Below are 144,179 nucleotides of genomic sequence, written 5' to 3'. Positions count from 1 at the left end.
GTGAAAGTAGCTAAAAATCGCGAAGGCCACAGTTTATACTTTCTACCCAGACATTTTCATATCTGCGGCCTTTTAACCGCTTATGCGGTACCACATCTGCGGCCCTCACTTAAATCCCTAATTCTGCATCTGCGATCCAATATTCGTACCTGCGCTATCGCAGGTGTGGTCTTCCAACTGTTTCTGAGGTTCCTGCTAACATCTCCAGATTCCACTTCTGCGGCCACTCCTCTGCTTATGTGGCGCCACACCTGCGGTCCCTAATCCGCAGGTGCGGAAATACCAGAAGCAACAATTTCAGCAGCTGCAACAAAGTCTCAAACTCCCCGTCAACCATCCGAAATCACCCCGAGGCCCACGGGACCTCAACCAAAAGCACAAACATATCCTAATACCTTATTCAAACTTGTACCAATCTTCAAAACACCTCAAACAACATCAAATCAACCAAAACACGTTGGATTCAAGCCAAACTTTCTAAAATCTTCTGAATTCCACTTTTGTTCAAAAACCCAACCAAACCACGTCAGAATGACCTGACATTTTGCACACACATCCCAAATAACCCAACGGAACTACTGCAACTCTCGAAATTCCATTCCGACCTCTATATCAAAATCTCACCTACCAACTGGAAATCGCAAAAATAACAACTTTGCCAATTCAAGCCTAAATCTACTTCGAAACTCTAAAACTCATTCCTATCACACTCCTAAGTCCCAAATCACCTCCCGATGCTATCCGAACCGTCAAAACTCACATCCGAGCCCTCTAACCTATAAGTCAACATCTAGTTGACCTTTCCAACCTAAACTCACTCAAAAGAGACTAAGTGTCTCAAACCTTGCAAAAATCATTTCGGATTCGATCCGACCAACCCGATACCACATAACACGGATAACCAAAGCATAAAGAAGTAGAAATGGGGGAAAACAGAGTGACAATTCATGAGACGATTGGTCGGGTCGTCACAAAATGTGATGCAACTCAGTTATAAAACCATATGCATACTCTCAGAGTATCAATTCACTAATTCCTCCCAGTCACTCAGTCCTTACAGTCTATCAATCCCCCCAATCGCTCAGCACTCGCAGTCAATAGGTACATGCGCTCACTGGGGTGTGTACAAACTCTGGAGGGGCTCCTTCAGCCCAGGCGCTATAATAAGCCAATCATGGCATGAATCAATAACATCTGCTACGACGTGCAGTCTGCTTCCATCATAAATCAATATCCTCACAATCAAGCCCTCGGCCTCACTCAGTCATCAATCTCTCCAGTCTCTCGGGCACACAATGTCATGAAAATCAACCCAAAAATGATGATGTGATGTATTAATAAATAGTTTCAGAGATTGAGATATGATATGCAAATAAATGTTCATGACTGAGTATGTAATTGCAATGTAAGCAAATAACTCAACAGCAGAAATGACCTCAGTGGGTCCCAAGAGAATAAGCATGTAGCCTAGACATGGGTTCTAATAGGAATCACAGCACAATAGCTCTGGTACGTAGAGATTTCACGGTTACAAATAAGATCAGGTAACTACATAGTACCATAGAAATAGTGAAGTCACAACTCACATGGTGCACGCCCACACACCCGTCACCTATAATATGCGTCACCTCAACACCAAACACATAACATGTAATTCGAGGTTTTATACCCTGGTCACTAAGTTTAGAAGTGTTACTTACCTCGAACAATCCAAATCCAATACCAAGCAAGTCAAGCGATGCTTCAAAAATACCATCTCGTGTGTACTAACCTCCGAACGATTCAAAACTAGCCAAAAGCAACTAAAGAACATCAAATAATGCCAAAGGAAACAAACCCAATAAATAAAGGTGGAATCTTTAATCAAAAGATCATAGTCAACCAAAAAGTCAAACTCGGGCTCGTACCTTGGAACCCAACAAACTCACAAAATCGCACAACCCATGCAATTACGAGTCTAACCATACTAGTTTCACTCAAATCCAACTTCGAATCGATGTTCAAAACTCAAAAAATCACTCTATACAATTTTAGACAAAACCCCCCAAATTTCACTTTGAAATCATCAATCAAATGCCAAAAACGAAGATGGATTCATGAAATATAACCAAAATCGAGTAGAAAATACTTACCTAATCCATGTGGTGGATATCGCCTCCAAAATCTCCCAAATCTGAGCTCCCCAATATATGTTCCTTTAAATATTTGAAAATAGTGCAGATTTCTAAATACGAATTCAGTGGCAATTTCGTAATGAATTTTTATATGTCGAAACATGATGATTCCAGTTGCTATGATTCCAAAATTACGGCACGAATCTAATGTTTCAATCAAAACAGAAATCTGAGCTCATTTGCTTAATGTGGTAACATTTACACTTCAAGAAACAACATCGAAACATAAAAACGCGCACAACACAACCCAAACCTATCCGAAACTCACCTGAGACCTTCGAGACCCCGTCCGAACATACCAATAAGTCCCATAATATAACACGTATTATTCAAGACTTCAAATCACACATAACAACATAAAAACCTCGAATCACACCTCAAATCGAACTTAATGAACTTTAACTCTTTCAACTTTCAAAACTCGCGTCGAACATTATCAAATCAACCCGGAATGAACTCAAATTTTGCATACAAGTCCCAAATGACATACCAAAGCGATTCCCATCACCGAAACCACAACTCGAACCCCATATCACCAAAGTCAACTCCAGGTCAAACTTATGAACATTTCAAACCTTCAAATTTTTAACTTTTCCCAAATAGTGCCGATACCTTCTAGAAATATCCAAATGCAAATTTGGGCATACTCCTAAGTCAAAAATTACCATACGGACCTAACGGAATCATCAAAACTCCGATATGAGGTCAAGTACTAAAAGTCAAACTTGGTCAACTCGTCCAACTTAAAACTTCCTAGTTGAGAATCATTCTTCCAAATCAATTCTGATTAACCTGAAAATCAAAACCGACAATTCACATAAGTCATAATGCATTATACAATGCTACTCAAGACTTCAAATAGCTGAATGGAATGCAAATTCTCAAAATAACTGGCTGGGTCGTTACATTCTCCTCCACTTAAACATACGTTTGTCCTCGAACGTGTCAAGAGTCAATCTAAAGCTATCAAATCACCATTTAACCTTACCATGCATATGCCCAGGGGTGATCCCACGTCACCCTAATCCATATAAACCTGATGACACAACATAACTGAAGATTCTTAATTCAACACATTGTATAAGTCTGAACAAGCTGCACCAAGTCATAACTATGACCCAAGTCACAATCACATGATATACCACATATCTCAAATACACATAGCAATAACTTCCGATCACCGTAGCTGCTTAAAACAACCCAATACTAGTAAATAAACCTCATATCGAACAAAATTCCACTCTAAACTCTTCATACACGCCGATGATGAAAGAAACACGTAGAAACTCGTCACCACTTACCAGATCAACAAGTCATAGAGCTCCCTCTCCTTCGACAAGAACTATATCCAAATTTCTAATTCGATTAGCAATATTATCCTTCCAAATATACCGCAATCAAATCTAATAGCACCCACTCCAGGTTCGATGACCTCATCTTATCAAATATAGCCACCCTACTGACATGCCACACAAATTCAACCTAGAGCCACAAACCGTGTAATCCATGCACCAATACGCAACAATTCAAATGTACTTAAACATGGAAAAGAAATTATTCAAATGAGAGAACCGTCCTGCAAACTCAATAAGTACCACCAAAACCGCAATGCTATGAACACATCATACACTGTAGAATCAAAACGCACGAATCTAACACAAAGGACCATATCCCATCATAACTCAGCTGCAATACGTGGCCCATCCAAACACCGATCTATATGAAATACCTCGAGTCACAAATCTCAAAATCAACAACACGCGCAATTTGACGTCTAGTACCAAAAGTGCATGAACATAACCACTAAGAAGCAAACAACACCATATATCACAACCAGAAAGGGCCATAACCAAGGCGCAATCAACTATTCCACACCTCAATAACCATTCCACTCGAATTTCGCTAGACCGAAGCAGAACCGTACCCTGTGTGCATATAACCAACAAATCACAACCCCTCATAGAATAGAAGAGTAACTCATAGAATATGTCAGAACACGAACAAGCTCAACTTTAACCGACTGACTCGCCCCTCAACACTAACCGGGTTGAGTCAACAAATCCTCCCCGGTGTAGGATACACATCCTCATTAGGCCTACCAATGGGCTCTCAAATCAACTCCGGTCATCCACAAATAAAGAATTAACCCTCCGAAAGTTTGCAATGACCTAACCATAACACATATTATCATCTAACTAGGTTTGACCACATCTTCATAGTCCACAACCACGAAACAACCTGCTTCTGAGAACTCCCAGTCTCCAAATCCATAGAACACGCGAATCACCATATCTAATCCCAACTCCACTGCTCGAATGTCTAACACATCTCTCATACATGACCATCCCAAGAGTAACACTTCTATAATTCTTCTGTTCCACATAGCAAAATCTGAATATCAGCAGGCGAGCACCACAATACCAATGAAGCGTCCATATGTCAAAACACAATGTGCCTTCTGAAATGCATACCCTTTTATGGCGATACCAAGTGGAATTCATCTAGACATATGAAACCGTCCATAGTGTCTAAGAATTCATGACCTTCCTTTCAAAACTAAACCATGACATTGCACATACAAATCGAAATCCTACACAACACACCGCATCTATCATGCCATCATATGAAAAGCACGAGAATCTCATGATCAACTCTGAGTTGCCAGCAGAGTACATACCCGACTAGTCAAAAAAGTTCCATTTTATCTCATCCAGGAGAAAATCCCAATACACAACATGTTCCTCATGCCAATAGGAAATATCCATCTCGAACCGTGATAGAATCATCAAGAACTCTTTGAAATCCATTTGAACATAACCAAGCTATCAAAACTGAACCCCCTAATTCAACCAAGCCACGAAGATCGCCAAGACCCAATAGCATTGACACACAACACCTGTAGAGACTCAGCACATCATAAGTACCCAAATAACCGACCATACCCATTACCGTGTAGATCCAACCTACTATCAAACTGTTCTATTTCACCAAGTTCCTTCCGAATTACCCTCAAAGTGACACTTATCATTGCCAGAACACCATGATCCTTAACCAAAACTAACCCCACGAGATCCTAGAATAAAATTACGCCGGCCTAAGGCCCATAAGCCGTTTTATTCCTTCTTAAGCACCCTAAAAGTACCACAACCGGGACACCCAATCTAAAGAGACCTTCTGTGACTCTAAAGTTGTTTCCTTCACCTTCCTAATACTGAAATGTAAAATCCACAATGATATGGAAATACCGCGAGTCTCGACATCATCAAATGTAAATCTCAGATTCTAGCCATATACAAATCCTGAAAATTCCCAATTGCTACATATGAATCTTAAACCCTTTAGAACCTCCTCGAGAGTCATCCACTCTGCTCAAATGTCAATTGCACCGCCCAAACGAGCAAAATTACTTGTGCCCCACCAGCACGAAGACACCCAAAGAAGTAATACCATCTTAACGCAACCAAGCAAATTCTTCTCCATGCACACTACATCCTTCACGAATAACCACTAGATCATTCCATGATTTCCATATACCCATAGAGTGCACTACACCATGCACCCAGAAATTCCTTACTCAAGTCATCCTCAAGACTAACTTTTGCAAGCCATAACTGATTCACAAGTATGCCTCAGACCAAAACCAATACACACACGTAACCATGCAATCAAATCGTCGATAGCAGACTCCCCCACTTGGCGCATAGCCACAAATCAAAACACTCGATAACTTACAAAGCCCATACTTTATTACAACCATAATACCACAACGAGATTCAACTAAATATTTCACAAACTCACATAACACAAACCACATAATACCTCAAATTATCTGCTAAGCTTGCTTTCGTTCTCGTGACAGCTAGGTCAACTATTACAATCGATCCAAACTCAAATCACACAGATATAATCCCAATGGTAGAAAAGAAAGCCTCCACACAACATCATAAGGTTCATACATCTGTAGATTACCCCTAGGGGAAAACCCACCTATTTTGCCTCAAACTGACATCTCTCTATACCCTTTCACAGTCACAACTAATATGCAATAACTTAACCTTCCTAATTCTGTACTCATCAACAAGACCTAAGAATCTAATTCATTCCACAATTAAACAATATGAAAGATCCTCTAATACTCTCATAACTCGAGACTATACGTCACATCAAGATAGAAATCAAACACCCAATAGACCTTTTCACATCTCGAGCAAGCTCTTCTTGTCACATTCAATCCATCTGAACACATCCTACAGTCCCATTATACTCATAGTATAGCCATCCAGCCACTTATCGAGCAACAAATTCCACTCAAAGAGACAATTACGGACATATAAGTCCAAAAGCATGTGCTCACATAGCCGAAATCCCCGTGATCAAGCTACAGTCAAAACCCGGCCTTAAGTCCTCCAAACTAGCCCACCATCAGCACACAGAAATCACATCTCTCATCATCCATGTAATTATAAAGTCGTCGACGTACAGCTATGTCACGACCCAAAACTAATCGGCGTGATAGTTCCTATCGTGGAACTACGCAAGCCACTACAGAACCATCTCAACACAGTAAAATCTTTGAAAATTATATAGAAGTAGTTAATATTTAAGAAGCCCTTTTAAAAATATAAATAAATCTGCAACGCAATACAATCAATCCCAAAATCGGGGTGTCATCGAGTACATGAGCATTTATACCTAGATACGGCCTACTACAATGTCTAGAGAATAATAATTGAAATACAAATAAATAAAATGAAGGAGAGTCAAGGCCTGCGAATATCATGCAGCTACCTCGATAGTCTTCGAGATCTCAACAGCTGCCATGACCAGAAGCACCTGAATCTGCACACAAGGTGCAAGGTGTAGCGTGAGTACAACCAACTCAGTAAGTAACAAATCTAAACTTTATACTGAAAGGTAGTGACGAACTCAACCGACACAGTTCAATAAAGAAACAACAATGCAGTATTGTAGGCATGCTTTCAAGTTTAATAGATAACTCGCACATGCAGCCTCTGCCCAAATCCTCCTTGCCCGCTTATATGAATTCCTTCCCGCTTCTGCGGGCTCGCATCTGCGGTGCCCAGTCAGCAGGTGCGATTACACCACCAGTAACAAAACTTCAGCTGCTTCTCTAACTCAATTCCACGTTTGTTAACCACCCGAAATCAACCCGAGGCTTCGGGACCTCAACCAAATATACCAACAAGTCCTAAAATACGATTCGAACCCTCAAATCATCTAAAACAAAATCAAAAACATGAATTGCACATAGATTTAAGCCTAATGAACTTTGAAATCTCCAAATTCTACAAACAACATATAAACCTATCAAATCACGTCTGATTGACTTCAAATTTTTCACACAAGTCACAAATGACACCTCGAACCTACTCCAACTTCCAAAAATCCAATCCAACCCAGATATAAAAAGTCCACCCCGGTCAAACTTTTCAAAATTCCCACTTTTGCCATTTCAAGCCTAATTCTACTACGGGCCTCCAAATCACAATTCAGACATGCATCTAAGTCCAAAGCCACCCAATAGAGCTAACAAAACTATAAAAAATCAAATCCGATATCGTTTATACATAATTCAACATCTGGTCAACTTTTCTAACTTAAGCTTTCAATTATGAGACTAAGTGTCTCAATTCACTTTGAAATCTCGCTAGATCCAGACCAACTAACCACAGAAGTGATAAAGCTACAGTAAAGCACAAAATGAGCAGTAAATAGGGGAACAAGGCTACAACGATCAAAACAACTGGTCGGGTCATTACAAGCTGATACCGACTGCTCAAATGCGCATACGAGTGCGTGAAAGGAATTCAAAGAGTTATGCTTCAACCTGAATCAATGTAGAATGATAAGGAAGAAAAGATTGGAAGTTTATCCTAAATGCCTTGTAGCCTATCGAAGATAGGTATGGACGTCATCATACAGATCCGCAAGACTCTACTAGACACTTGCTCATGACTTGTAGAACCTATGAACCTAGAGCTCTGATACCAACTTGTCACGACCCAAAATCTAACTAGTCATGATGGCACCTAACCCAACCCGCTAGGTAAGCAAATTAACAACAATCCAAATTAATAAGATTTGTTTTCAAGAATGAAATGATATTAAAACTACTTTTATACAAAAATTTCTGAGGATTGTTAGTATAAATCATAAGCTTCTAAGATTTAGAGTTTACAAAGTTAGTATAAAATAAATACATCATCTGTCCGAATATACATAAATAGACTTTCATAAGTCTAGGGCTATCATGAACAAGAGGCAGTTATAATTGGAACACAGGTATGTCTTCAATGCTAGCTCCTATCATACATAGCAATGTCGGTGTCCAGATATGCACGCAAGGTGCAGTAGTGTAGTATGAGTACAATTGACCCCATGTACTCAATAAGTAACAAACCTAACCTTATGTTGAAAGTAGTGACGAGCTGGAACAGAGGTCAGAGTCCAACACCAATAGCCAACAACAACTCATAACAAAATAATAATAATAATGGTATAGGAAACATACTCAGATATAAGATGCTTAACTCGTTCACAATTTTGGAAAAATAGGCATGCGTTTCAAGTATATCAGTGAAAACCCAAATTTATTTACCGAAATCACCAAACTATGAGTAGGTTTGTATAATTGTGATTTTCTCCAAACTTTTCAATAACAAAGAAGATGTTCCATTATCAAATGGTGCAATGAAAATACATTTCTATGCCTACATGTCAATGTATATAGGAAGTCATGAATGACGTGATACCGTACATCATGAGGAAAAGACATCTTTATACCTGTATGTCAAGTGTGCAAGTCAAATGTGATGCAACTCAGCGATAAAACCATATGCATACTCTTAGAGTATCAATTCACTTAGTCCTCCCAGTCACTTAATGTCAAGACCCATTTCCATAATAGGTCATGATGGCGCCCAACACCATTGACGGGCAAGCCAACGCGAAAATATAAATAAGTTCTCATTTTACTTTTACCAAAATAATTGCAGAAATTTCTTAAGTTAAAGTTTAAAACAAGTAATAATCAGTAATGTACCAAAATAATTATACAAATTCCCCAAAGAATAGTCTACTAATGTGTGTGCCAAGACCTGGTGTCACAAGTTGTGGGCAACTAGTGGAATATACATAAGAATAATTCTACCCTACTGTCCGAAATAGAATAGACAACAAAAATAAATAAAGAGAGACTCCATCAAGCTGTTGAACGACACAGGAAGGGAGCAGCTCACCGTGGAGGTCTCGGAATGTGCTCAAGAATGCGCACCAGACTGATAGCTAGATGTACCTGCCTCAGATCCTGTACAATTAAGTACAGAAGTGTAGTATGAGTACATAAACAATATGTACCGAGTAAGTATCCTGTCTAATCTCGAAGAAGTAAAGATGAGAAGTCGACTTGACACTTACTAGGGTCAAATAATATGAAAGATGAATTATACTGAGCATGGATAAAACAAATAATTAGCAGTGTATAGCAAGAACTAACAGGCCCTCTCCTAGATAATGTCACAACATGCAACTTACATTCCAGGACAAATAATAAGCTGAAGTCATAGAAAGATACTGAGTAAAACATGCGCAAGTAGTGCCGAGGTCGTACGTCACGATCCAACATAAAAGTAAATTGTGCACTGCCGAGGGTCGAACAACACGAACCATAGATGCATCTATTACCCTGCTCGCGAATCAACCATGTGACGCGGTCAAAATTAAACACAGCAACAAGCAGACAAGAACATATAACTATGGAGCAATTACTCACTGAATTATCAACTTCTCTTTTAAAGAGGCCAAGAAAGATCATGTTCCTCTTAACTAGTCTCATTTATCATAATCACCATGATTTAAACAATCCAAATAAAACATAGAGTTGCAAGAATACCACATAAAGTAGGCTTTTGGGGCCTAAACTACCCGAACTTAGCATAATAGTAACTACGCACGGACTCTCGTCACCTAGTGCGTACATAGCCCCCACATTTAATGGTAAATTATTAGATTACATTACCTATGGGGACAATTCCCTCTTACAATGTTAGATAGGAGACTCACCTCACAATATCGTATTCTAAATATTTAAGCCATTCCCCACCCTTAAACACAAGTTTCCTAAAATCCAACCCTGGGCCCACGTGCCCAGATTCCGAAATTTTTCAAAGAAAGTTGTTCTTCATAACCCAAGGATCAATAATATATGATTTCTAATTCATTTCATAAAAAAATTCGTGGTTAAATCTAACTTTTGTCAAAACCCTAGGTTTTGCTCTAACCCCATGATTTTTAGCTTAATCTTAGTATTTAATCTACCTAAGAAACAAGTATTAAACTAGGAATAGGTGGGATAAACTTACCTCAGGATGCTAGGTGGAAGTCTTCTCTCAAAAGCTCCAAAATCGCCCAATGGAGTAGTGAAAATTGGCAAAAATAACTTAGAACCCTATTAAATGAAGCTCACTTCTTCAGTGATTTCCGCATCTACGGTCAGGGGACCGCACCTGCGGTCCCGCTTCTGCGAGGAAGAGACCGCATCTGTGGAATTGGCCAAGCGGGCTGGGACCGCTTCTACGGTCTTGAAGCCGCTTCTGCGGCTTGGGAGCCGCTTCTGCGGTTTTGGGCCTGGCCTGCCTTGGCCGTATCTGCGAGAGGACGACCACTTCTATGGTCTCGCACCTGCGGCTGATCAACTGCTGGTGCGGTTATGACAGAAACTAGATGCTTCAGCTCTTCTCAACTTTTCCAACTTCACTTGAGCCTCGTCCAATTGGTGCTCGTTGCTCCCAGGCCCCGCCCGAACATACCGACAAGTCTGAAATCATGAAACGGACATGCTCGAACCTTCAGAACACCTGAAACAATGCTAAATCTACGAATCACCCCTAAAACCAATTGAATCAAACTTATGAAATTCAAGTTCTTAAATTCACTTCTAACGTGCCGAAACGTAGTTATACTACTCAGATTGACACCAAATTATACGGGCAAGTCTTAAATGTTATACTGAACCTGTACTGGGCTTTGGAACCAATAAACAGCCTGATACCAACGTGATCAATCATTATTTAGTTTCTTTAAATCTTTAGAATTTCAGTTTAACAATTTCTAATAAAAAATTCATTACTCGGGCTAGGGACCTCAGAATTCGATTTCGGGCATACTCCCGGGTCCTTTATTTTCCTACGGACCCTCCGGGACCGTCAAAACACGAATCCGGGTATGTTTGCTAAAATGTTGACCGAAGTCAAACTTAGCCTTTTAAGAAAATCTTAAGGAATCAAATGAGCATATTTCAACCCAAAATTCATCAAAATCCCAAACCAACCATCCCTACAGGTCGTAAATTAGTAAAAGTAAGCGCGGGAAGTTTTATCTAGGGGAACGGGGTTCTAAAAAGCAAGACGACCAGTCGGGTCATTACATTCTCCATCTCTTAAACAAACGTTCGTCCTCGAACGAACATAGAAAAGTACCTAAGGTGCTGAAAAAATGTGGGTATCTGCTCCGCATGTCCTCCTCGGACTCCCAGGTCGCCTCCTCTACTAGTTGGCCCCTCCACTAGACCTTCACTACTGAATTCCTCTTGGATCTTAACTGGCAATCCTGCTTATCAATAATGGCAACTGGCTCCTCTTCATAGCTCAGACTCTTATCCAACTGAATAGTACTGAGGTCTAACACATAGGACAAGTCAGCATGATACCTCCAAAGCATAGACATGTGAAAAATTGGGTGAACTCCCATTAACTTGGAGGGTAAAGCAAGCTTATAAGCAACGTCCCCAACTCGCCTCAACACCTCAAAAGGGCCAATAAACCTTAGGCTCAGCTTGCCTTTCTTCCCGAACCTCATAACACTCTTCATTGGCGAGACTTTCAAGAGGACCTTTTCGCCAACCATGAATGATACATCACGCGCCTTTTGATCCGTGTAACTCTTCTGTCTGGACTGAGCTGTGCGAAGCCTCTCCTGAATCAACTTTACTTTGTCCAAGGCATATTGCACCAAATCTGTACCGTATAACTTAGCCTCACTAGGCTCAAACCACCCGATAGGAGAACGACATCGCCGACCGTACAAATCCTCAAATGGAGCCATCTCAATGCTGGACTGATAGCTGTTATTGTAAGCAAACTCTGCCAAAGGCAAGAACTGATCCCACTATCCTCTAAAGTCAATCATACATGCTTTGAGCATGTCCTCCAAAATCTGAACTGTCCACTCCGACTGCCCGTCGGTTTGAGGATGAAATGATGTGCTAAGATCTACATGGGTCCCTAACTCGTTCTGAATGGCTCTCCCGAAATGGGAAGTGAACTGATGGCCTCTATATGATACGATGGAAACGGGCACACCGTTCAACCTGACTATCTCCCGAATGTAAATCTGGGCCAATCTCTCTGAAGTGTAAGTAGTCACAACCGGAATAAAGTGCACCGACTTGGTCAATCTGTCCACAATGACCCATACTGCATCAAACTTCCGCAAGGTCCGGGGCAATCCAACTACGAAGTCCATTGTAATGCGCTCCCACTTCAACTCTAGTATAGGCATATGCTGAAATAGGCCACCCGGACTTTGGTGCTCATACTTAACCTACTGACTATTCAAACACTTAGCCATATACTCTACTAGGTCCTTCTTCATTCTCCACCACCAATAATGCTGCCTCAAATCACGATACATCTTCGTCGCACCCAGATGAATGGAATACAGCAAACTGTGCGCCTTCTCTAGTATCCTCTTCCTCAGACCATCAATATTAGGAACACACAGGCGACCCTGGAGTCGCAAAACACCATCCTCGCCAATAGAAACCTCCTTGGCACTGCCCTGAAGCATTGTCTCTCTAAGAACCGCCAAATGTGGGTCATCGAACCGTCGGGCCTTGATCTGCCCCAATAATGAAGACTGAGCAACAACGCACATAAGAACTCGGCTGGGCTCTGAAATATCCAACCTCACAAGTCTGTTGGCCAAGGACTAAATGTCCGAAGCTACTGGTCTCTCCTCTGATGGAATAAATGCCAAGCTACCCATACTCTCTGCTTTCCTACTTAAGGCATATGCGACCACATTTGCCTTGCCCGGATGATAAAGAATGGTGATGTAACAATCCTTCAGCAACTCAAGCCAACTACGCTGGCTCAAATTGAGATCCCCCTACTTGAATAAGTGTTGTAAGCTGCGATGATCGGTATAAACCTCAAATGATACCACATACAGATAATGATTCCATATCTTAAGAGCATGAACAATCGCGACCAACTCCAAATCGTGCACCAGATAATTCTTCCCATGGATCTTCAGCTGATGCGATGCATATGCCATAACTCGCCCCTCTTGCATCAATACACATCCCAATCCAATGCGCGAAGCATCGCAATATACCGTATACATCCCTGAACCAGAAGGCAACACAAGAACTGGTGTTGTAGTTAAAGTTGTCTTGTGCTTTTGAAAGCTCGCCTCACAATCATTGGACCAACGGAATGGAGCACCATTTTGGGTCAATTTAGTCAGAGGTGATGCAATAGATGAAAAGCCCTGCACGAATCGTCTGTAATAACCTACTAACCCCAGGAAACTCCTGATCTCGGTCACTGAAGTATGATGTGGCCAACTCTGAATTGCCTTAATCTTCTTGGGATCCACCTTAATACCCTCTCCTGACACAACATGTTCCAAGAATGCCACTGACTCTATCCAAAACACACACTTAGAGAACTTAGCATATAGCTTCTGCTCTCGCAAGGTCTGAAACACTACTCTCAAATGTTGTTCGTGCTCCCCTAGGCTATATGAGTATATCAAGATGTCGTCAATGAAGACGATGACAAAGGAATCAATATAGGGTTTGAACACCCTGTTCATCAAGTCCATAAATGTTGATGGGGCATTAGTCAAGCCAAAGGACATCACTAGAAACTCATAATGGTTGTATCTAGTCTGTAATGCAGTCTTCGGAACATCTGAGTCCCGAAAATTCAATTGATGGTACCCCGACCTCAAGTCAATCTTAGAGAACACCCTAGAACCCTGCAACTGGTCAAACAAATCATCAATGCGAGGCAATGGATACTTGTTCTTGATGGTGACTTTGTTCAACTGGTGGTAATCAATGCATATCCACATAGTCCCATTCTTCTTCTTCACAAATAACACTGGTGCACCCCAAGGCGATTCACTGGGTCTAACAAACCCCTTTGCTAACAACTCCTCAAGTTGTTCCTTCAACTCCTTCGGAGCCATAAGGTATGGTGGGATAGATATAGGCTGGGGTGCCTAGAGCCAAATCAATATAGAAATCAATATCACGATCTGGTGGCATGCCAGGATGATCAGAAGGAAACACATCGGCAAACTCTCGAACTACTATAACTGAATTAATTGTCGGAGACTCTACGGTGGTATCCCGAACAAAAGCCAAATAAGTCAAACACCCCTTCTCGACTATATGCCGAGCCTTCAGGAAAGAGATAACCCGGCTAGACGTATCAACTATGGAACCCTTCCATTCAAACCTTGGAATTCTAATGTAATAGTCTTGGCATGGCAATCTAGGACGGCGTGATATGAAGATAACCAATCCATGCCCAGGATGATCTCAAAGTCGATCATATCAAGCATCAAGAGATCCGCTCTAGTCTCGAAACCACAGAATATGACCACACAGGATTGGTAGATCCGATCCACAACCACAAAATATCTCACAAGAGTGGACACATGAACAGGAGTGTACAAAGGCGCAAAAGGAATAACCAAGAAATGAGCAAACAGAGATGATACATATGAATAGGTGGACCCTAGATCAAACAATACCGAAGCATCTCTACCGCAGATGGAAGTAACACCTGTGATGATAGCATCTGAGGCCAATGCATCCGGCCTAGCCAGAAGGGTATAGAATCTGGCTGGCCTCCATCTGAATGAGTAGTAGCTAACTGACCTCTCCCTGCCTGGCCTCTACCTCTAGGACGACCTCTACCCGCATGTCCCCCGCCTCTAGAAGGCTGAGCAACCGGTGGTGAAATCATAGGCTGCTGGCCCTGCTGTACAGCATTGACTCGAAGTCTGGGGCAGGTCCTCTTCATGTGACCCAGATCTCCACACTCGTAGCAACCCCTCGGCACCATAGCCTGCTGACCCGAATATCCACCAGAAGAACCCTGAATGGCTGGTGGTGATATGAACTCTCTGGAATGGCACTAAAGTAAGCACTGGAAGAACCCTAATTAACAGAATACCCGTCAGAGGAACCCTGAATAGCTGGTGGGCGGTAAAAACTCTCCGGCAACACACTGAAATAAGGTCTCACTTGAGCACCTCGGGGAGGTAGTGATGGTTCTGAATACGGGGGCCTACTGGGCTGAACCCTCCACGTGTGCCCCCTACCATGGCTGGGGCACCTCTAAACTCTCCAGAAAATCGGGCCCTCTTGTCCTGCTGAAACTGCTCTCTACCCCTCTGGCGATAACCCTCAATCCTGCGAGCAATCTCCACCACTAGCTAATACTCAGTACCTATCTCTACCTCTCGGTCCATGCTAGCTCAAATACCGGGGTGCAATCCCGCAACAAATCTTCGCACTCTCTCTGCATCCGTGGGAAGTATCATGAGTGCATGGCGAGAAAACTCAGAGAACCTCGCCTCATAATCGGTCACGGACAGCTGACCCTGCTCAAGATGTTCAAACTGATACCGCAGCTCTTCCCTCTCAGAGGGTGGAATATACCTATCCAAGAATAACTGTGTGAACTGACCCCAAGTGAAGGGAGGAGAACCTGCTGGCCTGCCAAGAACATAGGACTGCCACCATCTGTGAGCCCTGCCCTCCAACAGAAAAGTAGTGAAGTCAACTCCATGTGACTCCAATATCCTCATGTTGTGTAGTCTATCCCTGCACCTATCAATGAAATCCTAGGCATCCTCATAGCGCTCACCCCCAAAGATAAGAGGGTGAAGTTTAGTCCATCTATCCAATAACTTCTGCGAGTCATCATATGCAGCATGTCTGGGCTAGAGCACCACTGCAGCGACTGGTTGAGCCCCATATGTGGGTAGTGCACCCGGAGTGTGATACACCGCAGCTGTGTGACCAGGAGCCTGAGCAATAGGGGTTTGTACTCCCCTTCCTGCCTGTGATGTAGCTGGATCTACTGGAAATAAACCAGCCTGAGACATGGTGTCCATAAACTGCAACATACGGCCCTTGACCTCCTAGAAACCCAATGTTGTCATAAAGTCCGTCGGGGTAGGCTTGGCTGCGGGCACCTCGCCCTGCTCCTCAATGATAGGATCTCCCGTAGGATCTACTAGTGGTGCTACTGGGATATCTCTGGGATAGCCTCGTCCCCTACCCCAGGCCGGTGCCCTCCCCCGGCCTCTACCTTGGCCTCTAGCAATGGGGGGAGCAGCTCCTCCCGGGTCTGGAACAACAGTCGTACGTGTCCTCACCATCTGTGAGAGAATAGAAGAGGGAAATTTAGTATACCAACCACAACACGATAGGAAATGAATAAAGAGTAGTTTCCTAACACCCTATAGCCTCTCGAAGATAAATACAGACGTCCCCGTACCGATCCGCAAGACTCTATTAGGTTTGCCCATGACTTGTGAGACCTACATGAACTTAGTGCTCTGATACCATGTTTCACGACCCATTTCCATAATAGGTTATTATGGCGCCCAACACCATTGTCGGGGAAGCCAACGCGGAAATATAAATAAGTTTTCATTTTACTTTTACCAAAATAATTGCAGCAATTTCTTAAGTTAAAGTTTAAAACAAGTAATAACCAGTAATGTACCAAAATAATTATACAAGTTCCCAAAAGAATAGTCTACTAATGTGTGTGCCAGGACCTGGAGTCACAAGTTGTAGGTAACTAGTAGAATATACAAAAGAATAATTCGACCATACTGTCCGAAATAGAATAGACAGCAAAAATAAATAACGAGAGACTTCATCAAGCTGCTGAACAACACAGGAAGGAAGCAGCTCACCATGAAGGTCTCGGAATGTGCTCAGGGATGCGCACCAGACTGATAGCCAGATGTACCTGCCTCAGATCCTGTACAATTAAGTATAGAAGTGTAGTGTGAGTACATAAACAATATGTACCGAGTAAGTATCCTGTCTAATCTCGAAGAAGTAGAGACGAGAAGTCGACTTGACACTTACTAGGGTCAAATAATAGGAAAGATGAATTATACTAAGCATGGATAAAACAAATAATTAGCAGTGTATAGCAAGACCTAACAGGTCCTCTCCTAGATAATCTCACAGCAGGTAACTTCCATTCCAGGAAAAATAATAAGCTCACGTCATAGAAAGATACTGAGTAAAACATGCGCAAGTAGTGTCGAGGTCGTACGACCCGATCCAACATAAAAGTAAATTATGCACTGCCGAGGGTTGAACAGCACGAACCATAGATGCATCTATTACCCCATTCGCGAATCAATCATGCGATGCGTTCAAATGTAATTAAACACAGCAACAAGCAGACAAGAACATATAATTGGGGAGCAATTACTCACTGAATTATCAACTTATCTTTTAAAAAGGCAAATAAAGATCATGTTCCTCTTAACTAGTCTCATTTATCATAATCACCATGATTTAAACAATCCAAATTAAACATAGAGTTGCAAGAATACCACATAAAGCATGTTTTTGTGTCCTAAACTACCCGGACTTAGCATAATAGTAGCTACGCACGGACTCTCGTCACCTAGTGCATACGTAGCCCCCATATTTAATGGAAAATTAGTAGATTACATTACCTATGGGGACAATTCCCTTTTATAAGGTTAGATAGGAGACTCACCTTGCTCCAAAGTGCACTTCCAATACCAAGAACGAGCCCGAACTCTCAATTTGGAGCCGAACAATCCAAAACTAGATAAACGAGGTAGGAACTAGCCAGTACAAGCTCACAAGATCGCATTCTAACTATTTAAGCAACTCTCCACCCTTAAACACAAGTTTCCTAAAATCTGACCCCGGGCCCACGTGCCCAAATTCCGAAATTTTTCAAAGAAAGTTGTTCTTCATAACCCAAGGATCAATAATATATGATTTCTAATTCATTTCATAACAAATTTCGTGGTCAAATCTAACTTTTGTCAAAACCCTAGGTTTTGCTCTAACCCCATAATTTTTACCTTAATCCTAGTGTTTATTCTTCCTAAGAAACACGTATTAAACTAGGAATAGGTGGGATAAACTTACCTCGAGATGCTAGGTGGAAGTCTTCTCTCAAAAGCTCCAAAATCGCCCAATGGAGGAGTGAAAAGTGGCAAAAATAACTTAGAACCCGTATTAAATGAAGCTCACTGCTTCAGTGATTTACGCATTTGCAGTACCGCTTCTGCGAGGAAGTGACCGCATCTGCGGAATTGGCCAAGTGGGCTGGGACCGCTTCTGCAGCTTGGGAGCCGCTTTTGCGGTTTTGGGCTGCCTTGGCTGGATCTATAAGAGGACAACCGCTTCTGCGGTCTCGCACCTGCGGCTGACCAACCGCAGGTGCAGTTATGACAAAAACCAGATGCTTAAACTTTTCTCAACTTTTCCAACTTCACTCGAGCCTCGCTCGATTGACGCTCGTGGCTCCCGGGCCATGCTCGAACATACTGACAAGTCTGAAATCATGAAACGGACCTGCTCGAACCTTCAGAACACCTGAAACAATGCGAAATCTACTAATCACCCCCTAAAACCAATTGAATCAATCATATGAATTTCAAGTTCTTTAATTAACTTCTAACGTGCCGAAACGTACTTATACTACTCGGATTGACACCAAATTTGTGGGCAGGTCTTAAATGTTATATTGGACCTGTACTGGACTCCAGAACCAACATACGAGCATGACACCAATATGATCAATCGTTATTTAATTTCTTTAAATCCTTAGAATTTCAGTTTAACAATTTCTAATAAAAAATTCATTACTCCTGTTAGGGACCTCGGAATTCGATTTCGGGTATACTCCCAGGTCCCTTATTTTCCTACGGACCCTCCGGAACTATCAAAACATGAATCCGGGTCCATTTGCTAAAAATATTAATCAAAGTCAAACTAAGCCTTTTAAGAAAATCTTAAGGAATCAAATGATCATATTTCAACACAAATTGTTCAAAATCCCGTACCAACCATCCCCGCAGGTCGTAAATTAGTTAAAGTAAGTGAGGGAAGTTTTATCTAGAGGAACGGGGTTCTAAAAAGCAAAATGACCAGTTCGGTCGTTACACTTAATCCTCCCAATCGCTTGGCACTCGCACTAAGTAGGTACCTGCGCTCCTTTGGGGTGTGTACAGACTGTGGAGGGGCTCCTTCAGCCCAAGCACTATAATAAGCCGATCATGGCAATGAATCAATAACATCTACTGTGGTGTGTAGCCCACACCCATCATAAATCAATATCCTCGCAATCAAGCTCTCGGTCTCGCTCAGTCATCAATCTCTCCAGTCTCTCTGGCACACAATGTCATGAAAATCAACCCATAAATGATGATGTGATGTTTTAATAAATGGTGACAGAGACTAAGATATGATATGCAAATGAATGCACATGACTAAGTATGTAATTGCAATGTAAGCAAATAACTCAACAACAAATATGACCTCAGTGGGTCCCAACAGAATATGCATGTAGTCTAGACATGGTTTCTAATATGAATCACAACTCAATAGCTCTGGTACGTAGAGATTTCATGGTTACAGATAAGGTCAGGTAACTGCACAGTACCAAAGAAATAGTGGAATCACAATTCCCACGGTGCACGCCCACACGCCCGTCACCTAGCATGTGCGTCACTTCAACACCAAACACATAACATGTAATTTGGGGTTTCATACCCTCAGGACCAACTTTAGAAGTGTTACTTACATCGAACAAGCCAAATCCAATACCAAGCAAGCCAAGTGATGCTCTAAAAATTCCATCCCGAGCGTACCGACCTTCGGACGATTCAAACCTAGCCAAAAGTAACACAAGAACATCAAATAATACCAAAAGAAACAAACTTAATCGATAAAGGTGAAATCTTTAATCAAAAGCTCATATAGTCAAACCCAGGACCGCAACTCGAAACCCAACAAAACTCACAAAATCCGACAATCCATTTAATTACGAATCCAACCATACTAGTTTCACTCAAATCTGACTCTGAATCGATGTTCAAAACTCAAAAATTCACTTTATAAAATTTTATACAAAACCCCCAAATTTTACTTTGAAATCATCAATCAAATACCAAAAATGAAGATGGATTCATGAAATATAACAAATATCGAGTAGAGATCACTTACCCCAATCCATGCGCTGAAAATTGCCCAAATCCGAGCTTCCCAACTCGATAAATGACCAAATGAAGAAACCCCTGATATTATAAAAAATATTGCCATCTTTTCTGCCACATTTCGTGGGACAAACTATCCAGAAACTCACTTTTGATGCCTCCAATGGATTTCTTGTGAAATTTCAGTCAAGGTAGGCTCTTAAATCACTCCATTTGACCTTATAATTAAGGAGATATGTTGGTTTCAATATTTGAAAATAGTGCAGATTTTTAAATACGAATTCAGTGGTAATTCTGTAATTAATCAAAAAAAATCTAGCAACCCAATTCTTAGTAAAATGACCATGAATTCCTCATACAATGTCAAAACTTGATGATTCCAGTTGCTATGATTCCAAAGTTACAATACGAATCTAATGCTTTAGTCAAAACAGAAATTGCAGCTCATTTGCTTAACGTGGTAACATTTATGCTTCAAGAAACGACGTCGAAACATAAAAAATGAGCGTAACACAATCCAAACCTATTTGAAACTCACCCGAGCCCCTCGGGACCATGTCTGAACATACCGACAAGTACTATAACATGACACAAGCTTATTTGAGGCATTAATCCACACATAACAACATCAAAACCACGAATCGCACCTCAAATCGAACTTAATAAACTTTGACTCTTTCAACTTTCAAAACTCGCGCTGAACCTTATCAAATCAACCTGGAATAAACTTAAATTTTGCATACAAGTCTCAAATGACATAACAAAACTATTCCAATCACCGGAACCAAAATTCAAACCTGATATCCGCAAAGTCAACTCCCGGTCAAACTTATGAACATTCCAAACCTTCAAATTATCAACTTTTTTCAAATAGTGTCGATACCTTCTAGAAATATCCAAATAAAAATTCGGGCATATGCCCAAGTCAAAATTACCTTTCGAACCTAACGGAACTATCAAAACTCCGATCTGAGGTCAAGTACTAAAAGTCAAACTTTGTGAACTCTTCCAACTTAAAACTTGCTAGTTGAGACTTCCCAATCAATTCTGAATAACCTGAAAATCAAAACTGACGATTCAAACAAGTCATAATACATCATACAATACTACTCAAGACTACAGATAGCTGAATGGAATGCAAATGCTCAAAACTATCAGCTGGGCGTTAGAGTTAATGTCCCAGATCAAAAGTGTTGATAAGAAAACTTACAATTACATAATGGAAGAGGCGTGAGAGAGATGGGCTAGATCGTGGTTCCCACGACAACATAATGATATGCTGACAACAAACATGGTAGAATCAATGAATTCCATGTTACTAAAAGCGAGAGAGACCCTGTTTTAAGAATGTTAGATTTCATCCAAGAAAAGTTGGGACAGTAATTTTATGAATGGAGGAAACCAACACATGAAACTTTTCAGCATCACTATGGGCAGAAGAAGAGATGAATAAGAAGATAGACTTGGCTTGCAAAATATTTGTAAGTATCTTTATTAACTTCAGAATTTACTTTAGCATGTTTTGTCTAAAATAATTAACTAATGCAAAATCACTTCAGCTTTTTATGTCTGTAGTGATTTACTGCTTATAGATAAAAAACTTCATACTTTTTCTTTTTAAAGCAATAATACACTAATAAAGTTTTTTTTACCTTTTTATTCCTTCTTAAGTGTTCAACCTTGATTCAATGTTGTTAAGAATAAATAATGAAGGAATGAAATTCATTATGGACTTAAAGAAGAGAACTTGTGACTACTTGGAATTCCAACATGATGAATTACCCTATCCACACGCAATTGCTGCTATCAATAAGAGATATCTGCAGAAATCTAAAAACTGCTCAAAATGGTATTCTAGGGAAACATGGTTCAAAATATATGAAGGGCATGTCAAAATTGTGGGACATCAAAATTCATAGGATATACCAAAAAATGTAGAATTTCAAATCTTAAAACCTCGCGATGTAAAAATTCTACAAGGAAGAAGACAAAAGAAGAGGTATATCGCTGCGACTAAATCAGTACGATTGAAGTCTACCAAATGCAGTCGCTGTAAACAAATTAGGCATAACAGAACAACTTACTTATCTTCTCCAACACCTCATCCATATTCCAAGAAATACGCTAAAAAATACTCGTGCGTTAAATAAACCTTGGAAGAAAAAAAACATTCTAAAGAAGATAGATATTCTGAATTTAGACTTTCATTATTGATTGATATATGAGAAATGTGATTGTTTTTATAGAAATAAAAAAAATCTCTTGGATTAAAAAATAATAGTTTATATATTGCTTGAAGTACAAACCACTCATTTTTGTTGGTGGCTTACAGATTTGGTTGCATTCTAAAAAAGTATACAATCTCTTCAGCGAGAAAAAACTGTAAGTGAAATATATATCTTTAACACACAAAAAAAATACACACATTTATAATAAAAAATTACATCTTTCTGCATGACGTATTCATATATATAAAGTAATACTTCAAGTCTAAAAGGATAAGTCCGAAGTTTCACAAAAATGCATTAGAAAAATACATAATGCAGGACAAAACTTCAGCGTTTTTAGGCTAAAGTTTTGGCAAATGAACTAAAACAATTTCAGCATGATTGCTCTGAAGTTTCGAAAAAACTCATTAAAAAAATTACAGTCTATTGGACAAAACTTCAGTATGTTTAGTGTGAAGTTTTAGAAAATGAACAAAAAAACTTCAGCATGAATATATATATATAAACAGTTGGTACAAAAACAAAGTGTGCAGAGAAAATAATGATGATGATGCTAGCAAGATTCAATTTTAGGTGGAGATAAAAAATTTGCAAGTCTTGATAGTTCATTTGGGAGGCTTGAACAAAGGTGACAGATATTAGAGGGACCAAACAAAGACTCAAAAAGTGAGACAAAAGAAGACACCATATTAAAATGAGAATGTAGCCTTCAAAATTCAAAAAAAATTATAAACAAAAACGAAACATGATTTTCATTTATATAACATATTACAAGATAAAAAAATCACACAAAACAAAAGAAAGCCATAAAAACATTAACAAAAATATAGAAGAAAATATTGAAAAGGGATTAAAAAAACTAAGCATCGTCATCAGAACAGTACTCCTCAATTTCTCGATATATCTCATCATCATCTAAATTAGAGATAATTATAGGATACTCGGGCAAAAAACCACAAAGTCTCATGAGACCGCATTTTAACTTGTTGAATTGATTATGCAACTGATTTTATTTAATTATTACTTTGTTCATAAGAGAAGAAAGACTCTTCAAGCTATTTTCCATCTTGGCATAATCGTCCTGATGGGAAACTTAAAAGAATCAAACTGCTGGACAACCTTGTCGAATGATGTTGAATAACCTTCACAATTGCGTTTGAAGTTAAGCCTGTTCTGGAATGATTCATCGGCAATACACTGTGGTCTGATTCTTTCCCAATCAGCCTTTATTTGCTCTCACTTCTGCATAAGATTAGCGATTGGTAAGTTATTATTCCAATCAGACTTTAAACTCTCTCACTTCTGCATAAGTTCATCCATTGTAAGCTTCCTATTTTTGCTAACATCAAACATTATTTCTTTAAAAAGCTAAAAGGCTATGGATGAATATAAATTTAAATAAATATAATAGAAGTCTATGGATGACTATGAAATTTTCAAGTGAAGAGATTGTTAATATAGCCAAAGTGTACACCTAATCAATTTAATATCCATAAATTCAAAGGTAACTTTTTAGTTCTATTTGTTATTTTACATTCAGAGAAATTGAATGTAACAAGATAAGTAGGTGACAAAAGACAACAAGTAGATGGTAAATGCAAAAAGAAATATAACTTTGGCCGAATAAGTCCACAATTTTTCTACAGTAAAAAAATAACTTTAGCCTGAAAGCCAAAGTTCTCACATAATCAAATTGAAAAACTTCATTTACTACTTGTAAATGCAAAAGTAACTTTTCAGGTCATTTACTATATGGTCAGACAAATTAAATGTAAGATGAAATGGGTGGTAAAATACAAAAAGTTGCTGGTAAATACAAAAAAGATAATGTCATGACCCAAAATGTCGTGATGGCGCCTAACAAAATGCGGAAAGAAAAACCCGACATCGGGGTGTCACTAGTCATGAGCATCTACCAAAGACTGTCCGATAATACTAAGACATATACAGTCAGGAAAACAACTAATAACAATCTCGCTAGCAGGTCCAGCAAGCCCTGGATCTGCACACAAGGTGCAGGGAGTAATGTGAGTACGCCAACTCAGTAAGTAATAAAAGTAAATAAAGACTGAGCAATAGTAACGAGCAATAAAGCATATACAGTTCATATCATGAAATCTCAGTAAAATATAGCAGGCTTTTAAAATCAGGGTTTTGAATCAACTCAGCTCATTTGAATCTAGTTTCCGTAAAACTGTTTTAAAACATCTTTCAACAATTTTCAAACAAAGTGATGAAATAGTGAGTAAAAATAATGAAAACATGAACAGTCCCTCGGGCGAAACATCACTTGTGAACAGCCCCTCGGGCAAATATAAATCATAAATAGCCTCTCGGGAAAACCTCACAGTCACTCATATACAGCCCTTCGGGCATACCTCACAATCGCTCGTAGACAGCTCCTCGGGCACAACATGAATCAAGAACAGCCCCTCGGGCAAAATGTCATATCACTCACTCATGGTACCCGCGCTTACTGGGTTGTGCAGACGCCGGAGGGGCTCCTATAGTCCAAACTCTATAACAAGCTACCTCGTTGCATCAATCAATAAGGCCCTCGACCTCATAAAATCATGAATCAGTACAATATACTGCGGCGTGCAGCCCGATCCTACAATATCCTCACAAAAATAGGTCATCAGCCTCACTTAATCATAAACCTATCAAGCCACTTGGGCTATCAGTAAAAACAAGGTGTTCAACCTAAAATAACATTTTATTTGCATCAAAACGGGGTAATAAAGACTGAGTTATAAAATCAGTAAAATATAGCATAACTGAGTATAGGTTTTCAATCAAAACAGTGAGAGGATAATCAGAAAAAGGCCCTAAGGGTCCAAACAGCTTTGGCACAAGGCCCAAAAATGGCATTCAGCCCAATTTATAGAAATTCTTTCTAAACCACATAAGTATCATATAAATTCAGTCAAATACGCAATTTTATAGTTGCTACAGGACGAACCAAGTCACAATTCCCAACAGTGCATGCTCACTCGCCCGTCACCTAGCATGTGTGTCACCTCAAAGCAGTAAAACAATGTCAAATCTGGGGTTTCATACCCTCAGGATTAGATTTATAATCATTACTTAGCTCGAACCGGTCAAATCGCTACTCCGCGACGCCCTTGCCTCTGGAATCGGAAATGTCCCGAATCTAACCAAAAGCAATACAATACAATTAATATAGGCCAAGGAACCAATTCCTTACAAAAAATTATCAATTTATACTAAAATCCTGAAATTCACCCAAACCCGGCTCTCAGGCCCACGTCTCGGAATTCGACAAAAATTAAAAACTAGAAACTCCTTTCACTCACGAGTCTATACATACCAAATTCATCAAAATACGACATCAAATGGTCCCTCAAATCCTCAAATCAAACTCTCCTATTTCCAAGCCCTAACCCCTCAATTTCATCCCTAATTTCTACTAATTACATGCTTAAAACAACTAAAAATTGCCATAATCACGAGCATTGATGTAACGACCCGACCGATCGTTTTGAGCTCTACAGCGTCGTTTAGCAATTTGAGGCCCTGAGTAGCTTCACTTCAGGTATTATTACTTGTATGCATGGACGAAATTGAATTTCGGGAAGTTTGGAATTTATTTGGAAAGAAAATCCTCATTTCGGAAGCTTTAAGTTGAAAGAATTGGCTAAGATCGGATTTTTAAGTAAACAACCGCCGAATCAGGATTTGAAGGTTCCAGTAGGTTCGTATGACGATTTTAGACTTGGGGCCATGCCCGGATCGGGTTTTGGGTGACCCAAGAGTGTTTTGGCGCCTATTGTGGAAGTTAGCATTTTTGGAAGAATTCCATAAATTTGGGTTGAAGTTCATTTCAATGCTATCGATGCATGTTTGGGATTTTGAGTTAGGGAATAGCTCCGTATGGTGATTCTGGTATTGGGAGCGCGATCAGAAGTGAATTCGGAGGTCCGTATGTCATTTTGGAATCATTTGGCTAAAGATAGAAATTTGGAGGTTTTGAGAAGTTTGACCGGAAATGGACTTTTTGATATAGGGGTCGGATTCCAATTTCGGAAATTGGAGTAGGTCCGTAATGTCAAATATGACTTTTTTGCAAAATTTGAGGTCAATCGGACGTGATTTGATAGGTTTAGACATCGAAAGTAGAAGTTTGAAATTCTAAAGTTCATTAAGCTCGAATTGGAGCGCGATTCATGATTTCGACGTTGTTTGATGTGATTTGAGGCCCCGAGTAGGTCCGCATTTTATTTTGGGACTGGTTAGTATGATTGGTTGGGGTCCCGGAGGACTTGGGTAGATTCCGGATGGTTAACGGATCAAATTTGAAATTTGAAGAAGAATTGAAGTAGCTTGTATCTGGTGTAACCGCACCTGCGAGGTTTTGGCCGCAGGTGCGGAGCCGCAGAAGCGGCCTTGGTGTCGCAGAAGTGGGAATTGCTAGGCTTGGCTGAGGGAGCAAGTGTGACTATCACGATCCAAAAATCGACCCGGTTGTGGTGGCGTCTATCGTGATACTAGGTCAGCTGACACAACTCCCGAATCAACCATTTTCCAATAAAAATTATTTTTATACTATTTATAACTAATAATCTCATAATGAAATTTGAAAGAAAAGTGCGGAATAATTACACAAGACCGACATCATGGTGTCACTAGTCATGAGCATCTACCAAGGTCTGAATACAATAAGGGTCTAAAAATGTACTAAATACAGTAATAAAAATGAGAGGAAGGAAAACAGTGCTGCGAACGTCGTGCAGCCACCTTTCTAACTCTGATGACTCTGCCTCTGAGAAATCAACACCCGCTACCGTGTTTCGAAATGCCTGAATTTGCACATGAGGTGCAGGGAGTAATATGAGTACTCCAACCCAGTAAGTAATAAGAGTAAATAAAGACTGAGCAGTAAGAAATCACGTAAACCATGTCATAACACCTAATGCTGTATGGTGGGTCGGGCTGGGACCGGGCCCGCGGTCCTAACGAGCTAAACGGACCTGGCGGGCCGGTCCTGGTGTGCCGATCCTTAATTGTGCAAAAACCCCGAGGCGGGCCGGGTCACATAAAATAGCCCACGAGCCCGGGACCGACTGGCGGGCCTGAGCCGGTCTTACCGGGCCTAACGGGCCTCTAACGGCTACTTTTAAAAAAAAAAATTAAATAGCAACGGTCAAAAATTTAAAATGTAGTCGTTGGGTTGCAATTTTGACCGTTTGAAACTTCCAAAAATAGTCATTTGGCCCCCAAACTTTATATAATTACACTTTTTCCCAATTCTCAATTATAAATACCCCCTCATTCTTTCATTTTTACTCACCAATTCATCAATTTCTCTACTATAATTGCTTATTTTATTGTTGAAATTTTGTGAAGTTGGTGAATTGAAGTATTCAAATCTTTAACGATTTTCAATTTTCAAGAAGTTGTTCGGCAATTCGGTAAACTCGTTTCAACTCTTAAGTTCTAAGAATATATTTTTGTGTGTTTTAGTTTGCATAATTGTAATTAATATGACATCTTTGATAAAAATGTTTGGTGGTAGGGAAAAGCTAAAACTGGTGAAAGTAGTGGTCAACCTACTACCCTTCCCCCGGCTCCCCGACCCAGACCTGGTAGACGTCCTGCTGCTCCTATTATTCTTGATAGTGCTCGGGTAGGTGGTGAGGATGATGATGAAATGCTTAATACTCAAGATTGGACGAATGTTAAAAGTCTTATAGATTTTTAGTACATTTTCAAATTGCTACAAATGCATTTTCTGGGCAATATTATCCTACTATTTCAAACTGTTTAGTTTATATTGCAGCACTATGTGATTTGTTTGTTAAATTTTTGGAGGGTGGGAAAATTTATCAACTTGCTATAAATGAAATGAAAGAAAAGTTTAAAAAATATTTTTTCCCCTATCCCTCCTATTTATGGTGTTGCTGCAATGTTAAATCCTATAATGAAATTAGGAGGTCCTCATTTTTGGTACTCAAATATTTATAAGGCTTTAGATCTTTCAAATGAGGAATTTGCTACACTTGCAGATGCAAAAGCCTCAATTAAAATTAATGCTCAAACAATTTATAATGATTATCAACTTGACTTAGAGCATGCTAGGCCAAATATTCCAACCCCTACTTCGTCTAGTTCACAATCATCTAAAAAGTTGTGGGATTAAAAGCACTTAAATCCTGGACGGAGTTCAGGGGTTCTCAAGGTGATAATTATGATTAAACTTCACATCTAAATGAGTTTTAAGTTTATTTGTCGCAGGGACTTGAAAAGGAGAATCCAGACGGCACTTTTGATCTTTTGGAATGGTGGAAGGAAAGGTAAAAAAAATTTCCGGTTCTTGCAAGGATGGCTCGGGATATTTTATCTATTCAAGCTTCAATTGTTGCATCAGAGAGCGCTTTCAGTCAAGCAAGACTTCAAATAGGTGATCATAGAACGTCTATGAGGGAGAGCTTGGAAAAATTTGTACTGTTCAGAGATTGGATCCGCTCGGAAAGAAGAAACTTTGGAATTACGGAATCACAACCGGCGATAGATGAAACTTATGAAGAAATGATGGCGGAACTTGCGGAGGATGATGCTTCGCCCGGAAGTGGTGATGAACAAGCTTCTTTTCTACCACCACCAACACAACCTCCTCCGAACCTTGAAGGATTTATGAGATTTGTTAGAGATACAATGTAGATTATGGTGTAACTTGTACTTTGGCACATCTTCTTTTAGTTTTTTCCCTTTTAATGGTGGTATTAGTACCTTGTTGTGCTCATTCCATTGGGGGGAGGAAGACTAAGAAAGATATGTCATTTTTGGTAATAAAAATTATAAGACATGCCCTTGAATATCTTTTTGCAATATTTTTTTGTCTTTAACTTGCAATTATTTATAAGCTATAATATATATACATAACATACAATATATACTACAAGAAAATATATAAGGTAATATATATACATAACATAACATACTATATATATATATATATACTACAAACCATTATAAGAAATTATATTTGGAAATATATATACATAACATACTATACTAGTATTACTAGTTTACCATATACTAGTATACTATATATATATATATATATATATTATATATACTATACTAGTATACTATATATACTACAAAACAAGATTTTTCAAAATTCAAAATGAGGGCCCCACCCCCAATGACCACCAACGGCCATATTGCACAAATAGCCGTTTTTTTTTTCAATTTACAAAACTAACCTTCTCTAACACTATAAATACCCCCCTCCCTCTTCTTCATTTCAATACTCAATACTCATTTCTCAATCTAAATTTCTCTCAATCTCTCAATCTCCAATTTTCAAGACTTCAAGTCTCAATCTTAATTTTCAAGTTACATCATGCCTCGTTCGGAAAGAGTGCGCTTATTTGTTTCGCACTACTATGAAGTGCTTGAAGAAAATGAAGAAGGCCAAATATTAAAGTGCAAGAACTGTGGAAGAGCCTTAAATTTTCGTTCAGGGTGTACCACAGGCATTTTAAGGAGGCATATAATGTATTGTGTTGATGGTATTTATCCGCAAATTTGTCTTTAAGATTTTTCAACAATTTGTGTTATTTTAAAATTATTAGACGTATTTATGTTTCATGTTGTATTTTCTTATTAATTTATTATGCATGGCAATTTAGTTTTACTATTGCTTTTGTTATTTTACTTTTTCGTCAAGCACTTTAATAATTAGATTTATATATATATACTACATATATATTTTTTATATAGCCATGATATGGTTTACAAGAAATTGCCTTAAACAAAAAAAATTAAAAAAAAATACCCGGAAATAAAAAAGCCTAGTAGGCCTGCTAAGCCCACGAGCCCGGCCCGTTTAGCCCAGGACCATATGGGCTTAGGCCCGTCACGGGCTGGTTCCACGCATTGAGCCCACGAAGCCTGGGACCGTGAGGCCTAGGACCGCCAGAGCCTAGGCCCGCTAAGCCCAGGCCCGTTAAGCCTGGCCCGTTTGGCCCATTTAGGCCCGAGCCCAGCCCAGAATACAACATTAATAACACCACAGTGATTACAACATATTCCCAAATCAGGATACTGTTCAACTCATTTAAGTGTTAGACTCCCAATTTCAGAAAAATCCTTTAAAATTTATCCTTCAAACCTCTTCAATGCAGGTTTAATGAAACATATATATATAATGAAGGAGATGAAAATCATAATCGGCCCCTCGGGCAAAACATAGTTCGTATACAGCCCCTCGGCAAAACAGAAATTCTTACCAATTTCATAACTTAAAAACTTCAGTTTAAATAAAAGTTGTTTAAAGCATTTGTTCAACATTTTTAATAGAGGATCGGTATAAATATGAGTGAAAGTAGTAATTAAATCAATATGTTCAATAGAAACTCACTTTAAAGAGGAACGAAAAGCAGTAAGTTCATAAACTAGCCCCTTAGGCAAAGCATCACTCATGTACATGTATATATATAGCCCCTCGGGCAAGCCTCTCAGTCACTCGTGACTCAACTCTTACCAATCAACACTCACACTCAATAGGTACCATATAGTATCAGCTGCAACACGAAACCCGATCCAGATATCGATGTGGCGTGCAACCCGATCCATAAATATAATCGACTGCGCTCACTAGGAGTGTGCTAACTCCGGAGGGGCTCCTACAGCCCAAGCGTTATATAGTTGCGGCGTGCAGCCCGATCCAACATATCGCTATGTCATACAGCCTGATCTATATACATATACACATATATATATATTACTTCGGCGTGTAACCCGATCCATAGATATATAATCCTCACCACCAGGCCCTCGGCCTCTCTCAGTCATTGACCTCACAATCAGACCCTCGGTCTATCTCAGTCATCAACCTCACGATCACTCGGACCATCAGTAAAACAAGGAACTCAGCCCAAACAGTTTTCACATTTTAAGAAGTAAAGTGATAAAACTTGATTTAAACAATAAATAGGTAAAACATGACTGAGGATATACTTTCAAAACAAATAGAGTGAGGAAATATAGTGAAAGCGCCCCTAAGGGTCTTAATAGGTCGGCATAAGGCCCCAAAAATGGCATACAACCCAAAATATAATATCAATCTCTAAAATATGGAATATCATAAGATTTCAAATCAAATACGCGACTTATCAATCGTACGGGACAGACCAAGTCACAATCCCCAACGGTGCACGACTCCACGCTCGTCATCTAGCGTGTGCATCACCTCAAAGTAGGACAACGATGTAAAATCCGGGGTTTCAAACCCTCAGGACAACATTTACAATCATTACTTACCTCAATCCGGTCCAAACTCTAGCCCGTGATGCCTTTGCCCTCACAAATCGGCCTCCGGATGCTCCAAATCTAGCCACAATCAATACATAACCATTAAAATATGCTAAGGGAACAAAGCCCACTGGAAACATCCAATTTACATTAAAAATCCCGAAATTGCTCAAACCCGGACCCCGGGCCTATGTCTCGGAATATGATAAAAGTCACATCAATAGAATCCTCACCATCTCATGAGTCTATACATACCAATAACAGCAAAATCGGACCTCAATTTCCCCTTCAAATTCTCAATTTACACTCTCCAAATTACAAGCCCTAGTTCCTCAATACTAGGCTTCAATTTCATGATTAATTAGGTAGAATTCACACAAGAATCGAGTATCGAGTTCAAAAATCTTACCTCCAGCTATTATCTCTTGAATCCCTCTTCAAATCCTCTCAAAAAGCTTCAAACCCGAGTCAAAAATGGTGAACTAAGGCAAAAACTAATGGCCTTTTAAACATTCTGCCCAGATATTAGAAGTCCTTCTTCGCGAACGCAGTCAAAGCCTTGCGTTCACGAAGTACAAAAATTCCATTGACCAAAATTCTCCTACGCGAACGCGACCGCATCATCGCGAATGCGATGACTCAGCCTCACCAACCATCGCGAACGCGGTCAAGCATCTTGCGAACGCGATGTTTCCCATTTAGACCCATCGCGAACGTGAAGGCCAAATCTGATGCCCCCCTTCCTGACCCTTCGCAAACACGAGGGTCCACTCACGAACGCGAAGAACAAAAATGTATGCAATAGCTCAAACCAAAATCTGCAACTTACTTAAACTTGAAATGGTCCGTTCAACCATCTGAAACTCACCCGAGGCCCTCGGGACCTCAACCAAACATGCCAACATATCCCATAACATCATTCAAACTTGTTCCAACCTTCGGAACACTCAAAACAACATCAAAATACCAAATTTGCATTGGATTCAAGCCTAAGAATTCCAAAATCTTCTAAATTACGCTTTCGATCAAAACGTCTATCAAACCTTGTCTTAATGACCTGAAATTTTGCACACGTGTCACAAATGACACAAAGAAACTACTGCAACTTCCGGAATTCCATTTTGACCGGTATATCAAAATCTCACCTATCAACCGGAAAATGCCAAAATCTCAATTTCACCAATTCAAGCCCAAACCTTCCACGGACTTCCAAAATGCATTCTGATCACGCTCCTAAGTCTCAAATCACCTAACGGAGCTAACCAAATCATAAAACTTCCGCTCCGAGATCATATACAAACAAGTCAAATCTTGGTCAAACCTTTCAAATTTCAAGCTTCATACTGAGAACTGTTCTTCCAAATTCATTTCGACTACCCTGAAAACCAAAACCAACGATTTACATAAGTCATAATACATCACACGGAGCAGTCATGCCCGAGAACTGGCGAGAAAAGTGCAAAGGCTCAAAACGACCGGTCGGGTCGTTACATCCTCCCCTACTTAAACACATGTTCATCCTCGAACGTGCCCAGAGTTCTTCCAAAAGCCAACCAATCGCTGAATAACCTTACCATGAACATACTCGGGGGTGATCCCACGTCATCCTATCTCATATAGGTCCGATAACACAATGTAACTGAAATTTCATCATCCAACCTAGCCCATAAACCTTAGAACCACATTTCCACTTGTGAAATCATCCACAAGATCAAAATCTCGCATTTATACTCTGAATAGGCCCAAACAAGCTATAATAACCACTACGTGCAACCTCAGGTGCAATTACATGACTTACCACATAACTCAAACACTTGTAGCGATAACTTCTAATCACAGCAGATGCGTACAACAACTGAATATCGATAGAGAACCTCTTATCAACTAAAGTCTCATTCCAATACATTCATATACTGCCATTGATAAATAAAACATGCAGTAAGCCATAACCATTTCCCAGATCAACTATTCATGAAGCCACCTCTCATTTTGCAAGGACCATAGCAAATTTTTGAGCCGAACCTCGATATTATCCTTCCAACATGTTGAATTCGAATCTGTTTTATTCATTAAAGATCCCAACGATCTCATCTAATCCAACACATTACTCTGGTGACATGACACATCAATACAGACTAAAGCCACGACTTGTGCAATCCGCATACTGATAAGCAACAATCTGAACATACCTAAATCATGAAAATGACTCAAATGAAAGAGTTGTACCGCAAACTTACCAGTACCACCATACACAATGCTGAGAACCTGTTGCACATCATAGAAACAGAACACACGAATCTAACCTACAGGATCATACCTCCATATAGCTTCGCTCCAATGCGCGACCTCATCTAGACACTAGTCCATGTGAAAACACCTTAAGTCATTATGCTCGAAATCAACAACCGTGCGCAATATGATGTCTAAAACCAAAGCAATCATCATAACCACCGCGAAGCAATTGATATAACATTACACATACCCGAAGGGACACAACCGATACGCTACCCGACGAGCAATACCCGATACTTTTCCCGCTCAAATTCCACTAAGAGGCCCCAATAACACCGCACCACATGTGCCTATAACCAACCAACCCTAACGTCTCGCAACACGGAAAGATAACTCACAAATCCCCCTGATTACTAATAGCTCGATAACAACCGAATCAACACATCCCTCACCAGTAGCAACTCGAAGTCGACAAAGCCGTTGCGATACAGAACACACATCCATATAGGTCTACCAATGAACCACACATCAACTCTAGTTACCCATAACATATAAATGACCCTCCGAAAGTTCACAATGACTGAATCCTAGCACATACTATCATCTGACTAACTTGCCCATATCTTTACCGTCCACAACCACGATTTAACCTATTTATGAGAACTTTCAGTCTCCAAGTCCATAAGGCACACGAGTTACCATATCTGATCACAATTTCGCCGCTCGAATATACAATACACCTCTAATACTCAATCATCCCATGAGGGGTACACCTATAATTCTTCTGAGCCACCAAGCCACTCGAATATCATCCGTCGATCAGACAAGATAGTGCCACAGGACCAATAAAGCATCTGTAACTCAACACATCGCCCTTTCTGTAATGTTATACCCTCATGAGGTTATTTGAGTCCTCGAAGGAGAGAGGAATGGCAGTTATGGAACTTCAGGGTGAGGTGAGTTTCTTTTCTAACTTTGTAAGAGGGAATTATCCCCATAGATGAGTTAATTGGTTATGTGCTCCTATTTGTGGGGGCTACGTATGCACGAGGTGATGAGAGTTCGTGCGTAGATACTATTATGCTTAAGTCCGGGTAGTCTAGGGCCCAAAAGCATGCTTTACTTGTAATATTTGCAACCTTGTTGTCAATTAAGAATTCTTAAATACATATCAAATGTATAAATAAATTTCTAAAAGGCTAGACATCATTTCTTGACTTTTAAAAGAGAAACTTGCCTTTTCCTGAATAGTTGCAACCTGATGAATTCTTGATTGACTGCTTGAATGTGGTTATTTATTTTGGGAAGCGCCGAACGCCTCGGTATATTAAATAGATGCATCTATGGTTCGTGCCATTCGACCCTCTGGCAGTGCACAATTAAATATTATTGGATCGGGTCGTACGTCCTCGGCATGATTTGCTCATGCTTGTAATGTTTGCCTTAGAAACTATAAATGTTGATATTTGTTCTCCCTGGCCTGAGATATATGTATAAATAATAAAAATGAATTTGGGAATTTCTTATAAAAGAAAGAATTGTTTAATTGCTTCATTCTATTGAGTTACAATCATGTTTATAAAACATTCTTGATTTATTATATTATTGGTGTATCATTATTGGACCACTAGTAAGTGCCAAAGTTGATCTCTTGTCTCTACTTCTTTGAGATTAGGTAGGATACTTACTGAGTACACGTTGTTTTCGTACTCATGCTACACTTGTTGTACATTTTTGTTGCACAGGCACATGTACATCTAGTGACCTCGTTGGGTGCAGTGGCTTGGTTGATATGGAGACTTAGGTGAGCTGAACTTCTCGTGACAGCCCGCAACTAGCAGAGTCTCTTTCGGAGCACTGTATTGTATTTTCTCTACTGTCCAATTTGTATTCCGGATGGTTATTGTACTATATTGTTTCCTAGAAATTGCTCATGCACTTGTAACACCGGTTCTGAGATGTTTATGAGATTATTTAGTATTTTAAAATTGTTAAAGGTATCATTATTTATTCAGTAAAATTTATTATTTATTGTTTAAATTTATAAAAGAAATGATTTCAGAAATATCCAAAATGAGAAGTTACTAGTTACTTGGGGTTGGCTTGCCTGACAATGGTGTCCGGCACCATCACGACCCTTAGTGGATTTTGGATCGTGACAATTGAGTTCAAGTAGCTTACCTCAACGAAAACCCCCTTGATTACCTCTTCAAAACTCCCCAAAAGCTTCAAAACTGGATGAAAAATGGTGAAGAATGGCCTAAATTCGCGAAGGGTTCCTTATATACCTTCTGTCCAGGCATCTCGCACCTGCGGCCCAAATTCTCGCATTTGTGCAACTGCATCTACGGTCTAAGCGCCGCACCTGCGGATTTCACTTATCCGCCCAGATCCCACTTCTACGGCCACCACACAGCACATGCGATCTCGCAGGTGCGCTCCACCTTCCGCACATGCGGTCCTGCCATTCCTTAGCCTTGGCCACTTCTGCGGCCATTCCTTCCCTTCTGCGGGCCCAAACCTGCGGTTCCCACTCCGCAGGTGCAGTTATGACAGCTGAAGGAAATCTTCAGCATTTCCTCAAATCCCATCCTTGATCCATCAACCACCCGAAATCAACCCGAGGCCCGTGGGACCTCTACTAAACATACCAACAAGTCACATATCAACATTCAAACTTAGTCAAACCTCCGGAACACTAAAAATAATATCAAAACACCAAGTTACCCTCGGATTCAAACTTAATAACTTTTAAACTTCAGAATTCCGCAAACGATTCCGAAACTTACCAAACCTCGATCGAATGACCTGAAATTTTTTGCACACATCACAAATTATACTACGAACTTATACTAACTTTCAGAATACCATTCCGACCCCGATATCAAAATTTTCACGGCCGACCGAAGAACGCCAAATTTTTAATTTCGCCAATTCAAGCTTAAATCTACAACGGACCTCCAAATCACATTCTGGACGCGCTCCCAAATCTAAAATCACCTGACGGAGCTAACTGAACTATCAGAAGTCATATCCGAGAATATTTATATATAAGTTAACATCCGATTGAGTTTTCTAACTTAAACTTCTAAATAGGAGACTAAGTGTCTCATTCCACACCGAAACGACTTTGGACCCGAACCAACCTACACGATACAATGAAATATAGCTGAGGAAACGGAGCTATAACTTATGAAATGACTGACCCGATCGTTACAGATAATTTTCAAGTTAAAAAATACCAAAACATGCTGAAGTTTTGTCCTGCAGTGTGCAGTTTAGCAATGAGTGTTTCCTTAAAAATTTCAGACGAAACATGCTGAAGTTATTTAGTTTTTCTCCTAACTTTAGACCGAACATGATGAAGTTTTCTCCTACAGTCCCTAATTTTCTATTGAGTTTTTGCTTAACTTCAAACTTATCCATGCTGAAGTTTTTTTGTTCATTTCCTAACACTTCACACTAAACATGCTGAAGCTAATACTTCATGCTAATGTAGCATGAAGTTTTTTCACATTGAAGCTAAAAATTCATGCTAATGGATGCTGAAATTATTTAGTTCATTTGCTAAAACTTCATACCAAAACATGCAGAAGTTTTGTCCAACAGCCAATAATTTTATCATGAGTTTTATCCGAAACTTCAATCTAAACAAGCAGAAGTTTTTTAGTTCATTTGCTAAAACTTCAGACTAAACATGTTTATATTTTTGTCTTGTAGTATGTAATTTTCTAATGAGTTTTTGCTAATGCGTGCTGAAATTATTTAGCTCATTTTCTAAAACAAAGCAGTAAACATGTTGAAGTTTCACAAAACATGTTTATGTTCATGATAAAAGAGACAAAAGTATTTTATACAATCCAAGGCAAATTCAGACTAATTAAAGCGAAGAGAACAAAAATTTAAAAGATAAACATCACATAATTCACAAAAAATAGTGTATATTCACAAATTTATTTTGTTTTCACTTATATCATTAAAAAAATAACAAAAAAATTTATTTTTCATTTATAATTTATTCTCTATTGAAAATATTCATATAGAGTGTCTTCATATTCTCCATAGTCATGTTGTAGATGCTCTTCTGGAGTTTCATAACTGCTATCTCTTTCCACTTTCTATAAGCCCAAAGATTCACAGTCAATTTTCTCCTGAATGTCAACGCATCACTTTGTTTGAATTTGAAGACATCATCTTTATTCTACCGCATCTCAAGGAACTTAAGAGAAAATATACCACAATGAACACTACAAAAGAACATGAAAAAAATTGAAGATTAGTTAACACAATAACACAGCTCTAAAAAACAAAGAAAAAGGGTAAAGATAAGATGCATGGTAAATATATGCCAAACACATACTTGTTCTCCTGTAGGGGTGTATTCATTCACTTAATCGTAAAACTTTCCACGGGATTTTCCCGATAAGTTTTATTGTGTGTGACAAAATTCAAGCATTTGAGTAAGTGTGGGATCAACCGGGCATAATTTTGGACATGTTCAACCACACGCTCATATGGTGAATTGCTCAAGGAATCATACATATATATAGTTTTTCATTGAAAGTACAGAATTCCAAGAAAGTAGTGCGTAGATGACTGGCCAACACTTCTCTTATCGAAATGGAAAGAATACCTTTTCAGCAGATGCCCATGAGATACCAGGTAAACTCGATAAGTTCCTCAATCTCCACTACTTCTTCATAATCCACAACTTCCTCAATCACCTGCTTTTTGACAACTCGCTTTCTCTCTGATTTGCTCTTTTTTTCTTTCATTTTTCTTTTCTCCTCTATTCTTTTTTCCTTCCTTATTCTAATCTTCCCCTTCTGTTTATCTGAAGGATTAACACTAGCTAACTTAGTCATATACTGATCAAAAAGTAAATTTGTTACTGCACATTTTGATTTTGGATAACTTAGAAGGGGATAGCAATATTTTTTGCACAAGAAATATACGACCACTTCAATATGCTGCAATTAAACAATAACAACAAAAGAAAATATGTGAACTTAACCACAATATAATTCAGATTAAAACATAAGTTTAGGTAATGAACTAAAAAGGCAAAATACATAAGTAGCTCCCTGAACTATACACCAAATCTTTGTTACACACTTTCTGAGGACCGATATCACCTTAGACACGCAACCTTTTAAAATTATGTCTAGTACATACTACTTTTTTCTTGATCAATTTTTTATTTGGAGATTGCATTCACATGCCAATCAAAATATGACATGTGTCATAACTCATCTATAAATAAATACTAGTAATATATTTAAAATAAACTTTAATTGATTAAATAAAAAAAATAAAAGTGATCTTCCCAAACCCCTCTTTCCCTTCAACTTCATCCTCAGCCGTGAAGCTTAGAAGAGGAGAGCAATATCATCTACCATCTATCAAGAACAATACATGGAGCTCAAAAGAGGAGCAAAATAAAGGGCAACAAACAAAGTCAAGAAGGCCATCATCATAATGAGTGCGACACATTTTTCAGATCCAGGAATGGAAGAGATGTAAACTGAAATTCCAACTCCTCCTTTCTTCATTTTTAGATCTCATACCACACCCAAATAAAGTAAATCAAAGTCAAGTTTTAGTTTCCATTAATAAAAGAACTCCATTGTAAATAAAATCTACAACCTTCTCTTGTAATTTTAGTCATTCTTATGAAATATGAAAAAAACATTCTTTTTTATTCATGTAAAGATTGGTTGTTTTGGTGAGTTTTAATGGTAGAGAAAAAAATAAGAGAAGTTTGGAAGGGCAAGAAACGAAATAAGGGGTTAATTTCTGTCAATTCTCATAAATAGCATCTTGTTTAAATTTTTTATCATGGGTTTTGATGAATTTCTTAAATGTGCATGGGGAATGGATGAAACAGAGGGCAATTTGGGGAAGACAGGTGAGGAAAGGGTGCATTGTGGGGAGGGGTCCTGGTGGTATTTTCATTTGATAGATAGGGAAAAATAAGGAAAATATTATTACTTTGACACGTGGCATTAAAATACGGATTTAGACAAAATATTTACAAGTTTACGTGCTCAATTTTTTTGTTAAGTACGTGCATGCCACGTAGCAAAAGTAGTGTGTACTAGACATAATTTTGAAAGGTTTCATGTGTAAGGTAATATTGGCCTCAGAAAGTGCGTAACATAGATTTGGTGTATAGTTCAGGTGGTTACTTATATATTTTTCCAACTAAAAAATATCAACATGCATAAGTATGAAGTTTAGAAAAAACTCACTAAAAACTACAAACTGCATAACAAAAACTTAAGCATGTTCAGTATGAAGTATTTGGAAATAAACTAAAAAACTTCAGCATATTTGATTTAAAGTTTAGAAAAAAAACATTACTAAACTAGAGACTGCATGACAAAAACTTCAGCATGTTCAGTATAAAGTGTTAGGAAATAAAGTAAAAAAATTCAGCATGTTTGATTTAAAGTTTAGAAAAAAACTCATTAAAAACTAGCGACTGCATGACAAAAACTCCAGCATAGTTAGTCTGAAGTTTTAGCAAATGAACTAAACAACTTCAACATTTATAGTCTGAAGTTTTTAGGGAAAAACTCATTGTTAAACTACAGACTGCAGGACAAAAACTTCAGCATCTTTTAGTATAAAGTTTTAGCAAATGAACTAAAAAACTTAAGCATGCATAAGTCTGAAGTTTACCAAATTACAGTACAAAAACTTTAAGAAAAACATAAGGTTGAAGTTTAAGGAAATACAGTTCAAAACCAATTCAAAAAACAAACTTAATAACTTACTTCATCCACAAGATCAGAGGTAGGGTTCACAAGTTCGATAAAGAATGACTTTGGAATATCGATTCCAGCTAATCTGAATGGTTTGAAATCATATTCCCCGTCATCTGTCTTCAACCAGTCTGTAAATCTCTACATCAATCCACTGTCTTGATTGACATAATGAAAGGGACACCTTCGTATAGTCCTTCCTGCTTTCCAATCTTGCCACGTACCTTTTGTTTAGGAATGACGTAAGGAAATTTCAACCAAATACTCTCCATACGAATCATTTTTCCTACTTTAGCTGGTTTTCTTTTTGCTTGTTGTTCCTAATGCTCAATCGCAATTAACTATTGCGGTTCAGCAGTAGGGGAAAAATTCATAGCCATAGAGGCAGATACTTAACCAACTTCTTGTTGTTCATGATGTTCTTGTCTCTCTTCACCAACAACAACAGCAACAGAATTACCTTCTGAACCAGTCTCTTGTGTACTACCGAGCGAAAATGAACATAAATTGAAGTTGGGGATATCATTGGTATCACGCAAAACATTAGGAGAATTGGACACCTTTCTTGTCACGACCCAAAATCCCACCATAGGAGTCATGATGGAACTTAGTCTCTAAGACTAGGTAAGCCGATTAAAATTATAATTCAAACCATATTTTTAGATAGAATTTAACACAAGTATCCAAACCAAAAGCAGAAACAATTATTACAACCTCCCAAGACTGGTAATACTGAGTCACGGACACTAACTGAATACATGAAATGATCTCAAGGATCGAATATACAATACTGTTCGAATAATAATTGACAGTACAATAAAATGGAAAGACTACCAAGAGACTGTGATGACCAAGTAACTCTACCTTGAATCCTTGCGATCAACACACTAACTCTGCCCGAGTTTGATATCTCCAATATCTGGCTTTGCATAAAAATATGCAGAAGTGTAAAATGAGTATACCATAGTCGGTACCCAGTAAGTATCAACATTAACCTCGGTGGAGTAGTGACGAGGTACAGTCAAGACACTCACTAGTCAAATAATTGGTGCAGTATAGCAGAATAACAATAATAATAGAGAAACATGAGGCAGTAAATGGCAACAATATTCAATCAGTAAGGCAATAAAACACTGTAATTATCGCTCGACCAAATAAGGAAGACAAGTACAGTCAAGTAAACGAGCTTTTCAAATACATGTCTTTCGATTATAAATCCTTCAAATATAAATCTTTCAAATAAAAATCCTTTGAATATAAACGTTTCAAATGAAAACCTTTTGAATATAAATCTTTCAAATAATAATCTTTCGAATATAAATCTTTCAAATAAAAGTCACTACGTGACACCTCATCTCATAGTCAAAAAACACAAGTCTCAACCCACTTTCATATTTTCACGGCACCTCGTGCCCATATTTGTATCACAGCCAGACAGACAACTCACATGCCAAAAATATCAATATATATACTCACGACACCTCGTGCCCACATACCATATCACAACCCACTCATCAAACTCAGTTACTCAGCACTGTACAATACCTATTACGGGCGTGCAACCCGATCCACATATTTCACTCACATCACGACTCTAAGACCCCCAACTCAGTCATCAATCTCTCCTCGTCTCTCGAATCAAAATCTCAACATGGATCGGAATTTATCAAGTAAATCAAATAGCTCACCGAAATAACAAAATAAGTTGCACAATATATAAAAACAAACACAAGGAAAATCACAATACTACACAAAATCACCAACACAATAACCCCACATCGTTATATATCATCCCTGACAATAGCCACCCTTATCTCTCCTATAGCCACCCTTATTACTCCTTTTGTCACGACCCCAGTTCACCCTCCATGAACTATCGTGACGGCACCAAGTCTTCTACGACTAGGTAAGCCTAAATTACGGAAGATAAACCAAAGTGCAGAATAAAAACAAATTAAAACAGAATGAAGAGTGATAAAACAGTGTCTAAAAGAGCCGCTCGGCATACACAGTATTAAACTCTTAAACCAATACATACTTCCAAGACCCGGAAACCCATGAATCACAAGATAAGATCACTACACAATGCTCTAACTCCAGAATAGTCTAAACAAAAATAAATACAGGAGGGTTGTAACTATAGGAGAGAGTGTAGAGAGACTCCTCGGTCTGTGGACGCGGCAGATATACCTCAACGAACGGTCGCCTCGCCTCAAGGATGGTAAATCTGAGTCGCAGTACCTGGATCTGCACATGAAAAACATGCACAGAAAAGGAATGAGTGCACCACAGCGGTACTCAGTAAGTGCCAAGCCTAACCTAGGTCGGGTAGTGACGAGGAAGGTAAGGGCCCTACTGAGATAAAATAAAGATATAAGATATGACAGTATAAGATAAGCAGTATAGTCGAAAACTAACACTAAGAATTTAATACAGGAAAACAAGGAATTCAATAACTGAAATAGAGGCAAAAATGATCGCAAGAAAATAATCGGGGATCTCTTAGTACCCTCAATATATGCCAAGGATCTCTTGGAATCTCAAGGATCTCTCGGTATCCTCAATATATGCTAGGGATCTCTTGGTATCCCGAGGATCTCTTGGTATCCTCAATATACGTTCCAGGGATCTCTCGGTATCCCGCACCTCAATTCAAATCATAAATACGTATAGGGGATCTCCCGGGATGCCTTCCCGTAGTCCCAAAGTAAAACACACAGCCGCAACACAAGAATACTCATTAAACTCAATTTTGTATCAAGTAAACGGGTACTTCTAATCTAACATGCTTCACATAATTCAATTAAGGCAGTTTAAGCAAATAAACAGTTAAGCCAATTAGACATGCTTTTTCTAAGTTAACAGCAGGTTTAAATTGTAAGTAAAATGAAACACGAAAAGGAACACGACTGAAATTACTTAAAGAAAACCGGATTTTCAATAATTAACTCAAGTACGCACTCGTCACCTCATGTACAAGGCATTTCAAACATCAAATATACAAAATCCTAAGGGGAAGGTCCCCCACACAAGGTTAGGCAAGCCACTTACCTCGAATCGGCTCAATAATCAACCCGAGACCACGTTCTTGCCACAAGTACTCAACTACAAATTGCCCAAATCTATTCAATTCAATTGAATAATGTAAATAACACTTCAAATAACTAATTCTACAATTAAATTCTAAGTTAAACACGAGAAATTAGGTAAAATGACCACAACGCCCCTCGGGCACACATCTCAGAATCGAGTAAAGTATATATTTTCAGAAACCTTATACTCTCACGACTTCATGCATACCTAAATTATCCAAATCTAAGGTCAAATTCCCAATCAAAAGTTGAATTTTTGGTCTAAGAACTTTCTTCCAACGTTTCCCTAATTTCCATCTCCATTCCGAAATTAAATGATGAAACTAACTATAGATTGATGGAATATAACTAGAAAGGGTTAAAGAATTTTTACCCAATGATCTCCTCTACAATCTCCTCCCAAAATCCACCTCTCCCGAGCTCCAAATCAAATTTCCAATATTTGAAACTAAACCCTCGAAATTTCATATTTCTGCCCAGCTATTACTGCATCTGCGGTCCAATAATCGCATCTGCGATACCGCTTCTGTGGTCGGGGAACCACTTCTGCGGTTCTCACTTAAAAGCTCAATCTCACACCTGCGACCTCAAATTCCGCATCTACGGTCACGCAGGTGCGGTTCCTGGCCCCCTTCCTCATTTCCGCTTATGCGACCACTAAGCCGCTTCTGCGGCGCCGCACCTGCAGGACCCAAACCGCAAGTGCGTTTATGACAGATACTAGCTGATGCTACAAACTTCAACTCTAAAATCCTTCCGTCAATCATCCAAAATCATACCGAGGCCCCCGTGACCTCAAACAAACCTACCAACATATCCCATAACTTTACTCAAACTTGTCCCAACCTTCAGAATGCTCAAAACACATATTTTTCATCGGATTCAAGCCTAAGAATCCCAAAAAGTCCATCAAACCTCGTCCGAATGACCTGAAACTTCAGAATGTGACCTTTCGGCATTTCAAGCCCAAATTAGCTACAGACCTCCAAAACACAATCCGAACATGCCCCTAAGCCTGAACCACCCAATGGAGCTAACGAAACCATCAGATTTCCATTTCGATATCGTCTTCACACTTTTCCGATTACGATCAAATTTTCAAAATTAAGGCTCTCATTTAGGGACTAAGTGTCCCAAAACTCTCCAAAACTTAAAACGAACACCCCGGAAAATCAAAATAGCATAAATAAACATGGGGAAAGCAGTTAATAGAGGATCAGGGTGTTAATTCTTAAGACGACCGGCCGGGTCGTCGCATCCTCCTACAGTTAAACATTCGTTCATCCTCGAACGAGCATAGAGACATACCTAAAGTAGTGAAAAGATGAGGGTAACGGCTGCATATATTCTGCTTGATCTCCCAGGTCGCTTCCTCGACCGGCTGACCCCGCCACTGAATCTTCACTGATGCAATGTCCTTTGACTTCAACTATCGAACCTGCCTATCCAATATTGCCATTGGCTCCTCAACATAGGATAGATCCTTGTCCAACTGAACTGAACTAAAATCCAACATGTGCGACGGATCACTGTGATACCTCCGGAGCATCGAAACAATGAAATACCGGATGAACTCCTGCAAGCTAGGAGGTAAGGCAAGCTCATAAGTAACCTCCCCACACGCCGCAATATCTCAAAAGGACCAATAAACCTCAGACTCAACTTCCCTTTCTTCCAAAATCTCATTACGCCCTTCATAGGTGAAACCCGAAGCAGAACCCGCTCTCAAATGATATAGGAAACATCACGAACCTTCCGGTCTGCGTAACTCTTCTGTCTGGACTAGGATGTACGGACTCCATCCTAAATCACCTTAACCTTCTCTAAAGCATCCTAAACCAAGTCTGTGCCCAATATTCTAGCCTTGCCCGGCTCAAACCAACCCACCAGGAATCTACACCGCCTACCATATAAAACATCATATGGTGCCATCTGAATGTTTGACTGATAGCTGTTGTTCTAGACAAATTCCGCCAATGGCAAGAACTGATCGCAAAACCCTCCAAACTCAATCACACATGCACAGAGCATATCCTCAACAATCTGAATAGTGCGCTCGGACTGTCCGTCCGTCTGAGGGTGAAATGTTGTGCTTAACTCCACTCAAGTATCCAACTCATGTTGTACGACCCTCCAGAACCGTGATGTGAACTGAGTACCTCTATCTGAAATGATGGAAACTGGAATATCATGCAGGCGAACAATCTCCCGGATATAAATCTCGGCCAGTCACTCCAAAGAATAGATAGTACATAGAGGAATGAAATGCGCGGACTTGGTCAGCCGATCCACAATAATTCAAATGGCATCGAACTTCCTCAAAGTCCGTGGGAGCCCAACTACAAAGTCCATGGTGATCCGCTCCCACTTCCACTCCGAAATCTCTATCTGCTGAAGCAACCCACCCAGTCTCTAGTTCTCATACTTCACCTATTGACAATTGAGGCACCGAGCTACAAACCTAACTATATCTTTCCTTATCCGCCTCCACCAATAGTGTTGTGTCAAATCCTGGTACATCTTCGCGGCACCCGGATGAATGGAATACCGCAAACTATGGGCCTCCTCTAAAATCAACTCCCGAAGCCCATCAACATTGGGTACACAAATCCGGCCTTGCATCCTCAATGCCCCATCATCACCAATAGTCATATCTCTGGCATCATCGTGTTGAACCCTGTCCTTGAGGACAAGCAAATGATGGTCATCATACTAACGCTCCCTGATACGATCAAATAGCGAAGACCGAGAAACCATGCAAGCTAGAACCCAATTGGGCTCTAAAAGATCCAATCTCACAAACTGGCTGGCTAAGGCCTGAATATCCATCGCCATAGGCCTCTTCGATGTTGGTAAATAAGCTAAACTCCCCAAACTCTTCGCCCTGCGACTTAAAGCATCGGCCACCACATTGGCCTTGCCCAGACGATATAAAATAGTGATATCATAGTCCTTCAGCAACTCTAACCACCTCCTCTAGCGCAAATTTAGATCCTTTTGCTTGAACAGGTGCTGCAAGCTCCGATGGTCAGTATAAATCTCACAAGGCACACTGTATAAATAATGGCGCCAGATCTTCAGGACATGAACAATGGAAGCTAACTCAAGGTAGTGAACCGGATAATTCTTCTCATGTATCTTCAACTGTTTGGACACGTAGGCAATCACCCTACCGTCCTACATCAACACCACTCTGAGGCCAACTCTCAAGGCATCACAATAGATCATATAAGACCTCGAACTTGTAGGCAATATCAAAATTGGGGCTGTGGTCAAAGCTGTCTTGAGCTTCTAAAAGCTCGCCTCACACTCCTCCATCTACTGGAACGGAGCACCCTTCTGAGTCAACCTGGTCATAGGGGCTGCAATCGATGAAAACCCCTCCACAAAATGACGATAGTAACTCGCCAAGCCAAGAAAACTGCGGATCTCTGTAGCTGAGGATGGCCTAGGCCAACTCTGCACGGCCTTTATCTTCTTCGGATCCACCTGAACACCCTCACTCGAAACCATGTGGCCCAAGAATTCCATGGAATCCAACCAAAACTCACATTTCGAGAATATGTATATAACTTCTTTTCCCTCAAAGTCTGAAGCACTGTCCTCAGGTGCTGCTCATGATTTTCCCGACTCCAGGAGTATACCAGAATATCATCAATAAAGATAATGACGAACAAGTCAAGATATGGCCGGAACACATTGTGCCTCAAATGCATAAAGGTTGATGGGGCATTGGTCAGCCTAAATGACATAACAAGGAACTCGTAATGACCATACCGAGTCCTGAAAGCAGTCTTCGGGATATCTGGCTCTCGAATCTTCAACTGATGGTAACCTAAATGCAAGTCAATCTTAGAAAACACCCATGCACCGTGTAGTTGGTCAAACAAATCATCAATACGAGGTAAAGGATAACGGTTCTTCACTGTAACTTTGTTCAACTGGCGATAATTAATGCACATACACATAGAACCATCATTTTTCTTCACAAACAAGACAGGAGTACCCCAAGGTGATACACTAGGCCGAATAAAACCCTTATTAAGCAATTCCTGTAACTGATCCTTCAACTTCTTCAACTTAGGAGGGGCTATATGATATGGAAGAATAGAAATGGGCTGAGTGCCTAGCAACATATTAATGCCAAAATCAATATCTCTATCGGGCGGCATTCCCGAAAGATCAGCTGGAAACACATCAGAAAAACCTCGTACTATTGGGACTGAATCAATTGTACGGGTATTAATATTGGCATCTCTCACATAAGCTAGATACGCGTCACACCCCTTCTCAACCATACGATGAGCCTTAAGGAATGAAATAACTTTACTGGGAGTATGATCTAAGGTACCCCTCCACTCTACTCGTGGTACACCTGGCATAGCCATCGTCATGATTTTGGCGTGACAATCATGAATAGCATAATGTGGCGACAACCAGTCCATGCCCAAGATAACATCAAAATCTACCATGTTGAGCAATAATAAATCGGCTCTGGTCTCAAAACCACTAAGAGCAACCACATACGACAGATAAACATGGTCCATAACAAGAGAATCTCCCACAAGAGTAGAAACATAATAGGTGAACTCAAAGAATCCTGAGGTACACCTAAATGCGTTGCAAAATAAGAAGACACATATGAATAGGTGGATCCTAGATCAAATAAAACCGATGCATCCCTGTGACAAACCAAGACAATACCTATGATGACAGAATCGGAGGCGACAGCCTCGGTACAGGTAGGAAGGGCATAATATCTAGCCTGGCCTCCCCCTCTAGGGCGACCTCTACCTCCCCGACCTCCACCTCTAGCTAGCTGAGCAGGTGGGGTAGCAACTGGAGCTGTAACCATGGCCTGAGAACTCTGCGGGACATGCTGTGGTTGAGAAGTCTGTGGAGGTGCACTCCTCCCAAGTATAGGGCAATCCCTCACCACATGGCATGTGTCACCACACTCAAAACAAGCTCTGGGAGGGCGTGGTAGTTGTGACTGGCTCGGGCCAGGTCTGCTGGACTGATCTCTAAAAGCACCCCGTGCAGGAGGCGCACTAGATACTAGAGGTGCATAATAAGGCTCCTGAGGCCTAGGAGGAGTTGGAATACCACTGGCTGCTGGAAGAGCTGAATGAACGGGGTGACTCATATAACCTCAACCATGATGACCTACAGCTGGGGCACGGGCACCAGAATAATGGCCTGACTCTTGAGACCTCTTGGCCTCCCTCTCCTCTCTATCCCTAGCATGCATACTCTCAATCCTACTAGCAATGCTCACCACCAGCTGATAAGAAATATCCATCTCCAACTCACGAGCCATGCTAGACCTGATGCTGGGAATAAGCCCCTAAATAAACCGGCGAACCCTCTCATGAACAGTAGAAACCAAGGCTGGGGCATATCTAGCCAAGCTAGTGTAATAGACATCATACTCCGAGACGGTCATAGTACCCTAGCGCAAATGCTCAAACTCTGCGCGCCATGTCCCTGAGGCTCTTACGAACATACTTTCTTACGAACTTATCTGAAAACTTAGTCCAAGTCAGGAAAGCTGCCTCACCCGGACTGTCTAACTCATAAGTACGCCAACACTCATAGGCGGCTCCTCGAAGCTGGAATGCAATGAAGGAAACCACGCTTCATCTTGATATACCCATAGTATGGAGAATATGGTAGCACTAATCTAGAAATCCGAGAGCATCATCCGATGTTAGACCACTAAATACAGGAGGCTTGTACTTCTTGAACCTTTCAAGCCTCCACTGCTCATCCTCGGAAGCCACTGCCCTGTCCTTGGGCTGATATGGGATTGCAGGTTGTACAGGAATAATCTCTGGGACCTGATCAACATGCACTCGCTACTCAGGAATGTGGGCGGCGGGAGTTTGTGCTCCTCCCCTAGCCTGAGATGTAGCTGCAGTAAGGGAAAGCAACCCTGCCTGAGCTAGAGTGGTGTACATGCTCATAAACTGTGCCAGAGTCTTCTGAAGTGCTGGAGTAGTAGTAGTAGGCATATTAGGTGCCTGGGATCCGACTAAAATTGCTGGTGGATCCTCGGTGGTAGCTTGTGCGGGTGCTCTAGATGCATCGTGTGCGCGTCCTCGGCCCCTACCCTGACCCCGGCCTCTGACGGCTGCAGTAGGGGGCGCGAGTGCCTGATCATATGGGGTAGCACATGTCCTCACCATCTGCTAGAGAATAGAAGACAGAAGTTTAGAATTGCGATGTCAAAATATTGCACAACAAGGAAATCAAATGAAGTGGAAATTTTCCTAATAGTTACATAGCCTCTCGTAGATAAGTACAGACGTCTCTATACCGATCAACGAGACTCTAATAAACCAGCTTGTGATCCATGACTCTAATGAACCTAGATCTCTAATAGCAACTTGTCACGACCCCGGTTCGCCCTCCGTGAACCATCTTGATGGGACCTAGTCCTCTACGACTAGGTAAGCCTAAATTACGGAAGATAAACTAAAATGCGGAATAAAAACAAATTAAAATAGAATGAAGGGTGATAAAATAGTGTTTAAAAGTGCCGCTTAGCATACACAATATTTAACTCTCAAACCAATACATACTTCCAAGACCTGGAAACCCATGAATCACAAGCTAAGGATCACTACACAGTGCTCTAACTCCAGAATAGTCTAAACAAAAATAAATACAGAAGGGCTACAACTATAAGAGAGAGTGGACAGAGAATCTTGGGTCTACGAATGCGGAAGATATACCTCGAAGTCTCTGAACGGTCGTCTCACCTCAAGGATGGTAAATCTGTGTTGCAGTACCTGGATCTGCACATGAAAAACATATGCAGAAAGGGCATGAGTACACCACAGCAGTACTCAGTAAGTGCCAAGCCTAATCTCGGTCGGGTAGTGACGAGGAAGGTCAGAGCGATACTGAGATAAAATAAAAATATAAGATATGACAGTATAAGATAAGCACTACAGTCGAAAACTAACACTAAGAATTTAATACAGGAAAACAAGGAATTCAATAACTGAAACAGAGGCAAAAACGATCGCAAGGAAAAAACCGAGGATCTCTCAGTATCCCGAGGATCTCTTAGTACCCTCAATATATGTCAGGGATATCTTGGTATCCCGAGGATCTCTCGGTATCCTCAATATATGCTAGGGATCTCTTGGTATTCCGAGGATCTCTTGGTATCCTCAATATACATGTCAGAGATCTCTCAGTATCCCGCACCTCAGTTCAAATCATAAATACAAACAGGGGATCTTTTGGGATATCGTCCCATAGTCCCAAAGTAAAACACATAGCCACAACACAATAATACTCAATTAAACTCAATTTCGTATCAAGTAAACGGGTATTTCTAATCTAACATGCTTCACATAATTCTATTAAGGCAGTTTAAGCAAATAAACAGTTAAGCTAATTAGACATGCTTTTTCTAAATTAACAGTAGGTTTAAATTGCAAGTAAAATGAAATAGGAAAAGGAGAACAATTGAAATTACTTAAAGAAAACCAGATTTTCAACAATTAGCTCAAGTACGCACTCGTCACCTCACATACAAGGCATTTCAAACATCAAATATACCAAATCCTAAGGGGAAGATCCCCCACACAAGGTTAGGCAAGCCACTTACCTCGAACCGGCTCAATAATCAACCCGAGACCACGTTATTGCCACGAGTACTCGACTCCAAATGGTCCAAATCTATTTAATTCAATTGCATAATGTAAACAACACTTCAAGTAACTGATTCTACAATTAAATTCTAAGCTAAATACGCAAAATTAGGTAAAATGACTAAAATGCCCCTCGGGCCCACGTCTCAGAATCGTGTAAAATTTATATTTTCAGAAACCTCATACTCTCACGAGTTCATGCATACCAAAATTATCCAAATCTAAGGTCAAATTCCCAATCAAAAGTTGAATTTTTGGTCTGAGAACTTTCTTCCAATTTTCCCTAATTTCCATCTCCAATCCAAAATTAAATGATGCAACTAACTATAGATTGATGGAATATAACTAGAAAGGATTAAAGAATTGTTACCCAATGATCTCCTCTTCAATCTCCTCCCAAAATCGCCCTCTCTCGAGCTTCAAATAGAATTTCCAACTTTTAAAACTAAACCCTCAAAATTTCATATTTCTGCCCAGCTATTACTGCATCTGCGGGTTCAATAATCGCATCTGCGATACCGCTTCTGCGGTTCTCACTTAAAAGCTCAATCTCACACCTGCGGCCTCAAATTCTGCATCTGCGGTCACGCAGGTGCGGTTCCTGGCCCCCTTCCTCATTTTCGCTTCTGCGACCACTAAGTCACTTCTGCGGCGCCACATCTGCGGGACCCAAACCGTAGGTACGGTTATGATAGATACCAGCTGAAGCTACAAACTTCAACTCCAAAATCCTTACGTCAACCATCCGAAATCATCTCGATGCCCCCGGGACCTCAACCAAACCTACCAACATATCGCATAACTTCATTCAAACTTGTCCCAACCTTCGGAATGCTCAAAACAACATCAAAAAAGTTATTTTTCATCGGATTCAAGCCTAAGAATCCCAAAAACTCTAAAATTTGCTTTCGATCAAAAAGTCTATCAAACCTTCTCTAAAAGACCTGAAATTTTGAACACACGTCACATTCAACACTATGGAACTACTCTAACTTCTGGAATTCCATTCTGACCCTCGGATCAAAATCTCACTATCGAACCGGAAACTTCAAAATTTGACCTTTCGGCATTTTAAGCCTAAATAGCTACGGACCTCCAAAACACAATCTGAACACGCCTCTAAGCCCGATATCACCTAACGAAGCTAACAGACCCATCGAATTTCCATTCCGAGACCGCCTTCATGTTGTTCCGACTATGGTCAAATTTCCAAAACTAAGGCTCTCATTTAGGGACTAAGTGTCCCAAAACTCTCCAAAACTTAAAACTGAACACCCCGGCAAATCAAAATAACATAAATAAACACGGGAAAAGTAGTTAATAGGGGATCAGAGCGTTAATTCTTAAGACGACCGGTCGGGTCGTCACACCTATAATAGCCTCCTTTATCCCTCTGCCCTGACAATATCAATAACCACCGTTATCGCTCTTATTGCCACCCTTATCACTCCTATAATAGCCACCCTTATCGCTCCGCCAGACAAAACCCAACACACATAGAAACAGTAAAATACCACCCTTATGCCCACATAATAACAATAATGGAATGCCACCCTTATATGCCACATAACAATACCTCAAATCACACAATAATTTACACAAAAAATTATCACAACAACACCACGTAATCAACTCGTATTTATAAATTGCCTGTAGGCCACAACCTTTCCAAAGGTGCAACAAAATCAAGTAATTTAGCAGCAAATAGCCCACGGCTCCATGCAATGTATATAAAATCTTAAAACAACCAAAAGAATGGAAAAGTAAGCCAAAACAGAACAACACCTTTTCCAAATTTTAGGTAAATAGATTAATGCCTCTTTTTAAATTTAATTCATTAAGTATTTATAGATGAAAAATCCGTAATGAAAATATTTCCACGAAATGGCAACTCAGCAAAACACAGAGTCCACATAAAAGTCAAGTGGCAATCACCCCAAATTATCATATAAAAACAACTCGGCAAACAAGGAATGAGGCATGAAAAATAAAGCATTTAATAAGTGACAAAAAATATCCAATTTAATACATAAAAATGCTTAAGAACTTAAACCAATAGAATTTGTACACATAAGCCCGAGTACGTACTCGTCACCTCGCGTACACGACTTTCACACTGTACAAATGGAACATACGACTTAATGCCTAAGGGGTAATTCTCCCACTCAAGGTTAGGCAAGATGCTTACCTTTACGAAGTTAGGTCGATATTCCAAAATAGCCTTCTAGCGTGAAATGACCTCCGGACGACTCAAATCTTGCTAAATTAATTTCATAAAATAATTCAAATTTGTCGGAAGCAATTTTGGATAATAAAATATCGACTTTAAATTTTACATAAAAAGTCAACCCCGAGCCCAGACCTCGAAATCCAACAAAAATTTACTGAATTTGAATACTCATTCCGATACGAGTTCAACCATACCGATTTTATCAAATTCCTATAACGAATCGACCTCCAAATCCTCAATTTAAAGTCTAGAAAATTTCTACCATTTTCAACCCAATTCACTAATTTTATGATGAAAACAACAATAGATTCATGTATTTTAACCAAAATCGAGTTAGAAATTCTTACCCCCAATATTTTCTTTGAAAAGCTCTCGAAAAATTGTCTCACCCGAGCTTTCTTGGTCCAAAAATGGAAGAATGAGATGAAGTCTCATTTTTGGACTTTATTGCGCTGCCCAGGGATATACACTTTGCGATCGCGAAGCACAAAAATTTTCCAGACCAAATTTACACTATGCGATTGCGGCTACATCCCCGTGATCGCGATGAATAAATTTCTATTAAATCTTCCCAAACTCTTCTCAGACATCATGTAGTGCAATAGTCATAAATTTTTTATGCAAAACTTCAAATGACAAATGGTTTGATTTTATGAATTAGACACCAAGGGATATAACTTTCATGTTTTGATCATCTCCCAATTCCTTATAGATTGCGAGATATAAGCTTCCAAAGTGAGTCTTGTGCATCAAAAATTTCTTCTTTACGATTTCCAAACTTTTCATAGACAGCCTGTAGTGTATCAACCATAAGTTTTTGTACACAACTCCAAATCCTTAATGGTTTAAATTTCTGAAAACTAGACACAAAGAGCTACAACTTTCATTTTTGGATCATCTCCAAATTCTTTATTAATTGCAAGATATAAACTTCCAAAATCGGATCAGTGCAGCAAAATTTTCTTCTATGCCATCGCTAGAAGCTTTCCGCGATTGCGATTCACAGGCCAATACTTCCCATTTTACTCTTTGCTATCGCGGCCAATTCCATGCGATCACAACGCAAACTGCTGTAAAAAAATAGCAACTAAAATGGCCTAGAAATGGTCTGAAACCACCCCAAAACTCACCTGAGCTACTCGAGACCCCGTCCGAACATACCAACAAGTCCCATAGCATAATACAAACTTAGTCTAGGACTCAAATCACATCAAACAACAGCGAAACTACAAATCGCACCACGAATCAAACTTATTAGTTTATGCAATTCCCAAATTCTATAACTTGTGTCGAAACATATCAAATCAATACGAAATAACTTCAAATTTTGCACACAAGTCATAGTTGACATTACAGACCTATTCCAACTTTTGAAATTGGTTTTCGACTCCGATATCAATAAAGTCAAACTTCTGAACTCCATTTTCCAACTTTCGCCAATTAACGCTGACACGACCTATGAACCTCCAATTAAACATCCAATCGTGCTCCTAAGCCTAAAATCATCATACGGAGCTATTGAAATCCTCAAAACACCATTCTAGTGTTGTTTACACAAAAGTCAAACTCTGGTGAACTCTTTTCATTTAAGCTTCTAAAATAAGAATTGTTCTTCCAAAATGATCCCAAAATCATCAGAAAATCAAACTCGACCACGCACACAAGTCATGAGACATTTTTCAAACTTCTCAAGGTCTTAAGCCGTTGAACAGGACGTTATGTGTCACGACCCAAGTTCGCCCTCCGTGAACTGTCGTGACAACACCTAGTCTCTATGACTAGGTAAGCCTAACAAATTGCAGAAATAGAAAATAACAGAATAAAACTAGCCAAAACTGTAGAAAAATATCAAAATGAAACATTTAAGATGTTGCTCGGCATATACAATACAACTCTCAAACTGGAACTACTTTTCCCAAATCTCGGAATCTCATGAAATCACAAGCTTTGGAATGTCTACGCGTATCTAACTCCAGAATGTATAACAAATAAAAACACAAAAGGGCTAATACTTAAAGAGAGAATAGAAAGGGACTCCTCAGTCTGCGAACACGGCAGATATACCTCGAAGTCTCTAGTAAATCGCCTCACCTCAAAGGTGGTAGGACTGAGTCGAACTACCTGGATCTGCACATGAAAAACATGCGCAGAAAAGGCATGAGTACACCACAGCGATACTCAGTAAGTGCCAAGCATAACCTCGGTCGAGTAGTGATGAGGAAAGTCAAGGCCCTACTGAGGTTAAATAATAAACAAGGTATAACAGTATAGAATAAGACAGCATAATTAAGTGCAATAGTAAGAAGTAATACAAAAGAGGAAGAACAACAACCGCTAACACAGAGACAAATAATCACGGAAGGAATACAACTCAACACCGAGATAACAACCGAGGATCTCCCGGGATACCGTTATGTAGGTCCCAAATATAAATATTAGTGGATCTCCCGGGATACCGTCCCGTAGTCCAACTCACAATGCGCGGGGATCTCCTGGAATACCGATCTGTAGTCCCAAATGTAAATACTCAGTACTGGAGAATCTACCGTGTGCAGTCCCGTAGTTCCAATATTAAAGTGCAGGGGGATCTCCCAAAATATCGATCCGTAGTCCCAAAGTAAACATGTAAGGGGATCTCCCGAGATACCGTTTCATAGTCCCAACGTAAACATACAGCAACAACACTAAGAATAGGCAATTCAATTCAAATTCCATACCAAGGTAAGACAGTTTGAGCAATTAAAGAATTAAGTCAATTAGACATGTTTCTTTAAACTAACAATAGGCTTAAATCACAAGTAGTATAAACAAGAAAGGAAACACAAATATAGTTACTTAATGAAAACTAGATTTTCAACAATTAGCACAAGTATGCACTCGTAACCTCACGTACAATGCATTTCAAATATCAATAATACCAAATCCTAAGCGGAGTTTCCCCCACACAAAGTTAGGCAAGACACTTACCTCAAAGCGGCTCAAAATCAACCCGAGACCATGTTCTTGCCACAAGTACTCAACTCCAAATGGCCCAAATCTATTCAATTCAATTGCATAATGTAAATATAACTTCAAGTAACTAATTCCACAAATAAATTCTAAGCTAATACGCGAAATTAGGTAAAATAACCAAAATGCCCCCCCTGGCCCATGTCTCGGAATCGGGTAAAAGTTACGGATTATGAACCCTCATTCACTCAAGAGTCTAACCATACCAAAATTATCCAAATCCAACGTCAAATCCCCAATCAAAACTCGAAAATTAGGTCTATGAACTTTTCCACATTTTTCCCCAATTTCTCACCCCCAAATCCGAATTTAGATGATGAATTCATATTTAGATTAATGGGTTATAAGCAAAAAGGAGTTAAGAATCATTACCCGCAAATTCCCTCCGCAAATCTCTTCAAAATTCATCTCCTACCGAGCTCCAAATTCAATTTTGTGATATGAACTCAAAACCCTCGATTTTGAAATTTAAGTTCTGCCCAGACATGTTCTTCTTCACGAACGCGAGACACCAGTCGCGAATGCGATGCACAAAAATCCACTGGCCAGTCTTCCTCTTTCGCGAACGTGATGTCCAAGTCGCAAACGCGATGACCATCTTCCCTCCTCATACGCGAACGCGGGACAATCTTCGCGAACGCGTAGGTATAAGACCCCACAGCCTCGCGAATGAAAAGCATTAAACCTTTACCAACCCCATCTCCTCTTCACGAATACGAGACCCCATTCGCGAACACGAAGAAGGAAACCAGAATTGACTACTACAATTTTTTTCTACAATTCTCTAACTTCCAAAAATAACCCGTTGAGCATCTGAAACACACCCGAGGCCCCCGGGACCTCAACCAAACATGCCAATCAATTCTAAAACATCTTTAAAAATTGTTCCAATTTTTAGAACGCTCAAAACAACATCAAAACACCAATTTAACATTGGAATCAAGCCTAAGAACTCTCAAATTACGCTTTCGATCAAAACGTCAATCAAACCTCGTCGGAATGACCTAAAATTTTGCAAGCACATCACATTCAACACTATAGAGCTATTCAAACTTTCTGAATTCCATTCTGACCCTGATATCAAAATATCACTATCGAACCAGAAACTTCAAAAATTCAACTTTCGGCATGTCAAGCCTAAATAAGCTACGGGCCTCCAAAATACAATCTGAACACGCCCCTAAGCCCGAAATCACCCAACAGAGCTAACGGAACCGACAGAGTTCCATTTCGAGGCCGTCTTCACACTACTTCGGCTATGGTCCGAATTCTAAAGCTTAAGCTCTCATTTGGGGACTAAGTGTCCCAAAACACTCCGAAACTCAAAACCAAACATCCCGACAATTCAAAATAGCAGAAACAAACACAGGGAAAGTAGTTAATAAGGGATCGGGGCATTAAAATGACCGGTCGGGTCGTTACATCCTCCTACACTTAAACATTTATTCGTACTCAAACGAGCATAGAGACATACCTGAAGTAGTGAAAATATGAGGGTAACAGTTGTGCATATCCTGCTCGATCTCCCAGGTCACCTCCTCGATCGGCTGACCCCGCCACTGAACCTTCACTGATGCAATATTCTTTGACCTCAGCTTTTGAACCTGCATGTCCAATATTGTCACTGGCTCCTCAACATAAGATAGATCCTTTTCCAACTGAACTGAATTGAAATCCAACACGTGCGATGGATCACCGTGATACCTCCGGAGCATCGAAATATGAAATATCGGATGAACTCCTGCCAAGCTGGGAGGTAAGGCAAGCTCATAAGCAACCACCAAACATGCCGCAATATCTCAAAAGGACTAATAAATCTCGGACTCAACTTCCCTTTATTCCCGAATCTCATAACGCTCTTTATAGGTGAAACCCGAAGCAGAACCCGCTCTCCAACCATATAGGAAACATCACGAACCGTCTGGTCCACGTAACTCTTCTATCTGGACTAGGCTGTACGGAGTCTATCCTGAATCACCTTAACCTTCTCCAAATCATGTTGAACCAAGTTTGTGCCCAATAATCTAGCCTCACCCGGCTCAAACCAACCCACCGGGGATCTACACCGCCTACCATATAAAGACTCATATGGTGCCATCTGAATGCTGGACTGATAGTTGTTGTTGCAGGCAAACTCCGCCAATGGCAAGAACTGATCCCAAGACCCTCCAAACTCAATCACACACGCATGGAGCATATCCTCAAGAATATAAATAGTGCACTCGGACTGTCCGTCCGTCGGAGGGTGAAATGTTGTACTCAACTCCACCCGAGTACCCAACTCATGTTGTATGGTCCTCCAGAACCGTGATGTGAATTGAGTACCTCTATCTGAAATGATGGAAACTGGAATACCATGTAGACGAACAATCTCTTGGATATAAATCTCCTCCATACGCTCCGAAGAATAGGTATATACGCGGCAAAATTAGAAGACTTGATTTCTCGCTGTCGAGTCATTTTGGAAGCATGCCTCGGGACCCCGATGACGGGAGAAGCTCCCAAGTCACACGGGTAAGTCTGACAGGGTCGGCCTATCCAGAGACTATGTTGAGGCATCACGTCAAGCCATCCCATCTCCATACTTTGTATTGATCTCCACATACTTGTAACCGAGTCCACCCTCCTATATAAAAGGGACTCACCCTACCTTGTAAGGGACTGATGTTGCTCCATTTATCCACAAGTGCAATAATATCTCTCTCTCTCTCTCTCTTTTCTTATTAACTTGTTCGTTCTCACTGGCTCGAGGCCACCTCAATATTCTTCGCATTCTTACTTGTTCTTCACTATCTTACTTAATATTGGTCATATAGACCCTTGCTTAATTGCATCCTTAATTGTTATCCCATCCCCGACTGCCCCCTATACCTCGAACTTGATCCGAACACGGACCCTGAGGTCCTCATCGATCAGCCCCGCATTCGGGCAACAGGCCCCTCGGTTTGATCACTACCTTATTTTAGCTTGCTTCTCATCGTTAAATTACATATCATTAGCATCAACTACTCTAACAACTAGCTCAGGAATAGATCATGTATTTTTAGAATACCATTTACAAATTTAATTGTTGTTACCATTTTCACGGTAAACAGTTTGGCGCCCATCGTGGGGCTAAAAATAATAGTGATTATTTTCTTGCTAGTTTCGTCACACAAACACACATTATCCTTTACACTTTTCTTGTCCAAGATCTTTTGTTTTCAGGTTAAAATGTCTAGCACGGTAAACAGAATCGAGGATGACAACCTCAAAAACCATGGGGAAAATGGCGTGGCTGCCCCAGCCTCTAGAGCGCCTCCACAGAGTCCTGATATCACGCCCAGACCAATTCTAGCAAATGCAGATTCGCAGGACGCACATCAAGTCGACGAAGCCTCGCACACCGATGGTAGCGTACAACATATCGACCAATAGAAAGCTCAAAAAACCTTGGCCCAGGAAGAACAGGAATTTAGTCTTCATGTTATTTTTGAAATGTTGCAGGCACAATGGTTGGCTATCGATCAGCATACAGAGCCACCCGGAGACTCCTAGTGCAGTAGCGCCGGAAACATCTCCCTAAGCCAAACGAGTACCCTAGAGATTAAGCAACAACGGATCGGTAACCGACCCTACCGCAGCAAGGATGCTTGGAGATCTTTTCGAAAGGATCGAGTCAGGTTCATGGAAGTTCATACAGCAATCATCTCCTGAGGAAGCACTCCCGGAACTCGCTTCACGGAAACCCAGAATGCCGAAACTCCCTAGTTGCGACAGTACCTTGGATCCCCGCGAGCGCACCACCGCTTACACATGCTCGTTCAAAGGCAGCGACCTCCAAGATGATATGTACGAGTCCATCTCGTTGAGGAAGTTCGAGGAAGCACTCTAGAAAGAAACCATGATGCAGCACTGCAGCTTGGCACCTGGCCTTGAAAACTCGGTTACCACATTAGCAGACCCCTCCGTAGGAGCATACACCGATGTCATCGAAGCAGTGACGAAAGAGCTCGACACACCTGGGGCCAGACAAAGAGAGAGTAAAGCACTACAGGAAGTCGCACCTCATTCCGTGAGGGAACGAATGAGATCGCTCCTAGTTTCGGATAATTGGGAAACATAGGCTTTCGCCCGAAGCTTAAACGAAGTGTGCCCGATGACCCTAGGTCTTTTCAAATGACACTTAGTCGGATATCCAGCCGAGACCTGGTCGTATGCCCATACCCAGCTCCGTTCATGAATCGGGGCCACAGACAATCGTCTGGGAACTCCCTTGGGCTCGGTACATCCAAGCAGACTCCCGACAAAGAAACTAATGCCAAATAGGTGGAGGTACCATCCATGCGCCACGTATGGGAAGAACGGCACAAGATGTAACCTACCTCGTGACAACAAGGAAAAAGCCCGAGGACAACACCCTCGAGGAATCTCCAGTGGAACCAGATTCAACAAGGCACGGACGGTAGGGGAACCCCGCCCAGTTGAGTATAATTTTAGCATTTCTATACCAAACATTGTGATCACCATAAGCGAAACCAGGGATGCCAAATGACTCGAGCCTATTCGACCAAAACCCTTTTAAAAGACCCGCAACTCGGCGTGGGAACTGCAGAGCGCGCGGGGCCATGGGGTCGAAAACGGGCACCAGCTCAGAAGGATGACAGCTGTGCTACTCAATAAAATCACCACCAAGTATCATCAAGAGTTCAGACTCGAATCCATCCCCAAGGGAGGAAAACAACCAGGAAGAATGAAGCAGATAAGCCACGACGTATTACCACGACAATGAAGGGGCGGTGACACCCCCCGAGAACTCATGAAATGGAAAGCGAAAATCTTTGTCCCCAGGTAAAAACGGATCCGGGGAAATATTCCAGAGGGCACCCTTACATCCAGAGAAGAGGACATAGAGACCTCGCCTCGGTCTCACATTGACACATTGGTAACCCTCCTCCTCATTTAATCTATTTTCAATAAAATGTATGTTCATGAGTTCAGGAGATTCGATTAAGTACACCAACAATGTCGGACCAAAATCAATTGAACGATCCGGACCGACGAACCAAGTCACTCCCACGTCTCGAATCTTTGACAGATTCCAGATGTCGATCACCACAACAATCAGGAAGACTGCTCCCTCTATACAGCCCGTCTAAGCTCAAACTGAAACGCCGAGCTCGCAAGGCACGGGTGTCCTATTTAGACGGCCTCTAGCACAGCGCCCGGAGATGGCATCAACCCCGCTTTGCGACAATATGAAATCCCATGCAAAGGGCAGGATTAAAATAAGGCATCAAGGGGTAACACGCGATGAGATAAAATTCCTCACTACATAACGCAGTACCATTTATTAATATAATTTTCTTGCAGTTAAACATTTAAGTTGCTTGTATTTTTTAAAATCAAAATATTTTATTATATAAACATTTCTCATTCCTTAGTTTAGTTGGCTTATTCATTGTTCTGCTTGAAATTTTCTTAAATTTAGTTAGTTAAATGAACTTCCTTTCTGGAAACTTTTCATTATATTATGGGTTTAATTTTATTTTATTTTTAAAAATTAAAGGATGACGTCATCATATTTGCATAAGATTTTCATAATATGGGACTATCAACAACAACAACAACAACAACCCAGTGTAATCCCACAAGTGGGGTTACACTGGGACTATAAGTGATTGATTTCAAAATATAAAAGGTGTATTTGCATTGTGTAGTCGTATTATGTGGGTGTTTAGTGTAAATAAAATAAAAAGACTAGCTCATTTGCTCTTCAACGTACCCGCTCCAAATCTGCTGAGGCCCAAAACGGCAAATCAGTTTAAACTTTCAAGTTTCAACAGATTTTCCACCATACGACTGAATTAGCAATATGAAAATTCAAACGCAATTGCTGGATTTGGCTTGGGCAATAATAATGGAACCTCCGTTCTCATCGAGAAGAGTTGATACAGAAGATCACCGCGAACTGAATTTTGGAATTAGAATCCCTTGGTTTGATTGTAATCAGTAAGTTATTATTGTTCATCAGCCGAGTTTCTGTTTTAACTGCTTAATTTGTGGATTTGATTCCCTTTGAAAGTGATAGGGAGGAGATATTGCTAGTAAACTTGTCTCCATATCAGTTATGTAGATGTTCTTACCGGGGTTTATAATGTCACCCATTGCAATAAGATTTTGGGTTTGATGCTCACGGTATCACATTCTTATTTTGATTAATTTCATTTTCATAACCAGTCTTCTCTTTACCTATTCTATTGTTTTGCCCCACTCTCCCAATTCTGTCCATTGTGCTACTAACTCTGCCCCACTCTTCAACCTGTTGAGTTATTTCACTCCTTTTAAAAAAAAAAAAAATCCATTCTTTACGTATTGTAATGTTTTGGGTCCCTCTCTGCATCAATTCAGTCCACCGAGCAACTAACTCTGATTAACACACACTTCTTAGCCTGTTATGCCTACTTTCTTTACTCCAACTATATTCTTCTACCTGTTGAGTCATTTCAGTTTTTAAGAAAAAAAAAGGAGTTAAGATATGCGTGTGGAAGAAGTCATGAACTGCAATGCTGAGATTCTATCATTTATGTAAACTATAAATCTTATTTCTTGGAAACGATCACATCCGCCAGACTGCCTCTTCGTTTGGCAGCATGTTAATCATTTTGCTGGCACTATAATCAGTGGCGGAGCCACATACAGGTAAAAATAATTTTTATATATCTTTACTATGTATTGAATATCTCTTTTCGTCTCCTTGAGCCGAGGGTCTTTTGGAAAAACCCTCTCTACTCCACCGGGTAGGGGTAAGGTCTGCTTACATAGTTAAAATCCTAGCCACTTTGGCGCCCTTAGTTAAATTTTGGCGCCCTTAGTTATAATCCTAGCTCCGCTACTGCCTACCATTTTCTCTTGATGTAAAGAGATTATTGTATTGACCCCGCCGGCCATGTAATCCTAACCATTTTTTTTAGCATTTTTCATTGTTTCTTCCAGTTGCTCCTTATTATGTCTGTTTGCTTCATGTTGTCCCACTCTTTCATGTAAATCTTCCCAAAACAGATGATGATTCTAAACACGTTAACTCTGTCTAGTCTGTTGTTTCCATTGTGGCAGAGTTTAAGGCTGGCATGAGGCACACATCTCATGATGATGATCTCAAGCATCCCTTATAAAGACATGTTCTCTTTGCGGGGATTGGGTTCGTTGGTGCTGTTGATCGCAGCATAAACTTGGGTAAGTACTAACCATCTATAGGTGTGTATATATGAACAATGATAATCATGAATTCTCTTTTATATGAGATGGATAGACCTTCTCTTATATTTGAAGGAAGAAAAGTTAATTTGATGATTTTGTATTCACTGTCTACATTATAGAGCGGATGGACCTTTGGTCTGACACGTTAATCAGGAAAATTGATCCTTTATTTACTTTTTAATTTTAGCATTCTCATCCTTTTATTTTGATTGTCGTACCTTTTCTTTGTGGACTGGATTTACTTATGATTGGTCTTTGGTCGCTAGATGGTCTTGGGATTAGTTTCACAACCACCTTATCTATGTTCTTTTCTTGGTTCTTTCCTCGAGCCTTCTGTATTTTATTTTCAACCTGAACAGCACAACTGGTTTTATTTCTTTTGCGATTTTCTCTTCTTTATCTTATTGTTTGTTGATTTTGTTCGAACTCAATCTTCTTCTGTTTCAGCAAAATCTTACGTTCATCTAACTTATGTCCCTGACGAAGATAGTGTTAATCAAAGTCTGGAACTCCCCCATACTGCACCTCTTGCCAGAATCCCTCTTCTTTGGATTATCTGTCATTTCGATTCCACCCAAGTATTATTTTGTCGCCTTTGCCAAGTTGATCCCGATTCATTCCTTAGCCGCATTAGCTTGTGTCTTATATTGTGTAGCTACATTAGGGGCCAAAGAAACTCCAGTTACATAGAGTCAATAACTAAGAGTCTAAGACAGAGCATCTCATCTGTAAAGATGTCAGGGAAGATTGTATAATAATACTCATACTGGAGCCGCAGAGGTCTCAACTTCCGGAACATAATCAGATAGCCACTTCAAGTTACATTTCAAAGCAAAAATGGAGCCAAAATTTCACTAAGGAGATTTATAATATAAAAAAATAAACACACGAAGAAGCCAAGGGGATTCAACATATAGTATATATACATAAAAAGATTTGTTTGCCAATCTACACTATGTTATTTTCCAACGAAGGGGTGTCAATTCGCTGCTGCATCAAAGCATTCAATCTTTGCAATCTCATGAAACACAAGGAATAATCGATGTCATTATCCAAGTATGACAAAGACATACTCGCATCAAAATAATTATCTCAATATTAACTTTAATTAGGATAAAAAGAAAAACATTAAGTAGGATCTGACTAACACCACTATTTCTAATTGCACCAAAATTAAGGTTTCCTTTGTTAGAACTTCACCATTAGAGTGAATCTACAATTCTACACCAAGTTCTCATAGTAATCTTTAGTTGTAAATTTGAATGCAAGATAGCTCATACATTTTTATTTGGTTACTGGAGAGATCTGAATTCTAAGATTTCCTGCTCCAGTTGGGTTCTTACAAGGAGCAAATGTGAAGTTTGATTAGATGTTGGGCTGTGTCAGATTGTGATTGAGTTGATTGTACGCTTGATAGTTGACCTGTGTGACCCTTAGCGATGGGCTGATAGTCCTTCCCACCCACCTTTGGCTGAGTAGTATCATTGCAGGTCAAGCAAAGCTAATCATATGATTATGTATGCCCTGAGCGTTCCCTCTTACAGGAACTAGCTGATTTCTAACGGTGTTTTCAACTGACCGAGAAGCTGTCAAGACATTGGAGATACATTGACTAGAAGTCGTTGAACAGTTAAAATTTTTAATTTTTTAATATTCAGTTTCTCAACTTAGAGGTCATTGCAATCCATCAAAGATAGTTCACGCAATTTTGTGGGAAGTAGTTTTCAAAGACAGTTCCTTCTCTTTTGGAAGGAATACTTCTGTTGAAAATTCTCAACAAACGAGGGTTTTTATAGGGCTTCCATTGGTCGAATTACTTCGATATCTCAAAGAACTGGCTGTAGAATGGCTATTTTCAGAATATAATAATTTTTACGAAGCAGGGTGATCAAAAGCTCGACTTCTAATAGAGGAAAATGCGTTTTCTGATTAGTGATTTTCGCTAGAGTTTTCGATGGATGGCCGTCGGATATTTAAAATATCACCTGATCAGTCACCATTTTCTCCATTTAGTAAAGAAAATCTAAAGACTGTTTCCCTCTTGTCCCCATAAACATTGCCACTCACCACTCGTCTCTCGTGATCGGCAACTAGCTAGTAACTCTTCATTCCTCTGACTGTTGATTCAAATCTATTTTCCATTTTCTTGTTTCTTGATTAGACATTTAAGAGAATAATGTTGATAACATGTTTGATATACTGATGCTTTGTCAATATTATGTAAATTGCTCAATATTATGATTGGAGCATTCTTGTTCTAGTTTCAGTATTCTATAAGATTCAACAAGATGAGCTTTCTTTTAATGGCCATATATATCAGATTGGCTATCAACTTTTGAGTATAGAAAAGTTTAATGTTTATCTCAGTAGAGTTGCATGGCTGAGGTGGGCTGATGAAATACAAATTCAAGGTGGACTTGCCCATGAAATTCAAAGATATAACACTGCAGTGATGTAATCTGATTCATTATAGCAGTAGAAAGATGAAAAACTATAGTGATGAAAATTAGTTAATGTCTTTATTTGTCAATATTGCTTCTCAGATGGAGGGATTACTGGCTTTAGCTTGGAAGTTTGGTTTGCAATGTCTTTTGCACATCCAGAAGTCCAGGGGGAGCTCTGGGCGGAGACGACATAAGTAAGTTTACAATTCAGTCAGAAATTTCATTTTCTAATCATATATGATTTAGATGTGTTGTTCGATGTGTTGTCAGGTTGTTTGATGCGTTATATAACTCTACCGAAATTTTGCAGCGAACCTCGTTATTTTGATATGTTATTTTATAATAAGGAAAACTAATGCACATTATAGGATGAAGTTACGCCCAATTATTGGATAACCTTTGCCGAAATTCCCAAAAGATATCTTACTCGTCTTCTAAGTTCTAACTTATTCCGAATATTTCGTTAGACGATGAATCTAAATGGAGTTTGGAGCAGCTTAGGATAGGTTGCTAATGTACATTAGATAGATTGTATTCAGTAGACATATATTTGATGTTTAATACATTATTTCAGCATTCCTTAATAGCAAATTACCTATATTTTTGTGTTTCTAAGAGGCATTGAGCTTGCAGTATGTCCATTAATTTTAAAAATGCCCAATGAGGTAGTAAATTTCTCAGTTTATCAATGGTATACCATTATTTTCGAGGGGAAAACAGTAAAAAAGGGACTAAAACTGCCAAAAACCCATATTTTTGTACGGCGAAACCATTGAAACATTAATCGTGGAGAATGTCACAGTTTTTGACTGTTAAGCCGTTGAAAAGTTTCTTATTTGCAATCATCAGTATATTCCGATGGGAAACTCGCTGAAAGTTGAGCAAAAGTTTCCCGTCCACAATTGTTGGTGGCCTGTATGTTGAAAATATTACTCCCTCCATTTAATTTTATATGAACTTGTTTGACTAGACACGGAAAGACTTTTGAAATTTGTGATCTTACACATGCCACGACATTTGTATGGTTATAAAATTTTTGGAACTTGTGGTGTTAAACATGTTATGACAGTTATGTGGCCGTAAGATCATGCCTTTAAGGGTAAATTTAGAAGTTTAAAGTTAACTTATTTTCAAATATAGAAAGAGGTCATTCTTTTTGGAATAGACTAAAAAGGAAAAGTGTCATGTAAGGTAGAATAGAGGGAGTAAATGTTTTCATGGTTCTTTGTTTTGTCTGGCAAGTTGTCGAAAACTTACCAAATTGGCAGATCCTCTATGATTATTCTATGTTTTTGACCGTCAATCCACTGAAAAAGGATTGTTTTCTCATGACACAATATATTCGATACATTTATATTTGTATTCAATTTTTAATAAAAAAATCCATTGGAAAATGATATCAATTTTTATGTTTTCCGGCAGGTGCACTGTCAAAGACTATTGCCAAACATCACATCCTTTTAACCTTACTTTCGTCGGGCAATTTCTCCTTTTACATTGCAAAAGCCTTTGATAATTTTCAACCCTTGATCAAAAAATCTTTTAGATAAGCATTATTTTGAAGGAAGCTTTTTCTAGGAATAAACGTCGTAAAATTTTAGTTTTCCGAGGATTTTCCGGCGGTTTGGGTTGTTGAAAAATTGACCAGTTTCTTGTAGTGTGAGCCTTTAGAGTGTCCCTTTCTACACAATTGAGGATTGAATGATTGACACAAAATATTACTCCATCCCATTTTATGTGAATGTGTTTAACGAGACTCATTTGCTCACAATATAAGAAATTAAATAAGACTTGACTTCTAAGCCATACACAAAGTACCAGACTTATCCTTTTAAGTAAATGGTGGTGAGAGTTTCACTCTGTTCATTTTCTCTCTCCTTATAAAAAATAAACTTTTATATTAGATGGGTCATAACAAGTCATGTCATTAAGATAAATAGAGATGCTAACATTATATAGGTTCCAAAAGAAGAAGTGTGTCATTCTTTTGGACTGACTGAAAAGGAAAGTGTGTAATAAAATGAAACTGAGGGAGTAGCTACAATATCAAGGCTGTTTGCGTTTCAGTTGACCACATTATTTAGATCCTTCCCTTCATCTGCCGACTCTTGGAAAGAAAGAAGGGTAGAGTTTCGCTTATTTTGTTTCCTCTCCTCTCTTCTTCTACTTCATGCTTTTCAACAGTTAGCAGACGCACCCCCGCACCAAAAACTTTAAAAAAAATATATAAATGAGATAATATAGTTAAGTATTAAAATTCTTATTGACAAATGTTAAATTTACTTCAATTTTTTACTTGCAAAATTTTTGTAATCAGGTGTTATCTATTATGTAGCGACTAATGATGACTATCTAATTCTTTATACAATAGTAAATTGTGTAAAAAGGATTTAATAATATTACCTTTTTAACCCGCACCAAGGCTAGTTTCTCGAGGTGACGATACCTCGTCTCGGCGTCGATAAGTGTTTTACTGATATAAATTAGAGATTGCACACCTTTGTCTTCTTGAACCAGGACTGCACTTACTGTCGAGCCCCCTTTTTCCCCCTCTTATGCATCGGAAGATCGGGTTTATGACATTTTAAGACAACTCATTCCTTTTGGGAACTGGGTTTTGCATTTGAAGAGTCGTCACCTAATGATTTAAGGTGCATTAGGACACCTATAAGGGTTCACTTCTAAGTTCGTTTGATAACTAGAGATAGGGTAAGGGCTTGAAATTATCCTAAGGGGAAGGTGTTAGGCACCCCTCAGGATCCACTAGTGTGGTTCCCGGCCAGACAGTTTCTTGTGAATTTGTGCAATTTAGCAAATAGACAAGTATAGGCTCAAATAATAGGGGATTTAAATTTAAATACATAAGAGTTTGAAAGAAAAAGATGAATTTTGAAAAGGAGTTATAGTTCTACATATACTTGAGGATATATAAAAGAAGGGGTCCTAGGTTTAAATATAATATAGATCACATCAATGCGATACCGGGTATGACACTCCTCAAAAAAGGGGATACACGTGGTATTAGTGCATCGGTCATCATGTCCATATCTACCCTCCCCACCCCATTAAGGTATTAAAGCGCGGATTGGTCTCGACCACTATTGCATGCTATTACCCGTCCCATTCCCATCAGTCTCGGAGGAACTTAGGACTACTATTCCTAAAGGGGAGGGATATTAGGCTAACTTTTGGGTTTCAAAAGGTGAAAAAGCTAAGGCGACATACAAAACACATAGGACTGCATATTAGGGGAAACATGTAAACAACCAAAAGGCTCATGTATGCCTCCTCAACAAAGCACATAAATAGCATGACGTAAACACAGTTAAGGTCTTTAAAATACTAAGGCAAGGAAAATTTTAATTGTTGAGGCAGACCAGTTTATTACATAACTCAGACAAGAAGTCCGAATCAGGTCTACCTACTGGTTGTAGCAGTAACTGTCTAACAAAAGTGGGTTCTGATTTTATTTATTATCACCTAAGGCTTGCCTAAGGGTTTGGGTGAGATCCTATGAACATGGTATCTACTACTGATCCAGAGCATGGAAAAGCAATAACAGTTTTAAACGAACGATTTGGATCCTATAGGCATGCTTTCTAACCACATTAAAGTAAAGAGTAAGGTTTGTTAAAACTGATTCAGGGTCAAACTGATTTTAATTGGTTTCAGATCCTATAGGCAGGATATCTAGTATTGCTCATTTTAATTCCTATAGACATGACATCTAGCTTGATTGAAAAAATGAAACAGGCAGTATTTACTTCCTATAGGCATGATTTCTACAAAAAAGGGGACTGATTCTTAACCTTATGGACATAATGTCTGATTTTAGCAGTTTAGATCCTAAGAACATGGTGTCTAAGCATGGCCATAACATGCAGAATTTTGAAACAAGTCCTATGGGCATGTTATCTAAATGCCGAATTAGACGTGCAGAATTTAACAAATCCTATAGAGAAGTTCTCTAGATGTAGAGTTAAACATGCAAAAAACAAGTCTTATAGGCATGGCATCTAAGAGTGGTAATAAACATGCAAAAATTTAAACAAGTCCTATAGGCATGTCTTCTACCCTTCTACAGCTAAACATGCATAATTACTCATCCCTTTTCACTAGTCAACCCCAATGCTCATTACAACTTATTACAGACCAAATAATGGATTGCGTCAGAAAAAGTGTAAAGAAGAAATTACAACCAGAGGAAGTCTGATTCTTGACTTCCTCTTTGAGTTATGGAATAAATCACCTCAAATACTATTGTTTCAAAGCCTTTCTCAGACTTGAGTGTGTCAAATCTCCCTAAGGGTCTCAAGGGGACCCCGAGCAGTGCTCACACCCAAGTTTGCATAACCAGATAGAGATGAGTGCAGTGTGGAAGGGTCAGCCCTTATGTGTCCAAGTTTAGAGGGAACTCATGGGTCCCAAGGTAAGGCTCACATAAGAGGGGCAGAACCTAAGTCTAAGAGTATAGTGGAAGTGCAGAAACAGAGATTTGTTTAAAACTGGGTTGAGAATAACAAGGGGTAAGGGTAATCTGGGAAACAGTAGTAGTATAGCTAAAATTATACAGCATCAGTAATTGCTCAAAGGGGGTAGGGGTTTGAGAATACATTGCAGGTAGCATATGACCCTAGGAGGGGTCAAATCTGGACATGCACAGCAATAAGTGATGCTGGCATGCCCATAAACTAGCCAGAGGACACAACACATAGAGAGGATACGAAGCATATGATCCAGAGAGGGTCAGGTTTGGGTCATGCACAGCAATGTCTAATGCTGACATGCCCTCAAACCAACCAAGGAATATAAACACATAGGGGATATGGGGGTTTGGGATTCATAAGTCATCATAGGTGACTGACAGAGTTCAAACATTAGAAAAATGTTAATTCAGAAGAGGAAGGGGCATATCACAGCATGTTTAATAATGGAACTCGATTAAATACAAGTAGGAAACAGGTAAGAGTGCAAGAAATAGTAAAGAAACATGTTGTTGTTGAGGCTGAAGATTAATTAGAACATACCAGTAAAGAAGCAAATGCAGAAGGAAAGTAAGAAAATTTCCCACAGCCTAGCCTTGGCTTTCAGCCGACTAGGTAAGGCAGCAACACAAGTAGTAACAGAGAAAAGAGAGAGAGTTTTGAGTGAGTGTATGTTCTGAACTCAAGTGTTCGTTTTTTTTTTTTTGAAAGAAGAGAGGTGAAAGGTATTTATAGTTTTTGAAAACGAGTGAAGGAAAAGATACAAACATGGAAACAATCATAGGTCAGAATCAATTACACAAGTGATTCCCTTTAATTAAGGAATCACTGTTTAACGGTAGTGACGGATTCAAAATAAGGGAAGAAAAATAGTATGTAAGCAGACTGATTGTTGCCATAAAACAACAACAACAATAACCTAGTATAATCCCACTTAGTGGGGTCTGGGCAGGGTAGTGTGTATGCATACCTTACCCCTACCCTAGGGTAGAGAAGCTGTTTCCAAATAGACCCCCGACATCCTTACCTCCAAGAACTTCCCACCTTGCTCTTGGGGAGAGGAATAGTAAAACTATTAAGTAAGCAATCAAGTCTCAGTACAGAGATATGCTTATTTTGGGAAAGAAATCAGCAAGGTAAATATTATAGTAAAGGAAAAGAATCAATCAGCTTTGAACAGGCGAGTGAAATTAGGGTTCATAAAGGAAAAGGTTTAGAAATCAATCATAAGATGAAGATCAATCAAGGAAGAAACTCCAGCATATAAATAGAGTGAGCAAGACATAAGACATGTGAGGCCAAACCTATTGGCAAAAGAAATAACATACAATAGCAGCAGGAATAAGCATATGGTTTAGTAGATAGTCAGGGCTCACACATATAGCCAAAGAAAATAAGAGCGTCAAAAGCGAGTAAAGGTCTCACAGTAACAAGTGAGGAAACCTTTTGAAAAAGTTAGGGTTTCAACAACAATTGAGTTTAAAGGATAGTAAAACTCAGAATCAAATAACCTCATAAATAAAAGATCCAAAAATAAAGAACTTTAATCGCATCACGTGCATGCTCAAACAAACAGTTCCAGGCCAAAAAGACCTAGGGTTTTCAGCAATAACCTAGTTTAAAAGATGGTAAACAGACAAGTCAAGCAAGAGTTTAAACAAACAAGCACACATTTAACAAACATCTTCAGGACTCGATTGAGACCTAAAAGAAATTAGGGTTTTCAACATGCTAACTCAGATAGAAGAACAACACGAGCAAAACATAGCAGAATCACAAATATGTTAAAATCAAAGAAGAGATTTTGAAATAACTTAAAAGAAAAACCCTAATCGAAAAAGATGAAGAGTCGTTTTGAAAGCAAAGTTAAAGAAACTTCAAGAAAATGTTTAAAAGTTCAAGGTAATCACATATCTAAAGCATATTAGAAATAAAGTTAAAAGATCTTAAAGATTAGGGTTTCGAAAAACCCAGAAAAGGTGAGAAAGGCCCTGAAAGTTATCGATCTAACCAGGAGAGTCAAGGTTCTGACTCGAACGACCATGGTTGGCCGGAGAAGAGCCATGAACTGAAATCGACCAAGGACTGGACCAAGATCCTTCAAGGTCTGGCCGTGAAACCACAAGAACAAACACATAGAAGCCATGGAAGGCTGGTACAAGTCTCAAATGACCATGGAAGGCCATGGATTAGGCAGATATCAGGGTGGGGTGAGAGGGCGGCGGCTAGGGTTCATGAGAGTATCAGAGAGAGTTGAGAGAGGAGGGGATTCAAGGGCGGCGGTAGGTGAGAAATGAATTAGGTTTAGGGGTTGGTTTGGGTTAAAATGGTAAGGAGTAATGGGAGCTGTTGATCTAAACGATCAACGGCTGGGATTAAAGTGGTTAGGTGGGAAACCCGAGTTGGGTCATTTAAATGGGTAAAGGTTCGGTTTAATTTGAAATTGGGTCGGGGTAAATTGGGTTACAATTGGGGTTCAAATTAGGCTGAAATTGAAATGAAATCTGGTTAGATTTTAATTAACCATTTTCCCCATTTATTTTATAAAAATAGCAAATTAAATTTTGGAATTAAATTGAAAGTACTAGAATGTTTTATAACATATAATTATCAATTTAAAAATACTAGACTTAATCTTTATAAATGTAAACGCAATTAAATCTTAAAAGAGGCTAATATTGTAATTATATGCAATTTGGCTTTAAAATATTAAATAAATTTGTAAAAATATGAAAAATTATATTATCTATATTTTGGCATAAATATGAGAATCCAATAAATGAATCATCAAACTCTAATTTTGGGAAATATTATTGGATTTTTTATGAATAAAAATAGGGAAATAAATTAGTTTAAAAATCTTTAAAAATTAAGGAAAAATAATAAAGCGTTTAGACATACTTATATATGCACACATATGATATTTTGAAAGTATTTGCATATTTAAAAATATATAGGGAAAAATTGGGTATCAACACTTACTGCTACTTTCGAATAGCAAGGTAGACGAGGAGATGTTCCTCGAGATCAAACTTTTAGAGTAAGGGTGGCGATGAAGGGTATTCTTTGAGTTCCTTTAGCACTTGTGTTCATTCAGGCGTCCATTCAAGGTTATTGTTCATTCTGGATAGGAGGGCGATTTTACCAGTCTGTTTTTGGACTTATTTTTTGGTGGTTAAGTGTTATGATATCCCGTCAATTGCCTTAATGTGATCTGGGTTGACCTCAATTCCGCGTTGTGATACTAGGAAACCCAAAAACTTACCCAAAGTTATGCCAAAAGTGCATTTCTTGGGTTAAGTTTCATCCCATATTTCCTCAATATCTCAAATGCTACCTTCATATGGTTGATGTGGTCTTTGGCGCTCAAGGATTTAACCAATATGTCGTCGATGTATACTTCCATGATTTTGTCGAGCTAGTGTTTGAACATCTTCGTGACCAGCCTTTGATAGGTAGCCCCCATATTTTTAACCCAAATGGAATGACCTTGTAGCGGTACGTTCCCATGTGAGTGATGAATGCATTCTTCTCCTAGTCTTCCTCCTCCATAAGTATCTGGTTGTAACCCGAATAAGCGTCCAAGAAGCTTAGCAACTCGTGTCTTGATGTGGTGTATATAAGTTGATCGTTGCGTGGCAATGGGAACGAACTTTTTGGACAAGGTTTGTTTAGGTCAATGAAGTCCACGCATATTCTCTGCTGCTAGTTCTTCTTTTTTACCACTACCACGTTAGCAATCCACTTGGGTACTTCGACTCCTTAATAGAACCATTGGCCAAGAATTTTTCCACCTCCTCATGGATAGCCATTTTGATAGCAGATTTAAAATTTTGTCGAACCTTCCTTACCGAAGGGTAGTTGGGGTCGATATTTAACTTGTGCATGGCTATCTATTTGGGGATGCCTGGCATATCTGCATGGCTAAAGGCAAACAAACCCCTATTAGCTATTAAAAATTGACAAAATTTACCTGGGTAGTTGAGTTTACAGCCGATGTAGGCCTTTTTGTTGGGGTCGCTTTGATCTAGTTGGACGGGATCCAGGTCCTCTATGGTTGATCCTGCCACTTTAGCCATTTCTGGATCTATAATGGCGTCCTTGGCTTCGACCTGTAGGGAACTCGACCCTACTGATTTCTATACTTCTTTTTCTTTTCTTTCTTTTTTTGGATTCTCATGCCATCTAGGGAGATCCGATAGCATTCACGGGATGTGCGTTGTTTCCCTCGTATGTTGAATATTCCCTATGGGGTCGGGAACTTGATTACTTGGTACAGGCTAGAGAAGACCGACCTCATGGGGTGTATCTATGGTCGACCTACGATGGCATTGTACGTTGTGTCTTGATCCATGATATGGAACATGGTCTCTAACCTTACCCCACCGGCGAGGACGGGGAGTGTGATCTCGCCCGAAGTTTGTTCAACTTCATTTAAAATCGAATAGTGTAATACAGCGCGGCACTATCTTATACTTAAGTCGCATCTGTGCGAGGACTCGAGGATGGATGATGCACGCTTCACTTACGCCATCCACCATAATTCTCCTAACATCAGTATCAAGAATTCGTAAAGTAATGACATGTGCATCAATGTGAGGAAAAGTCAAACCGTCGGTATCTGACTCATCAAAGATATTACTCTCTTCGAGGCCATCATAGCATTCGTGGGTGATCAATCTCTTGAGTTTGTGAGTGGCGGTGAACTTGATGTCATTGATGGAGGCATCATCACTGCCACCAATAATCATGTTGATGGTGCAAGCAGATGAGTGCAGTTTTGGTGGGCCTGGGCATTCTCGACCATTTGCTAATGTGTTCATGTCCTTGTCGATGAGTAACTCCTTGAGGTGTCCTTGTTGCAGAAGGTTTGACATTTCTAGCCTTAGAGCGTGGTAGTCTTATGTCTACGATCTTGGTGGAACTCGCAAAAGGTATCCGACTTCCAGGTGCTTCAGTCAGACATTATCTTTGGTAGCCACTCCATATATTTTCGAGTTTCTCGAGTGCGTAGACCATTTTCGTAGATGACACACAAAGGTTATGAGCAGATAGTAAAGGAGCAATACCTCGATCGTTTATGTGTATGTCTGATCTCGTCCTAGAGGGCCCGTCTTCGTGTCGGAAATTGGGGATGGGTGCTCTGATATAAGGTTGATGTCGGTCTATGTTTGATTGCAACGTTGGGGGGTCTCTTCTTACGTTGTCCCTACGTTCTCTCTTAGGTTCGGATTGCACTGTAGTGAGTTATTTGGTTGGCCCATTGAGGTCTTCGCCATCCGCCCTGATTTTGGCACAGTAGGCATTGTCGATCTCGTCCTAGATTGCCGGTGGGTACTTCATTAATCAGCTCCGTAGTTTTCTGGTCGCATTTGAGTCTTCTTTGTTTAGCTCGTTTTGGAAGGCTGCCATGGCCATTCCCTCAGATACATTTGGTAAGGTCATCCTTACCCGTTTGAATTGGGCTAAGAAGTCCCTCAGTCCTTCCCCTGGGAATTGTCTATTGGTAAAGATATTGTTCACCTCGTTTCGGCCTTCTTGGCCCTAGCATGCGTCGTCACGAACTTCTCTGCCATCTCTTCGAATGTTTCTATGGAATAGGTAAGTAACTGCAAGTACCATGTCAACGTCCCTCCTGTGAGGATTTGATCAAATTTTTTCAACAAGATGGAGGACATATATTCTTTAGTGAGGTCGTTTCCCTTCACGTCAGTGATATGTCGGTTACATGGTCCTCGAGATCAGTTGTTCCGTTTATGGTTGCTCCACGAACATGACGGTATCTCTTTTTGGTAACCATTTTGGGGGCACCTGGTATTTTGTCTACTCGTTCTTGTTGTTCCTTCATATGTTCCTTTAGCGCCCTATTCTCTCTCTCCATTTCCTTCATTCTTTTTAACACGGCGGTGAGGACATTGTCAGTAATTATATGGGTATTATCTAAAGTAAGAGGGTTTGGTTGGTCGTCTTATTCATTCCTGCGTTGTATTGCCTGGATCCTTGGGGTTTCCTCGTCGTTCACGGGGCCTGCTTTACATTACGCTAACCAAAGTATCGGTTAGCCAAGCTTTGAGGAGATTTTTCATAACGGGTGGTGCTTTATCTTTCACGGACGTGGTGCATCTTTTCCATTCGGGTTGGTAGTGCTACAAAAGGGTGTCGGCGATTTCCCTAATATGGGGGATGCCGTGGGAGTTACCTCTACATCTTGAGTTTCATACCCTTCATCGATGGCACTCATAAGGTTGAGCGGGACTTTGTCTGTTGCTCTTGTTCCCTTTCCTTGGTTACCTGACATGAAATCCTTATGTGCGAAGAGAAAAAGGATAGCTCTAAAGTATGCTAGGTTAACAAGTTACAGAAGATGTAGATCCGAATGAAAACTAATAGTTTGACTAAGATATCTCCACATACAGCGCCAAACTGTATAACGCAAAAATTAGATCTTGATTTTTATACAATTGGATTTATAGAAGATGAGGGTTAATCAAAATCAATATTAATATTCAATAACAGATCTAGTATTTTAATGGAGGATATTTAATGTGAGCTATTAGTCAAGAATATCGTAAGATAAGGATGTAGCAATAATGGCTTGAAAACATGGAAAATAACAATAAATGATAATAAATAGCTTTTAAGTAACAAAATGAGACAAAGTTCACCCAACAAGGGTGAGATTTTCCACTGAGCTTTCTGACAATGATAGATGATGATAAGTAGTTGAATATTCCGATTCTTCTTGGATCCGGAGAGAAAGGTAAAGGAGAAGAAGTGTAAAGCTAGGCTTTGTATGTATTTAATAAAGGGAGAATCTTTACAAAAAATTTCAATGATATTCTTTACAAAAAATGCCCCCCCCCCCCTCCACGGCGTCTAGAACTACATCTTTTCCTAGGGTACATAGGCCACAAAACCCTAGATAGTTCAACAGAGAAGAATATTCACTAGAATATTCTCTAGGGAATCTAAATCTTGTTAATATAGTATAAAGTTATATGTCTTGTTAAACCCACTAATTAATCACTTGTTGTGAACCGGAGAGAGTATTGTATAAGTCAGAATAATTAATAAATTTAAAAAATTTAAAAATACTAAGAAAATTGTGATAAAAAAAATTCTTTACCTCGCGAGACAAAAATATATTAAAACAATAATATATTAGTAGTACTTATAACATAAAGTAAAACCTGTATAAAGTAGTTATATTTCATACGCTTTAAGCATTATTCAAAAAAATATGTAACTCAACACAATAACAAAATGTTTATCATACAAACAAAACGATCTAAAATAAAGGGAAATTGATGTTAGAAATAGAGAGGGGAGGATCCAATATTAGAACTCAAAAAGTTCAAAATTTGAACCCATAAGGCATTTTCTGAGTATAATAAGTGGCACGAACAGCCACTCAAACAATCGAGTCCAAACGAAATCTAATCTTAAATAGAACAAGCGACAAAATTACCTTTTGAAAATGAGGTCATCAGTTGGTGACCAATCACTGAGTTCCAGCACACAGGATTGACGGTTTAGCCAACTTCCACACTTTCAAACCCCAAAATTTCTAATATTATTATTGACAGCTGAAAGAAGCTAAGGGCCAATTTTCCTATGGTTTGCCCACGGAAACGTGTGCACCATGTGCTAGCTGCTGCTATTATTTTCAGGCCTCAGGTCCAACATCTTTTTTGGTCCCTCTGCTTCTCACTTTCCTATTTTTCTTCTAATGTCCATTTCATTGACTTATTAGCCGTACGGAATTTGGTAGAGTTCCTTTCATTATCTATAGTTTGTTGACTGGAGTATTATTTTTAAACATCATGTTATATCACTCAATAGTATATATTCATAGTACACATATAATAACGTGTTATACATATATCTTAAATCAAACACTTGAAACTCTTATAGATGAAATTTTACATAATATAGATAGTTTAAATGATCGCACTTAAAATAAGCGGATGTGTCCATAGTCCAAATTAAACTAAAATAAGTTTAAGTGAAATAAGCAAAGTTGCGAAAAAAAATGAAAATTTCTATGCTAAATACTTTAAGCTTTAAAAAGAAAAAGAACTAATTAATGCACTCATTTATAAGATGTAAACATTTTGTTAATAGTACCGGTGAGGAGGTGTGAGCGACTGGCAGTAGTGGGCACGCGGAGAGGTAGAGGAAGACCTAAGAAGTATTGGGGAGAGGTGATCAGACAGGACATGGCGCGACTTAGGATTACTGAGGACATGACCCTTGATAGGGAATTATGGAGGTCGAGCATTAAGGTTGTAGGTTAGGGGAGAGTGTGAATATTTCTACAGCACAATAGAGTGAGACTATCCAGTTAGGAGTTAGACTAGGAATGTCATTGGTCGTCTATTGATGCAGGGCTTTACCTTCTAGTTGTACTATACCAGCCATCTATTTCGTATTTCGTATTTCGTATTCTGTATTTCATATCTCTTATATATTGTTGTTATTTTTATTACGCATTTTTATGGTACTAATATATCATCTCCTATTGCTTTTTTGAGCCGAGGGTCTCCTGGAAACAGTCTCTCTACCCTTCGAGGTAGAGGTAAGATCTGCGTACATATTACCCTCCCCAGACCCCACTTGTAGGATTATACTGGGTTGTTGTTGTTGTTGTAGTATTACATAAGAAATATATTACTCTCATAATATTTGTTCTGGACTATAGACATAATAACTGATAGGAAAAATAGATGTGGATTTATCAAAATTCCATTCCAAACTGTGTAAATTAAGTAGGCGTTTGGACATAAAAATTATAATTTTGGGAAAAAAGTAGTTTTTGAAGTTAAGTTGAAAAATGGTAATTGGAATTTGAAATTTTGTTTGGACAGACATTTCACTTAAAAATATTGCAGTTTGAAAAAGTGGTCTTTTGAAAAATTTATTTAAAAAAATAAATTAAAAACTTATAAAATTTCATGGACAAACTCGTTTTTGAAAAAAAAGTTGGAAAAAAAAAATTCTATAGACAAACGGGTGGATGATTACAATTCTGTTCGATACTAAAGTGGATTCCTTGATGTATTTATCAAGACTTGTACTCTCTCGCTCTCTCAATCAATTAGCTACAAGAGTTATGCCCATATATCATAAAACTTCCAACTATCATACTTACTGTATTTAATTAAACCATTCTATACACTGTAGCAACACTCTGTAACAGCTACCAATAATATAATTGTCATGACCAAAGCTTAACTAGGCTCATCATTCAATAACTCAGTGGAGACTCAAGGTAATTAATCTAGTTGGTTGACTATTCGCTTGTTCGATAAATATAGCATAGACATTGGAGCACGTTGCGATTTCAGTTTTATAGATTTCGACCATTTGTCACTCTCCACTTGGAAGCAGTCTTGCACATAATGATAAAGCTGATAATTTGAAATCACTAATCTCGATAAATGGGACAGGCTAAGTATCTTTCTTAGATTTTGTATTAGAGGTAGGCCAAAGTATCTCTCGCCTATAACATAACTAGGAAATGGAAAGTTGATTATGTTGTCTTGTCTCAACCTATTACAGAAGAAAGAACAATGTTATGGTCCAATCCACCTCTTCATAATGATGGTTGCTTAGATACTATAACAGAATTTAATCAGAGATATGAACCACAATACTACTAGTCAAATATGTGTGTCATTTCTAATTCTAACGGATTTCTTTTTTAGTTTATAGTACAGTAATTAGTTTTCAATTGATCCAACATTTATCACGATGTGCATTGAACCCGAGACTTTGTCCCTACCAAATCGCTGCAACCATTCATCATGGGTGTACTTTAAGAAGAAATTAGCCTCGTTAAATTAGAAGCCCCGTGTCTTTCATTTGTCTTGTTTAGTACTCGCTTTGAAGCTTGATTAATCCGGATTCGTGACGGAAAGTCCTATTTAATAAGTAGTCTCACCCTATGACAGAATTTTATTTTCGAAATTTAAGTCCGAAATTTCTAATTAAGGATGACAGGGTATTACCTATTGCCCACTCGAACCTTTTTGTTAGGGTTTAATAAACTCGCAAAGAATGAAGTTGTTCAAGCTCTTAGCAAAAGGGAAAATAATCGAGTGCATCTAAAAACGAACACAAAAGAAAGAGACACACACTAAACACTATGACAACGTGCAACACATGATTGTCCTAGGAACTTTTCTGAGCAATTGGACAATTCCTAGGTATCAAATAGTAATACGTCTGATTATGTTGAAATTATTTTCCGTCTTGTCACCCAGGGATGAGGGTAGAAACCAAAGGGAGACAAAAAGCCTTTTAATTGAACCTCTAGATTTAGAACCATTCTTCCTGATATATAATCTTGTTTCAGGTCTGTACTTTCTGGGTTCTATTCCTATTCCCAACTATTGTTCGTTGATTAGAATTAAAAAGTCAGTGTGATACACAACGTATGTAGGGTCCGAGGAAGGGCTGCTCTAAACCCCATGTAGACAGCTTACCCTAGTGCAAGCAGTAGTGTTGCTTCCACGGCTCGAACATGTGACCAGTAGGTCACACGGAGACAACTTTACCGTTGCTTCAAGCTCCCTTCTCCTTGATTAGAATTAAAAATGGTTAAATGGTGTACTACGAACAATAGCAATAAGTCTCAAGCATGCACTTCATTATTATAGCTTAGGCACTTCATCATCATACACTTCAAGAAGAGCCTTTACAGAGAGGTGTAAGCTTCGGCAATCTGACTGTGAATACTAATTAGTAGTAACACATAGGGCAGCCTTCATTCCTTCAACACAAGCCCTGGCCCCATATCTGGTTCTCATAATCAGGGTAAAAAAATAGGCTTGTTATAATATCCTAAATGGAAGAGAAAATATACAATAAAACCAGCTTCTGCATATGGTGAAAACAACAAGAAAAGACCAGACTCAACGGCAACTAGTTGCACTATTTCACTCCAACAGGCTCCATCCGAATTATATTAGGAATACAAGAAAATGAGAGTGAGACAAGTTCTGGTCTCACCTACAACTTGAGCCCATGACACAACCGCACCTATATAATTTTAGTGGTCACACTATTCAACTGATGTACATGGCACACCAAGAGAGTGCCTTGATTATTGATACCTTTTTTTTAAGCTAATGCATGTTACATGTTTGATTATTGATAATTAAGGGTAACTCCAGAGAGTATATGATGCATCAGAATATTCAGGCAACTCATCGTAAGGAGTCGTCTTCATCCTAGGAGGGCTCACAAGCATTGCCTCCGCCATGTCAACTAACAATCTTGGCATACCAAACACTTCCTCTTCATCAAAAAACTCTTGTCCCATTGCTCCATCTCCAACTTCAGGTTGGCACTCTGCCTGATGCCGCGCTTCTTCGCGTTCCAGTTGTGGCGCTCTAACAGCAGCAGCATTTGCAGCTGCCGCGCGTATGTCTGCTGCTGTTAGCGAAGCTGGCATAGTATATGAACACATTGAGCCCGGGAAGTTCAACGGCGTATCATGACCTTTTAATGCCAAAGCTGCAACATCATATGCTGCAGCTGCCATCTCTGGTGTTGGATACGTGCCTAGCCATATTCTTGTAGTTTTCCGCGGTTCACGTATTTCTGATACCCATTTCCCGTTCCTCTTGCGAATTCCTCTATAAACAGAATGCCTCCCCTGTTCTGACCTGTTTGATATAGCAGCACTATTACTAGGACAATGATTGCTCCACATTTTGTGATGTGTTTGATGAAATTTGCACAAAGAGAAAGGGTTGGTTGTTAAGGTCAAAATTAGGACTAGCCATGCATTGAAAAATAGGTTGAGGGGGTCTTTGGGTATACTACTAGTTTGGGAATTGGGCTATAAAAAGAGGAGGAGTTCAATAGGCGAAGCGCGGGGAATTCGCGGACCCCTCCTATGGGCATACGTGGCTAGGGGCACTTATTAATGTAGTTTAATCTTGACATGTTTCTTTTGTGCCCACACGTAATTGGGGAAAGCTATAACCTAGCTGTTAAATGCTCAGTTTATAGTCCAATCAAAGTACTTGTGTGATAGCATCACTAAAGTGATAAATTTAATGTTTTTGGTTATCTTACTATTAGTATTGTTATGTCGAGGAAGAGGCAAACCTGAAAATAAAGAAAATAAAGAACACTAAATTTTAATATGGAAAACCCTTCAAATCGAAGGTAAAAATTACGGGATCACAAAGATCCAAAAAACTCCACTATAACAATAAGAGGGTTACAAAAGTTCTCCAAATTGGCTACACAACAAGTGTCAAACACGGAACAACAAGAGCAACAACAAATCAATTGAAGAAAGAGGAGAATCCATAAAAACGAAGTTGTTGTTCGAGGCTCTAAATCAGATGATGCGAGCCTACAAATCTGATCTTCACCGTTCAAATCCAAGACCAAGATGTTATGAACACTCAGTAAAAATTTCAGCCCGATCCAACGGTTAACGAATCAGAAAACGTAATTTGGATATTGGCTGGTCAGAATAAAAATCTGCAGCAAAACAAATATTTTTCTTCTCTCTTCTCTCTTGACGAAAGCTCTCTCAACAACTACTCTTATGTGTTTAAGTCTTTCAAAGACTTGTATCAATGAGCATAGAATAATTCTCCAAGGTTGTCATATTTATAGATTATGAGTGGTGCTTTCTCTTAAAGCCAAAACCCACTCAAATTAGGAATAAACCGAATCCAATTCCAAATAGAAATGGACACCAAAAGAGAATAGGATTAGACCATTGGACCTTTGGCTGGACAACATGGATATGTGCCCAACAAACTCCCCCTCAGGCAAGGGGCCAAATGTGTCTTCAAATAGAGGAACTACGGACAGGCTTCAGGCCTGCCAATTTTCTACAAAATTCATGTTTATCTGCAACCACCGCCTTTGTCAGCATATCCGAAGGATTTTCATCAGCGTGTATCTTCTCAACTTCAAATAATTTCTCTTCCACGGCCATTCTTATCCAATGATACTTTCTATTTATATGTGTGGTCTTAGAATGAAAAGTGGAGTACTTGGCATGACAGATAACACTTTGATTATCACAAAATAAGATTTACCTTGGTTGCTCAAAGCCAAGATCATTAATAAACTCTTTCATCCATAATAGTTCTTTGGCACCTTCTATAACAGCAATATATTCGGCTTCTGTGGTGGATAGAGCTATGCACTTCTGTAATCCAGATTGTCAAGAAATAGCTCCCCCTACAAAAGTGATCAAATAACTGGAAGTGGATCTTTAATTATCAAGATTGCCTCCTAAATCAGAGTCTGTGTAACAAACAAGTTCAGGCTTGCCATTGCCAAAGCACAGCTTCAAATCTACAGTACTTTTCAAATACCTTAATATCCATTTTACGGCATCCCAATCTTCTTTTCCAGGATTAGAAATGAATCTACTAACAGTACCAACGGTATGTGCAATATCTGGTCTAGTGCAAACCATAGCATACATCAAGCTACCAACGGCAGAAGAGTAAGAAATAAGAGACATCTTCTTTTTTCTCTTCATCAGTAGATGGACTCTGACTAATACTCAATTTGAAGTGTTTAGCAAGAGGAGTACTAACCACTTTTGCATCTGTCATATTGAACCTCTTGAGTACCTTCTCAATGTATTGCTTTTGGGACAAAAATAACTTCATTCTATCTCTGTGTCGGTGGATTTGAATGCCCAAGATTTTCTTTGATGTCCCCAAGTCCTTCATCGCAAACGATTTGCTCAACTGCTTCTTAAGGACTGCAATTCTGGATTTATTCTTGCCAACAATAAGCATATCATCCACATAAAGCAATAAAATAATAAAATCATCACCAGAGAACTTCTGGAAGAATACACAGTGGTCTGAAGAAGTTTTCTTGTACCCTTGTTCTTCTATGACAGATTCAAACTTCAAATATCATTGCCTTGGAGCTTGTTTCAATCCATAGAGGCTCTTTTTCAATTTGCAGACATAATTTTCTTTTCCCTTAGTTACAAATCCCTCAGGTTGCTCCATATAAATCTCCTCATCTAAATCACCATGAAGAAAAGCAGTCTTGACATCCATCTGCTCAACCTCTAAATCTAGACTTGTGCCTAAGCCTAGAACCACACGAATAGAAGACATATTCACAACAGGGGAGAAAATTTCATCAAAGTCAACTTCTTTCTTCTGGACAAAACCTTTAACAACTAACCTCGCCTTGTATCTAGACGCAGAGGTAAGGTTATCTTGCTTTATTCTGAATATCCATTTGTTAGATAAAGCTCTCTTACCTTTCGGCAATTTCACTAACTCATATGTGCCATTCTCATAGAGAGACTTCATCTCATCTTCCATCGCTTCGATCCACTGATCTTTGTGAGTATCTTGCATGGCTTCATCATAATTCTCAGGTTCTCTCATGTCAGTCAAAAGTACATACTCTTTAGGAGCATAGCGCATGAATTTTTTCTTCTCCCTTGTAGATCTTCTAAGAGAGGTTTCAGGAGCATTCGAAGTAGTTACCTGTGTAGGAATTGGTTGTTGATCAACCACAATTTCATCAACTGGAGCATCCATTACATCTATACCATGATGATCATTTTGATCTTGATCACTATCTCCATCATTTTCTTGGGTTCCTTCATGTACAATAGGTGCCTTAGCAATTGAAACTGGATCAATATCAACTAAGCTCTCATTACTTTGAGAATATATCTTCTCAGCTTTGTCAATATCTTCAATAGTTTGGTCTTCAAAGAATATTGCATCGTGACTTCTAATAATTTTTTTGTCAATTGGATCATAAAAACGATACTCAAACTCATCTTGACCATAACCGATAAAGATGCACTACTTAGTTTTGACATCTAGTCTTGATCTCTCATCTTTAGGAACATGCACACAAGCTTTACACCCAGCAACTCTCAGGTGATCATAAGAAACATCTTTTGCAAACCAAACTTTGTCTGGGACATCACCATCCAAAGCAACTGTAGGAGACAAATTGATAACATAGGCAGCCGTGTTAAGTGCTTCCGCCCAAAATGTATTTGGAAGTTTAGCCTCTGAAAGTAAGCATCTAACTCTCTCAACTAGAGTTCTATTCATCCTCTGCCAAACCATTCAATTGAGGTGTCTTGGGCGGAGTTTTCCAATGACAAATTCCTTTTTCCTTGCAATTGTTATCAAATGGACCATAATATTCACCACCATTGTCAGTGTGAATACATTTTAATTTCTTCCCCATCTGTCTCTCAGATAAGACCTGAAATTCCTTAAACACGCTAAGTGCTTGATCTTTAAATTTCAAAGGATACACCCAAAGCTTACGAGAATGACCATCAATGAAGGTCACAAAGTAAAGTGCACCACCTTTTGAATTTACTTTAAAAGGACCACACAAATCAGAGTGTACTTGCTCCAATAAATTGGGCTTTCTTGAGGGAGGATGACTATGAAAGGAAACTCTTTTCTGTTTGCCAGCTAAACAATGGATACACCTTTTCAGCTTTGCTTGTTTCACTCTAGAAAGCAAACTTTTCTTAGCCAAACACGCAATCCCATCTCGCTCATATGGCTCAGTCTTCGGTGCCACAATTCTGATAAAGTATCACTTTCTACCAGATTTATGGAGTCATTAAGAATAGAGCCTTGTGTCATATATAATTTACTAGACTTGACTCCTCGAGCCACTACTAACGAGTCCTAATTAACTTGTTACTGGACCAAATGATAATTCTGCACCACAATCTAGCCATTGGGCTCCAGGATAAGCCCAACAAGGAGAAATTACATCCAGGTTTGTACCCCAGAATTGGCCAGTCGCAGACCTTGGCCCAGGTCCAAACGTGAACGGAATTAAAACTAGACCTGGGCCCGCGTCAGAGGAGCTGAAGCTCAAACTGTCGGAAACAGGCCGTTGGGCCTTGATCTTTGTACCAAGCAAGCTTAATTCAATTAAAACGAATACTACTGAATTTGCTTCAAGCTATTCCATGTGCCCTCTATATTTTGTAACAAGTAAGAACAAGGTATACCTACTCAAATTAACAAGCACTGATCATTTTGATTCCAATTTTAAGCTTGGGTTATGCCTAACTAATGTATTACCACAATATTCCGAAGGCAATGGAGTGATTAACGACTGAGTTGAGCTATCAAGCACACTTCACCAATTTAAGTGCCTATTCCCTGATCTTAAGCTCAAATCACTGGTGTCAAAACTAAAGTGTTGCACTTACTAAATCAATTATTAGGTCCGATTTTTACATTATCATGATCTACATTCTGATTTCAAAGCCAATTTTAAGCTGTAATGAATAATTATGACATGAATTCAAGATACACTACACTAAAACTACTATGCAGAATGAACAAATTCTAATTCAAATTTAACGGTCCAATATCGTTCAAAGTCCAGGTTATTACACATCAAATCTGATTTGCCTCAAACAATATACACACTAACTAACATTTATCTAGCCATCAGTGTACGACACATAGAGAACATGAACATGCTGATCTCATTTCTATTTCAACACCTACATCAAGGTAGTTTTGAGACGTGTACCTGGGATTTACAACAATGAAGAAGAAAGAGGAGGATCAGCAGAGCAGTAGCAAACAGCAAACAACAACAAACAGCAACACAGTGACAGAACAACCCAGTAACAGATTTAAAAGGAACCAACAGAATTCCAGCAACACCCAATGAAACAGTAGCAAATAACCAATAACAAACTCAGAAAAACAGTTAAAATTCCCAGCAATACCAACAACAACACAAACACCCAGTAACTGACCCCAAAACAGCTTGATAGCAACCAAATATCAATCAAAACACAAGCAGAAACATCCCTGGAATTCAGTAATCAAGAAAAACTCGAAAATACAACTCCACAGTTAAAGCTGAAACTCTTTTTAGTTTCAATGGGATAGCACTAGTTGAACTAGACTAGCTCTTAAAATTCTCTTCTAGTTTTCAGAATGTTCAAACCCTTAAGATTTCCCGAATCTTTTCTCTTCTAAAGTCTGCCCAAAAGAACAGCCAGACCAGCCTCCAAAGGTCCCCCTTAATTCTGTCCAGACCCCTTTTTATACCAAAACCTCAGCCCATTTCCAGCTCTAAGGAGCACTTAGCTAATTAGGAAAGTATTTCTGCCCATGATATTCCCTGACAACCACTACTACATGTTTTTTCTCTTTTTTAATCCAAGGTTATGGGTGACTTAACTTATTTAATCAACTTCTCATGCCATTAAACCTTGTTCCCCACTATTACTAAACAATTCATTAGTTTATTGGTACTTTAATACCCTACTGTCAGAACATTCAACTTAAACCAATTTCAAACCTTTCAATCCCAAAATACCCTCCTAAAGTCCTTGAAATTACTGACATGCCCTAAACCTCTTAATCTGATGGTAGAACTCAATAAGTTATAACATTAACAACTGATTTCTAACTGATCACTAAAGTACTACCGCTATAACCAATTCACAACCAAATTCAAACAATGATTCAATCAGAATTGAAGCAGTATGAATCAAATTATTATCAGGTTATTCTAACATTCAAGCATGTAAAACGAATCGACGACACTTATCCAATCGACTACACGAATTACAACACATACAATCAGTAGCAAATCAGAATCGAACAGGCACACAGGTGATTCGAGTCGTATTGATAGAAACAGGGATTTATAATAAAACTTAACTAATCGACGAAACTCATTCAAATCGATTATATAGTTTATCACATACTTGACCATGACCAGAAAAAGTTTGACCAAATAAAAGGTCATTGAAGAAGGACAGAATTAATCGACAAAAAAGAATTGAAAAATCAATAAAACTAAACTAAACAAATAAACAGATATAAACAAATACAAAATGGAACAAACAGGAAAGGAAAAATACCTCAAGAACTCGGAAAACTGGACGACCCTGACATGGACTATGACTCGGACCTTTTTTGAGGTCGAACGAACCTTAATCGAGTGTTCTCAACTGAGAACACTTCGACTAAGGCCCACTGGACACCCAAATTCCTTTAATTCAGACAAAATCCAGCCTTTGGTTTCTAGGGTTCTTGGGGTTTGATTTGGGGTTCGAACGGTTTTAGCCTGATTCGAACCAAACCAAAGGTGGTTTGGTAACGAGGGAGGTCTGGGGGCGTCATGGTGTGAGTTTGGGGCTGGTTGGGGTAGTTTCAAGTTTTGCTCGAATCTTCGATTGAAGATTCGAGAAGCTACAGGCTGATTCGAGAAAAACGGATAAGGGATTCGTGTAGAGGGTGGTTAGGTGATCTAGGGGTGTTAGTTTCATGGCCAACGGCATCGTTGCCGCAGGCTTTCAGGCGAAGGGGTTTCAGGGCGGCTAGGGTTTTAAGGGGTCGTCTGAGAGAGACGACAGAACAGGGGGTATTTGGAAATGAAAGGGGGTAATGGGTCAGGGGTATTTTGGTATATTAGATTGAGGGGATTAATAGGATCAGTTAAATCAGTGAAGATCGACGGTCCAGATTAGGTTAGGGGTCAAACGGGGTCGTTTTGGTTAAGTACTGAGGCGGGTTTGGTTCGGGGTAGACGGGTCAGGTTCGGGAACGGGTAAGGGAGATTGAATCTCAATTGTTGGATCGATTTAATCCAACGACCTTGATTAAGAGTGACCAAACGACGTCGTTTTAAGACGTCTCTGGCCAGGCCAACTGGACCTGGTACATGGGTGATTTGGGCCTGATTTTTGGTCCAAAAATAATGGCCTAATCCGATTTTCACTCTTTTCTTCTTTTTCTTTCATTTTCCTTTTAATTCCCAAATACCAAAATTCCTAAAATAAACTGTAAAAAAAACAAAATTAACTTAGAAAATACTAATTGACCTTTAACAATAAATATCTCACCAAAATAAAATATTAATTACAAACAAAATCGGGCACTTGGACATTAAATGCGAAAAATACAAAAAATATGTATTTTTTGTGATTTTCTTTATTTTAAAACCAAACTATGGTTAATTAATTCCTAATTGTAAAAATAAAAATCCTAAGTGCACATGCAACGTGTATTTTGGTATTTTTCAATTAATTAAAACAAGATAAACATTCACAGACAAAAATAATTATCCAAAATGTCACGCAAAATTCTCAAAATTGTACTCAAAGGCAATTTGTTTTATTTTTTGATTTCTTTTGGAGTAGTTTTCGTGAAGCAAAAATCACGTGCTCACAGCTTATTCCTAACATAAACTGTAAAAAACAAAATTAACTTAGAAAATACTAATTGACCTTTAACAATAAATATCGCACCAAAATAAAATATTAATTACAAACAAAATCGGGCACTTGGACATTAAATGGCAAAAATACAAAAAATATGTATTTTTGTGATTTTCTTTATTTTAAAATCAAACTATGGTTAATTAATTCCTAATTGTAAAAATAAAAATCCTAAGTGCACATGCAACGTGTATTTTGGTATTTTTCAATTAATTAAAACAAGATAAACATTCACAGACAAAAATAATTATCCAAAATGTCACGCAAAATTCTCAAAATTGTACCCAAAGGCAATTTGTTCTATTTTTCGATTTCTTTTGGAGTAGTTTTTGTGAAGCAAAAATCACGTGCTCACACTGATCATCAAAATTAACTCTCATTCTAGATAGCTGATCAAAAATGCCCTGAAAATCATTTATGTGATCAAGGATAGGGCTGTCTTCCTTGTATTTAAAGGTCATCAAATGCTTTAGCAGAAATAATTTGTTGTTCCCGATTTTTGAAGCATAAAGAGTCTCTAGCTTTTCCCACGATGATCTCGCATGTATCTTGTTCATAATATGGTTGCGAAAATTATCTTCAACCCATTGTCGTATATATCCACATACTTGTTGGTGCTCGAAATCCCAATCTTCATCGGATATACTCTCGAGTTTATGAGCTGAAAAAATGGGTAGATGCATCTTCTTCACGAACAACAAGTCTTTCATCTTGCTTCTCCAAATATTATAATTTCTCCCATTTAAACATACCAACTTGCTCATATTCGCCTCCATTCTGTAGCAACCTGGATAAATAACCAAGGCTCGGATACCACTGTTATGTCGAGGAAGAGGCAAACCCGAAAATAAAGAAGATAAAGAACACCAAATTTTAACGTGGAAACCCTTCAAATCGAAGGTAAAAACCACGGGATCACAAAGATCCAAAAAACTCCACTATAACAATAATAGGGTTACAAAAATTCTTCAAATTGGCTACACAACAAGTGTCAAACACGGAGCAACAATAGCAACAAGAGCAATAACAAATCAATTGAAGAAAGAGGAGAATCCACAAAAATGAAGATGTTATTCGAGGCTCAAAATTAGATGCTACGAGTCTTGAAATCCGATCTGCATCATTCAAATTTAAGACCAAGATGTTATGAACACTCAATAAAAATTTCAGCCCGATCCAACGATTAACGAATTCGAAAACATGATTTGAATGTTGGCTGGTCGGAATAAAAATTTGCAGCAAAACAAATATTTTTCTTCTCTCTTCTCTCTTGACGAAAGCTCTCTCAAAAACCACTCTTATGTGATTAAGTCTTTCAAAGACTTGTATCAATGAGCATAGAATAATTCTCCAAGGTTGTCTTATTTATAGATCATGAGTGGTGCTTTCTCTTAAAGCCAAAACCCACTCAAAACAGGAATAAATCGAATTCAATTCTAAATAGAAATGGAAACCAAAAGAGAATAGGATTAGTCCATTGAGCCTTTGGCTGGATAACATGGGCATGTTCCCACCAACTATAGTTAGAAATTTACATAGGAAATTAACAAACACACATTTAGTAACTCTTTTTTTGATTTATGTCAGACCTTGATTTATCTGTAAACAATTGAATATTCGTCTCATTATTGAAATTGTCTTGGTTATAACAAAAAAAGTAGAGAATATTGGTAGCATTGTGTACGTGTAAAATCGGGGATAAAGTTAATTACCTCCGATTTCCCGATGAAGAAACGAGGAACAACGTGATTCAGCACTGACTCGAGTAAGGCCGAGGGTGCCTATAGATCGGAGCTCGGGGGTGGATGAATGATACGTTGGGAATCGAGCATGGCCAAAAAATGGGAAGAATCAAGCTCGAGCGAAATGAGGAATCGGGGTTAAAGGGAAGATGGTTAAAGAGGAAAAAAGAGGAACCGAAATATCCTCCATCATCTAGATATTATAGCATGAATCACGTCCGGTATTAATTGTGGATCGTATTTTCTTAAGAAAAAAGAAAGAAAAGATTTTCACCTTATTTATGTCAGACGTTGATGTATATGTAAACAATCGAATATTGGTCTCGTTATTGAAATTGTCTTGGTTTTAACAAAAAGAAAGTAGAGAAATTGTATGGGTCCAAATTTGAACAACCCCGACCGTTGATGAATACGACGAACGATGAGATCCTCGTAGCTCGACATCTTGCAGAGAACTACCTTAAGGCGAACAAGAAATTGTACGACCCTTGCAGCGGTGCAGGCCCATTAGGGGACATTAGGAATATCTTTCCGAATATTCCCTGTAACTTGTCTTTTAGAGCTTAGAAGGGTGTTTGGTCCTTATATATATATAGCGTAAAACAACCTTGTAAAGGCCAGAACACTTTTCCTAACACATAACATTTGTTGTAAACTTGCTTACAAAAGCGACTGAGAGGATTATCGTTAAAAGGGGTTTTTGGTCTTGATAAAGAATGCTCATTACTCATATTCTCCTTTTCTATCTTTTGTTCTAGAGATTATTATACTTAACTAAGATTTACCCCTTCATTTTCTATGATTGATTTATTTAAAAAGGTTCCGATATCTTTTGAGTCAAACAATTTGGCGTCGTATGTGGGGATTTCTATAGCTGAGATCTTAGTTTCGTCTAGATTCTTGAAAGAAACAATCACCTCTTCCTAGCCTCACAAAGGCCAACAATGGCATGAAAGGGAGAAGCAAGGCTAAAAGCAATAGTAGGTGTTACGAACAACCTCCTGAATTCCCTCAACGAAGCCGGTAGGGAAGACAACGAAAACGCAACACCAAGTGCTACACCTGAGGGAGAGATCTCACCCCCCACACGAGAGCTTAACTGTCTCGCGCAAGAGGGAAACCTCAACATCCGCAATAGAAGAAACACCACCGGTCATGAAAAGGCTATTAGACGAATGGTTGACAAACACTTTGAGAAATATACTCGAGAAACTCGTTCAGAGGGATATCGAAGGCACAATACCCGCAAAACCGCAGTTGTCGCCGATGAGCCAGAAACTCCACGACAGGTAACACCCATACTGTCATTGATACAAGCAAGGATGCACTTGCGACCATCTTAAAGAAAATGGAAGAGATGGAAAATGAGAACAAAACACTCCGCGACCAGATAAAAGAGCATCATGAAAGGGTTGATAAAATACCGGGCGCTCCGAAGTTGCTACCAAAACATGACGTAGGCCGATTCGTCGAACAACCAGACAGCGAAGGGGCAGCTCCCCACTCTATTCTGAAAACCTTCAAAATGCCGCCATATTTGAAAACATATGATGGCAGCACGGACTGGGAGGATCACTTAATCTATTATGTTACTGCAGTAAAAGGTAACGATCTATCAAAAGTACAGGTGTCGTCAGTGATGCTGAAAAAGTTTGGCGAAACTCTGACAGGGGGAGCGTTGACATGGTATTCCCAACTACCCGCACGATCGATATCAACGTTCGAATAAATGGTAGATAAGTTCGTTACTGCTCACGCGAGAGAGAAAAAGGCAGAGGCCAGGGTAAATGATATCTTCGCCGTCAGGCAGACGACAGGCGAGGGACTTTGAGATTTCCTAGCCCGATTCAATAGGGTAAGGATGAGCCTACCAAACGTGTCAGAAGGGATGAAAGTAGCAGCCTTCTAAAATGGATTAAACAGAAACGGGTCAAAAACAACCAAAAAGCTGCTAAGTAGACTCATGAAGTACCACCACCACCACGTGGGAAGAGATCCATAATGCCTATTACGCCGAAGTGAGGGAAGATGAGGATGATCTGAATGGCCCGATCCAGCGACTAACATCGGTCCAAATCGAAACAAGGAGAGATCACCGCAACGATGGCCGAAGGGATCAACTACCTCGCTTCAATCAAGAAAGGCACCAACCCTATATCCGAACATCTAACCCACCTACTCCACGACATACAGATGTCGTGCCTCGACACAGCGCACCACCCCAAAATGAAAGAGGTATGCCTCCACTGTTATTTGCTCATAACTTTTGTGTTTCTCCTTCAAAAATAGTATACGCACTGGAAAAGCTTGGCATAAAGGTGCAGTGGCCGCAAAAGATGAAATCGGATCCGAGAACCAGGAGATCGAACATTCTGTTTGAATTCCACCAGGAAAGGGGACACAAGACCGAGTACTGCATAGGTCTACAACAGGAAGTGGTAATAATGTTAAACCAGGGATACTTGAAAGAACTGCTGAGCGACCGAGGGCGAGTCAACTTCGCTTGTGGACGTGATCAACCTCAAGGACCTCCAAAACCACCATCATCAGCTCGTACCATACAAATGATCATTGGCGGCGGCGACGATACGATAATCAACCATGTGAAATTCACCACCACACATAAACTCAAACGGACAATTGCCCACGAACGGTATGACAACCTCGAAGATAGTATCATCTTCGATAAGTCGGATACCAACAGTTTGTCTTTCCCTCACTATAATGCTTTGGTTATAACTTTATGCATTGTGGATACTGACGTAAAGAGAATAATGGTGGATGACGGAACTGGCGCGTGTATTATTCACCCACGAATTCTCATGCAGATGAGGCTCGAGGATAAAATAGTATCGCATTGCATAACACTAACAGGTTTTAATAATGCAGTGGAACGAACCTCTGGAGAGGTAGTGCTACCCGTTCTGGCAGGAGGCGTCACCCTGGAAACGATGTTCCACGTCATGAACTAGGAAACAACCTACAACGCCATCATAGGGTGCTCATGGATACATGCCATGTGAACCGTCCCGTCAAGTTTCTATCAAGTAATCAAATTTCCTACACCATGAGGGATATTTAACATCCGAGGCGAGCAACGCACCGCCCAAGAATGTTACTGGATCGCCCAAGATTACACGCACACCAAATAACTAAAAGGGGCAAGTGCGGAAGCATAACAATCAGCCATATTGTGAACCAAACCCGACGTACAAATAGAGGCTATCAAAGACCCTGATGTCATAGAAACTTGCAAGGCAACCGTAAAGTCGACATGTATTTCCTATGGGATCATGATCAAACCTCAAATGTAACATCCCAATAGCCAAGGCCATCGACAAAGATATGAGTTCGACCTCATTCAAACTACGACGGGATACTACTTCGACGATAGTTCGAAGCAACATCCCAATGGACAAGGCCATCGACAAAAATATGAGTTCGACCTCGTTCGAACTACGACGAGATCCTACTTCGACGATAGTTCGAAGCAACATCCCAATAGCCAAGGCCATCGACGAAAATATGAGTTGGACCTCGTTCGAATTACGACGGGATCCTACTTCGACGATAGTTAGAAGCAACATCCCAATGGCCAAGGCCATCGACGAAGATATGAGTTCGACTTCATTCAAACTACGACGGGATCCTACTTCGACGATAGTTCGACGCAACATCCCAATGGCCAAGGCCATCGATGAAAATATGAGTTCGACCTCGTTCTAACTACGATGGGATCCTACTTCGATGATAGTTCAAAGCAACATCCCAATGGCCAAAGCCATTGACGAAAATATGAGCTCGACCTCATTCGAACTACAACGAGATCCTACTTCGATGATAGTTCGAAGTAACATCCCAATTTCCAAGTCCATCGACGAAGATATGAGTTTGACCTCATTTGAACTACGACGGGATACTACTTTGACGATAGTTCAAAGCAACATCCCACTGGCTAGGGCCATCGATGAGAATACGAGTTCGACTTCACTCGAACCACGATGGGGTCCCGCTTCGACGATCGTTCGAAAGTAGCACCTTAAAGGCTAAAGCCACTGCCAAAAGAAAAAGAATCGACCTCACCCGAAAGCTAAATAGGCCTGACAGTTCAACAGGTACCCCGGATACCATAGATATTGCAAAGATCATCACTGAATCGACAAAACAAATCATACATTACATCAAAATTAGACCTATCTTTACAAACGGGCTCAAACATGCCCCTTACAAAAGTCCCAAAATAAAAAGTAAGTACAAATAAAAAGTTACACGTCATTCCCGATTGGGCACGCATCTTCGTACCAAGAGTCAGAAGCAAGATAATTCGTATTATCAGAGTTGATGTCACCCCCGTCAGGTGTAAGAGGGTCGTACCCGCATGCCTTTCGAGCTACACAAGTTTTGGCATGCACGACCTGAACTTCTGCGTCAGTTGCCCTCCCTTCGGCATGAAAAGCCTTGTACACATCAAGTTGGGCCTCAGCATGGACCCACAACTCATATAAGTGATGAGGCACGACCGGATCGGCCGAGGTGCGAGTCTTAGAAGGTTGTGAGCGTTGACTTGCATCCTCCGCTCTCAGCGAGGCCACTTGTCCATTCAACACAGATAGCTCTGCCTCTAACTCCTTAACACGCCCCTCAAGCCCCGCGACCTTAAGCTTAGAGGCCTCCTTCTCCATGGTTAGCTCCAACCTACAAACACAGAGGGTATTCTCCAAGGCCGCCGTTCTAGAAATAGTTGTCGCCAGCTTATCAACACCAACGCCCAGTTCGACCTTAAGCCCCTCAACCCCCACCGCCTTCATACCTAATTCAGCGGTCAAACTGGCTACCTTTGCTTGTAAATCAGCATTCTCGGCCATCACCCCCTGCTTAACTCAAGCTCATCCTCTTTCACCTTAAGGGAGGCCTCAAGTTCGCTATTGCGAGCGACAACCTTCATAAGCTCCTCATCTCGCTCCCTTAGCTCCTCGACCTTGCGCGCTAGTTGGTCCTCCCTCTATTTGAGTCCTTCGTAGAACAACTAAAAATCAGGGTCCTAATTATATATATCGATCATTGCACGATGCTTAGTGCGATATTGTTGATATTTGGAATACATCTTCCCATAAATGGCTGTCCTCTTCTTTTCCCGATGCTCGTGCTCGGTCTCCATGATAAGGGCCTAACAAAAAAAAGAGCAAGTTAAAGACAAAAACACAGGTCGATAATCACGACGTAAGCCCAAGGGACGAAAAGGGAAATAAAAGCACCTACCCGTAAGGCCATACCGGCCGTTCTGAGACAACTCCATGTCGCTCATCGCCCTAAGCACCTCACTCATAGGGGAAACACATAGAGGCGCTAAAAAATGCCACTTGATCGCAGCTCGGCAACAAGTTGTAGTCCCCCGAGATAACTATGTGACGATCAGATCCTTCCACTCTGACCTCTACGTGAGTTTGGTGACATACAAACTCGCAAACGTCCTCCGGGTCGACATCTGAACCTGAGCCTTCATCTTTGACACGTCGGCCATAAATGTGGGAATAGGTGCCATCTGCGACGTCCTAATTCTATCAGCGTCCACGGCCACATCCTTCCCAAGTTCCATTCTCCCCCTTTTTCTAGACAACAACTCGTCCCCGTTAGAGGATTCATCCAAGAGATACGGGGTCGGTACTGAAGAAGCCTCCTCCCTCACGACCATGTCCTGAGAGGAACCTTCTACTTGAATCGGTTAAGGATGACCACCTCGAACAGACTCATACAAAGTAAACTACATTCCTCCGGCAGTGACGACCTGTCGGAATGCAGGGACTAGCGCCCTCCGCCTGGAAGCTCCTCGACCTGTCATCATTAAGAATCGTATCAATAGACGACGACATATAACCGACAAAGCAATAATGGGGGAAACATTTACCGGATGGAATGCTCGGGCCATAATGTTTTATGAAGGCGGGCCAATCTCGAGTTTTCACTGTATGGAGCAACAGACGGGCTACCCAATCCCTTATGCCAGCAATAGGGCGGGGCGGACGTCCCATAGCTGCAAACAAGAAATAAACAAACACTATAATGAATATAGATGAAGGAAGAGTAAAATGAGTGGTGACACTTACGAGTCTCGTTCCACTGCTCCGGGAACCTGGCGGAGTCAGAAATAATGTGTTCAGTTTTGACATAGAAATACTTATGCCAAAACTTGCGACTTGCTTGGTCATTGGTCCAATCACCAGTCCTTTTGTGCCACGGTGCCTCAAATGCACCATAGTACCCCTGTGGAAGCTGGGCGAGAACAGGTGCAAGAAGTGATGGATAGAAACATCGCATTCTGCCAACTCCGCATACTTGGTCAACAACAGAAGTATCTTGAGCGTATATGGTGAAAGTTGTGCCGGGCAAACTTGGTAGAACCTACAGAACTCTTCCGCTAATGGGAGCAGGGGAAAAGAATAGCCAATCACGAAAGGATACTCGTAGAAAGCGCAATACCTAGGTCTGTGGACCTCTAAGAAATCCCTTCCCGCTGGAACCATGTCAACATGAGCGGGAATGCCATACTTTGCACGAAGAGCGTCAGTGTGAACTTGTTCCGTTTCAGAAAGTACGGGGGTAGGAGTAGAAGGAGGATCTTTGAGGAAGTCGCTTCGAGACATGGGGTGTCTCGGCAGTAACTCCTCCACCATAGGAAGACTATCCCCTTCTTCTACCACCATATCCTCACCGCCTGAGAGGGGCGCCATGGACAACGGGGTGCCCTCAGAAACCCCTTCACGAGATCGATGTGATCTTGGCATGTTTCGAAGAAAGATATGTTAACGCAGCAAAAAAGAAGAAGTTATGAACAAAGAATAAGAGGAGAAGAAACAGAAGGCTGTTAAGACAAACTCGGAGGAATGAGGAGGGGTAATCAGAAATGAAATGGCCAAATTTTTTTTGAAAAAAACAAACCCTCCACCTATTTATAGGATTGGGTGGCGCCAGAATCGAAGCGGAAGGTCGTAGAATGGCACCGAAATCGAAGCAACAACCATCAATCCCTCTCTCGGAAACACGCATAATGATGCGTACGTGAAGATAACGTCATTTTCCGGTAAAGTGCATTACCTGGTGTCTTGCTAAGCACGCTGACCACCCACCATTGGCCAGGCCGTAACGCCTCGTACGGTCAAATTTCTCCATAAGAACGCATGATGTCCGCTCATCGAGGACGCACCAAGTTGCAACCTGGACAAGCGGAGGGACTAACTGTATGGGTCCAAATTTGAACAACCCCGACCGTTGATAAATACGACGAACGACGCGATCCTCATAGCTCCACATCTTGCAGAGGACGACCTTAAGGCGAACAAGAAATTGTACGACCCTTGCAACGGTGCAGGCCCATTAGGAATATCCTTCCGAATATTCCCTATAACTTGTCTTTTAGAGCTTAGAAGGGTTTTTGCATATATATCGCGTAAAATAACATTGTAAAGGCCATAACACTTTTCCTAACACATAACATTTGTTGTAAACTTGCTTACAAAAGCGACTGAGAGGATTATCGTTAAAATGGGTTTTTGGTCTTGATAAAGAATGTTCATTACCCGTATTCTCCTTATCTATCTTTTGTTCTAGGGATTATTATACCTAGCTAAGATTTACCCCTTTATTTTCTTTGATTGATTTATTCAAAATGAGTCAAACTGAAATAGTGGTAGTATCTCTTAGCTTAGTACATTTATAATTTTATAAGTTTCGCCTTTTTGTAATGGGAGCCAAATCATATGACTATAAAGTTGGAATGGATCTTTTTCCGTTACTATATAATAATACAGAAAGTCCCCATGTAAAATGCGTGCTTTTGAAACAATCAATTAACCTCCAAAGACACAAACACTGCACATAAATTCTAAGTGAAAAAATCCACATTAATTACACTAAGCATATGTAACGTGACTTAATTGTATATACATTGTTATGTATTTTTAAACAAATAGTTACCCTCCTATACTATAAAAATTCTACAAAATATTAGTTTGGATAATATCTTAATTGAATTAAGTGTTTAGGTTCGAAATATTAGATAGATCCATAACTAAGTATCACGAAATGTAATGTACAAATTAAATTACATGTAAAAAGTTTCAATTAGTTTATGAAATTTAAGAGGACAAACAATTTTTTTGAAAAGTTATTACTCACGCCTTTAATTAAAAAAGAAAATAGATACTTTCTTAAATAGGAAATGACAATGGAACAAAAGTAAAAATAAATAGGAAATGACAACATATTACTTAGTACGTGATGAGTACCATTTATTAATATAATTTTCTTGCAGTTAAACATTTAAGCTGCTTGTATTTTTTAAAATCAAAATATTTTATTATATAAACATTTCTCATTCCTTAGTTTAGTTGGCTTATTCATTGTTCTGCTTGAAATTTTCTTAAATTTAGTTAGTTAAATGAACTTCCTTTCTGGAAACTTTTCATTATATTATGGGTTTAATTTTATTTTATTTTTAAAAATTAAAGGATGACGTCATCATATTTGCATAAGATTTTCATAATATGGGACTATCAACAACAACAACAACAACCCAGTGTAACCCCACAAGTGGGGTTACACTGGGACTATAAGTGATTGATTTCAAAATATAAAAGGTGTATTTGCATTGTGTAGTCGTATTATGTGGGTGTTTAGTGTAAATAAAATAAAAAGACTAGCTCATTTGCTCTTCAACGTACCCGCTCCAAATCTGCTGAGGCCCAAAACGGCAAATCAGTTTAAACTTTCAAGTTTCAACAGATTTTCCACCATACGACTGAATTAGCAATATGAAAATTCAAACGCAATTGCTGGATTTGGCTTGGGCAATAATAATGGAACCTCCGTTCTCATCGAGAAGAGTTGATACAGAAGATCACCGCGAACTGAATTTTGGAATTAGAATCCCTTGGTTTGATTGTAATCAGTAAGTTATTATTGTTCATCAGCCGAGTTTCTGTTTTAACTGCTTAATTTGTGGATTTGATTCCCTTTGAAAGTGATAGGGAGGAGATATTGCTAGTAAACTTGTCTCCATATCAGTTATGTAGATGTTCTTACCGGGGTTTATAATGTCACCCATTGCAATAAGATTTTGGGTTTGATGCTCACGGTATCACATTCTTATTTTGATTAATTTCATTTTCATAACCAGTCTTCTCTTTACCTATTCTATTGTTTTGCCCCACTCTCCCAATTCTGTCCATTGTGCTACTAACTCTGCCCCACTCTTCAACCTGTTGAGTTATTTCACTCCTTTTAAAAAAAAAAAAAATCCATTCTTTACGTATTGTAATGTTTTGGGTCCCTCTCTGCATCAATTCAGTCCACCGAGCAACTAACTCTGATTAACACACACTTCTTAGCCTGTTATGCCTACTTTCTTTACTCCAACTATATTCTTCTACCTGTTGAGTCATTTCAGTTTTTAAGAAAAAAAAAGGAGTTAAGATATGCGTGTGGAAGAAGTCATGAACTGCAATGCTGAGATTCTATCATTTATGTAAACTATAAATCTTATTTCTTGGAAACGATCACATCCGCCAGACTGCCTCTTCGTTTGGCAGCATGTTAATCATTTTGCTGGCACTATAATCAGTGGCGGAGCCACATACAGGTAAAAATAATTTTTATATATCTTTACTATGTATTGAATATCTCTTTTCGTCTCCTTGAGCCGAGGGTCTTTTGGAAAAACCCTCTCTACTCCACCGGGTAGGGGTAAGGTCTGCTTACATAGTTAAAATCCTAGCCACTTTGGCGCCCTTAGTTAAATTTTGGCGCCCTTAGTTATAATCCTAGCTCCGCTACTGCCTACCATTTTCTCTTGATGTAAAGAGATTATTGTATTGACCCCGCCGGCCATGTAATCCTAACCATTTTTTTTAGCATTTTTCATTGTTTCTTCCAGTTGCTCCTTATTATGTCTGTTTGCTTCATGTTGTCCCACTCTTTCATGTAAATCTTCCCAAAACAGATGATGATTCTAAACACGTTAACTCTGTCTAGTCTGTTGTTTCCATTGTGGCAGAGTTTAAGGCTGGCATGAGGCACACATCTCATGATGATGATCTCAAGCATCCCTTATAAAGACATGTTCTCTTTGCGGGGATTGGGTTCGTTGGTGCTGTTGATCGCAGCATAAACTTGGGTAAGTACTAACCATCTATAGGTGTGTATATATGAACAATGATAATCATGAATTCTCTTTTATATGAGATGGATAGACCTTCTCTTATAGTTGAAGGAAGAAAAGTTAATTTGATGATTTTGTATTCACTGTCTACATTATAGAGCGGATGGACCTTTGGTCTGACACGTTAATCAGGAAAATTGATCCTTTATTTACTTTTTAATTTTAGCATTCTCATCCTTTTATTTTGATTGTCGTACCTTTTCTTTGTGGACTGGATTTACTTATGATTGGTCTTTGGTCGCTAGATGGTCTTGGGATTAGTTTCACAACCACCTTATCTATGTTCTTTTCTTGGTTCTTTCCTCGAGCCTTCTGTATTTTATTTTCAACCTGAACAGCACAACTGGTTTTATTTCTTTTGCGATTTTCTCTTCTTTATCTTATTGTTTGTTGATTTTGTTCGAACTCAATCTTCTTCTGTTTCAGCAAAATCTTACGTTCATCTAACTTATGTCCCTGACGAAGATAGTGTTAATCAAAGTCTGGAACTCCCCCATACTGCACCTCTTGCCAGAATCCCTCTTCTTTGGATTATCTGTCATTTCGATTCCACCCAAGTATTATTTTGTCGCCTTTGCCAAGTTGATCCCGATTCATTCCTTAGCCGCATTAGCTTGTGTCTTATATTGTGTAGCTACATTAGGGGCCAAAGAAACTCCAGTTACATAGAGTCAATAACTAAGAGTCTAAGACAGAGCATCTCATCTGTAAAGATGTCAGGGAAGATTGTATAATAATACTCATACTGGAGCCGCAGAGGTCTCAACTTCCGGAACATAATCAGATAGCCACTTCAAGTTACATTTCAAAGCAAAAATGGAGCCAAAATTTCACTAAGGAGATTTATAATATAAAAAAATAAACACACGAAGAAGCCAAGGGGATTCAACATATAGTATATATACATAAAAAGATTTGTTTGCCAATCTACACTATGTTATTTTCCAACGAAGGGGTGTCAATTCGCTGCTGCATCAAAGCATTCAATCTTTGCAATCTCATGAAACACAAGGAATAATCGATGTCATTATCCAAGTATGACAAAGACATACTCGCATCAAAATAATTATCTCAATATTAACTTTAATTAGGATAAAAAGAAAAACATTAAGTAGGATCTGACTAACACCACTATTTCTAATTGCACCAAAATTAAGGTTTCCTTTGTTAGAACTTCACCATTAGAGTGAATCTACAATTCTACACCAAGTTCTCATAGTAATCTTTAGTTGTAAATTTGAATGCAAGATAGCTCATACATTTTTATTTGGTTACTGGAGAGATCTGAATTCTAAGATTTCCTGCTCCAGTTGGGTTCTTACAAGGAGCAAATGTGAAGTTTGATTAGATGTTGGGCTGTGTCAGATTGTGATTGAGTTGATTGTACGCTTGATAGTTGACCTGTGTGACCCTTAGCGATGGGCTGATAGTCCTTCCCACCCACCTTTGGCTGAGTAGTATCATTGCAGGTCAAGCAAAGCTAATCATATGATTATGTATGCCCTGAGCGTTCCCTCTTACAGGAACTAGCTGATTTCTAACGGTGTTTTCAACTGACCGAGAAGCTGTCAAGACATTGGAGATACATTGACTAGAAGTCCTTGAACAGTTAAAATTTTTAATTTTTTAATATTCAGTTTCTCAACTTAGAGGTCATTGCAATCCATCAAAGATAGTTCACGCAATTTTGTGGGAAGTAGTTTTCAAAGACAGTTCCTTCTCTTTTGGAAGGAATACTTCTGTTGAAAATTCTCAACAAACGAGGGTTTTTATAGGGCTTCCATTGGTCGAATTACTTCGATATCTCAAAGAACTGGCTGTAGAATGGCTATTTTCAGAATATAATAATTTTTACGAAGCAGGGTGATCAAAAGCTCGACTTCTAATAGAGGAAAATGCGTTTTCTGATTAGTGATTTTCGCTAGAGTTTTCGATGGATGGCCGTCGGATATTTAAAATATCACCTGATCAGTCACCATTTTCTCCATTTAGTAAAGAAAATCTAAAGACTGTTTCCCTCTTGTCCCCATAAACATTGCCACTCACCACTCGTCTCTCGTGATCGGCAACTAGCTAGTAACTCTTCATTCCTCTGACTGTTGATTCAAATCTATTTTCCATTTTCTTGTTTCTTGATTAGACATTTAAGAGAATAATGTTGATAACATGTTTGATATACTGATGCTTTGTCAATATTATGTAAATTGCTCAATATTATGATTGGAGCATTCTTGTTCTAGTTTCAGTATTCTATAAGATTCAACAAGATGAGCTTTCTTTTAATGGCCATATATATCAGATTGGCTATCAACTTTTGAGTATAGAAAAGTTTAATGTTTATCTCAGTAGAGTTGCATGGCTGAGGTGGGCTGATGAAATACAAATTCAAGGTGGACTTGCCCATGAAATTCAAAGATATAACACTGCAGTGATGTAATCTGATTCATTATAGCAGTAGAAAGATGAAAAACTATAGTGATGAAAATTAGTTAATGTCTTTATTTGTCAATATTGCTTCTCAGATGGAGGGATTACTGGCTTTAGCTTGGAAGTTTGGTTTGCAATGTCTTTTGCACATCCAGAAGTCCAGGGGGAGCTCTGGGCGGAGACGACATAAGTAAGTTTACAATTCAGTCAGAAATTTCATTTTCTAATCATATATGATTTAGATGTGTTGTTCGATGTGTTGTCAGGTTGTTTGATGCGTTATATAACTCTACCGAAATTTTGCAGCGAACCTCGTTATTTTGATATGTTATTTTATAATAAGGAAAACTAATGCACATTATAGGATGAAGTTACGCCCAATTATTGGATAACCTTTGCCGAAATTCCCAAAAGATATCTTACTCGTCTTCTAAGTTCTAACTTATTCCGAATATTTCGTTAGACGATGAATCTAAATGGAGTTTGGAGCAGCTTAGGATAGGTTGCTAATGTACATTAGATAGATTGTATTCAGTAGACATATATTTGATGTTTAATACATTATTTCAGCATTCCTTAATAGCAAATTACCTATATTTTTGTGTTTCTAAGAGGCATTGAGCTTGCAGTATGTCCATTAATTTTAAAAATGCCCAATGAGGTAGTAAATTTCTCAGTTTATCAATGGTATACCATTATTTTCGAGGGGAAAACAGTAAAAAAGGGACTAAAACTGCCAAAAACCCATATTTTTGTACGGCGAAACCATTGAAACATTAATCGTGGAGAATGTCACAGTTTTTGACTGTTAAGCCGTTGAAAAGTTTCTTATTTGCAATCATCAGTATATTCCGATGGGAAACTCGCTGAAAGTTGAGCAAAAGTTTCCCGTCCACAATTGTTGGTGGCCTGTATGTTGAAAATATTACTCCCTCCATTTAATTTTATATGAACTTGTTTGACTAGACACGGAAAGACTTTTGAAATTTGTGATCTTACACATGCCACGACATTTGTATGGTTATAAAATTTTTGGACCTTGTGGTGTTAAACATGTTATGACAGTTATGTGGCCGTAAGATCATGCCTTTAAGGGTAAATTTAGAAGTTTAAAGTTAACTTATTTTCAAATATAGAAAGAGGTCATTCTTTTTGGAATAGACTAAAAAGGAAAAGTGTCATGTAAGGTAGAATAGAGGGAGTAAATGTTTTCATGGTTCTTTGTTTTGTCTGGCAAGTTGTCGAAAACTTACCAAATTGGCAGATCCTCTATGATTATTCTATGTTTTTGACCGTCAATCCACTGAAAAATGATTGTTTTCTCATGACACAATATATTCGATACATTTATATTTGTATTCAATTTTTAATAAAAAAATCCATTGGAAAATGATATCAATTTTTATGTTTTCCGGCAGGTGCACTGTCAAAGACTATTGCCAAACATCACATCCTTTTAACCTTACTTTCGTCGGGCAATTTCTCCTTTTACATTGCAAAAGCCTTTGATAATTTTCAACCCTTGATCAAAAAATCTTTTAGATAAGCATTATTTTGAAGGAAGCTTTTTCTAGGAATAAACGTCGTAAAATTTTAGTTTTCCGAGGATTTTCCGGCGGTTTGGGTTGTTGAAAAATTGACCAGTTTCTTGTAGTGTGAGCCTTTAGAGTGTCCCTTTCTACACAATTGAGGATTGAATGATTGACACAAAATATTACTCCATCCCATTTTATGTGAATATGTTTAACGAGACTCATTTGCTCACAATATAAGAAATTAAATAAGACTTGACTTCTAAGCCATACACAAAGTACCAGACTTATCCTTTTAAGTAAATGGTGGTGAGAGTTTCACTCTGTTCATTTTCTCTCTCCTTATAAAAAATAAACTTTTATATTAGATGGGTCATAACAAGTCATGTCATTAAGATAAATAGAGATGCTAACATTATATAGGTTCCAAAAGAAGAAGTGTGTCATTCTTTTGGACTGACTGAAAAGGAAAGTGTGTAATAAAATGAAACTGAGGGAGTAGCTACAATATCAAGGCTGTTTGCGTTTCAGTTGACCACATTATTTAGATCCTTCCCTTCATCTGCCGACTCTTGGAAAGAAAGAAGGGTAGAGTTTCGCTTATTTTGTTTCCTCTCCTCTCTTCTTCTACTTCATGCTTTTCAACAGTTAGCAGACGCACCCCCGCACCAAAAACTTTAAAAAAAATATATAAATGAGATAATATAGTTAAGTATTAAAATTCTTATTGACAAATGTTAAATTTACTTCAATTTTTTACTTGCAAAATTTTTGTAATCAGGTGTTATCTATTATGTAGCGACTAATGATGACTATCTAATTCTTTATACAATAGTAAATTGTGTAAAAAGGATTTAATAATATTACCTTTTTAACCTTAATTATCAAAAGAATGTGTAAAAATGATATAGTTAGTGGTGTTCTAATGGATAAGTGTAAAATATAATACTCCTAATTGAAAAGTTATATGTCTAACACATTAATTAAATTTTCTCAAAGTTATTTTACTTAAACTAATTTCTATCTACAGTCATTTACTTACACGAGGCGTGACTCTTTTTCTTGGGTCAAGCATGTGGAAATTTTGATTTCTGACTACAGTCATTTGCTTACATGAGGCTTGACTCTATTTCGTGGGCCAAACACATGAAAATTTGTTTGATGATAAATGATAGTGAGATTTGAACTCTGGACATTTGCTTGATCTAATACTATGTTTAAGAGTGTTACCATCTCATTTAAATGCTTAAATTGTTAGAGAGAGCACAACTCTAATTACTGTATTATAGAGGAATGTTGTGAAAGAAAAAATGCACTAATGAAATTCAGATAAGGTCACATACTGTACTTTGAGGACAGTTTACTTAAAATTAAAACCATTATCAACTTGCCAACCATCAAATTAAAGCCTTATCAAACAAGTGAATAAATTGGAAACTGTTAGTTAGTTTAGAATTATATATATAAGTCTAGTCCCACATTGGAATAAGAATAATATGTACTTTGTAGTAGAGCTATAAATAAGACTTCTTCTATTATATTGAAAGACGAATATATCAATAATAAGATTTTTCTCCCGTGCATTCTCACATGGTATCAGAGCAATCGTGAGAAATTTATCGCTGTGCATAAATTCCAGCGACTCCGGAGAGAAAATAGTCAACCGGAAGCCCTTTTTCCGGCAAAAACAGGTTTGTCCGCAAGAACCATACTATCGGTCAGTGTTGTGCAAAAACCAACACCATCATGAAGTAGATCAGAGTTTGGCGACCAACCCTCAGAAAAATCTCCGGCAGAAAAGCACCCACGCGCAACTAGAAGAAGTTTTCCAGCGAAGTTCCGACGTCCACGCGCCGGTGCGTGAGACTGTTTCCGGCCATATAATGGGGAAATTTCTTCTGAACAGTCTCTTCTCCTCGCAAATCTGAGCCTACCCATCCAATTAAAATCAAATTCCGATCATTTTTATATTTTTCTAGCGTGAATCGTGAGTTTTTCGACGAGAACAATAATTCCAGAAAGAAAAAAAAGAATTCTGCTTTTTCGGCGCAATATTATAATGGCATTCATATCAGAAGCCTTTAACTCACAATCCGTTGGGTCCAATGCATTGAATCCAATCCAGATGGTTTCTTTATCGGATTATATGGAGTTCCTTCAGTACAAAGCATGTAAACAGACATCTTCAGGGATAACTTCCATTGTTCAAACATATAGTAGCATGACTTGTGTCTCCGAATCTTCAACCTCTGAGTCTTGGGTCATTGATTCAGGTGCATATGATCATATTTCTGGTAACTAATCTCTTTTCACTACTATTTCATATTCTCAATCTCTCCCAACAGTCACAATGGCCAACGGGGTCTCAAACCATGGCAACTAGAATAGGTCAAGCAAGTCCACTTCCTTCCTTACCTTTAGATTCAGTTCTTTATATCTCTGGTAGTCCTTTTAATCTCATAGCCATTAGTCACTTAGCCAAAATCACTTAAATGCTTTGTTTTATTTTTTGATGACCTTGTTTTTGTACAGGAACGCAGTACAGGGCGGATCATTGGTATCGGGCGTGAATCAGATAGACTTTATTACTTTATCCTTGCAAAATCACATGGACTCACATCTTGTCTTCCTTCAGCAACTTGTCCTGTTACCGATTCACCAGATTTATTATATAAACGGTTGGGACATTCAAATTTGTCAAAACTTCAGAAAATGGTACCTCGTTTATCTCACTTGTCCACTCTAAAGTGAGTCATGTCAGCTCGGTAAACATACCCGCTCCCATTTCCCTCGGCGTCTTGATAATCGAGCAAAGTCACCTTTTACTTTTATCCATTCAGATGTTTGGGGTCCTAGTCGGGTCAGTTCTACCTTGGGATTCTATTACTTTGTCAGTTTCATTGATGACTATTCCAGGTGCACTTGGATATTTTTGATGAAAAATCGATCCGAGTTGTTTTCTATTTTTCAGACCTTTCACGCTGAAATTCAAAATCAATTTGGGTTTTTTATCCGCACATTTCGTAGTGATAATGCCCTAGAGTATTTGTCTTCCCTATTTCAGCAATTTATGAACTCTCATGGAATTATTCATCAAACATCTTGTCCGTACACATCTCAACAAAATGGGGTAGCTGAAAGAAAGAATAGACATCTTATTAAAACTGTTCGTACCTTACTCATACAATCTCATGTCCCGTTGCATTTTTGGGGGATGCAGTTCTTACATCTTGCTATCTTATTAATCGTATGCCATCTTTAGCTGTCCAGAATCAAGTTTCATTCTCTATTCTATTTCCCTACTTACCGTTGTTCTCTCTTCCACCCTGTATCTTTGGAAGCACGTGTTTTGTTCAAAACCTTGCTCCAGGAAAAGATAAGTTAGTTCATCGTGCTCTTAAGTGTGTATTTCTAGGTTACTCGAGAACGCAAAAAGGGCATCGATGCTATTCTCCTGACCTCTAACGGTACCTTATGTCCGTTGATGTTACCTTCTTTGAAACCCAATCATACTTCACAGGTCCAGGTAATCACTTAAATATTTCTGAGGTGCTACCAGTTTCATCTTTTGGAGATTCAGTCACCATCTCCCATTCATCTTCCTCTGCAACTCCAGCTCCACCACTTACAGCTCTAGTTGCAGCTCCACCACCTATAGCTCCAGCTCCACTACCTACAACTCCAGTTGCAGCTCCACTACCTATAGCTCCAGCTCCACCACCTATAGCTCCAGTTCCACTACCTAGTCCAGTTCAACCTCCTGCAGCTCCACCACTCTTGACTTATCATCGTCGTCCACGTCCAGCATCATGCCCAGGTGATTCACGTCCTGCATCAGATTTTGCACCTACTACGGACTTGTCTCCTCTTAGTCAACCAATTGCACTCCGCAAAGGTGTACGACCCACACTTAATCCTAATCCCCATTATGTCGGTTTAAGTTATCATCGTCTGTCATCACCTCATTATGCTTTTATATCATCTTTGTCCACTATTTCTATCCCTAAGTCTATAGGTGAGGCACTATCTCATCCAGGATGACGACAGGCTATGATTGACGAGATGTCTGCTTTACATGCGAGTGGCACTTGGGAGCTTGTTCATCTTCCTTCAGGTAAGTCTACTGTTGGTTGTCGTTGGGTTTATGCAGTCAAAGTCGGCCCGGATGACCTGGTGGATCGGCTTAAGGCTCGTCTTGTTGCAAAAGGATACACTCATATTTTTGGACTTGATTATAGTGATACTTTCTCTCTCGTGGCTGAAGTAGCATATGTTCGTCTCTTTTTGTCCATGGCTGATGTACGTCATTGGCCTCTTTAACAGTTAGACATTAAGAATGCTTTTCTCCACGGTGACCTTGAGGAAGAAGTTTATATGGAGCAACCACCTGGTTTTGTTGCTCGGGGGGTCAAGTGGTCTTGTATGCTGATTGCGCAGGTCACTATATGGTTTGAAACAGTCTCCTCGAGCTTGGTTTGGTAAGTTCAACACAATTATTTCAGGAGTTCGACATGACTTGTAGTGAAGCTGATCACTCTGTGTTTTATCGGCATTCTGCTCCTAATCTGTGTATTTATCTGGTAGTTTATGTTGGCGATATTGTTATTACTAGCAATGATCAGGATGGTATTACTAATCTGAAGCATCATCTCTTTCAGCACTTCCAGACTAAGGATCTGGGCAGATTAAAGTATTTTCTAGGTATTGAGGTTGCTCAATCTAGCTTAGGTATTGTTATTTCACAGCGGAAGTATGCATTAGACATTCTTGAGGAGACTGGAATGATGGGCTCCAACTTGAGGGGGAGTGTTGACATACAAGTTGTCTAGCACATGTATACACATGTACTACATCATAGCTAGCACATGTATATGAGTTGTATAGTAGGTGTAATACAAGTTGTGTAGCACATGTATACACATGTACTACATCATAGCTAGCACATGTATATGAGTTGTATAGTAGGTGTAATTAGGTGTATGACAACTAATAGATTAGGTGAATTAGTATTATAAATAGGCCTTGTAATCTTCTCTTCTAGATATGAAATATAGAACTTCTTTGGTTTCTAACATGGTATCAGAGCATTGAAGTTTTTTCATCAGTTTGTTGTTGGGAATTTTTTTTTCCCCGTTCGAATTATTTTTGTTCAGAACAGTCTTTCGCTGCTTTGATTCTATTTCACTATTTCCGGCCATTTTTTGCCCCGGCCGCTTCTTTACAGATTTTTCTACTCACTATTCCGACCAAAGTGGTACTGTCAGAATTTTTTTCCTGACAACTTTCATTTTCCAAGATCACTGTTCCGACACTGTTCACTGTTCAAATATTACTATTCACTGTACTGTTCAAATATCACTGTTCACTGCACTGTTCTTGACTATTTGATTCTGCTATTATGCGGGTGCAAGATGACTGAAACGAAACCTACCGTTGATGTCATTCCGGTTATGTCTAAAATTACGGAGAATAAGTTCATGGGTTCCAATTACATGGATTGGAGTAAGACGATCCGTCTCTATTTGCGGAGCATCGACAAAGAGAACCACTTGGTTGATGATCCACCCAAGGATGAGACTAAATCAGTCTGGTTAAAGGAGGATGCAAAATTGTTTCTCCAAATCAAGAATTCGATGCACAGTGAGGTAAATGATCTAGTTTCTCATTGTGATTATGTGAAGGATCTAATGGATTATTTAGATTTTTTGTACTCTGGCAAAGGAAACTTGTCTCGCATGTATGATGTGTGCCAGGCATTTTACCATCCATCCATGCAAGATCGCTCTCTCACCACTTACTTCTCAGAGTTTAAGAAGGTGTATGATGAGCTTAATGTTATATTGCCGTTTAGTCCAGATGTGAAGGTACAACAGGCTCAGCGTGAACAACTGGCGGTCATGAGTTTCCTTTCTGGTCTTTCTCCCGAATTTGAAGGGGCCAAATCGCAGATTTTATCTGGGACTGCTATCTCTTCCTTGAAAGAGGCCTTTACAAGAGTGTTGTGTACTGAAAAGTCTCATCCAGGTCCGACAACATCGATAGTGGTGCTCTGCTTAGCCGCGTCCAAAAGAATAGGAGTCATAGTAATCGCAATCGGAGTAGCGATAGTCGAGACCTAAAGCAAGGGGAAGTTGAATGTTTTTATTGTCATGAGCTCGGTCACACCATACGTTATTGTGTGAAGCTTCAGAATAAGAACAAAAGATCTCAGTATGCCAACATCGCCACTTCCGAGACTATTTCACCATCTCAGTCATCATCTCCTCCTATCAATACTATCCCCGAGTCAGGTAAAACCACTAAGTGTCTCCTCTCTTCGTCATCCAAATGGGTCATTGATTCTGGTGCCACAGATCATATGACAGGTAACTCTAAACTCTTTTCCACTTTTCAGTCACATACCCAATGTTCCACAGTTACTTTAGCCGATGGGTCTACCTCATATGTTTTAGGGTCTGGCACTGTTAACCCAACATCTTCTCTTTCCCTTAGTTCCGTCTTAAATTTGCCTGATTTTTCTTTCAATCTAATATCTGTTAGTAAACTTACTCGTACTCTAAATTGTTGTGTCTCATTTTTTCCCAATTATTGTCTTTTTCAGGATCTTACGACGAAGCAGATTATTGGTAAAGGTTCTGAGTCTGGGGGTCTCTATGTTCTTGAATCACAGGTGCCGAAATCCATTTCTTGTTCAACTGTGTTGTCTCCCTTTGATGTACACTGTCGATTGGGTCATCCATCCTTGTCTAGTTTGAAGAAGTTATATCCTCAGTTTCAGAGTATTTCCTCTTTAGATTGTGAGTCATGTCAGTTTGCTAAACACCATCGCCTTCCTAAAGTTTCTAGAGTCAATAAACGGGTCGACTTACCTTTTGAGTTAGTTCACACCGATGTTTGGGGTCCATGTCCTATTATCTCTAAAACTGGTTTTAGATATTTTGTTACCTTTGTGGATGATCATTCTCGTGTTACTTGGTTATATTTAATGAAAAATCGTTCGGAGTTGTTTTCAATTTTTTGTGCTTTTTGTGCTGAAATAAAAACTCATTTTAATGTTTCCGTTCGTAATTTAAGGAGTGACAATGCAAAAGAATATTTTTCGGATTTGTTTAAAGATTATATGGCTACAAATGGTATTCTACATCAATCTTCTTGTGTTGACACCCCTTCTCAAAATGGGGTTGCGGAACGAAAAAATAGACATCTTCTTGAAGTAGGCCGAGCACTCCTCTTTCAAATGAAAGTGCCAAAATGTTTTTGGGCTGATGCCGTCTCTACAACTTGTTTTTTAATAAATCGTATGCCATCTTTCTGTACTTCATGGTAATATTCCTTACAACATTCTTTTTTCCTCTAAGCCATTATTTCCTATTGAACCCAAAATATTTGGTTGTACTTGTTTTGTTCGTGATGTTCGTCCACAGGTAACTAAATTAGATCCAAAGGCCCTTAAGTGTGTGTTCTTAGGGTACTCACGTCTTCAGAAAGGTTATCGGTGTTATTCTCCAGATCTCAAAAGGTACTTAGTGTCTGCCGATGTCACATTCCATGAAAATTATCCGTTCTTTTCTTCATATGTTTATAACAGTCCTGAGGAAGAAGATGATACTTTGGTCTACACTGTCACACATCCAGTTAGTTCTCCAACACCTCTTCCTCAGTCACCCGTTTCCCTCGATCGACCATCCGAGCAGCCACCTGTTCTTCGTGTGTATACCAGGTGACAACAAACCTCAGAACCCGATCCTTTTCCTACTTCTGCTTCGTCGGTAGATCCAACCTCCTGTGTTTCAGATCCTAGTTTGGATCTTCCTATTGCCATTCGCAAAGGTTCACGACAATGTACTTATCCTATTTCTTGTTTTGTGTCTTATGACCATTTGTCTACTTCTTCTAGCTCGTTTATTGCATCATTAGATTCTGCTAGGATACCTAAAACTGTTCGTGAAGCATTGTCCCACCCAGGTTGGCATGATGCAATGATAGAAGAGATGATGGCTTTAGATGAGAATGGTACTTGGGAGTTGGCCGATCTGCCCACTAACAAAAAGGCTATTGGGTGCAAGTGGGTATTTGCTGTTAAGTTTAACTCCGATGGGACAGTAGCTCGCCTTAAGGCACGCCTTGTTGCAAAAGGGTATGCACAGACCTATGGAGTCGACTATTTGGATACTTTTTCCCCGGTCGCCAAGTTAGCTTCTGTTCGATTATTCATTTCCATGGCAGCTACTTATGATTGGCCTCTGCATCAGCTTGATATAAAGAATGCTTTTCTACATGGAGATCTTCAGGAAGAAGTATATATGGAGCAACCACCTGGGTTTGTTGCTCAGGGGGAGTGTGGAAAGGTATGTCGTCTTCGAAAATCTCTTTATGGGCTGAAACAGAGTCCCCGTGCTTGGTTTGGCAGATTTAGTGAGGCTGTTCTAGAATATGGGATGAAGAAAAGCAATTGCGATCATACGGTGTTTTATAAAAAGTCTGATGATGGTATTCTTTTATTGGTAGTATATGTTGATGACATCGTTATTACTGGAAGTGATATTACAGGAATTTCAACTCTAAAGTCTTTCCTTCACACTCAATTTCAGACGAAAGATTTAGGGCAACTAAAGTATTTTTTGGGAGTTGAAGTTACACGGAGCAAGAAAGGCATCTTCTTGTCCCAAAGGAAATATACTCTTGACTTGTTAGCTGAAACTGGAAAGTTGGGATCTAAACCATGCAGCATGCCAATGGTTCCTAACACACAACTCGTGAAAGAAGACGGTGAGTTATTCGAAGATCCAGAGAAATATAGGAGATTGGTTGGGAAACTGAACTATCTTACAGTAACTCGTCCCGATATCGCATACTCTGTCAGCATTGTGAGTCAGTTTATGTCTTCCCCAACAGTCAGGCATTGGGCGGCTCTGGAGCAGATTCTTTGTTATCTAAAGGGATCTCCAGGACGGGGTCTAGTATATAAGAATAATGAACACACTAACATTGAGTGTTTCACAGATGCAGATTGGGCAGGGTCAAAAGCCGATAGGAGATCCACGACAGGATATTGCGTTTTTGTTGGTGGAAACTTGATTTCGTGGAAGAGTAAGAAACAAAATGTCGTATCTCGATCTAGTGCGGAAGCAGAATACAGAGCTATGGCACAATCTGTGTGTGAGGTTGTATGGGTACATCAACTATTAAGTGAAGTTGGCTTCCAAACTACATTGCCAGCAAAGTTGTGGTGTGATAATCAAGCTGCTCTTCATATCTCCTCTAATCCTGTATTTCACGAAAGGACTAAGCACATTGAAATAGATTGTCACTTTGTTCGTGAAAAGATTCAACAAAAGCTCATCTCTACAGGTCATGTTAGAACTGGAGATCAATTGGGAGACATTTTCACAAAAGCTTTGAATGGAGCTCGAGTTGAATATATCTGTAACAAGTTGAGCATGATCAATATATATGCTCCAACTTGCGGGGGAGTGTTGACATACAAGTTGTCTAGCACATATATACATATGTACTACATCATAGCTAGTACATGTATATGAGTTGTATAGTAGGTGTAATACAAGTTGTGTAGCACATGTATACACATGTACTACATCATAGCTAGCACATGTATATGAGTTGTATAGTAAGTGTAATTAGGTGTATGGCAACTAATAGATTAGGTGAATTAGTATTATAAATAAGCCTTGTAATCTTCTCTTCTAGATATGAAATATAGAACTTCTTTGATTTCTAACAGATCCGAATGTTAAGCTTCTGCCTGGACAGGGGGAGCCTCTTAGAGATCCTACGAGATATAGGAGGTTGGTTGGCAAATTGAATTACCTCACATTGACTAGACCTGATATTTCTTTTCCGATGAGTGTTGTAAGTCAGTTTATGGATTCTCCCTGTCATAGTCATTGGGATGCAGTTGTTCGCATTCTTCGGTATATAAAGTCAGCTCCAGGCAAAGGGTTACTATTCGAGGATCGAGGCCACGAGCAGATTGTTGGGTACACAGATGCTGATTGGACAGAATCACCTTCTGATAGACGTTCTACGTCTGGATATTGTATTCTAGTTGGAGGTAATTTGGTCTCTTGGAAGAGCAAGAAACAGAATCTAGTTGCTCGATCTAGCGCCGAAGCCGAATATCAGGTCATGGCTATGGGAATGCGTGAGCTAGTTTGGGTCAGTTGCTCAAGGAGTTGAAGTTCGGAGAAATTAGCAAGATGGAACTGGTGTGTGATAATCAAGTTGTTCTTTATATTGTGTCAAATCCGGTGTTTCATGAGAGGACTAAACACATTGAGATTGACTGTCACTTTGTCAGAGAAAAGATACTCTCAGGAGAGATTCTACAAAGTTTGTGAAGTCGAATTATCAGCTTGCAGATATTCTCACCAAGTCTCTCACTGGTCCTCGTATTGGTTATATATGTAACAAGCTCGGTACATATGATTTGTATGCAGCGGCTAGAGGGGGAGTGTTAGTTTACAGTTATGTATATAAGTCTAGTCCCACATTGGAATAGGACTAATATGTACTTTGTAGAGTATAGCTATAAATAGGGCTTCTTGTATTATATTGAAAGACTAATATATCAATAATAAGATTTTTCTCCCATGCATTTTCACAGAAACCATTATGAACTAGCGAATCATCAATTTAAAGCCTTATCAAGAAAGTGGGTATAAATTTGAATACCTAGCCAGCCCAGTCTTTCATGGTGAAGTTATAGCTTTTACAAGCCTGTTAACGAAAGCAGATTTAAAAAAACAAATTCTGAAAGAGAAAGAAGATGAATGCGTGTAAATTATAATAGGTAGTGGAGTAGCGGCTGGTGAAAAGTATAGTAACAGAATTACTAAAAAGAATCTTAATATGCTAATGTAATGAGTGCTCTATTCTAATATGCCAAGAAAAATTTAGATATCTAACGGAACTTTTAATAAATATATATTTATGCCAATTTTTCGTGCTAATGTGTTCACACTTGATTGTACAAGTGGGAAAGGGGAACAATTTTTTTCTCTTTTTGGTCCGAGGACGAATATCTCTAAATCTGCCCCCTTTTCACTCTAAATAAACCATCTACAACACCGGTGGCGGTTGTCATTATTCAATTTGACCAAATACTTCATTTACTTTAGTTAGTACAATCTTCGCCACAGAGTCAACCTTTGCCAATCAATGGAAGTTGAGACACTCATAAACAAGTCAATCAGCATTTTGGTTGTGGATGATGATGTTGTTTGTCTTTCCATTGTTGCTATGATACTCAAGAAATGTAAATACCAAGGTATGCGCCAAATCTTTTTTGCTATGTCGTCGTCTTTTTTTTCTTCCCCTAATTTGGGATAGTGTCTTGCATGCATGAATTGCTTTTCTTTATGTTAGATAGCCTTAACGGAGATCGATGTATCCTAGATTTGAAAGTGGTAAGCATTAGATCTTTAAGTTACATGACATGTGAATTCAAGTTACTTACCGGATGTACCAAAGTTATTCATACTTCCTATTTAGGAACAGAAGTGGAACGATTAATTTAAGGTGCCACTTCATTAGCACTTCTTTGGATTCGATGTGAGTATGACTTGCTGAAGAATGAAGGGGAATCACAACCAGTGCTTTAAGAGCCGTTTTTGCCCCGGAGCGGCATAGTAAAAACGGGGGGGGGGGGGGGCGCAGTGCGAAAGTATTGTGAGGCATAAGCCTCATTGTTCTGGGCGTATGCTTTAGGCGTTGGGTGAGTTTTTATTTTGGGGCATAAGCCCAAAAAATCTTTTAAATTAGAATTAAAATTACAATTCCTTAATTTAATACCAATAAACACAAAAATCAACTTGTTATTGCATTCTAAAAAGTTTAAAAACTTTAAAGTCAAAAGTTTTTTTATTGTTAGCCCTAATTTTTATCTTTCTCTTTGTCCTCTACCGGGTAAAGGAAAAAAATGATCAAGTTGCAAACTTAAAAACGAAAATGCATCATCCTCCATGATTTGTGGTTCAACACTTCTAATTGTAGGTTCCTTCTTTGCTTTTCTTTCTTTTCAAGTTATTTTACTCTTACAAGTTAGTTTATAAATTTCTACTCAACTTCTTTGCCAAAGTTTGATTAGTTTTTTGATGAAGCAGTTTTGATTAGTTTTTTAGTCAATTGCTGATTCAAATTAGCATTTTAAGATGAAGTAGTTCTATATACATTTCATTTATTTTATATTTTCTTGAAATTTCTATGTAATTTTACCTTATTGTAATATTTATTTCTATTGTATTAATTTATAAAATATTAAAAATTAAAGATCCATGGGGCTTACGCCTAGGGCCTCGAGGCTTATGCCTCGCCCTAATACGTAAAACGCCTTTCCTTGCGCCTCGAGGCTTTCAGTCTTTTCTATTATAAGGCAAACACAAAGAGGAGTCTCTCAATAGATTGGTTGAGATGTTCTTTACCAAGCATCCAATGCTAATGACAGTATCAGCAAACTAACATTCTTTTGTATTTTTCAAGCTCCACATATTCTTGTATAGTCAAAGGGCCAAATGATCAGATCATCAACACAGGCCTTCTCACCCTTCTCCACAATCTCTTTTTTTCTTTCCAGTTATAGTAAGAAATTTTAATTAGATTCACAAGAAAAAGAAAAAAGGAATCTAATGAATCTGATAACGATATTTAAGCACATCTGTATTTATGGAATTGTCTTTATTTACGATAACCACATTAATAGATCTAACATCAGCATATGTATGGAAAATGTAGTTCCTTTGCTCTGGCTATTAATCTTGATGTCAGAACTTATAGGCGACTTAGCGTAGGATATTGTTATTTGGATTTTAAAATGTTTCTATATGGAGCAGTTGTCATTTCTCCTTCATAATGCATCTAATCAATAAACTATTTTGGTTTTACTCCAGTTATGACTGTCAAACATCCAATGGATGCTTTGTCTATACTTCGGATCAAAGGCGGCTCTTTTGATCTCGTTGTCGTCGATGTGCACATGCCTGATATGAATGGCTTTGAACTTCAACAAGTGATAACCGACGAATTTGAGCTACCTGTTGTTTGTAAGTCTGGTTCTTCTTTTTCCAATTTTATTTTGCATGAAATGTTTAGTATTGTGTTCCCTGATCGTCAAAAAAAAAAGGCTTATGATCTAAGCTTACATATTGAATGTCAGTGATGTCAGCTGATGACAAAGAAGGTACGATCCTGAAAGGACTAGACGGTGGGGCTGCATTTTTCCTTGTTAAGCCTATATCAGTAGATGATCTAAGAGATCTATGGCAGTACACACTGTTGCAGAAGAAGAAAGGTAAAAGAGTTGTTCTTGAGGAAATCAATTGTTTGGAGAAAAGTTCCAATTGCAATAAGAAAAGCCTTCATGAAGTCGGAGAATCTGCATCATCTATCAATGAAAATTACTATCAACATATCAAGAAGGAAAAATCTAAGAGGAAACCTGCAAGAACACAGAGGAATGCTGATAAAGATAACAGTGGTAATTCTGCTGCACTATTTAAAAAGGCTAAGGTTGTGTGGACAAGTTCACTACACAACAAGTTCTTGGAAGCCATCAGAGACATTGGATTTGACAGTAAGTTGCATATTCACATTATTAAAAAGAGTTCTTCGGAGGTGTCAAACTTAAAAGAACATTAAATTGTTATTATTTTGCTACCTGAATTTTTCATGCAGAAGTTGTGCCAAAAAAGATTCTTGATCAAATGAAAGTCCCTGGATTAACTAGAGAAAATGTTGCCAGCCATTTGCAGGTTTACTTCTGAATACATATGTTTAACTATAATTGGTATCATGGCTTTCACATATTAAATAAGTGAAGTTATGTTTGATTTCTGTATTACTTGATTTGAACTAGTCCATATAGGTGAAGTAATGTCTGACTTCTATATTACTTGGTCTGAACTAGTGCATAATTTCATAAAATAGGAGAACACAGATTTCTAAGAAATCACCGGTATGGAAGAAACTTCAGAAAGTTCCTTTTATATGAGTTCAATAAGTATAACAACAACAACAAAAAACCCAGTATAATCCCACATAGTGGGATCTGGAGAGGGTAGTGTTTACGCAGCCTTACCCCTACCTTGTGGAGATAAAGAGGTTGTTTCCAATAGACCCTCGGCTCAGAGAAGCATAAGCACCACATTGAAGAAGAGAAAAACAAGAAGCGCAACAGTGAGAAGCCATGTAAAAGCAACTCAAATAACAACCAAATAATCAGGTGACCGCAATGAAAGAAATGACAAGTAGTCATAGAAATCTAATGCCAACAGAATACAAAAGTACGTGCTAATACTACCGGTATGACAGGGAGAACACTAAACTAACTACCCTACTACCCTAATCTTCGACCTCCACACCTTTCTATCAAGGGTCATGTCCTTGGTCAGCTCAAGTTGCGCCATGTCTTGCCTAATTACCTCACCCCAATTCTTCTTTGGCCTACCTATACCTCTCCTTAGGCCTTCCAATGTCAACCTCTCACATCTCCTGACCGAAGCGTCTGTGCTCACATGTCCAAACCATCTTAGCCTCGCTTCCCGCATCTTGTCCTCAATTGGGGCCACACCCATCTTGTCTCGAATAACTTCATTCCTAATCCTATCTAACATTGTGTGCCCGCACATCCATCTCAACATCCTCATCTCTGCTACCTTCATCTTCCAGACATGTGAGCTCTTGACTGGCCAACACTCAGCCCCACACAACATAGTCAGCCTGATTACCGCTCTGTAGAACTTACCTTTAAGTTTTGCTGGCACCTTCTTATCACACAAGACACCGGAAGCAAGTTTCTATTTCATCCATCCTGCTCAATATGATGTGTGACATCTTCGTCGATCTCCCCATCCCCTCTATAACAGAGCCAAGGTACTTAAAATTTCCTCTCCTAGGGATGACTTGTGAATCCAGCCTCGCCTCCCCTTCCACTTCCTAAGTCGCCCCATTGAACTTACACTCCAGGTAAGTTAAAATCAAAATCATTAGAAATTAAATAAGGATATAAAATTAAAATCATTAGAAATTATGCTAAGCATGTAAAAGATTTCTACAGAATCAATAATGTAAATCGAATCTAAAGATATGAATTCAAGTTTTATATACTAATGACCTTAGCAAAAAAAGCTATATATACTAATGATGCGATCTTACATTAATGGTTACTTTCTGTTGCTATTGGTCTACTTTTTGCATGGGGTTGTAGCGCGTTACATATTTTCTTTTACTGGTCACTTGGTCACCTTTTTTTATATATAGTACCTCTAGTTGACTTTAAATAACCTTTTATCTAAAGTCTTTTATACGATATATCAGTGTACTTAACATATCATGTTGCAGTGGATTTAATCTATCTACTAAGTTAGCATACTATGGGAAAAAAGTAATTTTAATAATTAGCTTACTTTAGGAACTTGGTTTGCTGATGACAGAATTGGTGACTTTAAATTAACATTCCTAAAACTTAGGTAGCCTTTTTAATTTGTTCCATCCTAATTATCAATTCTTCTATTCATTCCAAGCAAGTTATGCTAATTTTGCAGAAATATCGTATTTTCTTGGAACGAGTCTCTGATGCATGCTGTAGAATACAAGCTGCTGACACAAACTTAGCCATTAAGGCTGTTCAATCAACTTTTGCATCAGGAATGCTCAGTCAGGAAAAAATTGGACTGCAGAAACAGTTCTCTGAAAACACCACTAACCCCCGGTCATTGATTCACACTGCAAACAACGGCAGTTCGTCTTTCAGAACCCAGCAAACAAGACAAGCTATACCGTTAGGATATGAACAAGCACAGTTGTTTCTCAATGAAGGTATTTTGGGTAATATAACACATAGCAATGAGATTCCACTGTATAAGGCGAATCAGTTGACTAGCACAATGAAAGCAAACAACTATCAAACGGGAACATCGGCTTATGAAGATATTTCATCTCAGCTCATGAATGGTACTACTTCAACTCAAGTTCGTAGAATGCTTTCTAGAGTTCCTGCCAATAGGTTATCTGATAGGAACTTACTAGCATTAGGGACCAATGGTATCACAAAGCACGCTACCCTTAACGGGAATTTGAACTTTCTTCATGATGGCTTTGCTGATGACCAGTGTGGTACCAATTTCACCCAAAATAACGATGCTGATGAGGCATCTACTCTTTTTGCTGGTCTCATGAACTTCATTGGTAAAAGCCAACATGACTCTGAACAATGTTTGGCTCAAGAGGCATCTTCTTCGGTTGGATTTGATGGAGAAAAGCAATGCTCTGCCATATTGTCTGATCATATTGATGAAGACACTTCTATGCAACTACCATCATTTGTTAACGATGTTTGCAGGGGGCAAGAAGTCGATGCTACGCTCAATCCAGTATGTAACTTTTCTGAGTTTCACAACATTAATGCTACACAGCAATCACGAGGCATTGGTGATCTTAGTGTTCCTTTCGTGAATCAAGGGAACGTTCAACCTCATCAGGTATAAATTTCTTGAGCTTTTTTCTTTATTCCTCGCCAATATGCAATCGAAACAAATTAAACATTATACTCTTCCATATTCTCTAATAATTCATGTTTTTCAGGGTTGGACTTGATCTTTTCTCGATCTGAAAATAATTATGGAACGATTAAAAGATAATATTTTGGATATGTAGATATTATGTTATAAAGTTAATACAAGTTGAGCCTTTCAGAGTTTAATATACTTGACTCTCGAGGAATGAATAAAGGTGACAGAAAATTTAGAGCAAAGAAAGAAAAGAAAAGAAGTTTAATTACCTATAAATGATCAAAATAGATGAAACTTGCCAATAAATGAAAAAGAAACTTGCCTTGAATGTATGTAGCAAATTAATGAAGATGTGATGATTTTCAACTTCAATGATGGTAGCAATCAGGGGAGGACTATTTGCAATGGTTTGGCCAAATACCATTCAAGGCAAGTTTCTTTTTCATCACCTATAAATGCAAATGAGCACTGGAATGTATTGGTTGTTCATCCAAAGTTCTCTCTTGCACATACATTACCAAGTAATATCATATTTTGTTGTTCATTGAAACTCACTAAAGTGTGAAATCAATTTGTTCTTTTAAAGAGAGCGATAAATTGTGCCGAACCAAATTATAATAAAAAAATAATTTAAGATTGTTATGCATTTTTCCATCTATCAAAATGTCCTTAAATTATTTCTAATCCCATCCTTTGTACCATCCAACTTAATGTATTTAACATCCTAATAATTTTTTTAACATCGACTTTAGTCCGTCTAGGTAGAGAGTTTAACCATCTCTATCTGTGTTTGCTTCCTCGAATTAATGGATGGAGATATAATTGAAGGTTTTGATAAGTGGGTTGCAGAAGCCTTTGGGAATTGGAGAAGATTAAATTTCAGCTTTATTTGGTTGCATGTATTCTTTAGAGAATTGGATAAAAAGTTGATTGTCTTGAAAAATAATGCAAGAGTAAAAGTTAAGGTTATTTAGGGAACATATACTCGTTACTCTCTCTTATATTCTTTTTCTTGAAATGGTTGTAGCAACAAGAGCACATAGGTCATAGTGAACCTGCGGAGGATGGCATGTCTCAGCTCCATAATGTCTTCTCATATCCTACTGAGGTGTGAATTTTTCGGTTTTAGTTAAATTCGTTTGAACGTTGAATTATTGGATGTTGAAAGTACACTAACAGGTACTTTGTCGTTACATTTTTCCAGCAATGTAAAAATGAACAGTTTTTGGAGCTGGTGCTTGCTTCAAGCCCTTATGAAGGTGATCAAAACCCAGACGGACTTTAAAGCCATTGCTGATGTAGATACTGCTAGTATGTCATAAACACTTTTACTGAATAGTCAATACTAGCTGTATGAGCAAAAAAAAATATTTAGTCCGAGAATATATTTAGAAGAACAGTTTTACAGCAACAAAAACGGTCGGTGCTAGTCTGCTAGAGACACTTTTAATTTATTGCAGCGGTCGGATTATTTTGTTACAACATGTTGCAGGAAAATCATGGCATATGTTAATTTTAATATTTGCAAACAGACAGAAGATTCGTAGCAATAGTGTATTCTAATTTATTGGAATACACCATATTCGTCACAAATGTGAATTTGAGCAACATACTTTTTGTTGCTAATTAGTATTTATGTATGTCGTGAAATTGCATTTTGTATCAATAGAGTCGAACTTGATTTCCATAAAAAAATTCATTTGCATTAACACTGGTTAGTTTTGTCCGATAAGTCGGGGTTTGTTGCTACAAATTATTGTCTATAAAAAAAAGGATAATCTTTAGCAACTGCTGGTACGCGAAATACTTTCGTGTTGTTAACCAGGAGTGTCCATATGAATGATGAGGTTGAGACTCAACATCAGTTGTAGAAGCGCTTTGTATTTAGGTTGAACCTTAAACTTGAGAAAGTAGTTCGCCGGCACTGATTGTCGTCTTAAAATGATCTGGTCGTTTTGATTTTTGAATTTCTCAACGCCCTAATCTTAGTAAACAAAATCTTACCTCACAATGATAGCTCCTAGCAAAATTTCTGCTATGTTTAAACCTGACTTTTGCCTAGTTATGTATTAAATAAATGAGATTATATGTGGATGAGTGTACAATATACAATGTTGAAATAGTGGATATGAGTGTTGGATATGGTTTGGGGTTGAGCTGGAAGTGGTATTGTATTGTAGTATAAGAGGGGCTAGATAGGCCGGACCCTATTCGCATTGTGAGGGTAACGCATGTGGCATGATTTTGGCCAAGGTTTCCAAGAGACAGGCAGGACAATTGGACCAAAGCGCAAGGTTATAGTGTGAACCTAGTCTAAAGGCATGTTTTGGCCAGACCGCCAGGTCGCGTCATAGCGCTATCGTGTGAAGACGAAATTTTCTTCCTTAGTATTCACGCTAAGGCGAGAGTGGTCCGCGGCCTCAGGCCTACAGATAGTATAATATCGAGATTTTGAGGTAAAAATAGCACGGTATAGCCAGTTTTCGGATTGGTCATTCAAAAATAGTCAGCGTTTACGAAGTCAATGAAAAATAGCCACTATTTTGCTGCAACAAAGACCGGTCCAGCATAATATACTGGAGTTCGGTGCACCTGTGTATGAACTCCAGCATATTATGCTGGACTAATATACTTTGTTGACTCCAGTATAATATACTGGAGACTGGAGCACCGGTGCTCCAAACTCCAGTATATTATACTGGACAATTATACTTGCTGGAACTCCAGTATATTATACTGGAGTTCTAGTGTACTTATGCTGGAACTCCATCATATTATGCTGGAGTTCCAGCATACTTATCCTGGAACTCCAGTATAATATGTTGGAGTTCAAGCATACTTATGCTGGAACTCCAGTATAATATACTGGCGTATTTTTCCGGTTTTGAACAGTGTTTTCGCTCAAATTTATCTTTACATGAAAAGTGGCTACATTTCGATTACTTTTGAAACTGAGCAGCTATTTTTGAACGACTAGTTGTAAACTATTTTTGAGTTTCTCCCGATTTTGAGTCCAAAAAACGAAAGAGATAGCTAAGGCACGATTTGAGAGCTCCATTTGGATCTACTACCCAACCCAACTACCAAGTAAGTATATTTATGAAGATTTAATGTATTTATAACCTACTAATGCTAATTTACGGCCAAATATCTGTGGATGCATGTCTAGATTTCTAAATCTCTTAAAAATAAAAATAAAAATAGTTTGGCTACAAAGAGGTTATTTTGCCACTTGAACTTCATTTATCTGGTATAAATGAGAGTGGATAGAGTATTCAGAGTTGTACTTATGACTAGGGTTCTACAAAAGAAACCAACAGACCGTATCAAACCAATAATTCGAGTTAAATCATGAAAAAAAATCCGATTATGGTTTGGTTTGATTTGATTTGGTTTGGTGTTGGAGAAAAAAAACTCGACTATAATTGATTTAATCTGGTTTTAACAAAAAAAAAAATTCAAACCGAAACCAAACCAACATTATGTATACAAGTTATAAAAATAGTTATCATAATGTAGTTTATGAATATTTCTTAAACTTTTTCATAGTTCACTCTTTTAACGTATTACTTTAAGATTGAACTTAGAAATTTTGAATGGTCTAGTATGTTATATAGTCCATAAGTGTTAGTAACTCAAATAAAGTTCAAAGCAAAATCAAATTAATATTAATGCTAATAAAAGAATTTCAACTCAATGCTAGGAATGACTAATTAATAGAGTATTGGATATCTATTTTTTTTAGTTTTGCATTAGTTTATTTAGTGAAAATGCATAACTTATTTTTTTTTATTGTTTAGTCATGTAAGTAATATTTAGTACTTATTACTCGTACTTATTATAGCATGACTTAGTACTTTTAGATTATGTTCATTTGCATTATGACTTATTAATTAGTAATATTTATTTTATGGGATATCAGTATCTTTCTTGTTGAATATTTTAGTATAATGTCATGACTCATCTCACATTATTTTGTATTATTTTTTTGGGTAATACCTTATATAGTTGTATTCTACTAGGACCAAAGAAATATTTCGAGCACAAGTTATATATTTGTGCTATGAAAATTTTATTGGGAAGAAATCCGAAAAACCGCGAAAACGCAAAAAATTGAGAAAAATCGAAATTGAAAATCCAACTTTTGTTAGTTTGGTTTGATTTATATATTTAAAAATTTGACACAATTGGTTTGGTTTGATAAATGAAAAATTTGAACCAAACCGACGTATGTACATCCTTGCTTATGACTAGGGTTGTGCAAATAAAACTGAAAAGTTGAACCAAATCGATTAGAAAAACTGAATATATTAAGTTTGGTTCAGTAAGAAAAATCCGACCTAAACTAACATATAGATATATTTATTTTTTATATATTAAAAACTTCATATTGGATTTTCCTTTAAAATTATATCTAGAAATATTTTTGATCCTTTCATGAAATCTAATATTTAATGGATCTATTATACTACATTCATTTCTTTTACTTTTAAATAATGTTTGGTCTTAACATGTACGATCACTTTCTTATCAAGTTTGTTGAAATGTTTCAATCTTTAATCTTCCATATTCACAAGTCGCAATCTAGTAAACTCCTACATCCTCGATTTTGACATGATGTTTTATCGTTTTTTTAGAAAAAAAAATTAAACGAGATCATTTCATTATTTAGATTTCATATTGATTGTTAAATACATGCTTTCTCAACTAGTAATCTTGGTCTGCCTAGATGGATCTTTATCCTAAGACTAGCTGCACATGGAAGGCTAAACACTAAGGATAGACTAGTCAATTGGGGGTGACTACTCAAGAATGCCCTCTATGTTGAAGATGAGAGCTTGTCACACTTATTTTTGACCTACGAAGTAACTGCAGAAGTTTAGAAAAAACTGCTATTATAGCTAGGCATATATAATGAGTAGTCCAATGAAATTGAAGAATGAGTTGCAACGAGCGACAAAAGCATGGCAATGGGAGAAGCCCCCAATATAGGACGGTATTAGCAGTTGCAATCTAGCTACTAAGCTACTACTTGTGGATGGAGAGGAATCAATGAGTTTTTCAGGTAAGGCAACATAGCAATGAAGCTACAATCAGGAGAGCAATTCAGGATGTTCATCAAAGAGGTTCCAGAATACTGCTACATGCATGGCTGGAGAAGTTCAACTATTATCCATAATAGTTAGAATTGGTTTGGATGGTTCTGTTTCTTTGTTTCTGTTGCGTTTGAGGTCAGGCTGACAGTTAGGGTAATTGTTTATATATACACTCCAAGTTTCGTAACAAATGGTTTTATTAATTACTATAACAAGAATTATTTGAAACGTGGATGTATACTTGTGAAGCTGCGAGTGTGCATCACACCATGTTTTGCAAACTATGTGCATGTATTAGTCATCTTATTAAATATAGGGAAAATACATAAGATGAGATGCACCTTGTAGCTGTATGGAAAAGTCAGTTTCATATTTAACTTTTAGGGGTGTTCTAGTACCTCCTTACACTTTGTCCAAAGTGAATTTAATACTACCCTAAAAGCTGTTGTGACAAAAAATTAAAGTGGAGGCACGTATTATCAAAAATGACTTTTTGGCCAAAAAGCAAAGAAGTGTTGTGAAATATTATAATTATATTAGTGGATGTTTATAACTCCTAAAGAAGTTACTCTCAATATTCTTCTCCATTATCTCCATAACTCCCACTACTTCAATACTTATGGTTGTAACTCCCATGCTTTCATAACCTCCCCTATGATCTTCCTCCATGATCTCAAATGTTTAATGCCATGTTTATGGCATTCTTTTGTATACCTCTATGTAATCCTATAAATAGAGGGTTTTGGCACCACATTATACACACTTGGAATACATAGAAGAAATAAGAAAGTTCCCTCTTCCTCTTTACATCTTTTGTCTATTTTATTGTTTCATATTATTACTTTGAACTTAGTTTCTTAACACGTTATCAGCACGAGCCTCTACCTTGTGGAGATATCTATTTTAAACGGGTATTATCTCCTTCTTAAAAGAGTAAGTCAATGTCTTTCTAATCTAGATATGAACGGGTTCTCTTTTGCATGAATAATGAGATGAGTTGCTGGATATTGTTAATTATTTTTAGTTCTGTTCAAAATTACAAGTCAGATGCATGTGTTATCTGGTTCCTATCGCATTTTATTTGCACGAAACACTATGTGTTAGATTATAATAGTCTTTAATGTTTTTCGTATGTATGAGCCGATAATTTAAAAATTATTTACTTAATATACTACTAGGTGCAGTGTGCATTAACTAATACGCAAAGTATTATCATCGAGCTTTATGTCTAGTTGGTATATTGGGACATTTTTTGTGTAAATACAGAATATGTTGGTAATAATGATTAAGCTTGCTTGCTACTGGAATAGAATATATCTCATTACAACTTTGGATAATATTTGGGAAAATGCATAAGTACCTCCTGACCTATACCCAAATTCTCAACTATATACTTTTTTTTTTGCGGGAATCTTATTACCTCCCTAAACTTATTTTAAATGTAATTATTTGCACTCTTAATGCTAACAACCAAACTCTTGACAAGTGGTGAGCTACACGCGCCCCACATGTATTTTTAGTACTTTTTAAATTCTTTCTTCTTTTTCTTATCCTTTTTTCTTATTTCTTATTATTCTCATTTTTATTTTGTTATTTCATTCACTTTCTTTTTGTTTTGGTCACCGGCGACATAAAATGGTGGTCGTCGGAATTTCACAAACACCATTTTTTCCGGCGATTTTTTTTTTCCGGCGACAGATTTTTATCCCGATCTAAGTGTGTTTTGTTTTATGGGAGGAAGAGCAAAAGAAATAAAAACGAATGTAAGCTGAGAAAACTTTTTCCAGCTAAAATTTCAAAACATCGTTTTTTTTTCCGGCGTGGAAAGGTTTTCTGATGATGAACTTTTCCCCCAAATCCAAGTGTATTTTGCTTTGCTTATGAATAGATCTTTTTGAGAGTTTAATTTTTGTGTGAAAAGAAAAAATGGAAGAAAAAACGGTTAGACAAAGTCGCCGGTGAATGAATATCCGCCGGAATTAGAGAAGAAACGAAAAAAAAAGTAAAAGAAAAAAGACAAAGAAAAAGGAAAAGGAAAAGGAAAAAAAAAGTAAGAAAAAATGGTAAAAAGAATAAAAAATAATCTGAAAAATCATTTTTTCCTTCTTCAAGGAGAGTGAAATACACACTCTGTCACGTCAGCGTTAAAGGTGCAAATAATTCCATTTAAAATAAGTTTAGGGCAGGTAATAGGATTCCCGCAAAGAAAAAGTGTGTAGTTGGGATTTCGGGTATAGGTCAGGGGGGGTACTTATGCATTTTCCCATAATATTTCTTAGCATTTTTAATTCACTTATTTTCTATGATAGTGTTTACTATGTGGAATTTACCAAAGTTGAATTTGTGGCTATGTAAAATTATATTTCATTTCCTGAAGTGAATGAGGATAAAATGGTTGGTTCAAGTCCCAATGCACCATGAGGGTAAGATATCAGGTTTTGAGTCCTGATGTACCATAATGATAAAAGTTGTGTTCAAGTCCCAACTAATTGTAGCATAACACATGCTTTTATATGAGTAAGGCATTGAGTTTGAGTCACAATGCATCATATTGATGATATAATGATGACTAAAGAAAAATAATATATTTTTCATGAAAAAGCATGAAGCTTGTCCCATTTAATATGCTCCATTCTTGAAGCGAGAACAAGTATAATAGTCATCATTATGGTAATTATAAAAATGAGAACAATTAGGGTTCTCAAAATAGTCCTTCAAAATGTGAAGGCAATGTTTACCATCAAATTGGTATGGAAAAATAATAAAGCACGTCGTTGATTATGATTCATTTCTTAAAGAGAATGTGACTTGTGATAAGCATTGAGATTTCTAAAGGTGAATGTGATAAAAGTAATGAATAAAGACGTGCAATACATGATTGGATCAATACCACACAATTCACCTCTACGGGAGGTTTGAGTGAAATAAAAAGAATGAACATTATTGTGGTTATATGAATATGTCATTGGTTGTGTACATGTGGTACGCCAAAACTATATTGTCGTGCTTTATAAAAAGTTGTTAAAGACAAACTAAAGCAAGAAATGATTTTGCTTATGATGATTTTGACCATGACAAATATTATGATATGATTTTCTCTGTGAAGGAGACATTCACCATATGGATGGTGAAAAAAAGGTCTTGTAGTACAAAATCAATTAAGAGCTCCAGAAGAGCTAATTTGTTACTACACGGATAAATGAAATTATTCATGACATTGATATAGTAGTAAGTCTCAAAAGAAACTTTTTGAGTTTCAAATATAATAGCCAAAGTGGTTGGTATTTGAGACTATACATGAAAGAAAGATTAAATATCTTCATATTACTATAATAACACCGGGTAAATATAAAAGGTTACCCGACTTTTCTTCTATGTGTACTACACATGTACAAGCATGATGATAAAATCACATGCCATAGTAAATTAGATGTTTACTGAAATAAGTATCAGTTGGCATGACCGGTCGGCCACCCCGGTTCAATTATGATGGGAAAAATTGATTGAGAATTCACATGGAATATATTGAAGAAATAGAAGGTTCTTCAAGAATTCTCTTGTACTGCTTATTCTCATGATATACCAGTTAAGGTTGGGATTGAATCCTTTGATTTCTGGAATGAATAGAAGGTGATATATATATGTGCCCAGTCACCTGCCATGTGGACCGTTTACTATTATATGATTTCAATAGATGCATCTATTGTATGGTCACATGTGCGTTTGTTATCAACTTGCAGTTTGGATTTTGCAAGATTGATTGCTCAAATTATTAGTGCAGAGTCCAGAATATAAATTTATCTTGATAATGCTGGTTTAAATCCAAGTTGGTTTAGCAGAGACTGTATGCCTCCAATTATAGCTAAACCATTGGTTATGAGAACAAAATTACCAAAAAATTTGGTATGAGATGTATTATTTAATATAGAGCAGCACTTGCACGCATCTAGCCAAGTTATGATAAATTCTTCCCGTTACAATTGGTTCAGAGTCAGGAACCAAATAATTTCCATCTTGAAATATGGATGTGCTATATGATTTAATTGTGACATCACAATGCACAAAGATGGGTTCTCAAAGAAGGTTTAAAATGTGTTGGTGATCCTAATATTAGGGGGAGAAAATGGGCAGCTGAAACAGTGATACGTAGATGAATTATTATGAATACATCTAGATCCTCGTACAAGAAAATGTGAACTTATGTGAACTTGATGTTCAAGTGATAATTCATTTCCAAGATATTTCCAGGAGCATTTGTTGCCCAAAGCTAAATGTCATATTTCAGCTGTTAATGCTCCAAATAGAATAAAGTCCATGATGGATAGAGTTTATGACACGCATGAAGTATAATAGACTAATCGGTTCCAAAGATAAAACTGCTTGAAGAAGGATTAGAGCAAATGTTCAAGATGGTCACAATAAGGAGGCAAGTACTTTATAAGAGCACCATGACATAATATTTTATAAGACCTCATGAGAGAGGCTCAAGTACCTGAAAATAATGAGATAAAGAGATCTCAATAAGTTATGTCTCTAGTGGTAACGATGGAACCGATGTAAAATGATCGTCGACGATATTGTTGATATAATGTAACGTTCAATATTATTAATATTGACGAGGATCTTGAGCTTAAATCTGTCATGGAATTTGGACAGATAAATAATTGGCCAAATGAAAAAATACACAATAAAATTTGATTTCACCTGAAAAATGTGAAGTTGGACAGATAGTCTCAATACCTGAAAGTGAAATATAAAATCATGTCGATAGACATAAAGACGAATTGTGGCACACGATTTTTCATAAATATCCTCGCATTAGTTATATGGAGACAGGTTCTCCTGTGGTGGATGAAATTGTGTTCAGGTTTTAATATGGCAATACATGAAAAACTTGATATGCGTATAATGAAAATCCTTGAAGGATTTAAACTGTTCTGAAGCATATAGAAGTTCCCAAAAATTTTGTTAAATAAAGCTTCAACAAATCCTTATGTGGATTAGGGAAAGCATGGCGTGCATGATTTATTTTTGTGTCTGTTGCAATTTTTGCACTATGTATCTTGCTAGAACCATAAGTATAACAATATGCTAGCGAGATCTAGTTTTATTCCTATATGAAGATATTGGAATACTATTAGTACTATATTGCAAAAGGAATCCTTGATATAGATTTGTTTATTCTAACAAATATTGTCAAGGTTTTGTTGGTTATGCAAATGCAAGCATTTTTTGAAGTCCGTTCTTCAAATAATCTATTTGTATGCGAAGGAATTGCCATATTATCATTTCACAAGGTTGTCAATTGTTGATAATTATTCAAGTCATGTCAATATACTAGCAACTGATGAGCAAGTGACTCTGCACACTACAGATGTGTGACTTTTCTTTGAAGAGAAGATTCCAATAATAGTGAAGACGTTGATATTTGCTTATTTCAATTGAAAGAAGGATAAATTGAAGGAGATAGAATAAATCCTATATTTCATCAAAGTTCTTTGTCAGACATAATCTTCAACAGAATGATGAAATAGATATTCAAGAAATTTATTCAAGTGATAATTTGGCGGAATAATTCATCAAGGCATTGCCGGTCTCAAGATTAGAGAAATTGTTATACAAGCTTGGAATTTTTCATCTCCGAGAAGTTGTTGTTACAATATATGTGTACTCTTTTTCCTTCACTAGAATTTTTTTCCATTAGTTTTTTTCCTTGTAAGGTTTTAATGAGGCACATTATCTATAGACATCCAAGGGGGAGTGTTGTGAAATATTATAATTATATTAGTGGATGTTTATAACCCCTAAAGAAATTACTCCCACTACTCTTCTCCATTATCTCCATAACTCCCACTACTCCAATACTTATGGTTGTAACTCCCATGCTTCCATAACCTCCCCCATGATCTTCCTCCATGATCTCAATTTTTTTTTGAGCAAACAGGAAATATATATATTAATAATTAAGGAGCATTTAGTACATTGTATGCATACTTGGTGTCTCGAAGGACACTTTCGTTACCTAGGCTTGCCAGAGTATTACAAGCATCATAAGAAAGCAGTTTAACAAAAATACATTGTTCTAGTAGTTCTTTTTCCACAAAATATTTTACATAGGGTGGAGCTTCAACAAAAGTCTTCATGCCTTCCCGTTGTTCCTTAGCTTTTTTTGCCATGTGATGGGCAACATTATTCCTTTGCCTGAATGTGTGATGGAGGATTATCTTCTTATGCTGGTGCATTAACCACTTGCATTCATTAACAATATCATCATAAAGTCTATTTCCCTGAAGGATGGATTGGATAGCCTCCACAGGATCTGATTCTATTTCAAGCGGGTATAATCTCCATTTCTTAGCCATTTTGAGCCCTTCTAGTAGAGCTTTTAACTCCGCTTCTAGTGATCCACTTGCATATGATGGTTTACCAAATCCTACAATCCAGTTTCCTTTGGTATCCCTGTAAATACCTCATAATCCATGTTTTTGTGTAACATTGTCATAACTAGCATCTATATTAAGCTTAGTCCACCCTTTTGGTGGTTTGTGCCATGCAATATTTATAGGAATTTTTGGATAAGTGAAGATGCTTTTTTCAGTGAGGAGTTTATATTCAATAGCCTTTTTAATAATAAAATCATCATTTATATTAAGCTTAGTCCACCCTTTTGGTGGTTTGTGCCATGCAATATTTATATGAATTTTTGGAGGAGTGAAGATGCTTTTTTCAGTGAGGAGTTTATATTCAATAGCCTTTTTAATAATAAAATCACCATTGATTGGGGAAGTGGTGTTTTTATGATTGTTATTGTTTCTATTTATCCAAGTATACCAAATAATGAAAGGGAAGAAAAGGTCCCAATTTATGAGATTGTTCGTAATTGGGTAGTTAAAAGACTTCAGTTGGTTTAGCCAATGGTCACCTGATGCTTTGTAATAATGATTCCACCTAACCTTATCCCAAAAAGGTTTGATTGCCTTGCATCTAAAGAAAATGTGGAGTATAGATTCTTCCTCGTTATTTCTGCATACCGGACACATTGGATCTAGGTTTAAACCAATTCTTGCCAGATGTTGTCTACAGGGAATCCTATTATGGAGACATTGCCACAAATTATTTTTTATTTTATTGGGACAATTGAGTTTCCAAATCTATTGGAAATCCAGAAGGTTGTTCTTTGAAGATTCTAGTAAATTAAAGCAAGATTTGGTTGTGAAAAAGCCTTTGGTAGTTAGTGGCCATATAGGAATGTCACTTCTTGGACTTTTCCCTGAATTCTAACCTTATTAATAATATCCTTAATGTTGTTCGGGATAATAAGGGAAAGTTTATCAAAATCCCAATTTTCCCCTTTGAGTAAGTCCTTTAATTTTATGGATTGTTCTCTTTATTGGAGTGGTCCTTCCACAGTCGCTCTAAGATTTCCTACACTTGGGATCCAATTGGTTTCCCAAATATTCATGTTAGAGAGGATGTGGGGGGGGGGGATCAAGTAATTCCTCTAGAGCATAACTCCCAACCCTTTTTAATGCTCTTCCAAATAAAAAAAAAATTTTAATGGCATTACTACAAGCATAGGAAGAGATTATTAGAGTAGCCCAAGGAGAGGTAGGATTGGTATTTTCCAAACTATACTAGCTAATGTGCATAAATTCTTTGAAATAGCACTATGAATACCTAGACCACCATTTGATTTTGATTGGCAAATGGTAGACCAACTAATAAGGTAAATTTTTTTCTTCTCATTTGTAGACCCCCAGATGAAATCCCTTTGCACCTTGTCAATTTTATTGAGGATCTTTTTTGGTAGTAAGGTATATTACATATAGTGGTTTGGTATCGAATTTAAACAAGAATGTGAGAGCGTTGTTCTACCAGCTATATTAATGAAATTCATTTTCCAAGCAGCTTGATTGGATCTCATTTTATCAACAATGAATTGGTAGTCCCTTGGCCTAGGGGAATTATTTAATATTGGGAATCCAAGGTAGGTGCCAAATGATTCACTTTTTTCTAAAACCTAATATGTGGGTAATATCTTTTATGATGGATTCAGGACAATTTTTTGAAAACAAAATTTTTGCTTTGGCCAGAAATAGTACTAAAATAGTCTAGACCTTCCTTGATGGAGTTACAAAATTTTTGGCTTTGGCCATCAAAGTGAGATCATCTGCAAAGAACAAGTGGGAAAAATTTGGACACTTCCTTCCCGTGGTTATTGGATCACATTTTCTTATATCTACTTGATAGTGAATATATCTTGCAAGCATTTCCAAACAAAGGATGAAGATATAGGGATAAATGGGGTCCCCTTGTCTAATTCCCCTAGTTAGCTCAAAAGAGTTTGTAATGGAGTCATTTACTAGGACTTATATCGAACTAGTTGTAATACAATTTAATAGAAGTTTTGAGAACTTGGGAGGAAATTTGAAGTACTGAAGGGTATGATGTATAAAGGACCATTCAATACGATCAAAAGCCTTTTCCAAATCAATTTTAAGGATCATTTGTCCTTGCTTTCCTTTTAATCTTTTTAGGTTTGAAACTAGGTCTTGGATAATGACTGCATTATCAGAAGCTCTTCTGTTTTTCATGAAGCTAGCTTGGAAGGGACTAATTAGGTGATTTAGGAATGGTTTTAGCCTATTGGCCAGGACCTTTGTGATTATTTTGTATATGGTGTTACAAAGTCCAATTGGCTTAAAATTTCTAATGTTATTTGCATTAGGAATTTTGGATATTAGACAAGATAGGTACTATTAATAATAAGAGGGATTGCTTGGCTGCTAAAAATGTCCTTATAAAGTTTCACAACTGAAGGGCCTATGATACTCCAATATTTTTGGTAAAAAAAAAAGGTGGAGTCCATCTGGTCCCGAAGCTTTAAAAGGCTTGAAAGAAAAAATAGCCCTCTTAATCTCAATTTCTTGCAAGGGTCTATCCAATGCACCAAGGTCAACCTGGCCAATATTTGAACTATGGTTTAGAAGGTTTCTCCTACTAGTCATGTCATGAGAAGTAGTAAAAGTATTTTCAAAATAATTTTTGACATAAGACATAATTAAAAGGGGATCATTGATCCAATTACCAACATCATCCTTGAAATTTTTTATTTTATTACGTTTCTTCCTATTTGAGGCACAAATATGGAAGAATTTTGTGTTAGAGTCACCTTCATTTAACTACATGATCCTAGATCTTATCTTCCAATAATCATCCTCTATTAACAGAAGGTCATTATAGTCTCTTTTTAAATCTTTTTCCAGATTTTGTAAGAAACTGCTCGTAGCATAATGGTTAGAATTCTGCATACCATTTAGACGAGCTAACAGTTTACGCTTTTTCCCCATAATATCACTAGATGTACTAGCTTTCCAATTTTTTAAGCATTGAACAAAATTGTGACAATTTCTAAGGAAGTCTGGGTCACACCAATTGTTTTCTAATAGAGGTTGGAATTTCGGGTGTTTACACCAAAAAGTTTCTAGTCTAAAGGGTTGTTTATGGAGTAATCTATTTCTAGGTATTAGTTCTACTAGAATGGGGTTGTGATCCGAGTATGTTTTAGGAAGATGAATTATAGAAGTATTAGAGAATAATTCAATCCAATCATCATTTCCAAAAACCTTATCCAACCTTTCCATTATTAAGCCATTATTTTTATGCCTATGATTAGACCAAGTAAACTTGTACCCATTGAATCCAGGATCAATGAGTTTACAACTATTAATCTTGGACCAAAGGAATTTAGCTCTAGAATCTTTGAGAGGCCTACCTCCAAACTTATCATTGGCAGTAAAAACATCATTGAAATCCCCTCCCACCATCCAAGGAACTATATGATTTCTACTAATATTTTCTAGGTTTTCCCACATAGCATTCCTATTATACAAATCAGTGCCAGCATAAATAGTACTAAAAAGCCACTATTTACGTATAGGTAGTACCTCAATCGTTGCATGTATTTCATGATTTCTATGGACAAAGTTTTGGACAGTCACCACCTCATGGTTGTATAGTAGCACAATTCCTCCAGCCTGGCCATCAGATGGAACCTCTATCATCTCTGTAAAGCCGAAATCATTGAGCAGTTCTACATGGCTACCCATTCTTGTTTCCAATAAGGCCACCATGCATGGTCTATGAGTGTCGACCATTTCTATGAAATTTCTCCTAAAGTTTTTATTATTGCCACCTCTTATGTTCCAAATAATGACATTAGTAGGTCGATTCATAGAGACATTAAGGTTTTGGTTTGGTGGTTCCCCATTCTCCCTCACAGTCCCCAGAATTGGGTTCCTTCTCAAAGCTGGTACTAATATCATAGCCATGTTCCCCACAGTTGGATCCTGATATGGCTTGATGTCCATCGAGCATTTATATAATGCTAATGGGAAGTTGAGTATGTGCCTCTTCTCTTGCATCTCCGTAAAGAGAAATACTTTTACCCTGTCTAGGTTTGAGAACTCTAGGACTCGTTCTAAGATTATATTGAGAGGATCCTCCTCCTTATCCATTTCTGCCTCTACTGGTTTTAGGTTTTGGGCAGGTTGATGAGGTGGTGATGGGGGTTGATGAGGTGGTTTAGGAATGTGTTGTTCCTGAACTGGTGGGGGATTCTCCCATGGTATGAAAATAAGGTTGAGTTGAGTTAGTGTCTCTGGAGGAAAGAATGGCATGTCTAGGAGAGTATTCTGAGGATATATGGGGTTGAAGTGAGGTGGTAAGTTTCAGTGATTTCTCATTGCATGCACTAGTTGAGGGTTTACTGAGGGAGCTAAGAGTTGTAGGATATTGTTTAGCCATACTTGATTGAGGTAGTTGTTCATGGCTAACCTCATGCCCTCCGCTACTAGTTGAGCTAAATACTGAGTGTTGTGAAGTATAGCAATTGAGTCCTGGCCGTTTATTTGAAGGTTGAATGATACTGCATGGCCCATTAATCCCATTTCCATCTAGGACACAGGCTGGTAGTCCTGTGCTTGTGGGGGTTGGACGTAAATTATCTGAGGGTTTTCTACTTGGGGAGGAAAGGGTGGTAGATTTTCCATGGCAATTACTCTGTATTGCCTTAGGATCTGTATCAGCCTGGGTCGTCTCCTTATGGTCGATGGAATTCTGGGCATTTTGAAGAGGGATAGGAATACTTAAGGTCTCTAACTTAGGCGTGGGAGAAAGGCTAGGAGTTGCTTAAGAGGGATTGGGTGGTAGGGCAATGATTTGGGGTGTCGATTGCATGGTTTTTGGTTGCCAAATGCCATGGTTTATAGGTATTTCGTCTATGGGAGTAGTATCCATTACTTGGCTATGGTTATTGGACATATGTAAGACTTGGCCATCTTTATTTTCCATTTGTCTTACATGCTCAGGGAAGGAGAGATTATGAGATCCTAATGAAAGATCTTTGTCCGGATTGTTGGTTAAGCTAGTATAATTATCAAAAAAATTTATTTCATTAGTAGGAAGGGTAGTGGAGTTAGTATTAGTAAAAGAGTTAAAATTGTCTTTTGCCTTATTTCATGCATGGGATCATTTCCACTTTTTTTAGAAGTAGACACGTTAATATCCAACATGACACAATCCTCATTTGTGTTGGACATTTGTTCTTTTGCATGGCTAGTATTAGGATTATTAAAAAAAAAGCTTATTTCCTTGGATGGTTTCATTAGTGGTTTCATCTAAAACCATGTGCTCATTTCCTAAGATATTAAAATTATTTTTTATTAGTTAGGAAGTAGTTGTTTTGGTCATGGTTGCCGGATTCCTTACCATGGAGGTGGCAGTATCAATTTTTTTCTTTCTTTATGTCCATAGAAGCGGTGGAAACCTTTGGATCCTTTGATTTGTACTGTAAATATTTAGTATCAAGGTACTTACCAGTGCTAGCATTGAACATCTTAACGGGGATACCTGGACCTTTGTGGTTGTTGATTGGCTTGATGGTATCTTGTTAAATGTTTCTTGATGCTTGCCTCTTTCCTTTGTTAAATGAAAATGTATTCCACTCATCTTGTTGGTCTTCCAAAATTGAGGATGTTGCATGTTCCTTGTTTGTTTCCTTAATTGCCTTGGCATCTAATTTAATAAAAGAGCACTGATTTTTTGTGTGGCCTAGCCTACCACGATTTGTGCATAGGAAATTATCACCTTCATAATGGATGTGTTGTGTCACGCCCCGAACCTGGGCCTAGACGTAATACGGCACTCGGTGCCTAACTACATGTGACAGAGCGAACCAACTGGCTGGCTGAATCAACATGTGGTATCATAACATACTGAATGCGGAAGATAAACTAATACATGCTGATATACTGAAAATCTGGATGATATAAATCAAAGTGCGAAAATACTAATACAATTCTAAAACATATTTGTAGCCAACATAGCTTAATATGAAAAGCCTGTGACTTTGTCTAATTGTTACTCTAGTCTATGACGCCTCTAATGAAATACTGAAAACATTGACTGTCTGAAATTACTGAAGACTGTAAGGTAATGATAATGCCCCGGAAGAACTGGGATCACCAAATAGCTGGTACGAGAATCCTAGCGCTCGGAATCATTAACCTGTAAATCATTACCTACATTGTAAGATGCAGGTCCCGGGCAAAAGGGACGTCAGTACATTTGAATTGTACTGGTATGTAAAGAAACTGAAAGAAAGAATTATAAATGCTGAAATTGAAACTAAGCTGACAATTGAGAATTTATAATTGATAACTGAAATGATAACTATTGAAACTGAAATTGAAATGATAACTAATAACTAAGAACTGGTAACTGAACTGATAACTAGTAACTGATATGATAACTAATAACTGAATGGTAACTAATAATTGAACTAAAAGGAAGTAAGGATATGAATACTCCATCTTCTGAATTATGAACAACCTGTTTATCTAAATAAGCTACGGCCTCGGGCCCAATATATATGTGCACATGCTATGGCCTCAGGCCCAAGTATACGTATACACAACTACAGCCTCATGCCCAAAAATGCATAAAGCATAAACTACGGCCTCAGGCCCAAACATGCATAAAGCATAAACTACGGCCTCAGGCCCAAGTATGTATAAAGCATATAAACTACGGCCTCAGGCCCAAATACAGGTGTTCAACATTAAGGAACTGAGAATCAAACTACAATACATGATAGTGAAATACTGAATCACACTGAGTTACATGATACTGGAATACTGGATCACACTGAGTTACATGATACTGGAATACTGAATAGGACTAGACTGAGATATGTATTGTTGAACTGATTATGAACACTGAAACTTCAATTGTTTATGGCATACTGAGTAATCTATACTAAGACTCGGGGCATCAAACCCAAGTCTATATTGAATACGCACTGAGCTCACAACATTCAGAATGAAAGTGGTGAACGAGTTATGAAGCTAGAGAATAGAAGTTCTACAACTATTCAAGGAACTAGGCTTAACTATATTTCTGAGGCAATTGATACGTCATAGAAGAAACGTAGTGTAGGGAGAATCATTAACATTCCTAAACATAGAGAGTTAGTCTCTCATACCTTAGCTTCCTGCTCTTGAGCGTAATACAACATTCGCCAACCCTTTCAACTTTAATATATATCAATACAAGTTAAAGGGATTCCACATTAGCAATAATTCTCATGTTTTGGTCACTTAAGCATTTTCTCAAACACTTGGTGACATAAATCTTCATAGTCCTTATTAATGGTGTTTCTACACCCAACAAGCCATTCTCTTGATCCTAGATAAATTCTAAAGTCTCAAATTTTTATAATCAACATCATTCTTTATCACTCATAAGGTAAACAACACCCTTAACCAATAATCAACAATCAACACCCCAAACATATAACCGTTCATGCTTTTCTATCAAACCCATCAACTCATATCTCATGAACTAGAGTCTATAATCATTAATCCAATAGTATAATCAATTAGAGGTTGAAGACATTACCTTTTTAAAGTTCAATCCTCTTGAATTCGAGTTTTAGGGTTCCTTCTCTCAACAATGATGTCCCAATCGAATATATAATGATATGGAGGGTTTACCCATGTTAATAAGATGCTGGAAAATTAAAATTAACTTAGAATCACCATTAGAACTTACCTTGGGTGGTGGAAGGACCCTTAAGGAGTTAGGTTTTTGAGAGTTCCCTCTTTCTAGAGCAAGTTTTTATGTTTTGGGGTTGTGGGGAAAGAAATATGGCTTTAAAACGACCCCCACGAGTGCTCCCGCACACCTGGAGACCTGTCCGCACTACTGACCGTGCAAAACGGTAGTAACACTGCCTTAAAATTAGCGCGGTCGCGCTACCGGGCGTGCATATCATATACTTTTCTGTATGATGCCCATAACTTTTTTCACAGACATTTGTTCGAGCTGCATAATATATTTTTGGAAAGCCATTTCAAAGGTCTACAACTTTCATGCTTTTTGTTTTCCCAAATTCCTTATACATTTTTACTAAACTCTGCTGGAATATAGACCTTCTGCAAACTTAGTCGATTTTGTCAAATCTTATGCACCTTACTTTCCATCTTGATTTTGAAACAACTATTTTCACCCATAATCATCCCGATGGGACTTCACATGTCCAAAATATAACCTTACCACTCGTTTAACTCATTCATACCTAACCCAAATTTACGAGATGTTACATTATCTCCCCCTTGGGATCATTCGTCCTCGAATGATTGTCCTGACTGTAACTTCTTCTAACTTCAGACCTTAAACGGGTCTGGTGGAAACATGAACTTTCATTAACACTTGTATACTAAATTGAATGAATACATGATTACTGAATTGTTGCGATACTAAACTGAATGACTACTGGATTGACTGAATATTGGTCTGCTATGGATACGTGAATACTGAACTAATATGGATATATGAATATTGAACTGACACGAATATTTGAGTAATCTGAGTACTAAGCTGGCATGAATGTCTAAGTATTGGACTAACACCAGTAGCTGAGTATTGAGCTGACATGAGTATCTGAGTACTGAACTGACATGAGTATCTGAGTACTGAACTGACATGAGTATTTTAGTACTGAACTGACATGAATATCTGAGTACTGAACTGACATGAGTATCTGAGTACTGGAAACTTGAATGTTATAACATGACGCGTGAAATACTGGTTGTACCACCACTAATTATGGTGGCAACTCCAACTCATAAGCTAATTGACTGATCTTTCGCAAGAATCTATATGGCCCAATATAGCAGGGACTATGCTTCCCCTTCTTTCCAAATCTCATAACGTTTTTCATAAGCGAAGCTTTCAGAAACACCCAATCATCAACTTGGAACTCTAACATCTTCAAACGCTCTAGAATCAACTTGACTTTTTCTATAGTCTGATAGACCAAATCGGGTCCTAATAACTCCACTTCTCCAACTTCGAACCAACCAATTGGTGATCTACAAATTCGCCCATACAGAGCTTCGTATGGTGCCATGTTGATACTAGAATGGTAGGTTGTTATTAGCAAGGTCAATTAGAGGTATGTGATTATCCCAATTACTTTAACATCAAGGACATATCCTCAACTGTTTGAATAATGCGCTCTGTCTGGCCATCTTTCTGAGGATGAAAAACTTGTGCCTAATCCTTTCTGAAAGAACTTCTAAAAGTTCATTTTAACTGAGCACCACAATCTGAAATGACGGACAACGGAGTCCCATACATCAGACGATTTCCTGAATGTACAACTTGGTATAATCTTCTACTGAATCTCTAGTTTTTACTGGCAAGAAGCGTGCTGACTTGGTAAGTCGATTTACGATCATCCAATCAAATCATGCTTTTAAAATGAGCAAGATAATCCCGTTATAAATTTCCATATTTACCATATCCACTCAAAAGTATGTGTATTCTGTGATGAAAATACTAGACTTTCTACTGCTCGACTTTCACTTGCTAGCAATTCGGACAATTGGCCACAAAGTCTGCGACGTTCTTTTTCATGTCGTTCAATCAATAAATCTCCTTGGTCATGATGCATATTTGGGGAACCTAGATGGAAAGAATACCTGGGATTATGGGCTTCTAACATGATCTTCCATCTTTAAGTCCATCTATGTCTGGAACACACAATCTGTCTTGGTACCTCAAAGTACCATCATCTCCCCCTTATTCAAAAGCTATCGTTTTATACTTGTGAATCTCCTCTTCAACTGCAATACGTAGG

At 38.5% G+C, this 144,179-nt stretch overlaps 2 protein-coding genes across 17 annotated transcripts; one reads left to right on the top strand and one right to left on the bottom strand.

Annotated features, from left to right (window-relative positions):
- The first annotated feature begins 62,734 nt into the window (after nucleotides 1-62,734).
- Nucleotides 62,735-124,539, top strand: LOC104222185 (two-component response regulator ORR24-like). 16 transcript variants are annotated; one of them, XM_070162642.1, is made up of 15 exons: nucleotides 62,735-63,005; nucleotides 63,646-63,695; nucleotides 64,110-64,229; nucleotides 66,797-66,891; nucleotides 102,233-102,352; nucleotides 104,920-105,014; nucleotides 112,958-113,026; nucleotides 117,516-117,643; nucleotides 119,262-119,414; nucleotides 119,528-119,944; nucleotides 120,046-120,122; nucleotides 121,914-122,849; nucleotides 123,261-123,308; nucleotides 123,907-123,987; nucleotides 124,084-124,539. In XM_070162642.1, the coding sequence occupies exons 6-15, from the start codon at nucleotides 104,920-104,922 to the stop codon at nucleotides 124,162-124,164; spliced, it is 2,085 nt and encodes a 694-aa protein (XP_070018743.1). In that variant the 5' UTR covers nucleotides 62,735-63,005; nucleotides 63,646-63,695; nucleotides 64,110-64,229; nucleotides 66,797-66,891; nucleotides 102,233-102,352; the 3' UTR covers nucleotides 124,165-124,539. The 16 variants fall into 16 exon arrangements, 15 of the variants coding, with proteins under 15 accessions (XP_070018743.1, XP_070018741.1, XP_070018744.1 ...); XR_011403662.1 differs by lacking the exon at nucleotides 63,646-63,695 and having other exon boundaries at nucleotides 123,217-123,308; XM_070162640.1 differs by lacking the exon at nucleotides 63,646-63,695.
- LOC104218283 (ethylene-responsive transcription factor ERF025-like) lies at nucleotides 81,806-83,019 on the bottom strand. Its single transcript, XM_009768737.2, has one exon. It carries the CDS (start codon nucleotides 82,898-82,900, stop codon nucleotides 82,343-82,345), a length of 558 nt encoding a protein of 185 aa, XP_009767039.1. The 5' UTR covers nucleotides 82,901-83,019; the 3' UTR covers nucleotides 81,806-82,342.
- Nucleotides 124,540-144,179: the final 19,640 nt, after the last annotated feature.

Source organism: Nicotiana sylvestris, chromosome 11, assembly GCF_000393655.2.
Source record: "Nicotiana sylvestris chromosome 11, ASM39365v2, whole genome shotgun sequence".
In the NCBI taxonomy this organism is placed as follows: Eukaryota; Viridiplantae; Streptophyta; class Magnoliopsida; order Solanales; family Solanaceae; genus Nicotiana; species Nicotiana sylvestris.
The sequence above is the reverse complement of the archived record's forward strand: the minus strand, read 5'-3'. Positions and strand labels throughout refer to the sequence as shown.

Excerpts from the sequence above, each read along its gene's own strand:
- LOC104218283 (XM_009768737.2), bottom strand. The coding sequence starts at position 82,900 with ATGTGGAGCAATCATTGTCCTAGTAATAGTGCTGCTATATCAAACAGG.
- LOC104222185 (XM_070162640.1), top strand. The coding sequence starts at position 104,920 with ATGGAGGGATTACTGGCTTTAGCTTGGAAGTTTGGTTTGCAATGTCTT. Across the intron at positions 119,945-120,045 it reads CAGAGACATTGGATTTGACA|AAGTTGTGCCAAAAAAGATT; the intron begins GTAAGTTGCATA and ends TTTTTCATGCAG. Across the intron at positions 123,309-123,906 it reads TTGGCCAAATACCATTCAAG|CAACAAGAGCACATAGGTCA; the intron begins GCAAGTTTCTTT and ends AAATGGTTGTAG.